At 37.6% G+C, this 144,179-nt stretch overlaps 1 protein-coding gene, 1 long non-coding RNA gene and 1 pseudogene across 5 annotated transcripts; 1 reads left to right on the top strand and 2 right to left on the bottom strand.

The window, feature by feature from the left end:
* Positions 1-30,070: 30,070 nt before the first annotated feature.
* On the bottom strand, positions 30,071-31,193 carry LOC145530157 (uncharacterized; annotated as a pseudogene).
* Positions 31,194-35,362: 4,169 nt separating this feature from the next.
* VGLL3 (vestigial like family member 3) lies at positions 35,363-86,643 on the bottom strand. Of its 4 annotated transcripts, none has more exons than XM_081550976.1 (4): positions 86,417-86,643; positions 74,231-74,513; positions 64,151-64,684; positions 35,363-38,574 (listed from the first exon to the last, which is right to left on the bottom strand). In XM_081550976.1, the coding sequence occupies exons 1-4, from the start codon at positions 86,540-86,542 to the stop codon at positions 38,531-38,533; spliced, it is 987 nt and encodes a 328-aa protein (XP_081407102.1). In that variant the 5' UTR covers positions 86,543-86,643; the 3' UTR covers positions 35,363-38,530. The 4 variants fall into 4 exon arrangements, with proteins under 4 accessions (XP_081407102.1, XP_081407113.1, XP_081407129.1 ...); XM_081550987.1 differs by having other exon boundaries at positions 74,231-74,510; XM_081551003.1 differs by having other exon boundaries at positions 74,231-74,348.
* A 396-nt stretch (positions 86,644-87,039) lies between these two features.
* Positions 87,040-93,875, top strand: LOC145530159 (uncharacterized). Its single transcript, XR_014071492.1, has 3 exons — positions 87,040-87,344; positions 87,758-87,887; positions 92,653-93,875. It is a non-coding gene; the product is annotated as an uncharacterized LOC145530159 (long non-coding RNA).
* Positions 93,876-144,179: the final 50,304 nt, after the last annotated feature.

The following is a 144,179-nucleotide window of genomic DNA, read 5'->3' as shown; positions in this document are numbered from 1 at the left end:
CTCTCATTAATAATTACTTTTTAAAAATTTTAGTAATCAGAAGCTGACTGACACTTGAAGCACTTCCACGATATTGAACAGACAACAACACTGCAAACTTATCCTATAAGGACCCCATGGAGAAAGTCTGACCATACTTAGCCCCTTCTGCTGTAGCTTCTTTAGTACAGAAGTTGTTCTGGACTACCAGTATATTTGAGGGCAACCACATCTTTTCTTCCCCCAGGCTTGTTCATATTTGGGTTCCAATCTTCTTCCTGCCTACATTTCCAGTAATGCTGCTGCTGCTGCTGCTAAGTCGCTTCAGTCGTGTCTGACTCTGTGCGACTCCATAGATGGCAGCCCACCAGGCTCCACCGTCCCTGGGATTCTCCAGGCAAGAACACTGGAGTGGGTTGACGTTTCCTTCTCCAATGCATGAAAGTGAAAAGTGAAAGTGAAGTTGCTCAGTCGTGTCCGACTCTTTGCGACCCCATGGACTGCAGCCTACCAGGCCTCTCTGTCCATGGGATTTTCCAGGCAAGAGTACTGGAGTGGGTTGCCATCGCCCTCTCTGTTCCAGTAATGGCCTTTGTTTTAATTTTCAAAGTGTTAAGCTATTTTCTCATTCTTGCGCTGAGAACTGCATTGCATTCCACCCTTTTTTCTGGCAAACAGCTCTGCTCTTAATGAAAAGGCAAACTTGAATACTACTGAGTCATGATAAATGGTGAAACTTAATTAAGCCCAGAGGATTTTTACCTTTCAACATATTTTTACTCTGACATCTTGACAATAGTATATGATGGATTTATCTCCGTGAGTGTTTTTCAGCTATTTTTCCATCCTAAATGTACCATTCCAAATGGGACCTCAAGTTATTACCATCGTCATCTTTTCATGAATTCCTACTGAGTAAGGTGCTTTGAAGATATTAACACTGAAAAGTGTGTCACAGGATCTTGGCCATGGAGAGATTAAGAGTCTATTCAGTAAGATAATATTAATTCAAGTGCCAAGAGATCACAGACCTAGGTAAAATTTACTGTGTGGCTTATAACTGTGGCAGGAAATAAGTGCCTCATGCAGAATGAAGAATGGCTTTGAAGAATCTTAATGATGAGTAAGACTGAGACAAGGAAAGTGAGGTATCAGAGCATCCTCAAAAGGAGATATGTAGGGAGCATACACTGCAAAATCGAGAAGGCATGTGACATGTCTGAGAAATAATAGTAGAATGATTTGGCCACTGTGAGAAATTTTAATATGGAATCACTTTTCCATCTAGTAAAAACCACAGAGTTCACAAAAGAAGTGGAAAAAGAATCCAAACATCAACAAAAACACAGTATGGATGATGGCTATTAGGAAAACAGTCTTCTTGTCATAAACTAGTATTTCTTTTGTATGCTTTACTCATTTACTCTTTCTTTTTAATGGAGACCTAATGTTCCAAGAATCCATTTGACTTTGGCAAGTTATGTGAGGCACCAAGCAGGAACATGTTTAATTTTATTACATGAAACAAATAAATAGGAAATTTAAAAAAATACAGCAAGATAGAATAATTGTCACCTGAAGAATCCAGAAACTGTGAAGAGCCTGGGTGGTGAACCCAACATGAAATGAGTGTGGGTGTCTCCAGAAGACCCTTGCTTTGTTGCACAGCTTCATTTTATTTCGTGAAATGGCTACACTCTGTAGTATCCTAGACTCCTTATTCTTTTTCTTGCTCTTTTGAAAGATTAAAACAAACAGGAGAGATCAGATGATGATCACAACGAGAAAAATGTGGGTGTGGGAGGTGTGAGCAATTAGGACCGGAGCTTGAGTTGGTTCTCCCTTGAAGGACTGGAAAACACAGTGTGTCCAGATGACCAGAAAGTACACCAAAGACTTTGAGTAAAACCTACAGGCCAGGCGCAGAGAAACAGTATTCTGCAAAGATGAGTCCAGTCATCACTTACTCATGTCTGCCCAAACAATCAGCCAGAAGAATGTCCCTCTCCCCACGAGGCCCTGCTTCTTTCTCCCAGGAGGTAGTACTGCCTCTTAGGACTACTGGGGCTGCCTCAAACACATCCTGACAGTGGCAGAAGATTTTGGTAGCAGTCCTAATTCTACTTTCCTTTCCATCTGTCTGCAGATGGTTTAAATTTGACCCCTCAGGGGAAAAAAAGAGTATCCTACCAAGAAGCAATTATTATGCTTGTAGATTTCTCTTTTAAAAAAAATGACAAGACTGTGATTTGCAGGAGCCTTGTAATTGTGGATTATGTTGGGAGTTTGACACTCATTCTGAGCATGGAGTTTCTGACACTGTTTGGGGATAGATTGCTAATATTTCATGTAGATTTATTCAAACTGTCAATCAGAACAACGTAGAAAATAATCAAAAATGTCAGCCAGAATGTTGAAGGAAGTCCAGTCCTTTCAAAGCTATTAGCATTGCTTTTATTTTTCTTTTTCAAAATATCTTTCAACTGCAACAGGACGACACAACACCAGAATGTTTCTGTTTATAATGTGCCATCTGGATTTTCTTTGTTAATTATAGAATTCTTCTTTCTACAAGATTTTCCTCCTAAAAACTGCAAAACAATTTAAAGGTGTTATTTTCATATTTACTATATTTTAAAGAAATTATCTTTAAGCCTGTATAATATAACCAAGATAATTTAGGAGAAATAAAAATGTAAGTAAATTCCTAGACTATTTCAAAGAATTATAGAATCTCTATAGCCTAAAAGTTCTCTGGTATAAGCTTCTCCTTTGCCAAGAGGGGGACTCAGGTGCAGGAAGGGTTGACATGTCCTGAGTCATTCTTTTGGTTTGCTACTGAGCCAGAAGGAGATGCCAGCCCTCCTGGTACTCAGTTCTGTACTTCTTCCACCAAATTGCTCCTGAGATATATTTTGACAAATAAGTCACATGTAAGTCATTCTTTTAAAATAAGTCTGTTTTTCAGAAGAATTGATAAAGAAGATATGGTTCATATATACAAAGGAATACTACTCAGCCATATACAGAACAAAATAATTCCATTTGCAGCAATGTGGATGCAACTAGAGATTATCATACTAAGTTAAGTCAGAAAGACAAATACCATATGATAGCACTCATACGTGGAATCAAAAATATGGCACAAATGAATTTACCTACGAAACAGAAACTGATTCATAGAAAGACTTGTGGTTAACAAGGGAGAGGGGAGAGGGAGAGGAATGGACTGGGCGTTTGGGGTTGGTAGATGGAAACTATTACATTAAAATGGGTAAACAACAAAGTCCTAATATGTAGCACAGAAAACTATTTTCAATATCCTGTGATAAACTGTAATGGAAAAGAATATAGAAAAGAATGTAGAGATGTGTTTGTGTCATTTTGCTCTATAGCAGAGATTGGCATAACACTGTAAATCAACTATACTTCAATAAAAATAAAAATAAACTGTCAGTTTTGTTTTAACTCATTACTCTCCAAACAAAAATCTCTAAAATAGAAGGAATTTCATTTTGAAGCCATATTTTATGGTACTGGCTTTGTGAACAGTGTTGTAGAGCTGTTGTAGAGTTGTGTTGTAGAGCTGTAATAGACCAAGAAAAGACACTGTCCCTTATGTCAAGAAGCATATCATTTTGGAGGGAAATTATCTTAGGAAATCAAGGTCTAAGGAAGTGAAGCTATAATTAAGACTGTAAGGCTACATATGAGGGAAAATGAGTGGCACAACAGATACAGAAGAGAATAGGTCTTGCTCTTGACTTTCAACAGATGCTCTCTGAATATTTGTTGAGTTGCATTGAGTGTTTTCTCTTGGATAGCAGCTTCTTCTCTGGGAAAAGATAAGTCAACATTGTCAGTAAATATTCTGTAGACTTGGACCTAATTGTGGATATTTTTTAAAATACTTAAATGTAAAATGAGTCTGGAAAGACATTTGGGTGGTACACATTTATTCTAAAAACTTTATGTTAAAAGTACATATTACATTAATATGCAAGAAAAATTTATACCTTTAATAATTTTCTAGGGAGCTTCCCAGGTGGCACTACTAGTAAAGAACCCACCTGCCAATGCAGGAGACACAAGAGACATGGGTTTGATCCCTGGGTTGGAAAGATACCCTGGAGAAAGGCATGGCAACCCACTACAGTATTCTTGCCTGGAGAATTCCATGGACAGAGGAGCCTAGAGAGTTACAGTCCATAGGGTCACAAAGATTGGACACGCTGAAGTGACTTAGCACATAGCACAATAATTTTCTAAGTATTTTATCAGGCGCTTTCTCATTTGTAATAGTGATTTTATGTATCAACTAGGGTAGGACATGATGCTCAAATATATTTGGTCAAGAACCAGTCTGATATTGCTGTGAAGTTACTTTCTAGGTAAGTTTAACATTCAAATCAGTAGCCTGTGAATAAAGCAGAGTAGCCTCGTAATATAGCCTCATACAGTCAGTTGAAATAAATGGTTCTTACATTAAACTACCAGTGTTGAATGACTGCAATCACAGCCTAACACTCCTCTCCTGTCTAAAATAGGTCCTAAGTGAAAAAAGAATGACAGCCCCCAAAGAAGAGAAAATTCTGCCTTTAGTCTCCAACATTAGCTCTTCCCTAACCATGTTAGGTCTTCCCTGCAACATTAGGTCTCCCACCTGAGAGCCTACTCTGCTGACTTTGGACTTGCACAATGAATAAAATACAAACACATATACATACAAACCTTATTGCTTTTGTTTCTCTGGTAAACCACAATTTACATCATTTTACAAATCTAATAAAGTATCATAAAAATTGACTGTTCAAAGGAAGATTCACCTCAAAGCTTTGACAGAAAGCACAGAAGTGATGTGGAGATCAATAGAGAACTATCACTGTGACCATATGATTATTATCTTGAACTGTGGTGCTTGGAATATTCTTTTGCAGAGAGAAAGCTACAGAATCCCATAAAGACAAGTTGTCTGGGCTGTAGATTCAGAAATGAATTAAACTTTGTCTCTGTATTTATTGGTTGCATGTGTTAAATAAGGCATATAAGCTCTCTGTATCACAGGCTCATCAATTTAAAAGTGCAATTGACTTTAAAATTACATATAATAATAAAAATAAGCAGCTATGTTTCTATCCATAGGAAAATACAGTGTTTTAGTTAATTTTTACTGGATATTTTCTTTCTTCCAAATGTGAAGGGATTCTTGGAATCCTTTGGAAAAGTTGTTGTATCATTTCAATTGGATGATTGTATTACTCTATACTTCCTTGGTTGGTTTATAGGCTTCCTGGGGTCAAGTGAGAATTAATATCTTAATACGTGTTTAGCTATTTGCTCAGTAATTAACATAAGTCACGGTAAACAATAAATGTTTATTATTGTTCACGGCTGTGGCAGAGAAAATGTTCACCAAAAATTTCTTCCCACATTTCTCCATGTTCTTGGAGCTTGATAGAACCATGTGAATAGTTTGAGCCAATTAGATATAAGAAGGAGGAACATGTTTAATTTCCAAAATGAATCCATCAAAAAAAAAAAAAAAGAAGAAGAAGTTGAAAAAACTAAGTGTTCCGGATGTTGCAACTGCAAGATGTAAACAAAGTCTTCCTTATTCTGGGTTTTCCAGCAGCTAAGTGGAGTAGAGATCCCTTGTCAACATCTACAGTTAGTGTGAAATAAATGTTTCTCGGATGAAGCCTCTGAGGTTGGATGATCTTAGCCTCACTATCCTATTTGGTTTAAAACAATGATGTATCAAGCTTATCCTACAATAAGAATAATCAGTGACATTCCCAAAAAACAAACTCCAAAAAAACATTAAGTAAAATATATTGAATGATCTACATAACTTGTACTAAGACAAAATAATAAGATGATTCACATAGAAAAGAGTATTTTCTTTTTAACATTTTGTTTGTTTATACATTTGTTTTTGAAGTTTGACTTTCAGAAAATTCATATGCTTTTTACTTAAGATAAAATTTATTTTAAAACTCTTTACAGTAGGTTTAATTAATTTTAGAGAGACTAACATGTATTAAAAGGGCTTGGTGTTTTCAGTTAGAGAGCACATTTTAATATTCAAGATAAATCCCTTTATCTGAACAAATTTATAAATTTAGGTTCAGAAAGTTGTAATACCATTTCCACTGTCACTCAAATGTGACTGCAGATTGGGATTCTGTCAATATTTGAAGAGCATTATTCTTCAATTATCAGAATGTTTAGATAATGAAATGGTAATAGAATGAAGTTTTTAAAAATCAGTTTCAATATCTCTGATGATACTTAGAATAGTTCGATACCAGTAAAACAACTTAACATAATTATAATACTAGTGATATATAGAACTGTGACTGGGACACATTGGAATGCTAGACCATTGTCAATAAGCTTTATCATATTTAATATCATGAACTAAGTCAGTCACATATTTTCTCATTGAAAGGATAAATCATGTTTAAATTCCCAAAGTAAATTTCCTTTAAAGTTTAGAGGAGAGTATATTTAGACCTAAGGGAAAATATTCAGAAATACATTAACTCCCTATACTTTCTTGAGATTATAATGTTGAACTATATTTCTGACAATAGTCATTATAGATGTTAGTTTAAAAATGCATTTCAATGAACTTACTTTGGTTTGCAATAATCTAGTTAGTCACAGCTAGTTATTTTCAACAATAGTTACCTACATTAATAATAACACTGGAAATAGGGACCTAAAACATCATTTATAGTCAAGAAATGTTCAGTTAAAAAGACGAAATATTCTTTTCATAAATTTTTTCATATAGTCTCAACTCACTCTACAAAGGTAATGGAGCAAGTAAAGTAACAAAGACTAATATGAAAAAACTTTTAAGATAAACAATGCCAAAATTATTTTCAAAATAAGACCTATAAAGAAGTTCTATTAATGAAATATCTGACAAGTTAGATTCAACACATTGGGAAGAAACTAGCAAAAAGGCAAGTTTTAAAGACAAAAGACAAAAGCGTCAGGACGACTTGAGCAGGCATTGTGTGTGGTCAGCTCTAAGTAGGGTGCATTCATTAATTCAGTGACAGTTTAAAGATACTACCTGCAGAAACAGTAATATTTTATATATGATTAGCATTTTATGTTCTCCAAAATATGGGCTGTGAATTACTTATTAATCAGGAGAAAGATATTAATATACACAGCTACTATGTCATGAAAGTGAATTTTTATAAAGACTCTACAATGCAATTATATATGGCTCAGCACATAAAATAGTGAGAGTAAAAGTGTTAGTCACTCAGTTGTGCCCAACTCGTGGTAACCCCATGGACTGTAACCCACCTTGCTCCTCTGTCCATGGGATTTCCCAGTCAAAAATACTGGAGTCAGTAGTCATTCCCTCCTCCAGGGGATCTTCTCCACCCAATGATTGAACCTGGGTCTCCTACACTGCAGGCAGATTCTTAATAGCTACCATAAAATGTTAAGATAAATTATATATGACAATAAGAATATAACTACTTTAAGCTGTGTACTTATAGACTGAAGAACTATGATATTAGAACTTAGCTATTGCTTTAAAAGAAATGTGAAATTATTAGAGGGAATAAAATGAGGATTTCATTCATGTCCAAGTCCCACCCATGAGACAAGGGCTGATAGTTTATTCTGTCCCAGGAAGATTTTCCCTAATCTAGGGAAGAAGAGTTTTTCCTCATAATTTAAAAAAAAAAATCAAGTTTGGGGAAATCACCTGTGCTAAATCAAAATCATGAAATATAGTCAAAGTAAGAGTATATAAAGCTAATTATTTGGTATTTAGAAAATCAGAAGAAGTAATGAGATTTTTTTTTTAATATGAGGTCAGTTCATTCAGTTCATTTAAGCCCTAGGACGTAGTTCAAATGGTAAAGAATCTGCCTGCAATGCAAGAGACCTGGGCTCTATCCCTGGATTAAGAAGGCCCTCTGGAGAAGGAAATGGCACCCCACTCTAGTATTCTTGCCTGGAGAATTCCATGGATCTCTATCCATAGCCTGGAAGGCCCTAGTCCATGGGATAGCAAAGAGTCAAACATGATTAAGTGACTAACACACACACAGTTCATTCAGGGTGGTCTTAATAAAAGGACTAAGATCTTAAGACTTCTTATATCATGTAGAGTAAAAAGCAGTTGCTTCAGAGATGAAGCTGACATAATCACACTGACCTTCCCTTACAAGTCTAAGGGATAAGAAAGAAAGAGAATTTGGTACGTTTTCCTATTTTATATATCCTGAGCTATTATGAAATGAATCCATGTCTGTTTCATGTCTCTCTCCGGAGATCTAAGTTCAAGGATCAAGAAAACAGTTGGAGTAGCCGTATCTCCAAACACTCTGAATATAACTTGCATTAATGGTACAATGTCTTTGGAGTACTACAACTAGAGAGCTATGTTATTTAACTCTTATAACTGTATTACTCTTGCCCTCAGCCTATACCATGGATGATCAGGTTCATTACTTACTGTGGTTATCAAACCTATTTTTCTGAAGGGTCTGATTTCCTGAGCTCTGACTTTTATAGGTTTTATGTTATCTTCTGTTGATCTTTACTATGAAATATGGAAGTAATAAGATGCATCCTAGGAATCCCCTCAATTCCATACATATTTCTTCTCATGACAAATTATTAGCAATCTATTTTCCCCTAGGCTTTGTAACCATGCTTCTTTATCTCTGATGGTTCAGCAGAATAAGGAGCTCAAATTAGCCAGGTGTTAGTCTCTACTTCCAGTATAAGCAAATAATTATATCCCTTGGATCAAAACATTCCTTTATTAGGAACTAAGATAACTAGCAAAACAGCATCTACAAGTTTGCATGAAGGAAAAGCAAAACCTTACAAGTATGCTGTTTGTTGCAAGGGAATCAAAACACATACCATGAGGAATCCATGTACTTAGAGTATACATGTAGTATTTACTAGAGAAGTATACATAGCATTTGTTGGAGAATAACTTACAAAGGAGAAGTAGCACACTGCACACTGTCTCCTGAACTATCATTTTTCAGAACTTAGGCAGGGTAGAGATGGTCTGAATGCATGCTGGTCACTGTTCAACCAAAGAGGGCCTGCAGGATGAGGAGGATGCAAGAGTGACTGAGAGTATTCCAAGACGGCAAACAAGCCCAAGACCAAATTGTATTGCAGATTCACAGGTTAGCCGCAGAAAAGATAGGAAAAGTCTAGTTTCACTAAGAAACAAAAAATGCATCAAGATACCTCTAGGCTCAAGTAGAATGTCATAGGGGATGCATAAAAATCAGGACACTGAGTGCCCTGGGGAAAGTCTTGCGTGCCAGAAATGTGCATATAGGTTAAAGGCCTTCTTGTCTCTCTATTGGCTCTTAGCACTAGGAGTCAAATCTCTGAAAAAAAGGAGAGAGAAAATCTAGACTTGACTCATACTGAATTTATCATGTTTATTGTTATCTTATCAAGTATAATGTGAAGGGTCTCTCCAACTTCTCTTAGTTCCCAGACCAGTGAACTTTATGAGAACAATAGCACCATGTCACTATTTCAGAGCAAGTTCAGCAAAGTCTGTAAAACAGCACAACCAACCTCAGAGGTGTTATCTCCCAGGTGTCCCTCAGATTGAATCTTTGGCCATTCCACTATTCTGCTGGATAAGCCAGTACATGAGTTAAGTACATTTGGTGGATGTGGATTACTCTCTTCTCTCACACTGAAATAGGTTTCCCAGTTCAGTTCAGTCACTCAGTCGTGTCCGACTCTTTGCGACCCCATGAATCGCAGCATGCCAGGCCTCCCTGTGCATCACCAACTCCCGGAGTTTACCCAAACCCATGTCCATTGAGTCGGTGCTGCCATCCAACCATCTCATCCTCTGTCATCCCCTTCTCCTCTTGCCCCCTATCCTACGCAGCATTAGGGTCTTTTCCAATAAGTCAACTCGTCGCATGAGGTGGCCAAAGTATTGGAGTTTCAGCTTCAACATCAGTCCTTTCAGTGAACACCCAGGACCGATCTCCTTTAGGATGGACTGGTTGGATTTCTCATGATGTACTCTGCATATAAGTTAAATAAGCAGGGTGACAATATACAGCCTTGATGAACTCCTTTTCCTATTTGGAACCAGTCTGTTGTTCTACGCCCAGTTCTAACTGTTGCTTCCTGATCTGCATACAGGTTTCTCAAGAGACATGTCAGATGGTCTGGTATTCCCATCTCTTTAAGAATTTTCCACAGTTTATTGTGATCCACACAGTTAAAGGCTTTGGCATAGTCAATAAACCAGAAATAGATGCTTTTCTGGGACTCTCTTGCTTTTTCGATGATCCAGTGGATGTTGGCAATTTGATCTCTGGTTCCTCTGCCTCTTCTAAAACCAGCTTGAACATCTGGAAGTTCACGGTTCACGTATTGCTGAAGCCTGGCTTGGAGAATTTTGAGCATTACTTTACTAGAGTGTGAGATGAGTGCAATTGTGCGGTAGTTTGAGCATTCTTTGGCACTGCCTTTCTTTGGGAATGGAATGAAAACTGACCTTTTCCAGTCCTGTGGCCACTGCTGAGTTTTCTCAGTTAGAAATAATGAGGTGTGGGATGTATGATCGAGAGTAAGGTGCTCTGAAATTGAATGGATGATGGTGCTGGATGAGGAACCAATGTGGATGCCAAGGCAAATTCACTTATGAAATATGTGTCTATTTTTATGAAAACAAATTTTGGGTTTTATGCTGTTCCCCAGGCCCTGCAAGTCTGCACACAGGTCCCTCAGTGATAGCCCTCCCACTGCATGTTGCTCCATCAAGGGTGGGATTCCCCTAGATAATGTGTCTGTGACTGGTCTTTCCTTCTTTATGTGGTCTATAATTGAATGTGCTGAAGATATTCAACCAACCCTCAGGTCTTCAGGATGAATTGTTCTGTATATAGGTATAGATTCAGCATGTCCATGGGACAGGTTAGTTCTCGGTCTTCCAAATTTGTCATTTTGGATGGATGGGGAGACCTGGTTTGCTACAGTCCATGGGGTTGCAAAGAGTTGGACACAACTGAGCTACTGAACTGAAGTGAACTGAAGTCTGTTATTTTCTTCATCTACTTTACCAAACTATGTAATTTTAAGGAACTGGGAATATAACCAAAGAATGGATTCAATAGGCTCACTTTGAAATAGACTTAGGCCAAACCTCTATTTACCAGTCATGATAAGCTTCAGTGAACCATTGTGGCATTTCAGGTCCACAGGGATTAAAGTCAACTCACCGTCAGTATCTGGGGTTTTTCTCTTTCTCCAGCACAGAGTCACAGACAAAATGACTATTTACCCTATCAGCTGGTGTTTAGAGGATGCCTTACAGTCTGTACACATAACTGTTGCAAGACCCTTCTTAAGAGGGCCTGGTCGCTTCTTCAGTCAAGGGTTCTGGTTTATAGAGGAGCTAGTGTAGAGGAATTGGGTGGGAGAACATCTTATGGCAATGATGAAAGATTTTGTTCCCCATATTTGTATTTTATGATATTTTTTTCCTAGGATCCTGTAATCAATCAGCCATGCCCCAGATCACTAGACATTAAAACACATTGAATGCTAGTTGCTCTTATCTCTGATGGTTAAGTACTGTCAACTGGCTTCTGTCACTCTGGGAGTGTACCATTCCCATTAAATCATGTAGACTAATTCAGTGGCAGATTCTACCATCGTGCCCAGTCTATTCATGACAGCTAACACCTAGTTTGAAAGGATTCCGCTTCTCCCCTCATAATGCATTTCCTATTGCCCCAGGGATGGGAGTGTTTTCTGTAACTTTCAGGCAACATTGTCAAAAGGAGAGAAAACAAATTGCATATGATAATTTTATAGTAACAGCACTAGATTAAGCCTGTTGGATTCCTTCCTCTAAATAATTACAGAGAAACTCTGGCATCTTGACCTCATAAAACATAGCCCTTTGTGGAATCCACGCTTTAGTCAGTCAACCAAGCAAATGGTTCGTCTTTTCCAGCCGAGTTAGCCCATTAAATCTTGCATCTGATAGATACAGCCTATTTAATTTTCTTTCCACCTCTTTAGTCCATCATACTCAGCATCAATTCACATACATGATTCTTAGCTTTCACACCATAAATATGAGCAATTCCTTTTAATCTGTGTGCTCTGTAAGCCTCCTTCTCCCAAAATAATTATGATTCTCCCCTGAGTTTTATTGGAAACCCAATAAATGACTCCAGTTTTAGAAGTATGATGTGGGTATTTTATGAAAGAAGGATAATTTCCTCCAAAAGAGGAAAGGAGTTGTTTCAACTGGCAAATGAATTTGGGGGCTCAATTATGGGATTTATTAAATTTTGGGGGCCCAGTGTTTCCAGCTTTCCCTGAGAAGACACAAATATTTCTGTCAATGTCTGAGGAAATCATTCCTTCCTCATTAAGAAAACTGGTAAAGTTTCCTGTCCAACTTGTTATAAATTCCTCCAAACTGTACCATAAAATTTTAATACTGATCTTCAACCATGTCTACATATTTTAAAAATCTATTTAATACTGTTATGACGTTCTCTGGTTTTTATCAGAATTTTGAGCTAACAGTTCAAAATTTTGAGTTAACCGTTTTCTTTTTTTTGGTAAGACCTTCAATGCTGTTTCAAATACAATACAATACAATTTCAATTACAAATTTTATAACCATTATTGCCATGGTGGACAAGTTCAGCAGTTTATTTAGTTCTTAGAGCCCTGATACTTCAAATGGTTTTGATGCTATTGCATACTATGGATTACTAAAATTCCCCTTTTTGCCTGCAAAAATGTCATTCTCACATTCATGCTCTAACACGTGAATAAATCTATGCCACATCCTTTCTTGAGGGTTTGTTTCCTAGGACTATTCCTTATAGGTAAAATTGTCTCTGCCACATTTCAACCAGGTAAACAGAAATCACTCAGGGTCCTCAAAGCAAATTCAATGCAAGATATTGGTTTCATAGTGATGGAAGAGCTAAGGAGATGGTGAAACAAACCAGAGGTTAGTAACAACAGGAAGCCACTTTCCTCTGTAGGGGAGGATCAGTATTAAGGGAGCCTGAGGCAAGGGTACCCAGCATTACCTGGAAGTATGGCAGGAATGGAGCCCACAGAGAAGCCATAGTCATCTCTGGAGACATAGCTGCTGCCAGAGATCTTTTTCAAAGTAGAGCAGGAAAAGGAGAAATATCCCAACTTCTCCCAAACTCCTGGTTTCATTGCTGGCATCGCTGGGGGTCACTCCTCCTACCATACTGAGTTAAATACTGGAGAGTTTAGAAACAGATCTGAGAGCAAACAATCTCTACAAATAAACAAATGCTGCTGTCCTTTCTAGAACAGAGCAGTTTACTTAGGAGGAGAAAATATTTCCCCCTCCACCTTGGAGTGAACTGCTCTGGTTATACTGACAAACTACCACTGCATAGTGAAGAGGGCCTCAGCACCCTGTAGATAATCTACCTAAAATTAGAAAGAAAGAAAGAGAAAGAAAACCAACTAAGTATGCATTAGGACATTTACCAGGAGTAAGTAACTGAGGGGAAACAAGCATTCTGGAACTAACACCCAAAAAAGATGTCCTTTACTTTATAAGAGACTGGAATGCAGAAGTAGGAAATCAAGAAACACCTGGCATAACAGGCAAATTTGGCCTTGGAGTACAGAATGAAGCAGGACAAAGGATAATAGAGTTTTGCCAAGAGAGCGCATTGGTCATAACAAACACCCTCTTCCAACAACACAAGAGAAGACTCTACACATGGACATTACCAGATGGTCAACACTGAAATAAAATTGATTATATTCTTTGCAGCCAAAGATGGAGAACCTCTATACAATCAGCAAAAACAAGACTGGGAGCTAACTGTGGCTCAGATCATGAACTTCTTATTGCCAAATTCAGACTTAAATTGAAGAAAGTGGGGAAAACCACTAGACCATTCAAGTATGACCTAAGTCAAATCACTTACAACTATACAGTGGAAGTAAGAAATAGATTCAAGGGATTAGATCTGATAGAGTGCCTGAAGAACTAAGGATGGAGGTTCAAGAAAATATACAGGAGACAGGGATCAAGATCAGTCCAAAGAAAAAGAAATGCAAAAAGGCAAAACGATTGTCTGAGGAGGCCTTACAAATAGCTGTGAAAAGAAGAGAAATGAAAAGGAAAGGAGAAAAGGAAATATATTCCCATTTGAATGCAGAGTTCCAAAGAATAGCAAGAAGAGGCAAGAAAGCCTTCCTCAGCGATCAATGCAAAGAAATAGCAGAAAACAATAGAATGGGAAAGACTAGGGCTCTCTTCAAAAAAATTAGAGATATCAAGTAAACATTTCATGCAAATATGGGCACAATAAAGAACAGAAAGGGTATGGACCTAACAGAAGCAGAAGATATTAAGAAGAGGTGGCAAGAATACATAGAAGAACTATACAAAAAAGATCTTCATGGCCCAGGTAATCACGATAGTATGATCACTCACCTAGAGCCAGACATCCTAGAATGCAAAGTCAAGTGGACCTTAGGAAGCACCACTACACACATAGCTAGTGGAGGTGATGGAATTCCAGTAGAGCTATTTCAAATGCTCAAAGACGATGCTGTGGAAGTGCTGCATTCCATATGCCTGCAAATTTGGAAAATTCAGCAGTGGCTGAATTCCAGGACTGGAAAAGGTCAGTTTTCATTTCAATCCCAAAGAAAGGCAATGCCAAAGAATGCTCAAACTACCACACAATTGCATTCATGTCACAGGCTAGCAAGGTAATGCTCAAAATTCTCCAACCCAGTCTTCAACAGTACATGAACCATGACCTTTCAGATGTTCAAGCTGGTTTTAGAAAAGGCAGAGGAACCAGAGATCAAATTGCCAACATCTGTTGGCTCATCGAAAAAGCAAGAGAGTTCCAGAAAAATATCCACTTCTGCTTTATTGACTATGTCAAAGCCTTTGACTGTGTGGATCACAACAAACTGGAAAATTCTGAAAGAGATGGGAATACCAGACCACCTGACCTGCCTCTTAAGAGATCTGTATGAAAGTCAGGAAGCAACAGTTAGAACTGGACATGGAACAACAGACTAGTTCCAAATCGGGAAAGGAGTAAGTCAAGGTTGAATATTGTCACCCTGCTTATTTAACTTATATGTAGAACACATCCTGAGAAATGCTGGGCTGGATGAAGCACAAGCTGAATCAAGGTTGCTGGGAGAAATATCAATAACCTGAGGTATGAAGATGACACCAGCCTAATGGCAGAAAGCAAAGAAGAACTAAAGAGCCTCTTGATGAAAGAGAAAGTGGAGAGTGAAAAAGTTGTATTAAAGCTCAACTTTCAGAAAACTAAGATCATGGCATCTGGTACCATCACATCATGGCAAATAGATGGGGAAACAGTGGAAACAGTGACAGACTTTATTTTGGGGGGCCTCAAAATCACTGCAGATGGTGACTCTAGCCATGAAATTAAAAGACACTTGCTCCTTAGAAGAGAAGTTATGAACAGCATATTAAAAAGGAGAACATTACTTTGCCAATAAAGGTCCATCTAGTCAAGGCTCTGGTTTTTCAAGTAGTCATGTATGGATGTGAGAGTTGGACTATAAAGAAAGCTGAGCTCTGATGAATTGATGCTTTTGAACTCTGGTGTTGAAAAAGACTTTTGAGATCCCTTGGACTGCAAGGACATCCAACCAGGCCATCCTAAAGGAAATCAGTGACTTCATAGGAGACGGGGCCACATGTACCTGCTGGACCTAGAGGGTCTCCTGGGATGGTGGAGAGGGAAACTGTGGCTCACTGAGGGGGCAAAGAAAGAATATAAAAGATCAGTGTAACTAAAAGCTGGTTCTTTGAAAAGATAAACAAAATTTGTAAACCTTTTGCTAGACTCATCAAGGGAAAAAAAGGGAGAGGGCTCAAATCAAAATTACAAATGAAAAAGGAAATACAAAGAATCATAAGAGATCAAAAATGAAAGCAAAAGTGTTAGTTACTCAGTCGTGCCCAACTCTGTGTGATGTCATGGACTGTAGCCTGCCAGGCGCCTGTATCCATGGGATTCTCCAGTCAAGAATACTGGAGAGGATTCCCATTCCCTTCTCCAGGGGATCTTCCTGACCCAGGGACTGTGAACCAGGTCTCCCGCATTGCAGGCAGATTCTTTACCATCTGAGCCCACCAGGGAATGATATAAGCAACTCTATGTCAATAAAATGGAAAACCTAGAAACATGGACAAATTCTTAGAAAGGTACAACCTCCCAAAACTGAACCAGAAAGAAATAGAAAACATACTTGAAACTATGATTTAAAAACTCCCAACAAACACAAGTCCAAGACCAGATGGCTTCACAGGTGAATTCTATCAAACATTTAGAGAAGGGCTAACACCTATCCTTCTCAAACTATTCCAAAAAATTGCAGAGGGAGAAACATTCCCAAACTCATAGTATGAGGCCACCATCACCCTGATACCAAAACCGAAGATAACACAAAAAGCATATTACATGCCAATATCACTGATGAACATAGACCCCAAAATCCTTAACAAAATACTAGTGATCTGAATTCAACAATACATTAAAAGAATCATACACCATGATCAAGTGGGATTTATCACAAAGATGCAAGGATTTTTCAGTATTCACAAATCAATCAGTGTAATACTCCACATCAACAAACTGAAGAGTAGAAACCATATGATCATTTCAATAGATACAGAAAAAACTTTTGATAAAATAATTCAACACCAATTTTTAATTAAAACTCTCCAGAAAGTGGACAAAGAGGGAAACTACCTCAATAAAATAAAGGTCATATATGACAAACCCACAGCTAACATTGTACTCAATGAGGAAAACCTGAAAGCATTTCCTCTAAGATCAGGAACAAGATGAAGATGGCCACTTTTTCCACTTTTATTCAAAATAGTTTTAGAAGTCCTAGCTACAGCAGTGAGAGAATAAAAAAAGAAAAAGGAATCTCAATTGAAAACAAGTAGTAAATGAATTCAGTAAATTTACAGGATACAAAACTAACACAGAGAAATCTGTTACATTTCTATACACTAAAAACCAAAGATCAGAAAGAGAAATTAAGGAAACAATCCCATTGACCATCACATCAAAAAGAATAGAATACCTTGGAATAAATCTACCTAACAAGGCAAAAAATTTGTATTATGTAAACTATAAGACACTGCTGAAAGAAATTGTAGTTGATACAAACAGATGGAAAGACATACCATGTTATTGGATTGGAAGAATCGATATTGTCAAAATGATTGTACGATCCAAGGTAATCTATAGATTCAACACAATTCCTATCAAATCACCAATGAATTTTTTTTGCACATTTAAAACAAAAGAAAATCTTAAAGTTTGGATGGAAACACAAAAGACCCTGAATAGTCAAAATAATTTTTAGAAACAGAGCTGGGGCAATCAGACTCCCTGACTTCATACAGTACTGTAAAGCTTCAGTAGTCAAAGCAGTATGGTACTGACACAAAGAGAGACTTACAGATCATTGGAGTAAGATAGAAAGCCCAGAAATAAACCCACCTACAGTCAATAAATTTATGACAAAGGAAGCAAGAATATACAATGGAGAAAATACAGTCTCTTCAATAAGTGGTGCTGGGAAAACTGGACAGTTACATATAAAAGGTTGAAATTAGAACAGTCTAAACCATACACAAAAATAAACTCAAAATATCATAAAGGACTAAATGTAAGACCAGGTATTATACAACTCTTAGGAGAAAACATGTGCAGAACACTTTTTGACATAAATCACAGCAATATCTTTTTGGATCCACTTCTGAGAATAATGAAAAGAAAAACAAAAATAAACAAATGAGACTTAAACTTTAAAGCTTTTGCACTATATAGGAAACCATAAAGAAAATGAAAGGACAACCTATAGAAAAGGAGAAAATACTTGCAAACAATGCTACTGACAAGGGATTCATCTCCAAATTTATAAACAGCTTATACCTGGTAGCTCAGACAGTAAAGAACTACCTGCAATGCAGGAGATACTGGGTTCAATCCCTGAGTTGGGAAGATCCACTGGAGAAGGGAACAACAACCCCCTCCAGTATTCTTGCCTGGAGAATTCCATGGACAGAGGAGCCTGGCAGGCTACAGTCCATGGGGTTGCAAAGAGTTAAACATGAGTAAGTGAATAACACTTTCACTTTTATGCAGCTCAATGCTCAAACAAACAAAAAAAAAAACAATCAAAAAATGAGCATAAGACCTAAATAGACATTTCTACAGAGAAAACATACAGATGACCAAGAGGCACATGAAAAGATGCTCAACATTGCTAATTAGAGAAATGCAAATCAAAACTGCAATGAGATATCACTTCACACCAGTGAGAATCACTATCATCAAAAAGCCTATAACCAATAAATGCTAGAGAGGGTGTGGAGAAAAGGAAACCGTTCTACACTACTGGTGGAAATGTAAATTAGTGCAGCTATTTTGGAAAACAGTGTGAGAATTCCTTAAGAAACTAAAAATAGAGTTGTTCTATGATCTAGCAATCTCACTCTTAGGTATACACCTGGAACAACACTTGGTTTGAAAGCATACATGCACCCCGATGTCCACTGCAGTACTGTTTATAGTAGCTAAGGCATGGAAGCAATGTAAATGTCTATCGACAGATGAATGGATAAAAAAGATATGGCACATATATACAATGGAATATTACTCAGCCATCAACAAGAGTTAAATAATGCCATTTGCAGCAGAATGGATGGACCCGGAGATTATCATACTAAGTCAAGTAAGTCAGACAGAGGAAAACATATATTACTTACATGTGAGATCTTGAAAAAAAGATACAAATGGAATTATTTACAAAACAAAAATAGACACAAAGGCATAGAAAACAAGCTTATGGCTACCAAAGGGAAAGGGTGCATAGGGATGAATTAGGAGTTTGGCAATTAACATATACACATCTCTATTAATAAAATAGATAACCAACAAGGACCTACTGTAGAGCACACAGAACTTTACTCAATACTCTGTAATAGTATATATGAAAAAGAATGGATATATGTATATTTATAACTGAATCACTTTTCTGTACACTTGAAACTAACACAACATTGTAAATCAACTATAAACCAGTATAAAATAAAAATCTAAGAAAGTGATTATTGAAATTATATTATTAATTTTCCAGTGGAAGTCATAGATGCCAACATGGTTTGTTAAAATTACGCTGAACACACCACAAAGATTTTGTTTTTAAAACTAGATAGAACTAAATAAATAAGGACAAGTCATCTTTAGTGATTTATATCTATAATTTTATTTATTGTGTTGTACATAATTACTTACAGGAATGCTGCAAATGTGTTTTTTTTTTTTAATTCTACATTCCTAGTTTCCAATCATTGAGTAAATCAATCCAGAACACTGAACGCATGGGATGAGCAAAAATTCTAATTGTACACAGGTTTGAACATTGGCTCCTTGAAGGACAGGCTGTGATAGAAATATAAATTACAGAATGTCAAATTCCTAAGAGAATTTTGTCTCTCCTGCTTTTATTCTCTTAAGATTGCATAAACACCAATGGCATTTTGTTGCAAAGAGACTTGGAATTTTTCTTTGTATTGCTGTGTACACATTGTCATTATTGAATTTTTATACTTCAGCCTTCCATTAACTTCTGAAGAAGTTGACAAACTTTTCCAATCAGATTATTCTTTTCAAAACATCTTGACCCCAGAAAAATATTAATGATGCTAACTAGGTTAACATTATAGCTTTATATTTCTTTTTTAAAAATGCCTATAGCAACAGAGAACATTTAGAGATAGAAGGAGTCTTAGTGAACCAGTGAAGTTGCTCAGTCATGTCCGACTCTTTATGATCTCATGGACTGTAGCCTACCAGGCTCCTTCATCCATAGAATTTTCCAGACAACAGTACTGGAGTGGGTTGCCATTTCCTTCTCCAGGGGATCTTCCCGACCCAGGGATCGAACCCAGGTCCTCCAGCATTACGGGCAGACGCTCTACCGTCTGAGCCACCAGGGAAGCCCAGAAGCCTTAGAGGTCACCAAGTTTTGTTTACCCTATTCACTGATGAAGAAATGCGGCAAGAATATTTATCAATTTTTCCAGAAGTACATAAATTATTAGTGACAGAGCCAGCTTGAGAATCCATTTTTTTCCAGATAATCTAAGAAAGCATTCTTTCAGTAATGTTTCATTTGTTGACTATGCCAAAGCCTTTGACTGTGCGGATCACAACAAACTGTGGAAAGTTCTTCAAGAGATAGGAATACCAGACCATCTGACCTGCCTTTTGAGAAATCTGTAGGCAGGTCAAGAACCAACAATTAGAACTGGACACATAGAACAACAGACTGGTTCTAAATCGGGAAAGAAGTACGTCAATGCTGTATATTGTCACCTTGCTTATTTTACTTATATGCAGAGTACATCATGAGAAATATCGGGCTGGATAAAACAAGCTGGAACCAAGATTGCCAGGAGAAATATCAATAACCTCAGATATGCAGATGACATCACCCTTATGGCAGAAAGTGAAGAAGACTTTAAGAGCCTCTTGATGAAAGTGAAAGAGGAGAGTGAAAAAGTTGGCTTAAAGCTCAACTTTCAGAAAACTAAGATCATGGCATCTGGTCCCATCACTTCATGAGAAATAGATGGGGAAGCAATGGAAACAGAGACAGACTTTATTTTTGGGGCTCTAAAATCACTGCAGAAAGTGATTGCAGCCATGAAATTAAAAGACACTTGCTCCTTGGAAGAAAAGCTATGACCAACCTAGACAGCATATTAAAAAGCAGAGACATTACTTTGTAAACAAAGGTCCATCTAGTCAAGGCTATAGTTTTTCCAGTAGTCATGTATGGATGTGAGAGTTGGCCTATAAAGAAAGCTGATCACCGAAGAATTGATGCTTTTGAACTGTGGTGTTGGAGAAGACTCTTGAGAGTCCCTTGGACTGCAAGGAGATCCAACCGGTAAATCATAAAGCAAAACAGTCCTGAATATTCATTGGAAGGATTGATGCTGAAACTAAAACTCTAATACTCCACCTGATGCAAATAACTGACTCATATAGAAAAGACTCTGATGTTGGGAAAGATTGAAGATGGGAGGAGAAGGGGAGGGCAGAGGATAAGATGGTTGGATGGTATCACTGACTCGATGGACATGAGTTTGAGTAAGCTTCGGGAGTAGGTAATGGACAGGGAAGCCTGCCGTGCTGCAGTCCATGGGTTCGCAAAGAGTCAAACATGACTGAGTGACTGTACTTAACTGAACTGATAGTAAGACTTCATTGGCGAGGGTTGAGCATAATTATTAGTTGGTACAAACATTACAAACACTTATTTTTTTTATTTTTGAAGATAAACAAAACTGGCTTGTCCAGGAGATAACTCATTCCTTACTGCTATCAGCTTCAGGTTGTTTGCACATAAATTCTTCAGTTCAGAGTCATCTTATAAACTGATTTCCCCTGGTTTGCCTATGTTGAATTTCTTCCAAAAATTTTTTGCTTTTGCTTCTGCCTCCCTCTCTCAAACTGAAGCCTTTTTTAATCTTGGCTATTCAAGATGGAACTCTCTTATCATCTTCTTACTTTATAGTTTAGTGTACTACAACAAATAAGAACTGGAACGTTAAAAACACAAATCCAAAACAGCCCAGAAATAAACCCAGGTATATATGGTCAATTAATCTACGACAAAGGACAAATGAATGAATATACAATGGAGAAAAGACAGTCTCTTCAATAATTGGTATTGGGAAAACTGGACAGCTACAGGTAAAATAAAATTAGAACATTCTCTAATACCATATACAAAAATAAACTCCAAATGGATTAAAGACCTACATGTAAGACCAGAAACCATAAAACTCCTAGAGCAAAACTTATGCAGAACACTCTTTGACACAAATTGTAGCAATATTTTTTTGGATCTGTCTCCTAAAGCAAGGGAAATAAAAGCACAAATAGCAAATTGGGCCTAATTAAACTTAAAAGTTTTGCACAGCAAAGGAAACCAGCAATGAAATAAAAAGACAATCTATTGAATGGGGAGAAACTATTTGCAAATTATATGAATAATAAATAGTTTATATCCAAGATATGTAAACAGCTCATATAGCTCAACATCACAACTCCAAACAATACAATTTCAAAATGGGCAGAATACCCAAATAAACACTTTCCAAAGAGGAAATGCAGATGGCCAACAGGCACATGAAAGGCTCAATATTCCTAATCATCAGGGAAATGCAAATCAAAATCACAGTGGGATATCACCTCATACCTGTCAGAATGGCTGTCATCAAATATCAAATAAATGACAGTAGTGAGGATGTGGAGAAGAAGAACCCTTGTACACTGTTGGTAGGAATGTAAATTAGTACAAACACTGGGGAAAACAGAATGGGTGATTCTCAAAAACTAAAAAGGCAACTACCATTTGACCCAGCAATTCCACTCCTGGGTATATATCTGAACATAGCAACATTATATATGATTGTTAAGTTGTGGAAACAACCAAAGTGCCCATTAACGGATGATTGGTTAAAGAATATGTGGCAAATACATACAGTACTACAGTCATAAAAAAGAAAAGAAGGAAATGCTGCTCTCTGCAACGGTAAGGATGGATTTGTAGGGTATTATGCTAAATGAAATTAGTCAGACATAGAAAAATACTGTATGGTATCCCTTATATGTGGAATCAAAAAAAAATTAGTGAATATAACAAAAAGAAAAAGAGTCATAGAGAACAAACTAGTGGCTACCAGTGTGGAAAAGTGGGTGGGGCTATATAGGAGTAGGGGATTAAGAAGTAAAAATGATTATGCATAAAATAAGCTACAAGGATATATTAAACAACATGGGGAATATAGCCAATATTTTATAACAGCTATAAATGGAATATAACCTTTAAAATTGTATATCACTCTATTCTACATCTGAACATAATATTTTACATCAACTATACTTCAATTTAAAAAAAGTAATTGAAAACCACCTTGCTAGGCAGGAACAGGAGAGGCAGAGAATTAAATGATTGCAGATCCTCAATCTATGGCATTTCAGGAGGAAAAGCAAACAGCCTCTGACCAGGGACAGGGCATTTACCTGTGAGCCTCCCATTTAACCCCCTTCTCCCCCTCCATGGGATTGTGGTCTCAGGCAAGGCTGTGTTGAGGAGTCACATCTACATCTTGAGAACATACCTTCAAAGGCATCAGCACAACGCCTTCACCTGCTCCCACTGCATCCAGAAATGGGAGGACTCTGAAATGCTGAAGATGCCAATTTCTCCAGCTTTTTGTCTCAGGAGAAATTCAGGAACAAGGAGCTCCTACAGGAAAGCCAAACTGTGATTTGCTCTCTTTCCTGTTTGCACATCCTCTCCCCTCACACAGACACCTAACATTTCAGCTCCAACATGAAGTATGTGGGCTGCACTGATCTGCCCCTTCCAAACACATGCAGAGCAGATACTGTCACCACCAGCTTGAACCAAAGGCTGGATGCAACTCTCACAGATCTACCCAGTAGCCTCTGTGCTTAACCCTAGCCTCACTCTAGAATCACCCAGAGCACGTAATTAAAATAGCTTTGATGCTTCCACCCAGATCAATTGACAGACTCTGAGGGGGAGGGCACAAGTGATGGTATTTCTCAAAATTACTGTGATCCTAGCAGGAAAATAATGGGAACCACTTAACAGTATTTCTTCTGAAGCTGCTTTAAAGTGTACAAAAATCTCTTGAGGATCAGGGTCCCACTCTAAGAAGTTACGATTCTGCAATTTTGCAGCAGGGCCTATGAAATGACATCTCTAACAAGTGTGTTGTTGCTGCTGCTGCTGCTCCTGCAGGCTCATTCTCAGTAGCACTGAGCTTGAGATGCCCCACACAGCACACCTGAGTCCTCAGTGTCGTGTGAAGGTTGGGGAAGGAAACATCCAGAACCTCAGGCACCGTTCTAGCAATTTCCAGTGTCAGAGCTCATCCTGGAATTGGTAGTGCTATGTTGCCTGGAACACACGCCGCAGCCATGGAGAGAATCATGTGGTGGCTTCACAGTGGTGTAAAGGGCTCCCTCAGAATTCTACTCAAAGCTACACTTTGTCCTCAAGTGTTTAGTACCTGGTCTCTGAGAGACGATCCACAGTGTGAACACCTGTCCACAAGTGAGCAGGACCTCCTCTCCAAGGCATGAAGGTGTTTCCATCACAGCTTTACCTCAAAATAAGTCAAAGACAGCAATTTAGGATGGGTTAGCATCTTGTGATGGGAATGGAATGAAAAGTCTTTGCAAAGGAGGCCATGAATTATTTAATGATACACAAAGGAAGTTGTGATGCATGCTAAGTAATAAAGGAGATCACAATAAATGAAAAAAATGCAAAGCCACACACCAATAGTCTTTTAAGGATAACATGTGGGGAACTTGTTGAAGTGGTATGTACACAGAGAGATGTGCCCTGAAGCTAAAGAAGCTGAAGCTTCAGAGCCCACTCCAATGACTTGGGATGGATCCCAGCACTCATGTTGACACATGTTTTTGCAATTTTTCCAAAAATAAGCTATTTTAACCACAACTGTTTCAGAATACTTTCTTTTTTCTAAACTCAGATGTCCCTAATACACTTTCCCTGAGTTGGGTAGTGGGAATTAAGCTAAGTGAAAATTGAGTTGGTAGATAAACACAGTTTGGATTTGGACTGAATGGTATATATTCGTAGTATTCTCAAACACTTCCAGGGAAAGATAAATAACCATGCCCTAATGTATCACTATTCTTGCCTGGAGAATCCCATATACAGAGAGCTGTCCGTGGGGGGAGGCTACAGTCCATGGGGTTGCAAGAGTCAGACACGACTTAGTGACTAAAGAGAGAGAGAGAGAATGCATCAGTGGTTCCTAGCAATCAGCCTCTCACTGTGCAGTTTCTAGGTGCTGAGAGCTTATCACTCTACGAACAGGGTCTATGAAGTTTCTACTACCAAGTATAAGAAGGTACTGGAAAAGGAACATTTTTGAAATGTGGCAATAAAAGCTAGCTGTTTGAAGAGTAGAATGCTATACCATGCATGTGTCTTAAGTGAAAGTGAAAGATTCAGCCCAGGGCTCCTGCATTGCAGGCAGACTCTTTACTGTCTGAGCTACCAGGAAAGCCACTTGAGTCTTCAGTTCAGTTCAGTCACTCAGTTGTGTCCAACTCTTTGTGACCCCGTGAGCTGCAGCACGCCAGGCCTTACTGTCCAACATCAAGTCCCAGAGACTACCCAAACTCATGTCCACTGAGTCGGTGATGCCATCCAACTATCTCATCCTCTGTTGTCCCCTTCTCCTGCCCTCAATCTTTCCCAGGATCAGGGTCTTTTCAAATGAGTCAGCTCTTCGCATGAGGTGGCCAAAGTATTAGAGTTTCAGCTCCAACATCAGTCCTTCCAATGAACACCCAGGACTGATAACCTTTAGAATGGACTGGTTGGATCTCCTTGCAGTCCAAAGGGCTCTCAAGAGTCTTCTCCAACACCACAGTTCAAAAGCATCAATTCTTCGGCGCTTAGCTATCTTTATATTCCAACTCTCACATCCATACATGACTACTGGAAAAACCATAGCCTTGACTAGACAGACATTTGTTGGCAAAGTAATGTCTCTGCTTTTTAATATGCTATCTAAGTTGGTCATGCTAAGAGTTGACTCATTGGAAAAGACCCTGATGCTGGGAAGGATTGGGGGCAGGGGGAGAAGGGGATGACAGAGGATGAGATGGCTGGATGGCATGACCGACTCGATGGACATGAGTTTGGGTAAACTCCAGGACCTGGTGATGGAAAGGGAAGCCTGACGTGCTGCGATTCATGGGGTCGCAAACAGTCGGACACGACTGAGCGACTGAACAGAACTGAAGTTGGTCATAACTTTCCTTCCAAGGAGTAAGCATCTTTTAATTTCATGGCTGCAATTATCATCTGCAGTGATTTGGGAGCCCAAAAAATTAGTCTCTCACTGTTTCCACTGTTTCACCATCTATTTGCCATGAAGTGATGGGACCAGATGCCATGATCTTAGTTTCCTTGAACGTTGAGCTTTAAGCCAACTTTTTCACTCTCCACTTTCACTTTCATCAAGACGCTCTTTAGTTCTTCTTCACTTTCTGCCATAAGGATGGTGTCATCTGCATATCTGAGGTTATTGATATTTCTCCCGGCAATCTTCATTCCAGCTTGTGCTTCCTCCAGCCCAGCGTTTCTCATGATGTACTCTACATTTAAGTTAAATAAGCAGGGTGACAGTATACAGCCTTTAAATACTCCTTTCCTGATTTGGAACCAGTCTATTGTTCCATGTCCAGTTCTAACTGTTGCTTCCTGACTCCTGACCTGCATACAGACTTCTCAAGAGGCAGGTCAGGTGGTCTGGTATTCCCATCTCTTTCAGAATTTTCCACAGTTTCTTGAGTCTTAAGCAGGTATTAATACAAATTTCTATCATTTTTCTAAGTTTTGTGTTTATGGTATTTATCAGTTTTTCAAAATCTATTAGTTGTATTTTCTCTTTCTAAATATTCACTTTCATATGTAATTTAGCATCATTTTATATTTTCTTTAAAGAGCCCCTCTAACCCCCTACTTTTATGTTTCAGGTCCCACAGATCATAAATCAGCCCTTAGGTGAATAACTTTCCAAGATAATTCTTTTGGGTTTCAGCACAGCCTGATCCTGGCTCATTCCAGGAGCCAGAACTGAGCAAGGTGGAGGCAGGAAAGAGCTATTATGAGCAACCAAAGAAATCAAAACAGGTAAAAACCTCTTCTGAGAAGTGCAATAAAAAGATCAACATCAGAGACTGTTGACAAGTCTAAGGGGATCATCATGGTGCCAGGAAACAGAGGTTCAGAAGTTTCACAGGCCCAACTGTACTGCAGAGAGTAATGAGCAGTGGTTGCACCAAAGAACATTTCCATGAAAAAGCTGACATTTCTAAGACTTGTTTTTATGAATGTGCACTGCAGTTTGGCTTATTTCAAATAGCCAGTACACATGTTATATTCACTGACAATTGTCAAAGGAAAAAGATTTCACACACACATACTTCAAGACCACAGCCCCTAGGGATTGAAATCAGTACTTTGTTTTACTTGTATTAGTATTTTTAGTATATATAGTTGAAAAATATGTTGGACACATATACACACACAAGTTCTTGGGTTCTGGGAGAGGGATATTTCTTCTGTTCTGTTTTTATGGGATTTGGAGGAGGGAGAAAATGGGAATTAATTCCCTCTTGCACAAGTTTATGATAATCTGATTTCTGATGTGAAATTTGACTAGACTTTCGATTATTCATCATAGTGTCTCAATCATGAAATTAGCTGCACAGTAATTTAGTTCAGGGAGCACAGCTAGTTTGCAATATAAGCTGTTTAGAAGCCAAGCATCCCATCACCCAGAGTAGGGTGTTTATACTCATTCTTATATTTTGCATGTGAACATGAGGAAACAGCAGGCACCCAATTTTAATCTTTAGGTAGATTGAGAAGCCAACCAGTGCAGTGGGAAAGATGCCAGTTTTGTAAGTATACAGCGGATACAATCCTAATTTTGCTTTGGAAAGTGATCTAAAATCTCTACAACTCAGCTTTTTCCTCTGTAATGTGGGAATTAAAAATCCACCTTGGAAAGTTGTATGAGGATTCAGTGGGGTGACTGTTGTAAACGTCCTTGTTACAAGTGCCTAGTAAATTGCTGCCATTTGTAACTGATACAGGAAATCATACCCCTCTGGGAAGTCTGTACTAGGCATTTATACATTATCTCATTTAATCCACATGTCTACTTTACAAAGTAGAGATTAGCATTTTTTTTAACTAATGAGGAGGAGTACTTTCCACATATCAAACAACTAACAATTAGAGAGTAAAAAATATTAAAACCAAATCTTGTAATTTCTTAGCTTTCTAACAGAGAATTTGCAAGTTAAGATACTGTGTATTTTTAAATGATTTATTTCGCCACCATTACTCCTGACCCAACATACACTCAGGTTATGAGAAATGAGAATGCTTCATAAACATTACCTGAATTATTTTTAAAAATGAGGATTAAAATGCAACATTGATTCTTTCAGCACAGTGAATAAGAGCTCATGCCTAAAGAGATTAGGGAGTTGACATCTTCAGATGAAAACTATGACAAGATGTCAGCAGAAAGAAGTTATAATTCTTCCAACCCATTATACACTACTTTACTAAGACTTGAGGTTGATCTAAGTAGAAAAATAATCAGTGTCCTTCAGACCAGAAGAATATGTTGAGTGATTTGATTCTGTATTTCCAAGTTACAAATAATGCTTCACAATTGCAATATCTGTCGGAACTCTATTTGGCTCCTGAAAGCCACATACTCTCACTCTTTTAAAGAACCTAGCTATTTCTGGACATTTTTAGTTCCTCCTACTCTCTCTTTTATTCCAGTTGGCTAAGAGATGATTAAAATATGTTCACAACAAATACATTTAGATGTGACAATAGCAAAAACACTGGGGCAGTGTGGTGTTCTAAGACTCTATTTGAGGGAGTTGAATTCTGACTTTTACTTGTGGCCAAGTGCCCTTGGGCAAGGCCTTCCCTGATGATTTCCTCAAGTACTCAGATTAGAGAAAAATAAGATTAATAAGATATCCATAGTGTTTACCTGGTATTAAACTATTTACATACTTTATTAATCTTCATTACTCTATGAAGTAGTTACTTTAAATATCTTCATCTTAAGAGTGAACACAGAGACTTAAAAAGGCTGAGGAAATTGTTCAAGGACATATAGCTCCTAACCGGCATCACTAAAACTCAAATCCTCATTTTAAAAATATTGCTAACAGCCTCACAAATAATGCTATCTACATGTTGCTATCTGTGAAAATTCCTCGAGATAAATTCATGTAATGGGCAAGGTATATAGAGGACTTTTGGTAAATATCACTTCCTGTCTTTTTGTATCTACTTTTGGTCTTCTCAAAGCAGTTTGCGTCTTTTATTTCATTTGATCTTCAACTGACAGAGAAACTGGAAATTTGGAACTCAGCAATATCAACACATTTCTCATGGAACTGGTCCTAGGAACCCAGGGTTTCTCCTTTTACATCTGTCACCTTTTCTCCTCTCAAATCTTTCAAAACCCTGTAAGAAGTGACTTTCATTTTTAACTTCTGTTGAGTCCTCCCTCCCTCCCTCCCTCTTAAGGCTTTGGATTGAAAGGCATATGCTTATTTTCATAAATGGATGAGTGCCTTGATGTTACAGAACTTGATAACGCACACTCAAAGTGATTACACTAATCTTTGGAATCTTCACAGCAGGAAGGCCACTCTCAACAGGACTTTCCCTCCCTGGGCAATGACGAGCCTTAATGGAATCTGGCCTGCAGAGTGTCTGGGCTGTGTGTCAGAGCAAGTGCAAGCAAGTTCCCTGAAGCTCAACCTTTACAACATAGTACAAGTCAAGCATTCCTTCAAGGCACCACCCGCCTTTACCAGTGGGAATCTACTGAGATGACTCTCTTGGAAGCAGTGTAGAGGGATGGGGGAAGGGTGTTAAGTGTGTTTTAAGAGGAGGTAGTGGATGGGTGAGTAGGTGAAGACAAAAGGGGAAAATGACAAGTAAAGAGGGAAAAAAATAACTACTGCCACCAAAATATTCTGCTCAAGGAAGGGAGTACACCATACAGCTGTTAGCACTCGTCAGTATATTTTGCATATTTACATATACAAAGTATTTCCAAACAGCCTTGTGTTTTAAAATCCCACACAGAGATGTCTGGTAAAGCTGTCACTGTGCAAAACTTATTTTCTTGGTGATATTTGCAAAACTGCTTTCAAATTTCTGTATATACAACATAAGAGGCCAAACAGGCACTGTCATTATCCACATTATAGAGAAAGTTTGACTTGTCCATTTACCCATCAAACATTCAGTGTGAAACATTCATGTTCTGAGGCAGAGAAAGCACCTGTTTGGTTGAAGCCAATTTATTATTATTCCTTTTGTTTCAATACAAAATGAAACACAAAGATCACCCAGTGATCCTTGGTTAGTCCTGAAACCACAAAAGTGTGATTTTCCTAGTTACTCTTTACTCTCATTCTTGATTTAGGGATTGTTTTTTGTAAGAAAAATGATAACACTGAATGGATTTCTCATATAGCTTTTTTTTTTTTTGAAACATAAATCTGAAAACCACACATAGCCCATTTGAAAAAGATTAGGGAACTTCCAGCAGAAGGAATGGGTTAGTTGAAAGTTATATTTTCCTTTTAGCAAGATCCACAAGTAAAGGATAGAGTGTCGTGCTTAAAGGGGAACAGATTTTGTATTTTTTGGCAAGATATTAAATCCTCTGTGGCTATATTTGGCTCCCTACAAATAGTCTCTTGTACAAGTGCAAAGCAAAGATCAATGCTGGTGTTCTTCATTCAGCCACAGCCAAACTTGGTATGGAAAGTAAAACAGTGGGGCTTATGTGTTGTTTTGAAGAGATTCTAGTTCATTTATTGATCAACAGCATTCCAGAATCTAGGTTCCTACTTTACACATTAAATGTATCAAAACATATTTGCTTTCCATAACAGTTTTTCCACTGCTTAACTGATAACAGATGGAAGGATTCAATCTGGACAGGAATGTAAAAGCTTTACCACGTCAACGTAGTCATATATGGATAGTTAGTCAAATGCATATAAACAGGTCAAATAAGATGCTTGGAGACTTAGGACATCACAGGATGGGCATATATTCCCAAAAAAGGAAGCAAAACAATTAAATGGTAGATGATTGTCCCCAGAGAAAACACACTTCAGCTAGGAAGAATCTGCACCAGATGTCCTGGTCTCCACCCCCCTGAGTGCCTCTCTGACATAAACACAACATAACCCTTTGGATTCCAAGGCACTATAAGAACCACATAAATGTTTGAAATAACAAGAATTTCCTTTATATGCAATTATTTAAGTGAATGTAGATGAATCTTTACACAGACGACCACTGTAAACATGGAACACGCCTTGCTAGTAACAGTGATACATTAAACCCTCTTAGATGAAAAGGCTGATAACAATTAACTGAAATCCAATAGTAACTGTGGTAGGTTGAGTAACGCCTTCAAAATGTTCACTTCCTAACCCCTAGAACCTGTGAATATGGTACCTCACATCTAAGGACTTTTCTTAAAATGAAGAACTTGAGATGGAGAGATTATTCTAGATTATCCAGGCAGGGCCAATGCAATTACAAAGGTCCTTAAACTTATAAAAGGGAAGCAAAAGAGAGGGTCAGAGTGATACCATATGAGAAGGGCTTGACCAGTGGTTCTTGGCATTGAAGATGTAGGAAAGAGGCTATGAGCTAAGGACTCTGGAAACATCAAAGAAACAGTTCTTCCAGAAAGAACGCAGCTGACAACTTCTAGTCCACTGAGACCAGTACTGGATATTGGACTTACAGAGCCACCAGAAAAATTTGTGTTGCTTTTAGCCATTAAGATTGTGGTAACTTTTTACAGTAACCACAGAAAACTCATTACACTTGTCTAGTCTGAATATGGCAAACAGTTAAGAAGGCTGTGTCACATTATTTTCACCAGTGATGATGAATGTCTACTAATTGAAATACTGATTTCCAGGCTTTGCATTTACACATCAGAAATTTATTTAACAATAAAATAGAGGGCCCATGTAGGGAACCTCTAGCTTCCTTTAAAAATATATGGTCTTGGACTTTTCCTTTCCAGGCGTATTTCTTCAATGTCAATGAATTGTCAGGAAAGTTTTCCACAAGACTTACAGAAAGTTCCACATTAACAAATGCAAAAGCAAAACAACAAAGTACACCTCTGCTAAAGAGTTAATTGATAACTTCAGAAACATTGTATTAAAAATTTCCCAAGCCTGCTATTATGTAATTGATATAGCCCATTTCACTTGCTGTTCTATTATAACCTTTGTTTTGCAACCATATAATTCTCACTACAACACATAAATCCCTTGGCTGTAAAATTAATCCCATTAAAAAAAAACAACAACATCTAAGGTGTTTTAATTTCTAAAACTACTTGTAAGTTGCTTAACTGAATAAGCAGAAAGCAGTGAGCTTTAGTTAATTGTCAAGAAATGTGGACAAAACCAAATTGCTACATTAAAATATAAGCATTGAGTTCACATTATTTATTGAACAAACTGAAGATGACATTTGTTTTAACTACAAAGTCCTCCATCATTTTATAACATCAACACAGAGTTATGAGACCTATTTGAAGAGTGAATAGAAATACAAAAATGTCTCTTCCTTCAACCTGATGAAAAACAACAAACATATATATATATATATGATTTTATAGTTAGCTTGTAAAGCTAAAATTTTATGAGTTACATATATTTTCTAAATTAAGAATGACAATAGAACTAAGATTAATTTCTCTTTCTGGGCATGTAAAATGAAGATAGCATAAAATTGGTCATCAAACTAATAAATCTGGATTTTTTTTTTTATTTAAGGATTGTAAAACAACATTTCTATTATGTTTTCAGTTCACTTAATCAAGTGAAAAATATAAAGCTCATTGTACTATGTATTTTTACTAAAGCTTTCACCTGATCTAAATTTATGTGATGAAAACAGTCTGTTTTCTCTTTCAATATATGCACTTTAAAATGATACAAAGAATTCACATGAAAACCCTTCCCTAAACTGTGTATCCATAGACACGTATGGAATAGTGATTTTAAATCAGATACTGTATCCAAGATTGTAAATAGTATAAAAAATTAAATCAAGTGTGTAAATAATCATTAACTTTTGCTCTAGTCATAGCAAAGAAAAAATTGTACAGCTCTATCAATATAAAAAGATATCACAGAAGAGTTCACATCTTATACATACACCAAACAACTAATTAAAGAATCTTGTATTCTAAAAGAGTTATTCTTAGGTCAAAATTTAGTAGTCCAGAAATTGTTAATAAGGAAGCTAACTGATGATGACCTGTCATTTTCTAGAAGGTGTGACTGTTTATTTACACAAGAGAATTGGTAAATTTTACTTACCATTTTTTAAAATTTTAAAAGAAGATTTGGATAATTGAATTGGATCAAATTAATTTGCAATTTCAAGAGAACACTAGTTTGATCAATTATATGAAACCATAAAAATATTTTTCAAACAAGCACACACAATGGACAATAAAAGAAATAACAGAATTAAGATATTTTAATTATGACTATTTCCATACTTTGGAAAGTGTACAGAGGGAAATTCCCAGAGAGCACTAAAAAGAAAAAACCTACTGAAAAATTCTGAAAGTCTGTTCTGTGCCCAATCTCTAAGATCAAGTCACCAATTAATTAACACTGTGAAGCTATTAGGATGTGAGGTTTCTTTGTGGATCTCACCTTTTCCCCACTTTCTAGAGCCTTCCATTTGTGTACAGTATGCATATCCTTCTTCAATATACATTATTTTTCTAATTGTATTGAAGTATAGTTGATTTACAATGTGGTGTTAATTTTTTCAATACAGTGGTACAGCAAAGTGACTCAGTTCATATATATATATATATATATATATATATACACATACATATACATATACACACACATATATATATGTATATATCCTTTTCATGTTCTTTTCCATTATGATTTATCACAGGATATTGAATACAGTTCCCTGTGCTACACAGTAGGACCTTGTTGTTTATCAATCTTAAATATACTAGTTTCCATCTGCTAATCCCAAACTACCAATCCTTCCTTCCCTCACTTCACCTCCCCCCTTGGCAACCAGAAGTCTGCTCTCTACGTCTGTGAGACTATTTCTTCAACATATACTATTAAACCAAATTTTTACTCCAATTCTTCTAAAATGACTTAAATATTAGTTTTAATCTTTAATAATAAAGGGCTCTGGGGCCATGTTTTTAAAGAATATATTTTAATTTCTCTCTCAAAAGCCACCTTAAATCTTTTGAAAGATAGGTCTTTTATTCTGGAGGAGAAAAAAATAAAATAACAGAGTCTTTAGGGTCCAGCAAATTAAAATTGGCGGGCTGATTTCAGTCTTGGTATCATAGTTTTGGCTTTTCCACTGTCTTATCTGCTGTGAAGAGGCTCAATCACAAGAATTCTAATGGCGATCCATACCTCCCTTGTAACCACAATGGCTCAAGCGAACCCTTTCCATCTTCAACAACTGACACAGTGTCAACATCTGCTTCCAATGAAGTTGTTTCTTTTTTCTCAAGTCAAATAAATCTGCTGACTGAGCCTGTAAAGAGTTGTGTTTTTTTTTTTCTCTTTTCATGTGGAAAGTTTTTTTCCACCATATTTTGCAATTTTTCCTCCAAGTTAAAAAAACGGATAACTTCAAAGGAGATGTTTTTATTCTAGGTGCTAAGAAAACCCAAAATATAATAAAAAAATAAAAACTTTGGTGATTTCATGAAACTGTCACTTTCATTTTGGAGACAATAATCACAGGGTTCTGGATGAAGGTAAGTCTGAAATGTAAGAAAACTCGGAGTTGGACCTACATACCACTAAGAAGTTAATTTACTTTCCTTCATAAACAGCACATTAAAATATCAGAAATAATTAAGAAATTTACATTTTATCTTCAACATCTAGTAGAAGACAAAGATTCTCTTGCAACAATTTCTTACATAAAAGCACAGCTGTATATCAATTTGCTATAGATATGGGTGTGTAAAGAAAAGGGACACTTGGGAGTTCAATTTGATGATTTACTTACTCAGCTGACAGATAGTTGAGAAATCTGTCATTAACTGAATGTCTACTATGAGCCATGTTATTGAGTGTATATATATATATATATATATATATATATATGTGTGTGTGTGTGTGTGTGTGTGTGTAATATAATTTCCAACTTTCCTAGCCTGCCAGTTAGGTATTATTATCTTACTTTACTCATGAGATAAATAAATGAAGCCCCAAAACATACATCTAATTGTGGCTAAGCCAGAATTCAGAAAATGACCTAATGTCCAAGTCAATTTTTTTTCATTGATGCATTGCTTCTCTATTCATCCTCCAGTCAGAATTGTAACATAAATACTGTCCATTTCTACTGCTTAGTGTCACTGACCCATTTTTTTAATTTGGCATATATTATGTAACCAAGGGCTACTTAGTAAGGGACAGAATGCAGTTTCTTAAAATATATATCTGATTGCTATTTGCATAATGAATAAGGAGCTTCATAAGGGCACATTTTATGCCAGTGCCTCGAATTGTTTTGTTTTTTTTTAAAGGTTGTTACATGAAAGAAATTAATTCCTCGGTTACTTGCAATCCACTTGTTCTCATGGCAAAATGTAGAGCAATCCCCATTATTTTTTGCTTAAAATAGTAATGCACATAACTTTAAGATGAAAGAGAGGGGAGAAAAATTAAAAGGAAAAGTTAAGAAGGGATTGTTAACCTTATTAAGATGAAACATTGATTTTTAAGCATGTAGAGGTGCTTTTCAAATAAACAGTGAGGAACCAAATAACCTGTTAGGATCTAACTAATCACTATTTTATTGTTCCTCAGATCAAGATAGTTTAGTGGTCGAAGCATAGATTAGATGGAAAATCAATGAGATAATTTCCTAGGGTCTAGCTCACAGATCTTTAGAAAGCTTGAATAAAGACTAATTTGTAAAATAACCAAAAGCGGAGTGTTTCCAAATGAAACTGGAGAGGGAAATGGTAGCCCTCAATAATGCAGTCTGGAAACCTCCAAGATTAACAGTATCATTTTGGTGGGAGAAAATCCACCCACAGAAGGATAGCATTTTAAACGTAAACTCAGACTATCATACTAAATTACAACTCTTCCCTTGTATGACATCTGGTGGTTATGGTAATATAATGGTAACAAAGGCATGCCAGACAATCACAGAGACACACCCATTCTTCTTTGACTTAGATTTTGATCCACTCCTTGTATATGCAAGGATCCAGTCTTTGCAAAGTGCCAACACCACCTGGGCCTGTTTACAATGGGGGATCTTATTCACAAATCTCTCCTGCATACAGCAGAATTTAGGTCCCTAACTTTTCTTGGGTCCTCAGAGCCAAGGAATACTTTACCAGATAGCTACCAGGAGTGAGACAGGGCACAGTGTCACCCTAAATTTAGGATGAAGCTATCTGTCAGCTCTCTCTCCTTCAATTCAATTCATTAGAGAGTAAGGAAAGAAGCAGAGAGTTGATATATTTCTTCTCAAAATTGGGAAAATCCAATTGAGTAATCTGAATGAACTGGAACACCACACAATTCTAAGAGAAACTGCAAAGCTAACAGGTTCCAAGGGAAGAAGAGAAAAATAAATAATCCCCACGGAGCCATCCCATGGGAGCTGCTGAACACTGGACTTTGAGAATTCAGGAGGATACAAAATAAAACCAATTTTAAAGATTCATTAAACCTTGTGCTACACAGATAAAGGCAGAGTACAAATAACTATATCAAATTAAACTGCAAATCAAAATGTAGGTAATTTAATCAAGCCACCCCCTAGAAATCATATCATAGTAAGTTCCTATCATTAGTAAGTTGACAATTCCTTAAGTTTGGACCTCACATTAGGTAAATGTGTATACCGTGTTAAAGGGAGTCTGGTTAAGAAGAAATATAGTGATGAAAATACAAGAGAGGGTATAAATTTATAACTAATAAGATGTACCAAGAAAGAAGACTATGGCACAATAGGGAAATATTTGAAAATGATCTGTGAGAATTTTGCCTAGCTAAGCAGACTGTGTTGTTCTTATACCTAAAATGTTCACACATATAAATTATACTATTTAAGATGGAAAATGATATTTCACTAAACATCTAATTTCACATGGATGAGGACAGGGATGGTAAAAATTTGAGAAACATTTTAAACAAACTAAAACATCTATGTAACACTACTTTTTTAATATGACCTAACTCTGGAAACATCTGAAAGAATGGACTTTATATTGAAAGTTCTTAAAATATCAATAACTGCTCTTTGATAATCCTAATCTTTTCCTAACAGTATTTTAATGATAATCCCAACTTTTTCTTATTTAGATCCTGAGGGCCATGTCAAGTCGAATCCTGAGTCCCCAGTAACAAATTTCAAATAATAAATTGCTAATTCATTATCTTAATTTCAGTAATTATAGTATAAATCCCAATTTAAATTTATCTTGCCTCCAATTTTTTCTTAAAAAGAACCAGATCAATTAAAACCAGAATTAAACAAATAAGACTTGCAAAAAACTGTTTAAAACAGTACATATGCAATACATTATCCTTCAGCTTATAATGATGGAACTCTCAGAAACAGCCACTGAATGGACGGTTTTGTCATGTGTCTAGTACTTTCCCAAACAGAATCCTTTAAAATATCTTCAGGAAAAACTCACTTAAAATATGACAAAAATTGTCATGAACGAATAATTATAAACAAGAAAAATAACTCACTGGCACTCAAAGATAGCATGGTTAAATGCTTTTTTTTTTTTCCAGTAGTTGGTTGTAAATTCTGGTTCCATTTTATCAAAGTTGGATGGACTACAAAGATAAGTATATACTTCAAGCAAACTCTTGAAAACTTTCTTAGTCAACCTCCAAGCAGTCTTTGGGAGAAATCAAAGTAGTGAATAGCTTTTCATTAGCGTGATCATTAAAAAACTTCCTTTTCAAGCTACACATGTAACTCAGAGCTACGTAAGCTATCACGGAATTAAATCTTCACTGAGACTTAACGTAAAACAATACTATATCGGCTTGGCTATGGTGCTACTTTTGTAAAAAGAAGAAACTATCTAACATTTGAGGTAACTTAGAGCACAGAGCATATCACAAACATCTTAGAGACAAGCATTTTAAACACTTTAGCCAGTGCTTCTCTGACAGCAAGTTCTTTAAACAGAACTTAACAATTTTTACAATATTAAAAAAAAAAAGTCCCTCAAAAATAGCCCATCAATGCTAAATCAATCTTCCTGTATTTTTACAAAAATAGAAGAACATAGAACTACAAAATTGTATTCCTGAAAGAATGAGCATTTTCTTTGTGGTTCATCTTTTCCTGACAAGCAATTGGTTCAAAAAGAAGGAAAAAAAAAAGTCAAACCAAAAATTAAACCATGTATTGATAAAAGCAAGACAAAAAAGAGAGAGAGAGAGAGAGAGAGTTGCACAGTTGGCAAAGGCTCAGATGAGGGAAAGAAATAAACAAAAATGCTTTTCTTCAATGTCTAGGACTCATTCTGCTTTCTCAAGAAAAGGCTCCAAACCAAAGTCAGCTGGATAGCACTTCCTCTTTTCCTTCCACGTCTAATATGTCCCACTGCAGAATGACAGTCCCTGGCAGCATCTTTTCCCAGGGGGCTCATGGATTCATGCTCCAATTTAACTTGATAATACTGTGTGTTTCAGTACCACGGTGATTCCTTGCCCTTGTCTTGATGCTGTAGACCTAGAAAAGGTGTGAGAAATAGAAAAGTATCAATATGTGTAACACTTGAGAATGGGCATTTTCTATAATGCACTAGATACAGAAACCAAAGTGACAACTGAGCTCACAAGTTTAAAAAAGCCAACCAATACTAAGTGACCAAGAAAACTCTAGACTGGAGCTGTGCTATTAGAACAGTACACATTCTTTACTGTGGCTTTTATCTTACTGGAGTAGGTGTGAATAATAAATAAAATAATATAAATGAAGCTTTCTTATTTCTAATATCAAAAGGAACTGATATGGGGAAAAAATGATACAACTGATCTCTGGGGCATATTTAGGCAACGCTTCAGTTAACACTTTTCAGCAAACATCAGATGATACTTTTGAACTAAAGTAGTGAACTAAATTTACTTATTTTTATTGCCTCCTCTTTCAGAAAATATTTGTGTGTGTGCATTCAGTCGTGTCCAGCTCTTTGTGACCCCATTGACTGTAGTCCGCCAGGCTCCTCTGTTCATGGAATTCTCCAGGCAAGAATACTGGAGTGGGTAGCCATTCCCTTCTCCGGGGGATCTTCCCAACCCAGGGATTGAACCCGGCTCTCTTGCATTATGGGCAGATTCTTTACCATTTGAGCCACCAGGGAAGCCCCACTAAAGCAGCTGTAGTGATTTTATTTCTTGTCTTTCAACTTGTCAAAGAATTGTGTAAAGCAATGGATGTCATTACAAAACAGATACAATTAGTCAGTCATTATGGGAGTCATTAAGACAATATACTAAACAAATTACATAAAATGAAAAAGAACAAAAAAGAGTCAAAGAAACACCTCATAGGACCACAAGGCATGATCTTTGGTTTTATAGCATTTGTATACTGGGAAAAAGCAACTCTTTCTGAATGCCAAAAGATTAGTTCCATCTTAAGTTTTATCTCGTGTACTAGCATTATGTTTAGATAGAGAGGCCACAGTTTCCCTTCCTCATTTCAAAAGAAGAGGAGGATGATAAAGAGGAGAAGGAAGAAAAAAATAAATAAAAAGGATCTGGGGCATACCAACTCACTCTAAGTTTGCTTTATTCATTTTCAAATAATTTTCTGGTCAGAATAATTTGCAACCTGACAAAGTCTCCATTGGGTGACTTTTATAATCTAAACCACCTTAACCGACAATCTGCTGACTGCATAAATATTTTTTTCATTATTGAAACGTCTCATCTTCTGTATGACTCAGTATTTTCCACACTTGAAGACCCCATCAATCTATAGAATGTCAGCACTGCAAGTCATGAATAGTGTTGGAATCATCAAGTGGTTTGAGTGTCTTTTTTTCTTCTTAAGTAAAAGCAATCCCTAGTTTGCCTTGCAAAGAGAGATGACTCCACCAAAATCATGTTAGCCTTTTTCTGTGGACAAGGATTAAGTTACTTAACATAGTAAATGGTTGGAACAACTCGCTCTTCACTGTTTGTTTTCGAGTCTGTATTACTCCAAAGCAAACCTTAAAAAAATCAATTCACCTATGGCCTACAACATATTAAATGGCTAATGTTGTCCTTTTGGCTTAATTTCTTCTCAGTGATGGGACATAAATATGACTTTTCATTTGATTTCCAGGTATCCATACCTGTAAATTTAATATAAAGAAAAGGAACAACCACAGACAAAAGACTCTACTACTAGTAAGTTGTAACAGGGCTATGATTTTCCTTGTTAAACACTTGTTGAAGGAAGATCAAAATATTTAAGAATCAGTCAGTACACTTAGTTTTCCCAGTGGTGAAAGGAGACAAAATAATTAACCCATGATTCTTAATGTGGTCTTGTTGTTGTTCAGTCACTAAGACATGCCCCACTCTTTTTAACCCCATGGACTGTAGCATGCCAGAAATCTCTGTCCTCCACAATCTCCTGGAGTTTGCTCATTTTCATGTCCATTGAGTCAGTGATGCTATCTAACCATATCATCCTCTGCCACCCCCCTTCTCCTTTGCCTTCAGTCTTTCCCAACATCAGAGTCTATTCCAATGAGTCATCTCTTCACATCAGGTGGCCAAACTATTGGAGCTTCAGCTTTAGCACCAGTCCTTCCAATCAATATTCAGAGTTGATTTCCTTTAAGATTGACTGGTTTGATCTCCTTGCTGTCCAAGGGACTCTCAAGAGTCTTCTCCAACACCACAGTTCGAAAGCATCAATTCTTCAGTGCTCAGCCTTCTTTGTGGTCCAGCTTTCACATTCATACATGACTTCTGTAAAAACCATACTTTTAACTGTACAGACCTTTGTTGGCAAAGTGATATCTTTTCTTTTTAATATGCCATCTAGGTTTTTTCATAGCTTTCCTTCCAAGGAGCAACGGTCTTTTGATTTCATGGCTGCAGTCACTGTCCACAGTGATTTTGTGCTCCAGTTGCTTCAGTAGTGTCCGACTCTTCCGACTCTATGGGCTATAGCCCACCAGGCTCCTCTGTCTGTGGGATTCTCCAGGCAAGAATACTGGAGGGGGTTGTCATGCCCTCCTCCAGGGGATATTCCCAACCCAGGGATCAAACTCAAGTCTCCTGTGTCTCCTGCACTGCAGGTGAATTCTTACTGCTGAGTCACCAGGGAAGCCCCCACTGTGATTTTCAAGCCCAAGAAAAGAAAATCTGTCTACTTTTTCCCCTTCCATTTGCCATGAAGTGATGGGATTGGATGCGTATATCTTTAATCCATGATCCTTACATGATCTACAGATACTTGGGGGTTCCCCAAATTTTCTTATAAAAACATAAAATCCACTCTATTATTTTGCTACTATTCAGACTTTTTCTTTTTTTTTGCTTCTCACTCCCCTAAATCAAGCCTATATGAAATTAATTTATAACATATTTTGAAATCTACCTACTGGCTTGCTGAAATCACCCATGTTTATCTCTTGATATTAGTAGCTCAGTTTTAGGTTTACTGTTTACTCTGTGATATTTTCAATGAAAGTAAAATAAACACCACAATGATAATGTTAGCAAACACTTTCTTAGGGCTGAACACACTAGACATTGTGCTATTTTATGTGAAATATCTCATTTAATGCTTACAATCATGCTATATATATATATGTATACACATTTTATGGATATATATATATATACACACATTTTATGGATATATATATATATATATCTCCATTTACAAATGAGAAAACTGAGAGTAAGAGAGGTTATGCCAACTATTATGTGGTAGAAGCAGGACTGAAAGTTGATGGTCTGATATCAGAGTCAATGGTTTTAACCACAATGCATATGGCTCTCCTTTTGTGGATTATATTGTCTGTAGGCTGTGACAGCAGCCTGTATTCTTGCAACTCTCTGAGTCAAAATCCTTTCATTAAATCAATTCAAAGAAAAGTCAATATATTTTAAATATTGATTTTTGCACTATTTAGAAACACCCTGATTTATCAGAACTGATACCAGTGTTAATAAATAGTTCTGTGTTTTTTTTCTTTTAAACTATACATTTGCAAAGCTTTTCTAAGTCACAGAAGATAATTACACAGTAGTTTGTTATACTTCAGATCGTGTAAGAGGACATGTTTTATGAACAGATGTGTAACCACTCCTCCCTGCCCCCAACCAAATCAACTGCCACAGTTTGAAAACTGAAGAAGTAGGGTGGCCATCTGACCCACGAGGCGTTTGTCAGAAATGGGACCAAAGAACAAAGACATCACACTGTTGGCTTCAGAGTTTGAGAGTCTGAGATCAAGTCAGGAGAAAAACCTGAAAGAAAACACAAGCCCACAGACTCAGTTCCTCCCTTCAGTTCCAATACCACCACCACCTGACCATCAAAAGCAAAAAGAAAAACCAAATCCAGGCATAGAACAACGGAAGTACAAACACAGGAAAGATACATTGAATACTTAGGAGTAGGAAAGAAGTTTTGGTTAAAAGAGATCATATTAGGATTTCCCTTTAAAATTTGAAGAATCTGACTGTATAACAAGGCATTGTAACTTATTTTCTAGCTGAAATTTTTAGGAAGCCTATTGCTTCACAGATTTCTTCTCTTGCAAAAAACCTCTGGGAATAATGAAGTGGAGATGGCAGCAGGGCGTGCCTAAGCACAGAAAGTCTAGAAACTTCCCCCTCGTTTCCTTCAACTCCTAGGTGTCTGCTGAAAACATCTTAAAGTTCCCATGGGCTCCTCTAACAAGGATACAGAAGTTGCTTCAGAGAGATTTCTGGCAGGCCTGCCTCTTTATCCCATAGCTGTGATGTGGGTACCCCACAGCAGGAAAAATGACATGAGCCACCCTAGCTGAGCACCTCAAAGGCATCACAAACTCTAGGAAGCTGAATTTGAAGTAAATAGTCATCAGTGGAGCACCGTATGGAGAATGCACAGAGAAATGGTGGGGGAGGGAATATGTTTGCAAACAAAAGCAAGATAGGAATGAAATGACAAAGCTAAGAAGCAGACAGCAACCACTTAATCGACAAAGTTCACGATATGACTAACTGGGAAAACAGGCAATCCCTAGGAGAGAGTGAGGGAAGCATCTGAGAAGAGGGTTCAACTGGAAGTGGGACAGTGTTTTAAACTGAGCAGTGATTCTTCATTGGGCTGGACTACAAATACTCAGAATTGATGAAGTAATTATAGCACAGGGAACTATAATCAATATCCTCTGATAAACCATAATGGAAATGAGTATGAAAAAGAATGTATATACAACTTAGTCACTTTGCTGTATAGCAGAAATTAACAACACTGTAAATCAACTATACTTGAATAAAATAAATTAAGAGAAAATGAATTGAAAAGATAAATTTTCTGCTATTGGGTAGAAGTAAATAATAAACTGGCTTACTGAAAATGTTATACTACAGTACACCTGAGTTTTAGGACCATGTGATTATCAGTCATATCCACTAGAAAAGCATATCTTACTTTTAAAGAAGAATAATCCCTTGACAACATCACTGACTATCACTCTTAAGTAACTTTAATATGATTCCAATTAATTTTATTGCTGGAGATAAAAGAGGTAATGTGGTAGCCATGCACTGGTGAATATGCTGTTGATAAAAAGAGAAGAAAAATAGGAACATAAACCTGGATGTGCAGGTGGAATATTTTATGACTGAAAAGTAATGAAAATACTAAAATGAAATACTTAGTTTCATAGATATTAAGAGTCTAGAAAACCCCTGTGGATCAGAATGCTTGATACTATATTAAAAGACGTTGGTGGTTTATTTCTACATTTAAAACATGAATATCTGCTTCATCCTTGCTTTAATAGAGAAAAGTCATAATTATCACAAATACAAATATACACAATGCTGTATTGGATGCTATATCAAAATACCCAGCCTTCACGAATAGCCTAACATCTACCACTGACACACTGTCAAATGATAGCAAACTACGTGATGTGAGAGACAGTCACATTATCTTCTTTTACTTTATAAAATTATCACTGATAGTTATCATACAACTGCATTTGTTTGAGCACCTGGGCAATCAATTTAAATGCTAATGAAGAATATTTAAATAAGATCTACGTGGAGGTAGTACCTTAACACTAATGAAGGGGTAAAAATAAGAGTGGAGGGCTATTCAATTTGGGAACTGATTTCATTGCACGTAAAAAGATAGATCATGTTTAAGCATCACGAAGAATTCCCTTCATTTGTTTTTAAAACTTCAAAAAAACTCCTCAAAATGTCATAGATTTGTTGTTTAAAGATCAAGTTATGAAGTATTTAGAAAGTAAAAGTTCTATATAATGTACCCTGTCATCACAAAACTTGCTGAGCATACTTCAGATGTACATACATACACCACTGTTTATCCTATGTGACAACAATGCTTATTTCACCAGTGATATTGACTTGCAAAACCATTTCATGTCAGTATATGTCGATCAACTCTTTTGAAGAATATTAATTCTTCAATATGCACAATATTCATTCTTCCCTATACAATAAATCACTCAATTCTATATAGATATGTGTCATTTGAATATACACACACACTGTGTGTGTGTGTATAAAAATATATTTGTTACTTATGTGAATATTTTGGTAGATAAGATAGCTTCCTGAAAATATATTTGTATAATCGCTGAACCCAAGCATATATATTTACACTTACATATTTCATGGTGAGTGGTAAATGTTTCAGGAAGTTTGCATCAATATTCATATTTTTACTATTATCATTATTATAGAGTCAATGTATCTAATTGTTTCAATTTGCATTTCTTTCAGTTCTTGTGAAGCTGAACATTATGTGATTTAGTATTTCTTCCTCTGTGTTTTATCTTTTGGCTGACTTTCTATGCTTTGATTAATAACAAAATAATTTCCTCACTGATTTCTAAGTGCTTTTTGTATGCTAGGTATATTAGTATTTTTTTCATGTATCACACACATTTTTGGCCAATTTAATGAGCACTAAATACCTCCATACTTACTACCTAAACTTTGGACAATAATTATTTTAAAAGTAATCACAAACAAGAATGTATTCTTGAACCAGACCAAAGATTAAATTTATTGTTAAACTGAATTACAATTATTCATGTATCATTACAACTCTTACATACTAAAACAATGACAAAAGATACCTAACTATGATAGCATAATTGTTTATTAGCAGAGGGAGCATTCTCAGTGTGTAGAGGTATTTTCTTGGGTGCATTTAGAACTGTCTTAAAATTTCCATGTAGTTATCTTGTCAGAAACAATGAGGTGAAAGCTGTCTAAACCTGTCAAAATATCTTTAATTCAGATTCAAAAGAGAAGGAGAAATTTAAAGCCCATTGAACTTGATGTTACTGATAGACCATGATTCACTATATTATTGGAAGAAGCATGGAACCCATTCACCTGAGGCCAAGATTGCAGGTGATTAGCAGTTCAGTGGCCAGGTGTCTCCCTCTGCTCCTGGCCCAAGCGGCAAACACACTTAGTCTGTCTGCCCTCTCAGGACCCTCCTCCCTCGAAAACCACAAACTCATGCACTGACTCTCCAGCTTTTGCCCTTACCGATATCCATTTTCTCAGATTCCTGCACTTTAAATGCTCAGCTGGGAGGGAACTGGCAAGTACTTTAAGCATAAGGATATGTAATTACAAATCTGAACCAGTCATTCTACAACTGACCTTTTTGACAAATATAAAATACAAATCATAGAGTTGATAGTTCTTTTGTTATTGTTTTTCTTTAAATTTTTATTGGAGTATAGTTGCTTTACAATGTTGTGTTAGCTTCTGCTGTTCAGCAAGTGAATCAGGTATACATATACATTATCCACTCTTTTTTGAATTTCCTTCCCATTTAGGTCACCACAGAGCACTGAGTAGAGTTTTTGATCATAGCAGCAATTTACCATGCTCAAAATATGAATGTCAGTATGATAACCTCTTGGCTGAGAGAAGCTGGGGCCCAGGAGGTGCAATATGGTATGTAGACACTGCTCACCAAGTCAGTGACCTCAATTTCAAAAGCAGATAAAAAGTAACTTTGAAGACAGAGAAAAGAATAAAGGAAAAAAGGAATGGAGAGGAGTGAAATAAAATACCTTCTGTAATTTCTTCTACAGACTTTCCCCCAGAACTGGAGAGCAACAAGCCCCCCCCAAAAAAAGAAAAAGAAAAGAAACGCCTGGATCATTTATTGTAACTGAAACCACAAGTTATAATACTCTCAAGAGATTCTAACTATCCAGACATCTGCTGGATAACAAATGCAGCCAAACATGCATCTTTAAAAAGGTTTCTAGGTTATGCAGTGACAGCTTTACGATCCAGAAAATAGATAATCCAACCAGAGGCAGAGGTAATCTGGATCTACTGCTTATCCATAAAACCTTAATTAGGGACAAAACATCAGCACAGCAAGTATTCTACCTGAAACTATGGTAGTTAAGGACTCTCAAATTTTAACTGCAGAAGTACAGTGTATTTTTTATGCCTACTTAGTTTAAGTAATCATTCTCCCCATTAAATCAAACCATATTGGAAAATATTCAGTAAGAATGAGACATGTTGCATATAGATCAATTCTTCACTGACATCAGTAATTTTTCATCTCACTTCTCTGTGACATGAACACAAGCGTGCTCTCTGACATATTCCAGAAACCTCTGCCCAATCCAAGCAAACATAAATAGGGCTTCAATGACTGTGAAGATGCTAAGTGTCATCTGATAGTGCTCAAACAAGGCAGCTATGAAAATAAGCATTATGACACATGCTTGTGGTCGACAAAAATTAAATCCCTAGTATATCAGGCTATAACCAACCAAACAAACAAACAAAAAATGGCATATTTTGGCCTCTCATCGGTCTCGTGCAAAAAATTTTTTTGGTCATCTTTTTGCCAAGGAATTCAGAACATGTTGGCCACAGACAACTGTTTGTGAAACTATAATGTTGATAAATAGAATAGGAGAAGAGTTAGCCAGAAAGTGAATAAAAAGAACTTGTCAATTCCACAGGCCACATAAAATTTTGTATAGAATCTTTGTAGGCTATTTGAAAGTTAATGTAAAATTTCCTGGATACAAGTTATGAAACAGATTTTGTCATTCAAGCTGTTTCTTTTAGATGTACCGCTATATGTGATACAGTAAATAGGAAAGCAGTACTGAAAAGATAATTTGCTGATACAAAATATTCTGACCCTTGAAACAAGCCTTTTATGCTTTGAGTGGTTATTTCTTTGGAATCATGTGATAATTAAATAGGAATTTTTCAACCTCTATGGCTCCCCTCCCAGGCAAGCAAATAGGCTTCTCTCGGGAAGACATTGTACTTTGACAAAATCGTCAATCCCAATGACAGGAAGTTGATGACAACTCCTTCAAGAAAACAAACGAAAACTGTGAAGCCCATCTTTGCTTGCAATTTTTAAGAAAACGTTTCGGAAAGCAAGAGATGCCACCCAGTTTATATAGCTACCCATAGAAACTTGTTCATAAAATTAATACTAGAATGGAAAAAGAACACATTTTAGCTCACAGCTTTTGAAGATAGCAAATATTTTATTAATGAAGTTTTGGTGAATTTAACTACATGCATAGTCTAACTTCCTTGTTCTGCACATAAAATTTCCTTTCAATTTATGAGTGCCAAGAACAAATATCCCAATAATCCATAATCATAATGAGATAGGATATATTTTTTAGTAATCTCTGATGACACCACCTTTATGGCAGAAAGTGAAGAAGAACTAAAGAGCCTCTGGATGAAAGTGAAAGAGGTGGGTAAAAAAGTTGACTTAAAGCTCAACGTTCAGAAAACTAAGATCATGGCATCCGGTCCCTTCACTTCAAAGCAAATAGATGGGGAAACAGTGGCAGACGTGATTTTTTTGGGCTCCAAAATCACTGCAGATGGTGACTGCAGCCATGAAATTAAAAGACGCTTACTCCTTGGAAGGAAAGTTATGACCAACCTAGACAGCATATTAAAAACCAGAGACATTACTTTGCCAACAAAGGTCCATCTAGTCAAGGCTATGGTTTTTCCAGTCATCATGTATGGATGTGAGAGTTGGACTACAAAGGAAGCTGAGCGCTGAAGAACTGATGCTTTTGAACTGTGGTGTTGGAGAAGACTCTTGAGAGTCCCTTGGACTGCAAGGAGATCCAACCAGTCCATCCTAAAGGAAATCAGTCCTGAATATTCATTGGGATATTCATTGAAGCTGAAACTTCAATACTTTGGCCACCTGATGCGAAGAGCTGACTCATTTGAAAAGACCCTGATGCTGGGAAAGATTGAGGGCAGGAGGAGAAGGGGACAAGAAAGGATGAGATGGTTGGATGGCATCACCAACTCAATGGACATGAGTTTGAGTAAACTCCAGGAGTTGGTGATGGACAGGGAGGCCCGTTGTGCTGCAGTCTGTGGGGTCACAAAGAGTCAGACATTACTGAGCGACTGAAGTGAACTGAACCACATGGTAGAGAGTTCCAGATGGAGAAAACTATATTTTAAAATGTGAAAATATTCTGATGACCCTTCAAATCCTTATCTTCTTGATTCTTTATCTTCCCTTTTCTCATAATCTGCCCAGTAATATAAAAGTACCCGGTTTTCATTGTATGGCCAACACCAGCTGACACCACTACTGGGAAATTTGGCTCTGACAAATATTACAGCTATTCTTCAAGAACAGAAATAAATTAAACTAGAAACAGAAAGTGATGGAAGAATTTAAAGTTTGCATCTCTATCATGCATGAGGCCTCACATCTCCAGTGTGACTTTGTTTTTCTGTTTGAAAAGTACCATACGTATGAAGAATAATGAGAACTGTAGTTCTACACTATGTGTCAACATCTAGAAAACACAGCCATGTGCATTAGTTCATTGGAATCTCCTGGTTGTGTCAGAGTAGGAAGTATCATCTCTATTTTGCATCTAAGAAAGAGGAGTGGAGAGATTATGAGATTTGTTCAGCACAATATAGCTAAGAGAAAATACAGGTCCAGGAATCTATCTTTTGGCCCTCTGCTTTTTCCATAAACATTGCAAAGATTAATGTTCCCTATATATTTGCCATCATTTTACCATCAATTCTTCATCTTAGCTCCCTAAATTTGGGCAGAAGAGTAAATTATTGATAAAAATCAATATTTCTCCTCTTTTTCCTTGTCTCTTTCTCATACATACACAGGAATACACATATGCAAACACACTCAAACATATTTTGCTCTTATAAATTCCTCCTTCTCTCCTCCTTAAACCACATTAGTGACCACAATACCTTCAGTCCCAAAAGGAAACACAAATTAACAAACTAGTCTTCTCCGCTTTCACCGAAATGCATAAATACACATGCAGGATTTCTTGCCATCTGTTTTTTTTCCAAAAAAAGGCATATAGGGTCTTCCCTGGTGTTCCAGTGGTTAAGACTTTGCCTCTCAACGCAGGGTTTGAAGGTTGGGTCCCTGATCCCACATTCCTTGAGGCCAAAAAACCAAAACTTGAAAAGAGGCAGTATTATAACAAATTCAATAAAGACCTTAAAAAACTGTCCATATCAAAAAGTCCTTTTAAGAAAAGGGCATCTAAATGTGCTTCTTCATCTTTTTTTTTTTTTTCAGTCAGCAACATCACATGAAACATACTTCACTCATAGATACCCTCTTAATGGCAATCACTTGATTCCACTTCTGAGATATTATGAGCATTGTCACAATAAACATTTTTGTACCTCTGTCCTCACATGCTGCTGCTTGTATTTGTGTGGTACAGACTCACAAGAGGAGAATGCCGGGTCAAAATTTATAAGAATTTTTAACTGTAATACATATTTCAGTTTACTTTAAAAAAAAAGCTTACACTTCTCTAATTTTGTAATAGCAATATATGAAAAATAACATTTTCCCTTAACCAAGATGTCTTTTACAAGGATTTGCATAGACACACACACACACACACACACAGAGGTATTTATTTGTATTATTATACAAATGCATCTTAAAACATTCAGAATCCTTTCAGAAGGTGTCTGCATTTGTCCTGTAAGATTGGAGGAGGATCTCAGAAAAGAAATCTCCATGCTTTGGGCATTGTAACATTATGGCACCATCCCAAGGGTGGGCTTCCCAGGTGGCTCCATGGTAAACAATCAACCCGCCAATGCAGGAAATTCAAGAGACATGGGTTTGATCCCTGGGTTTGGGAGATCCCCTGGAGTAGGAAACGGCAACGCCACTCCAGTATTCTTGCCTGGGAAATCCTATAGACAGAGGAGCCTCCATGGGGTCACAGAGGAGGACATGACTAAGCACACACACACACACTCCTATGGATAAAGGGCCAGGATAGAGAATGGGGAAGATCTACAGCACTCTGGGAGAGCAGGGGAGTTTCATTACGGTCCTGCAGAATCTAGCCCTGGATGCTGGAAACTGACAGCAGTGCTCTGGAATGTATTTCTCCCTCTGATTCATCATCTTGCTACTTTTAATGCAGATCTCACTCTCTGGCTGGGATCTACTGGCATTCTACATGCATCTCAAAGACAGTTTCCATTACCCTTCTGGTCACGGAACTGTCATTCTGGACATGTGCGTTATACAACTAACACCATTCAAGAGTGTGTAAATACTGTAACATACTTTTGGTGTGTTTTTTTTTTTTTTTCCTTTCAGTGAAAAATAGGCTTACGCCACAGGCCAAAAGAAAAACAAAGGTTTGCAGAAAGAGTGGAGCAATCAGCTGTTAATTACTAGAGTCTTTATGTTATCAAGTCATAATAAACTGTCAAAAAAATAGTAAAAGTCCACAGGAAGTATTAGTTTACAAATATTCTTCCTAGTCTTTTTTTTTAATCCACAACTATTTCTTTGTGACATTTTAGTTATCCTAATTAAGGTAATGCTTTCAAGGTAAGCATCCAGAAATCTGTAAATCTCTATCGACCAGCACAGCTGTCACTGAAAAATCACATAGTCCTAGGGCTGGCTTCTATATTAAAAAGCCACTTAATGTGTCTCCCTGCTGAAATCAAATGATTAGAAGTAAGCTTCTCTGTCTATTCTATTTTATGACACTATTAAATAAAATTCCTTAATTTCCTTATTTGTAAAAATCATTAATAATGTTAGAAAAGACTACAAGGAATCGCCAAACCCCACAACCTTCATAAACGTGTTAAATGAGTAATAACTATGCTCCAAAGAAGTGGTAAAGTAGGAAGGAGTGACATGGCTTGTAGTTGAGCCTTTATCATATATGTTCCTTTAATGCACTCTCTTCTTTATACTGAAAAATATCTTAGTGCTTTAATATTTTTATATAATTCATACTATCCTGTTAATGATTACTGTGGCTCTAGATGATTTCTCTCCAAATTTAATACATCTCTCTTTCACTGTAAAGCCTGGAATTGAAGCATTAGGTTATCAGGTAAATATTCAAATGTCTTAGGTGGGTAACTCTAGGTTTCCTTTAGTCTTTTTTCGTAAATGTATATATCTATAGAGAGAAACAAATTCAAAGAAGTTATTTTATGCGAAGCTCATGATTTTGATATCTTTAGTAATCCAAATACCAAAATTTGTGACATTTTAAAATGAGATGTTAAAAGAGCTTAGCAAGGTTATTCTGAGAACTTTCATGCCTAAGTTTTGCCCAGGCTTGTCAGCACCAGACCACCTACAAGAAAGAACGTTTTGAGATGTGATCTAGAGAGATGGCAACTTACAGGCTGGATGAAAGAGCAAGTGGTAACTTGATATCCGTTTCTCTTTCATAGAAACTGCTTGTCCATTTGCTGTTCTAGTAAGTGAACTATTTTTACCCTGGTCTTTTATCTCCTGCATCTGATAAAACAAAGATATTTATATTTCTAATGGATTTCAATGTAAAGCATCCATATAGTATTAAGCAAGATTAACCACCATGATCCTAAGCAAAGAAGTAATTTAATTAGCCCATTTCTAAGGGAACACTATATAATTGTGAGCAATAATTACAATTTAGATTGCATTTAAAATACATTTTTGTCATTTATGAAAGATGTCTTTTTCACAAAATATTCAGATAAGAAGATTCATATTAAACTTGACATCTATGGGCTTCCCTGGTGGCTCAGACAGCAAAGAATCTGCCTGCAATGTGGGAGATCTGGGTTTGATCCCTGGGTTAGGAATATCGCCTGGAGGAGGGCATGGCAACCCACTCTGGTATTCTTGCCTGGAAAATCCCCATGGACAGAAGAGCACGGTGGGCTACAGTCCATGGGGTCACAAGAGTCGGACATGACTGAGCGACTAAGCACAGCACAGCATGTATATATATATGTATATACATATATACACACACACACATATGTATAAATATAAATATATATGTATAACTGTAAAGTTATAGTTTTACATACATATATATGTAGTTTACAGGTCTTATACCATAAAAATTTCAGAAAACTATTTAAGGTGATTTTACTCATAATATTTTCAGACACAAAGTGTCTATGAAGAATAAAAAAAGATAAGGTCATTTGTGAATTTCTCACTTCCCTTATTGTTGCCCAGTGCTCCCTATCCACTATCACAATTTAGGAGTTCAAATATATTTTTTCCAGGTTTCTTAACAGAGTATATCTATATCCAGGTTAATCAAGCCCATCGGTATAAAGCTCTCTTCAGAAATAATTTGCTACGTGCCTCAAAATTTGTGAGAATACTACAAGTTTTCCTGGAAAATTTCATAACCTCCATTTAGCAAGAAATTTTCATATCTATTAACTATTGTAGTGACAGTTTTTCTCTGTCTAGGAGGAACTCTGTCCCTTTCTATGATGAATAATTTTGATTGCAATATCTGAAGGTATATTCATTAATGAGAGGTGACTGCTTGATATCTGGCCATAATCATACTTTGGGGCAGAATCATATAATGACTCACTCATTGAATCTACTACTTAAGCAAACATATCGTTAATGCTTAGCTTCCCAGGTGGCAACAGTGGTAAAGAATCTTCCTACCGAAGCAGGAGACACAAATGTGACATGGGTACAACCCCTGGATTGGGAAGATCCCCTGGAGTAGGAAATGGCAACCCACTCCAGTATTCTTGTCTGGAAAATTCTGGAAAATTCAAAGGACAAAGGAGCCTGGCAGTCTATAGTCTATTGGGTCACAAAGAGCCAGGTTCCTCTGTCCAAGGGATTCTCAAGGCAGGAATAGTGCGGTGGGTTGCCATCCCTCCTCCAGGGGACCTTCCCGACCCAGGGATTGAACACATGCCACATTTGTGCCTCCTGCATTGGCAGGTGAGTTCTTTACCACTAGTGCCACCTGGGAAGAGTTACACACACAGTTCGTGCTTATATGACAAAATGTTTGAGAAACCAGAAAGTATATAAATATATGTTAATTCTCTTTTAGCTCCAGATTTCTTGAAAATGTGATATAGTACAGAATATTATTGACTATTGTTTGGTTTATTAAATTTTAGGCTACCTAAATATACATTAGCAAAAAGAACATGTATACCTCAACTCTAAGCTGTTTATGTATATTTTATATAGAATTATTGTGACATTCCTCAAAGTAAAAAAAAATTACAACAAAATTGGAGCTAAAATAACATGAGGGATGCTAAGAAAAGTAAATCTGTGAATCTAGAGATGAAAACCCTCTTAAACCCTGAGCAGCTTGTGTTTACAGAAAAAAAGTCACAAAGCATGACTCTTCTTCCTTTCTGTAAATTTAAATACAGTGGATGAAATGGAACTTACAAATAAAGTCAACTTTCTATTTCAGTAAAAAAGACCTCATTAACAAATCTTACTTGAAAAATTAATTCAAACTGGCTGGAATATGCAACATTGTATGTCCTACATCAGAGAAATTGTTGTTAATAACAGAAATATGACAGCATTTCCATAAGATGCATTTTTTGGTCATGGCCACTAAAAAATGAATTGTAAGTCAGAATTTACCTAATGTCATCAGGAAAAAATCTGAGCATGATATTCTTGCATTCATATATACATATCTAATAATACATTGTATCAGAATCACAAATATTTCCACATTTAACTCTCTTCTTCCTGACATACAAAGGGTACCATACAATACTCTGAGATTACTGAATTTAATCCTCCATATCCTGAGTCCTCTCTTCTTTACACTTCTAGGTATTTTCTTCAGATTCACCTACCCTTTCTAAACTATACCTCTTCACAGTAGCTACATGTTAGGTGAAAGTTACTAGGAGAAGTTGAAAACCACATGGCTTTTCTGATGAAAAAAGAGCAATAGCAGTTCCCAAAGAGCATTCCATAAGAAGTTAATAAGTATGCTAAAAACAAAATGTGCCCAAAAGAAAGTCAGGTGGAAAAATCTCCTATTAAGCAAAATTTAAGATGTTTCTTTACTAAAGACTGCATAATAGCCTTTTATATACTAAACTGAGTTCTGATCTCAACGGGATGTACAGAGAAGGTAAGTTAACAAATTCATTTCAGCAAAAATCTTTCTGTTTTTCAATTAAGCCTCTTATCACATTTAGGAACTAGTATTCTCAAGGAACAGAACCCAGTTCTGTGACTGCTAAAGAAAAGAGGAGAGTTTTATGTGAGATTTTGATAACAGCGTTTTGGTAAAGATGGGTATTTTGCACAAGGAGGGCAGACAGTGATGCTCTATGATTATATCAACATACTGATCATTCCAAGAGATCTATATGTAATATCCATTCAACAGAGGGAGCAATAAGTGATAGCGAAAGTAGGGCCAGGGCAGGGTGAGGCAAAATTTAAGGATTTATGTGCTTGTATGCCCCAGAAAGTGAATATCTCTTTAAATTTTGTGTTGTGGCACTTCACTCTCCTCATCTTACCTTGGGCCCTTCAGAAAAGATGGACTATCTCTCTTTATTCTTAGAGAAGAATTTTGTCTACCAAACCACAGAACTCTATTTTATTACTATATTATAATATTCTGTAATAAATCTTTTAAAAATTAATTTTAATTAAAATATTACTTAAAAAAATTAATTACAGTTAAAGTAAATTCTCTTTATATCTTTAAGAAATAGGTATCAAAATAAACAGGTTATCTCAACCCCATAGTTCTATGTATTTACATACCCAAGAAAATTAAAAACACATGTTCACCCACAAACTTGTACATGAGTATCCATTACAGCATTATCCTTATTAGCCAAAAAGTAGGGAAAAAACCAACTGATAAATGAATACACAAGATGTGGGGCATACGTGCATGCTAAGTCACTTCAGTCATGTCTGACTCTTTGTGACCCTATGGATAATAGCCCACCAAGCTCCTCTGTCCATGGGATTCTCCAGGCAAAAATACTGGAGTATGCTGCCATGCCTTCCTCCAGGGGATCTTCCTAACCGAGGGACGGATCAAAACCACCTCTCTTATGTCTCCTGCATTGGCAGGTGGGTTCTTCACTTTTAGCACCATCTGGGAAGCCCACAAAATGTGGTATATCCATACAATGGACTAATGTCCACCTCAAAAAGGAATGATGTTCGGATACATGCTACATGGATGAATCCTGAAAACCCAGGCCAAGGGAGAGAAGGCAGACACAAATGACCACATACTGTATGACTCTCTATATATGAAATTTCCACAGTAAGAAAATCCATAGAAGCAGAAAGTAGATTAGTGGTTGCCAGGGGATAGTGGAAGGAGGAAATTGGGAGTGATTCCTTACAGTTATGGGTTTCTTATGGAGGTGATAGACATGTTTTATAATTAGATATAGAGATACTTGTAGAACATCATCAACATACTAAAACCCACTGAATTGTAGGCTTTAGCATATGATAGGTGAAATATTGTTCGATAATAATTTTTTTAAAGCTAAAATGAGTGAGGGTCTGAACACTTTCTCTTATGTAGCTAGAATTTATATTGTATCTATTATGTGCAGGGCACATCTTTAAATGTTTAACTTCATTAACTTACTTAATCCTCAGCACCATCCAGTGAGACATATTTTAAAGATAAAGAATTAAAGGTACCAAGCAGTTTAAAAATTTGTCCCAAATTCTGTAGCTAGCAAGGAACAGAGCTAGGCTTATAAAATCAGGCAGTTTAACTTCAAAGCTCATGTTGCACACAAATTACTAGCAGCAATGATCATTATAAGTTGGGATATATACTTTCAGGCACATACATGCATATGTGTGTATAAAGATAGATTAAAAAGCATTTGCATGGGACTATATATACTAGAGGTCAGCAAACTATAGCCCATAGACCAAATCAGGCCCACCATCTGTTTATACATAATCCATGAGCTAAGAATGGAAGACTGGATTTTATATTTTTAAATGGTTGAGAAAGAAGGAATGAAAAAAATAAGTATCATTTTCACTGACACACAAAAAGCATACAAAATTCAAATTTCAGTGTCCATAAAAGTTTAACTAGGCATAGGTACACCATTTATTCATTTTTTGTCTGTGGTAGTTTCTATATTATGAAAGCAGAGTTGAGAAGTGGCAACAAAAACAGTGTGATCCCCACAATGCATTAAATATTCCTATCCGGCCATTTACAGAAAAATTTTACTGACCCTTGGATTATACCATACAAAGTACTCTAAAACTTTCTTAGGTCACTAAGCATTACATAATATTCAACCTCCTAGACTTCTCAATTTCATTGAATGACTGCAAAATAAAAATGCACCTATAATTATTAACCCTCTTCCCTCCTGAGGAAATAAGTGTATCCTTTAACAAATACCTTTCAAAATGGTTGGATTAGTTTATTTGCCTCCTAATGTGAAAATAACCTACACTTTGGTGGCCTAAGAACCTGGACTTTGGAAACTTTCATGCCTATATCACCTGAATGCAGGCTCTTTTCACAGCTGCTCAATAGCCACCTAACATAGATGTTGAGTTCTGAGCTCTTTTGGGTGGCATGGTTAGGTCAACATTGCACAGATTGTATACAGGGACTGTCATTCTTTTCAACCATCTTACCTTTCCAGCTTGGGCTTATGATACAGAAACTTCTGTTCTTTAACAAGTAGATAAGTGGAAGAGTAGCTACTGCTCTTCTGTTGTCCCTCTTGAGGACACTGGGGGCTGTCAGATCCCTCTGTATTCTGTGTTGAGATACTCATTTTCCTGCTGTTTGCAGCATAGAGCCTTCAGCTGTCTCTCTCTGGGAATTGCCTTCAGCTGAACAAGGCCACCTTGCCTAATGTAATGACTGTTTTCCCAAGGGCAAATACACACAGTAACTGATCAAAGTGAGAACACAAAAGCCCATCCACCTTGACTTAAGGCAGGATAATTTTAAAAGGCCATCCCAGCTCCAGAACTCCCTGTAGAATCCACTAAGTTTCCGTTGAACTTATTCATTGGGAGATTTCTCCTGGTTAATTCTTCTCTTATTGTACAAATATGTTGTCCTAAGAACACTACTACACAAATTTTCTACAAGCAAAATTGTGTCTTAGAGTTTGTTTCTCGGGGAAACTGACTGAAAACACTCCTAACCCTTCCTAAAAGAAGAGAGATTTGATATTTGATATGATGCTTGAGTTTAGGAGAGGAAAATGAGTCCTGAAGCCTTCATCCCTTCCATCCTCTCTTTTTGGGGTCAGACCTCATGCAGGGAGATGCATGCTCCTTCTGCTACCTGTGTAAGGTAAGGCATGCCTCAGGTTATACTTTTCTGTGGCAAACCCGACCAATTATTATTGCTTTTCACAGTAACAAGGCTCTAAATTGTGTGACAAGGAAGATGTCTATGGGAATCTTCTCTGAAGAGAATATTTTGGTAGGATTGGATCTACCAGAATCTAAATTTAGATGAAGATTCTAGGAAGCTCAATTGTGGTAGTAAGCCTAATTTAAGATCTCTCATTTGGCCTAAACTTGTACTGATGCAATGGCTCAGTGGGTTTGATCCCTGGGTCAGGAGATCCTCTGAAGGAGAGAATGGCAACCCATGGAAATATTCTTGCCTGGAAAATCTCATGGACAGAGGAGCCAGGCAAGCTACAATCCACGGGGTCATAAAGAATCAGAAATGACTGTGTGACTAAACACACACAGGTGATAATTATCCTATGATTTTACCTATATCTTCTTGATTCCCTTGTCTTTGTTCAACTGGGTTAAACTTACGGACAGGAATGAATCATGATCATCATCCTAAACCCACAATGACAAAGAGGAGCACTACATACATCCTATAGGTAAATCTTCATTCCTTAATATTAATCATTTACAGCCTAATATAACAGTTTTAATCAATAGTTTCATTCACCTACATATAAAGGCAGATACTACCCCAGCAATGCCTTAGTTTGGGGCAGATTTGGGGTCAAATATAGCTTGGGCATTTAAAATTTAGGAAGATGGTTTCAAATAGGAAAACTGAGTCATTTCCTTATTAGTAACTGAAATGGAAAATACCCATCTCAGATTTAGTTTAAAAATTAAAAGCAATGATATATATAGATTTTTTATTTTAATATATATTATTATATAATATATAACAATAAATATATCTTTATATATTTATATTGATTACAATATATAAATATATACTATAATATATTTATATATTATATTTATTATAATATATATAAAATATCTCTGGCAATATCATATATAGTGGGTACTCAATACACATTAATTCATAGCTCAGCATTAAGAATTATTATATAATATATCCACATGGGTTCTCTCCAGATTCTTCATAGAGAATGAAAATCTTCTCCTACTTCCTGAAGGTAGGAAGATGACTTCATTTCAAAGAGATTATTTCAAGCCAAAATTCTGAACAATGAGTCAGTGAATCAGGCTCACATCAAAATTACCTACAAAGTAGGTAATCAGTGACAGAAACAGAGAGCAAAGGCAACCACATCCACTTCCAGAATACTTATACCCCTGAAAAATTTGCATTTAAATCTTAAGCCTCAATGTAATGGTATTTAGAGGTGAGGCCTTCAGAAGGAGATTAAGTCATGAGGGTACAGTCTTCACGAATGGGATTAATGCCCTTATAAATGAGAGTGCAGAGAACTCGTTTTGTCCCTTCCACCTCAAATGAGGAAACATTGAAAAGAAAGTCTCTATGAATCAGGAAGCGGGCCCTCACCAGACACTGAATGTGTTGGCACCTTGGTCTTGGATTTCCCAGAGAACTAACTGTGAGAACTAAATATTTGTTGTTTACCACACCCAGTATATAGTATTCTGCTGAAGCAGCCCAAACTAAGAAAGAAGAGAATGTTCCCTTTGCTTCTAAAAGCATTATTAACCCTGGCCACTCAGGTACTGTGAAATTGAGAGCCTCCAGAGACTGGCTGCCAATGATGGCAGCTAACTCACTGGGGCTCTCATTCAATCTGGCCCAAGGCATCAAATGATTCAAGAGTTCATACTAATAGTATGTGGCAAAGGATGGAGGCAAACTTGTGGTGGTTAGTTCCATCACATTCTCTTCTTATAGAGAGGAAGAACCAAGTTCTTGCCTAACAGTTTAAAAAAGCAGCTTGAACACAAAGACTAAACAGGAAGCAGAAATTGGTGACATTAGGCAATGACCAACATTGAAAAGCTTAGCAGAGAACCAGTTAATCAAGATAAGCATGTTCTACTTAGGTTAGGATGAACATAAATGGATGCTGAGCATTTGTTCCTCTGTGGAGTTCTCTGCTGTGATTGGCATTCAGATTTAAAATCCTGTACACTAAGAATATACTTAAAGAGACAGGAATACCAGATCACCTTACCTGCCTCCCGAGAAACCTGTACATAGGACCAGGAATACTAGAAGCAGACATGGAACAATGAATTGGTTCAAAATTGGGAAAGGAGTACATCAAGGCTGTACATTATATGCAGGGTATATTATGTGAAATGCCCAACTGGATAAATCACAAGCTGGAATCAAGACTTCTGAGAGAAATATCAACAACCTCAGATGTGCACATGACCCCACACTAATGGCAGAAAGCAAAGAGGAGCTAAACAGTCTCTTGATGAATGTAAAAGAGGAGAGTGAAAAAGCTGGCTTAAAACTCAACATTCAAAAAACTATGATTTTGGCATCTGGTCCCATCACTTCATGGCAAATAGATGGAGAAACATCTATGGAAACAATGACAGATTATTTTTCTTGGGTTCCAAAATCACTGTGGACAGTGACTGCAATGATGAAATTCAAAAACACTTGCTGCTTGTAAGAAAAGCTATGACAAATCTAGACAGCATATTAAAAATCTAGGCAGAGACATCACTTTGCCAACAAAGATCCATAAATCAAAGTTATGGTTTTTCCTGTAGTCATGTACAGATTAGATGTGAGCGTTGAACCATAAAGAAGTGTGTGCTGTGCTAAGTCACTTCAGTCTTGCTTGACTCTTTGTGACCCTATGGACTATAGCTTGCCAGGCTCCTCTGTCCATGGAATTCTCTAGGCAAGAATACTGGAGTGGATTGCCATTTCCTCCTCCAGGATATCTTCCCAATCCAGGGATCAAACCTGTCTTTTATGTCTCCAGCATTGGCAGGCAGGTTCTTTATGACTAGCACTACCTGGGAAGCCCAGACCATAAAGAAGACTGAGTGCCAAAGAATTGATCCTTTCAAATTGTCGTGCTGGAGAAGACTTGAGAGTCCCTTGGACTGCAAGGAGTTCAAACCAGTCAATCCTAAAGGAAATCAACCCTGAATATGCATTGGAAGGACCGATGCTGAAGCTGAAGTTCCAATACTTTTGCCACCTGATGCAAGAGCCAACCCATTCGAAGAGACTTTGATGATCCAAAAGATGGAGCACAAGAGGAAAAGGAGGCAGCAGAGGTTGAGATGGTTAGATAGCATCACTGACTCAATGGATATGAGTTTGAGCAAACTCTGGGAGATAGTAAAGGACCGGAAACCTTGGCGTGCTGCAGTTCACGGGGTCACAGAGAGTTGGATATGACTGAGTGACTGAATAACACACGGAGAATAAGGAAGGACTGATGCTGAAGCAGAAGTTCCAATACTTTGGCCACTTGATGGGAAGAGCTGACTCACTGGAAAAGACCCTAATGATGGGAAGATTGAAGGCAAAAGGAGTAGGAGGTGGCAGAGGATGAGATGGTTAACATAATTGACTCAATGGACAAGAATTTGAGCAAACTCAGGGAGGTAATGGAGGACAGAGGAACTTAGCCTGCTGCAGTCCATGGTGTCATAAAGAGTCAGACGTGACTCAGTGACTGAACAACACTAAGAAGAAAACTAAGGAACACTATGAAAAGAGTGAGTTTGCTCATTGCAAGGGAAAAATAAGGAAAATAATTAAAATTTATAAAAAATTAAGAAGTGTGTTTCTTTAAACTTCTGGAAAGAAAGTCCTCATTTTTCACAAGGTATTCTCAGAAAAGAACCTGGGATTGGAGGTGGTGGTGGATGACTTTAGAATGTAGTTTCTGGGGATATAATCACTGAATTGATTTGTTTTTTTACCCTCTGATGTTTGTGATTTTTGTGAACTTGCAAGCAATGACACTATTAATATGAGTAGTCTGGTCAAAAAAAACAAGCTCAAGCATTTAACACCATGGCTTTCAGAACTAGTGAATTTCAGGCAGGAGCTGAACGTCCTTTGAAGAAATATTTCCCTTACTGTTATTTTTTTCCCAAATCTGTTGAATATAAACTTTGGAGTAGCCTCTTAAGTTTGATGCTTTAAAATAAGAGAGAGAGAGAAAGGAAAGAGGAGGAGGAGGAGGAAGGAAAGGAGGGAGGGAAGGAGAGAAGTAACAAAAGGCAAATGAAGAGGGAGGAAAGGGGTAGGAAGAGAAGAGAAACCCATTCCTTTAAAATTCATTTCTGAATTCCTTTCAAAGACCATGATTATACTCCATGAATTGCATTTCAGAAAGTAGTTTGGTTTATAAATCATAAGATCTGACAAAAAGGAAGAAGGGAAAATTATTGAAACATACTATTTCTGAATTATCAGGCATTACACATCACTCTTGGGAAAGACTAGAGATCTCTTCAAGAAAATTAGAGATACCAAAGGAACATTTCATGCAAAGATGGGCTCAATAAAGGACAGAGATGGTATGGACCTAACAGAAGCAGAAGATATTAAGAAGAGGTGGCAAGAATACACAGAAGACTGTACAAAAAAGATCTTCACGACCCAGATAATCACGATGGTGTGATCACTCACCTAGAGCCAGACATCCTGGAATGTGAAGTCAAGTGGGCCTTGGAAAGCATCACTACGAACAAAGCTAGTGGAGGTGATGGAATTCCAGTTGAGCTATTTCAAATCCTAAAAGATGATGCTGTGAAAGTGCTACACTCTATACGTCAGCAAATTTGGAAAACTCAGCAGTAGCCACAGGACTGGAAAAGGTCCATTTTCATTCCAATCTCAAAAAAAGGCAATGCCAAACAATGGTCAAATTACTGCACAATTGCACTCATCTCACACGCTAGTAAAGTAATGCTCAAAATTCTCCAAGCCAGGCTTCAGCAATACGTGAACTGTGAACTTCCAGATGTTCAAGCTGGTTTTAGAAAAGGCAGATGAATCAGAGATCAAATTGCCAATATCCACTGGATCATCGAAAAAGCAAGAGAGTTCCAGAAAAACATCTATTTCTGCTTTATTGACTATGCCAAAGCATTTGATTTGTGTGGATCACAATAAACTGTGGAAAATTCTTCAAGAGATGGGAATACCAGATCATCTGATCTGTCTCTTGAGAACCCTGTATGCAGGTCAGGAAGCAACAGTTAGAACTGGACATGGAACAACAGACTGGATCCAAATAGGAGAAGGAGTCCGTCAAGGCTGTATATTGTCACCCTGCTTATTTAACTTATATGCAGAGTACATCATGAGAAACGCTGGGCTGGAAGAAACACAAGCTGGAATCAAGATTGCCAGGAGAAATATCAATAACCTCAGATATGCACATGACACTACCCTTATGGCAGAAAGTGAAGAAGAACTAAAGAGCCTCTTGATGAAAGTGAAAGAGGAGAGTGGAAAAGTTGCCTTAAAGCTCAATGTTCAGAAAACTAAGATCATGGCATCTGGTCCCATCACTTCATGGCAAATAGATGGGGAAACAGTGGAAACAGTGTCAGACTTTATTTTTCTGGGCTCCCAAATCACTGCAGATGGTGATTGCAGCCATGAAATTAAAAGACACTTACTCCTTGGAAGAAAGGTTATGGCCAACCTAGATAGCATATTTAAAAGCAGAGACATTACTTTGCCAACAAAAGTCCATCTAGTCAAGGCTATGGTTTTTCCAGTGGTCATGTATGGATGTGAGAGTTGGACGGTGAAGAAAGCTGAGCGCCGCAGAATTGATGCTTTTGAACTGTGGTGTTGGAGAAGACTCTTGAGAGTCCCTTGGACTGCAAGGAGATCCAATCAATCCATCCTAAAGGAGATCAATCCTGGGTGTTCATTGGAAGGATTGATGTTGAAGCTGAAACTCCAATACTTTGGCCACCTCATGCGAAGAGTTGACTCATTGGAAAAGACCCTAATGCTGGGTAGGATTGGGGGCAGGAGGAGAAGGGGACGACAGAGGATGAAATGGTTGGATGGCATCACTGACTCGATGGACATGGGTTTGGGTAAGCTCCGGGGAGTTGGTGATGGACAGGGAGGCCTGGCATGCTGTGGTTCATGGGGTCGCAAAGAGTCGGACACGACTGAGCGACTGAACTGAACTGAACTGAACACATCACCCTTAGAGAGTACAGAGACATGGGAGATTTAACCAATGTGCTTAAGTCTTTGTAAACATAAGGTACCAGAGATTCCAATTCAAATAAACAGATCACTAGCTTAAGAAATGGGAGAAAAGCTCTGAGACTTCTCTCAGGCAGTCACACCAGTTTCTGCAGGAATGCAGGAACTGTTGCAAAACGGCGAATTGAAAACCATATGGACAAAGCTTAACTTTCCATGTAAGAGAAAAAAAAAAAACACTTCAAAATGTTTAAAACATCCTCCATTTTCAGTGACTCATTTCAGGTATTTTTCTTCTTTCTATAGAAAGGAGGAAATCGCCGGGCTCACCTGCATCAAAGCCCACACTTGGCACCAAGTCCACGGTTCCGTGAAAGGCTCCGGCCCACGCTGAGGTAGCGGTGGTGACTGTCGTCGGATCTGTCTTTGTGATGTCACATGGGGGCGCGGCGATCCTGGCCGCACGCACGGAGGGCATCAGAAGGGGCCCGTAAGGTGGATCCAGGGCGGAGCCCGCAGGAGGGTGGTGATGGTGGTGGTGGTGGTGGTGATGGTGGCGGTGATGCACGTGCGGGGCGTGGTGCCGCATGTACACGTCGTGCACGTGGCCATAGGACGGGCTCACCTGAGATGCCAGCGGGTAGTGCCAGGACTCTGACACTGGAGGTGGAGGGGCGGAGCCAGTCTGATGCAGCCCATGTCCCGGCCAGGGGCTGGGGTCAGCGGCCGTAAAGCTGCCCGGGGGTGCAGTGACCTGGAAGTCAGGATGAACGCCCCCCAAACAGGGTGCGGGTGGGGGCTGGTAAGAGCTGGTCCAAAAGGAAGTCGGGAAACTAGTCCGCTGGCTTGAGAGAGCTGAGCTGTCTGAGAAGACAGAAAAATAACATTATTTACATAAGATTCAGTTCTGGGATAGACTTGCCTCTACTTGTCCAGTATTTTCAAGCAAGCTAATGAGTATGTACTCTTTTTCTCCCCACACAGAGGTGAATGATACCAGGTAATGATACCAGATACTGAGGTTTCACACCAAGCTAGTGCACAGGGGCCCAGATGATGAATGAGTCCCTAGTGTTGCTGGCTTAGTTTAGGCTGAAATGGACAAGTCTAGGACTGGAAAACTTCGCTTTCTCCTGTGTGTCTTAATGCCCTTAGGTCTGAGCAGAGGTCACGGGTACATACGTCACAGGTTAAAAAAAAAAAAAAAGCTTATGCCATAGACATGATTCAGGTAGATTGCAAATGATGTTTACCAACTTCTTTAAAAGGAAAATACGATTTTCACTCAAACTAACCATTTTAATGCCAAAACTAACAAACGGAAGTAAGATCATACTTAAGGATGCTTGCCAACTCACTTTACATCAAGAAGGTTGTATTCCCAGCTTAGTTTTTCTGTAGAGGTCTGGGAGTTTCTGGACTGAAAATAATAATAGTTCACATTTAATGTCAGTGACCCAGTACCGGATACAAGGCCAGGAGCTTTTCATGGATTGATCTCATTGGATCCACACCCCAAACTTATGAGGTAGTTACTGTTATTACCCGCATTATAGAGATGTGGAAATTGAGGCAAAGAATGGCTGTCACTCATTGCAACTATGCCACAAGTCAGCACACTTATAACTATAACCTGAACACCTAGAATTTGGTGAAAATTCTGTGGAAATCATGAGTGGAGGAGATTCAGCTGGGTTATGGATTGGAGGAGATATTGAGAAGGGGGGAATGATATCAAAGAATAGCACTTGGAGATAAATAAGCAAGAGAGAGAACAATTCCCAGCTTTGCTTCAATTTCTCCCCTCAATGTTCATGACATATTTATAGATGACATACTATGTGTGAAACATGGGGGGACTAGGGATGATTGGACAGATGCCATCTTCAGTCACATCTGTCAGGGAATAGAGAAGTAAATAGACATGAGCAATGTAACTTAGATTGTGCTCTCAGGAGGGGAAATACACAGACAGGGCATTGAAACTGGTTTAGAAAGTAACAGAAAAATCAAAAGGGTCAGGAAGGCTGCCATATGAAGAGTTAGGGAAGAGTGTTTTAGGCTAATGAAAAAGTATGTGGAGAAAGGCCCAAAGTACACATACTTGCACAAAGCAGCATTTGAGGGATCAAAAAAGGACTCGGTGGGCAGATGGTGGCAAACATTATGGTCCAAGAAGGACCCCATGGGGATGACCTTACAGTTCAGTTCAGTTCAGTCGCTAGTCATGTCCAACTCTTTGTGACCCCATGGACTGCAGCGTGCCAGGCTTCCCTGTCCATCACCAACTCCCGGAGTTTACTCAAACTCATGTCCATTGAGTCGGTGATGCCATCCAGCCATCTCATCCTCTGTCCTCCTCTTCTTCTTCTGCCTTCAATCTTTCCCAGCATCAGGGTCTTTTCAAATGAGTCAATCCTTTGCATCAGATGGCCAAAGTATTGGAGTTTCAGCTTCAGCATCAGTCCTTCCAATGAACATTCAGGACTGATTTCCTTTAGGATGGACTGGTTGGATCTCCTTGCAGTCCAAGGGACTCTCAAGAGTCTTCTGCAACACCACAGTTCAAAAGCAACAATTCTTCAGAACTCAGCTTCCTTTATAGCCCAACTCTCACATCCATACATGACTACTGGAAGAACCATAGCTTTGACTAGACAGACCTTTTTGACAAAGTAATGTCTCTGCTTTTTAACATGCTGTCTAGGTTGGCTTTTCATAGCCTTACAAGCCATGCACTAAATATGGGTACTATCCTGAGGAGGTCCAGTGAGCTTAAAAAGAGTTTTATTTTTACTTTTTAAATTAATTTTTATGGAGTATAGTTCCTAGGAAGGGTTATGGTCAGACCTGTGTTTAGAGAGAGAGCTACTCCAGCCATAGCCTGTTGCCTCTGGCACAGGTAACTGAGCAAGCCCTGGCCTGGGAGTCTGGAGAGCCCAGGTCGAGAGCTGGTATCCAGCAATCATCCTCTCTTATTGTAGGACCCCAAGTGATCTGTTGGCTTGTCTGTGGCTTAGTGTCTTCCAATCAAATATGAAGCATTTGAGCTCATTTAATTCCAAATATCTTCTGGCCCCATGCTTCTAACCATTCTGTGAAATGTCCTACGGATTATTTCTATCTATAAAGATAAGGTTGTTAGTACATTAGTTATACATGTACAGTGCAACAGTATTTTTATATTGGGTTCCACATAAAAGAACCTTGCTAGATATCTCCATGGAATGAAGTCTATCCCAAGAAGTTTTGTGTAATAAAAGTATTCAGAAGTCTGATATGTCCACATCCTTACTTCATAAACTTCCAGGACATAGTTGTTTTTTTTTTTTTTACTTCAGGGAAATCTTAAGTAACTTGACTCAACCCCCATATATGTACTTTGATTAACTTAATTAGGATATCACTGGGTTGTTTCAAATATTTCCTTTCTTTAGTTTCACTAAAGGCTAGGTCACTACACTGTAAGCTCTTCCTCTCTCTCCCTGTCAGCCTCATGGCAGAGCTATCATCCACCCCATCCACAGACAGACAGCTTTTCAGTGTCTCAATTCCCTAGCCCCTGCCCAGAATCTCCCTGGATCTCAAACCCTTGAGGAAACCTAAATGATGATGAACTTGTAGAGGCAAAGGGTGGAAAGCAAACTATTCTTCAAACCTTCCAGCAGACCTGGCAAAGTTTTACTTGAATGACTTGGTTTTATCACAATTTATTAGAAAATAGCACCTAAAGTCAAGCCTACTGGCATTGGGCAAATGTGATCTATTTAAGCATTGTCCTCCTCTGACATATGAAACCTGGCTGCTAATGACAAGAAGGAAAATTGTGTAAGGTGTAGGAAGAAAATTCAATTTGCCTTAGATGATGGCAGTGCTAAGTCGCTTCAGTCATTTCCAACTGTTTGTGACCCCATGGACTGTAGCCTGCGAGGCTCCTCTATCCATGGGATTTTCCAGGCAAGAATACCCAGAGTGGGTTGCCATGCCCTCCTCCAGGGGATCTTCCTGACCCAGGGGCTGAACCATGTCTCTTGTGTCTCTTCCATTGGCAGGCAGGTTCTTTACTACTAGCGCCACCCAGGAAGCCTATAAATGATGGACATTTGTAGAATATTTCTATCATACTCACAGTGAAAGCTGTCAACATTTAAAGTTTAAAACTCATAAAAGAGTTTATAGAGGCTTCTTATATTACACAATGCAGCTTTGCCACCACCGATCTGCTCCTTTGCTCTCAGAGATCCAATCTTTGGTACCAAACCCTTCATTCTGCTCATAAGTTTTATCTCTTGTGGGACCAGAATCCCATTATAAAAACAGCTGAACTCAACCCACAGGTGTGTGCCAGAGATAGAGTTCTCCTTACTAATATCTCCCATTAAAATGTCAGAAGTACAGAGAGTATATGTCATTTTCCTGGATGCTTTTCTTTTGTTTCTTTCCATACATGCCCATGGACATAATTTTATTTTACAGATGTTTACACATTTTGGATATGCATGAAGAAATATGAATAATGAAAAAATTCCTTACAAAAATATTATCCTATTTATTACATATTGTATTGTGATTAGTGAACATGTTATCATTGAAAGTAGAAATCTGTTCTAAAAAACGCACCCGATAAAGGCTGAACAAAGCTTTATAATGTGCCAGGGAAAAATCAAATTGGAAGCAACTTAATATTTTCCCAGTCAGTGTGTCTCCTGAGATTAACACCAAGTTTGCAAAGATCAATGCAGTGTTTTGAAAAAATAATGTTGCATTCTACAAATAAATGAAAAGATATTGAATAGAAGATATGTTTATGGGAAAGTCTACATTTCAAAATCACTATCTGGTATCTTGATTGTTAAAAAAGAAATTCTTGATACAAAGAAACAGATGATATTCTTTGTTTCATGCCTGGGAATCAGTATGCTTATTTCATATGTATGTAAATTTTTTTCATTACATGACTCTTTGCTTACAAGTATTTAATCACAGCCATATTTTTTGGATGAAAAAGCTTATGAAAAACTGCACACAGTATTTCCATGCAATATTACTTTTCAGCAATTCAGAACTATGTGATATTAACACTCTATGGTGACTTTGGGCTCAATGACACAATATTTGGATGACGTTCATACTGAGTCTAACACGTACAAAATGTCTAGATATACTTTGGCTCAGTTTGCATTTGGGATTAAAAAATATTACACACAAACATACATACCCTATTTCTAAACAACAACAAAAAGGAAAAAAAACAAATAAATTGTCTAATACAACCTACCCAGTGCATACCCAGTAATCTCACTGGTGTGATTTTTAGCAGAAATATGTCTTAGAGACATAAAAGAGCTTAACATAGTACATCAAGAGGTTCTTTTCAATTTCACAGTAGCTGGGATACATTTTACATTAACATTCAGTTTCTCTGAAAAGAATCTAAAGCTAAACACTTATGCAAGAAAAAATTAAACATGTAATTAAAAAAAATATTTTCTTAATTTTGAAAAAAAAAACGAAAGTAAAAGTATTAGCCCCTCAGTCATGTCCGACTCTTTGTGACCCCATGGACTGGGGACCGTCAGACTCCTCTATCCATAGAATTCTCCATGCAAGATTACTGGAGTGAGTAGCCATTCCCTTCTCCAGGGGATCTATGCAACCGAGGGATCGAACCCAGGTCTCTTGCATTGCAGGCAGATTCTGTATTGTCTGAGCCACCAAAAATGAAGGCTATATTAAAATGAAAAATGAGTTCTTAAGATCTTAAAAATTTCCAGAAAACATATTCTTAGAATTAATACTGACTGAAAACATCCATGCTAAAAGATAATATTTACCTTTTTAATTAACCTTAGTGAAAAACAATGTTCCTCCATTCTCAGTCTACAATTCTCTTCCTCTTGTTCTACTTTCTATAAAAATAAATTTGGGGGTCAAAGGTGAAATGATATGTGTTTCAGTGTTACCTGTCACTCAGTAATTAAGCATTACTATTATGTACAAAGATTGCCCTCCACTTATTTTGTTCTAGAGTTGCTCAAAATAGTCCTTGTGACTCTAAAATGAGAATTTCACGGGATGCTATCGGATGCCCATAATCCTTGAAGGCAGGTAACTGAGATAAACCAGGCCTCAATTTCCTCCAAAGTGTTTATTTTAAACTTCCCCACAGCGATCACTTCCAATGGCCTGCTGGAGAGGCCGCGCAACTCTCTCTTTCCCTGTGTCAGCTGACCCAAGAGGCAGGCCCTCCTTCCCCTTCTTCCTTTTTCCTAAGTTTAATGCTCATTTTGAGAGATCTTTCTTATGAGAATGTTGCTCCAAGAAGACACTGTGTAGATCAATTATTCAGAATATATTTGCTTTGCAACTACAAAAATAAAAAAAAAATATCAAGTTTACCATTCAGCATAGTTTTAAGTCAGTGATCTATTTGGCTATGTCTTGACTTAACTACTCCCTTTTCCTACACACACAAACACACACATACACACTTTCTGTAATAAAATTTAAGCACTGAAATCAGTGAATAGATATATTTGAAGCTGATGTTTCTATTTGGATGGGATGAGACAATCAGATTCATTAGGTTTTCTTAACTGAGAAGCCCAATATAATCCAGTAGAAGACATAATGGGAGAAGAGGTAGTTCATGTGATGCTGTGCCTAATAAAGAACAAATATTTCCTGTCAATTTTTGACAGGAAAAGCCACAAAACATCTAAAGAGGGCTTTCCTAAGTCCATTAAGATACAAGCTCAAAGTATGACCACGATTCCACCATTAGCTGACACTCTATCATTTGCCTGAAGATTTACTGTGGAAATATATTCTTCAATCAAACATTATTCAATTTTAAATTCCTTTGAAGCACTGCAGCACTTGTGCAGCACTGTAAAAAACCTCATTCCATAAATTAGACCCTTTAATTTAATACAGCTGGTCAACAGTTCCTCATAAAGTATTACTGCCATGGCCATCAAAATTGTCAATAGCCTTCAGTATCTATTATGTTCAAGACACTGTGCTTTTTGTCAGGAATACAAACTTCCAGAAAACAATATTTCTGAATAAAAATACAAGGTTGGTTTTCTGTGAGCCAAATGAGTGAAAACTTACTTAAGAGAGAAAAGTCATCTGACCTTCAGTTAATGCATTGCATCAAGCCCTATGCTAAATTACTCATATATATCATCAAAAAATCTTTACAACAACACTAGGAGATGTGTATTAATAAACACACATTATAGTTGAAGTTACTCTCAGAGATATTTTGAGCATCAAGATAACATTGCTACTAGGCAATAATAAGGTCCAATCTTGAACCCCAAACAAACACAATCCAACCAAAGACAGCATTATGCAAACTGGTGTTGCTTTGGCAGTTAATATAATATTTTAAGCAACTCTCTTCACTAGACATGGGAATCCCTATTACACTTTTCTATAACATAGTTACTAAATCCTTAATTTTATGTTATAGATTTCCTATGAATCTTATTCAACTTACGTACACTTAACTAAAAACACCAATTCACAACTATGGCAAAGTTTTATTTACAATTGGATAGTAAATAATACATTTGCAATCACAACTCCATGGAGAAAAGATTTCAACATTCCTTTAATACAAGTCTCTTATTTTATAAATAAAACTGTACCCAAAGATTTCATACAACTTATTACTGTACATTCTCTATTAAGGACTTTTTTGTTTTCTTATCCTGGGTACATGGTATGAATTTGGTTTGTTTAATTTAATCACTTGATCATTCAATTTATATTCCATATTTTTCAGATAGAAATGCATTATCCTGAGTACTGGGGAAATGATGTGAGATAACTAAATAGGACACGTATAGTCTTAGCTGAAGAGGGAGAGATGAAGATTGAAGAGCATGGTCTGTTTGCCTGTGCTACTCTGATAAACTAACTTACAAAGCTCTAAAAATTCTGGTCTACCTACACCTTTTCCTTTCACTCCACTTACACCAGCATTTTGGCTTCTCATTGAACATTCAAGTTCATTCCTTCCTCAGGTCCTTTGCACTGGCTGTTTCATCTGTCTTCAGTAATCTTCATCTAGACATTTGTGTGATGAGAAGCACTCTTATTTTCCTAGGGTATGTACAGAAATAAAAATCTTAGACCACCTATTGTCACCCTAAATAAAACAAGGTAAAACAATACCTTGCATCTCAATATATTGATATATTTACTGTCTGTCTCTTCTACTAGAAAGCTCCATGAGTGTACAAGCTTAGACTCTCCTGTCCACTGATACATTCCCACTACCTAGAACACAGCAGAACTTTAATAAATATCTGCTGCATAAGTGAATGTCAATGAATGAAACAGGAGATAGGTTTGTAGGCCAAATTCAAGATAATGCCAAGAAAATTCTAATAATACTAAAACACTACCATTATCCACCCTTTCAATGCTAAAATTTGACGTCTTTCTAAAGGTCCTCTCCATTAAGTCATGCAGATTATAGGAAAACATTGACTTGTAGAGTTGTTACATTTACACAACGTTTCACTTAAAACTATTCTGGTTATGACACTTTACACAATCACTCTTACATCTATTTGTAATTTGGAACTTTCATTCCTATATCCCAAATTCAGTGGTCACTGGGATGTATATGTCAGTATGCTAAAAGAATTAGGCATTGCATTTTCCCCGGGAGAAGGGAATGGCATCCCACTCCAGCATTCCTGCCTGGAGAATTCCATGGACATAGGAGCCTGGCAGACTATAGTCCACGGGGTTGCATAGAGTCGGACACAACTGAGTGACTGACAGTTTCACTCACTCTCCCAGGACTGGCTGTCATGATAGGATTTATTATTGATATATCAAACACTTTATTAAAGCCAGATAGGTCACTCAACTTTTCCTAATTTCACCCTCCACAGTTTTTAAAAGTATTCACAATGTGCTATCTAATAGAACATCATTGGTTCTATTAGCAGCTTAGTATTCGAAGGACTAAGTTTCTTGTGGTAAGTTCATAATTATTAATCAAGTAAGCAGTATGCATCCCAATTCACCTATGTCGAGGTCTAGGTCACTTCAGCATGGATTCCACCTTCCTCTTTACAGTCTCTGTGTATATTAACATTTTTATATTTACTAGAAGGAAGGAAAAAAGAAGGGAGGGATGGTGAAAGGATAGAATGGGGGGAAGAGGAGAAAAAGGAAGGAAAAGCAGGCAGACAGGCAGGAAAGTACGAACCCTTCTACTAATGCTGAGAAGGAAGCGCTCACTCATCACCTCGCACCTGCCCCTAACACAGGTGTCCAGCCTTTCCTCATCACAGGATCGCCTGGGGCACTTGTTACAGTAACTCCCAGAGCCTCCTTCTGGACCCTCTGTCTGATTCAAAGGTCTGAGTTAGGAGGCAGCAATCTGTGATTTTTCACAGCACTAGATCTACAACTATCAAACCTGAGCCTGCACCTGCATCCCTGGGAGGGCTGGTTAAAACATAGGTTACTCTACCTCTGAATTTCTGATTCAGTGGGTCTGGGGCTTAGCCCAAGAATTTGCATATCTAACAAGTTCCGTTGTGATGCTCATGTTCCCAGTCCTGGAAACCACACTTTGAGAACCATTTCACTAGATTCTTCTTGGAACCAGGTGAGTTCAGAAGAAACGTTCATAATGCATTTCTCTAAAACAATCATTGGAATGATGGATTGTTTTTCTCTAATGTTGTAATTATCCCAATTAAGTTGTCACCTGATCATTTTCTGTGAGTCAGAAATCAGATTTGAACACAATTCTGTGATCTCTATGGAGAGGGAAATAAAGGAGAAGAAGCCCCATCTATTGCTTTGCTTTACTGAGGTTAAAAAAAAAAAAAAATCGCAGAAACCAGGCAGACACAGTCACTGATATCTAGGTTGTACACTGCAAACAGTTAACATCACAACAGAGTGGGACAGAGTAAGCCATCAAGCAAATACAGAAGGCTTTCAAAGTCTGTATTCCTGGGGCAGACTCAGATCTCTGCTATGTCACCACATAGCACCTAGTGGAATGAGCAAGAGCTAATTTTTAAACGCTGATCCAGGCACGCCCATTATTTAGAGATCCAAATTGGGCCATCGGGGCTTAAGGAATGGTGCTTCGCAGCTCAGTCCAGCCACTATAAACTCAGGCCGGTTGCATCACTACTTTCCATCAGGAATTTAAGGGGTGTGACTGCATCCTTTCCAACCCTGCATTCCACATGTGACAAAACTGATCCAGCTGTTTGTCTGAAAGAAATTCCTTGCTGTCCTTAAAAATTAAAAAGCGAGTGGATATCCGTCCTCCAGGGGCAGGTCTCCAGCTGGAACCTGGTACAGACGGTTGCGAAACACAGCCAGTGGCCTGGAGAGCATCTGCTCTGGAATTCTTACCTCGCCATAAGGGGGTTAGCCCCATCTTGCTTTTTGAAATGGCAGATTCTGGATGAAGGGTGCTGGCTTGGCCCAAAGCTCTTGAGAAGTGTTCATCCACTACTGACCCAATGTCTCCCTGGAAATAAGTGAAAAGGACACAGCGAGAGTTAAGGTACTCCATCTCGGCAGGCTGGTCTTTCTCCTCCTCCTCCTCATCCTCCTCCTCCTCCTCCTCCTCTTGTTTGCTGGGAAGGGTGACTTCCAGAGAGTCCTGCATCTTGCTGTATACCGCTAACTTCTTCTGGGATGGAATAAACAAAACACAGTATCAAAGACAGTTTGTAAAAAAAAAAAAAAAAAGCATTAACTAGTTAACTGTTCACTTAAAAAAAAAAAAGAATCTAAATATTAACATATGTTCGCAAACTGATTCCTCTTCATTTGCTTTACTCCATCCACCCCTCTCCCCAAACTGGCTTTCTGCTTCCCACTCTGAAAAAAAGACTGTTATTTCAGATTTGGTGGGAAAAAAATGTCCTTTATCCCATGATATATTCTCAGACTGTGAAAGGCAGTTGTTGTTTTTTTTCCTTAACTTAGGTATACCAAAAGGAGAAGGAATTTTTAAAAAAGAAAGTGAAAGATCCCTTCCACTTTTGTTCCCATTTTCTATTTTAAAGATGTAACGTGCAGCAATATTATAGTTCAGGATGGGGAGGAATAGAGAAGGAGGCCTCACTGCCTGGGGGAGGGGTGGAAAAGAAAAGAGCTTTTCATAAATGAAATACACTAAAATAAAAACAGGAATGTAGCATCTTACAAAAGGATTTGGCAAATGTGCTGAACTCATTTCTCAAAAATCAAACTAAAATGACAAAATAAGCCTGTGTGAAGATCCATTTTTGCATGGAACATATTTTTTAGATGTTCCACTTAGCACCATTATCATAAAAGGAGGAAAAAAAGGTATTATGATGACTTACTGAAAATAATACAAGTACTAGCAATGGCTACTATGGCTTTCAAATCAAAATAAAAAATGCTTGATAATTTTAAAATATTTTCAAAATACATAATCATAGCTATAGAAATAGTTTATATTATGACTGATATTCATATTTATTACCCCATTTAATCTTTACAATCCTATAACAAACATTGTTATTATTACTCTTCATATTTTAAAGATGAAGAAACTGAGGCACAGAGAAGTGAAGTAACTTGCAAAAGGTCACAGAACATACAAGTGATGGGCCCAGAATGAATACGAAAAATATACAGATGTACACATGCGTGTGCATGTGTGTCAGAGGAAGGCAGGGAAGGATATCTAGTGTGGAAAAAAATCACCAAAATGTTATGTTTTGTATTCTTTTTCTGGGTGGTAGGCTTGTAGTTGTTATTTTCTTATTCCTGCTTTCCAATATTTCCAAATATTTTCCATTGAGCACATATCAATTTTATAATCAACAATTTCACTATAAGTTATATATAAAAAGATAATGCTAAAAAATTATAAAAGTCACTATTTTAATGACAAAATGAGCATCCTATCATCTGTATACCTACAAAACCTGACCATTTGTTATACCATTGTTCTTATTTCAGAGAAAACTGCATGCTGGAAAATAAATGTGAGTAGATAAGAAGTGAATCATTCTAGAATATCAGAAAGCATAGATTGTCAAATGTTATCAAAACACATAGCTCAGACTCTTAATGTTTCTAATGGTAACTTCTTTCTAATGGTAGCTTCAAAATCTATAGCCACAAATTATAAATGCATCATTCAAAAAACTGAACTCTTTTCCCCAGCGATGAATATGTTGTTCTTATGTGAGGTAGGCTCTGAAATGTTCAGGCATATTACAAGCTGTTGGTTATTTAGGGCTATCATATATGAGTGTGTGTATGTGTGTGTGTACCTACATATACATACATACACACATATACACATATATTCCTTTTTACTTAAAATTTGTTTCCGTAGGATTATCGATTCATGATGAATAGATAATTCATTCCCTATGAGTGAGCATGCCTTGCTGATGAATATGTGATTGTAATGACTGAGTGGTTACAAAATTCTTACAATCTGTTTTGCACAGATTTGAACATGTTTATGTTTAACTTCAATAATAAAAACACCATAGTAACATAGGTTATATATAAAATGAGAATAGAACTAACTGACCTTTAAAGTTACTCCTGACTATAAATTCCATTATGAAGTTAAACGAATAGTATAATTTCTTGATGGCACTATTTCTCTATTGACATGTGCATTTACCAAAGTTATACGATTTTAAGCAAATGCACACACTCTGCCGAATTCTCAGGCATGTTAGAAAGAAGCACTGTTTTTATATGGGGAAAAAATTAAAACTACTACAGAGTGGCTTCACTGCCACAAGTGCTCAGTATTATCTATTAAATCGATTTCTTCTTCCCTGTTAACATTCAGCACAGAATCAGTTTGTGAGAATCAGGCTTTGCATCTACTTGTTTCATTTGTTTAATTTTAACATTTATTCCTTAAATGAAAGAGCCCTGGCTATGTTAATTATCCAAGAAAGGCAATTGTTTATTTTATCCCAATTAACAATTGATACTTAAATAAGTTATATGTGAAAGACTTGAGAACTGCAAATCAAATACAAATATAGCTTCCATCTGTATGCAAATATAACAGTATTATGATCAATAATGATGATAATAAAATATCTTAATTTTTACATTGATGGCAGTTGAATTTAAACTACACATTGTCAGTCTATTAAAGATTACGCAATTTTCTGCTATATAATTTCATGTTATTCTTTTTTGACCAATTGTTAAGTGATTGAATACAAATAAATTAATCTAAAATTTACACATTTTTCACTATGAAATGGGGAAAGATAAGCAAAATCTTCCATTGCATCAAAATAACTTTTATTTGTCTGTTTTCTAAAAGTCATTTCTCTGTTAATGGATGCATTGATTCTCTATAATCTTTGTATTTCCTATATATAATGCATCTATATATATACACATGGTTTTATATAAATATATATTGAAATATTCCTTTCAAATACACACAATACTACATAAATATCTATATTAAATGTCTTTATTTAAATACACTTAGGGGATGATTATAGAATAATTTTTTTTTCTCTCTCTTAGCTTTTTGTGGCAGATCTTCTACTAATTAAATGAATTTGCTAGAGACTATCAAACAAATAAAATGGAAAAGAAGCCTATGACATATCGACAATGGACAAGGCATAAAGCATATTTATTGTCACCTCTTGCACTTTTTTTGAGATGAAGTTGCATCAATTTTCACAAATTTTAGTGAACCAATTGAATATTTATGTTTACAACACAAGCACATTTATGACCTCATCATCAACATCACTGGTTAAAATAAGAATTCTAAAGTATCTGATTAGCCAGATAGCTTCCTAAAAGGCCAACACTGAACTTACACACATTTCTTAAACATTAAGTGTAATCACGAAGAAAACGGGAACACAAAATTAAAACAGCAATTGATTCACATGCTGACATTCACACCATTCTAATCTTCCTCCCCATTGATTCTTAAGCCCCGACTACATTCTGTTATCTGTTCTTCTGTGACTGTAAATCAATCCTTTGCCTTAAAAAAAAAAAATCTAAGTACATTACTTATGTACGCTGTTGCCATATTCTGTATTTACTTGGTGTATGCTCCTTGGAATGAAACTTCCCTAGCATTATCTTTGTTCTTGAAGAGAATATACAAAATTCAAAATGTTGAAAATAAATCTCAAATCATCAGAACCTAGATTTCCTGAATCAAAGCTGAAAGGCAATGTGGTTCATATTTTTCTTAAAATGCACTATCACTCCCTAAAAATAGCCCAGTCTGTCAGAAGTATTCATGCTTTTCTTACTAGACACTTAAGAATTGTTAACAAAAGTAAGTCATCAGAAGGAATTTCAAAGACTACAAGTTGGCTTCTTGAATGTACCCCTCATTGCAGAATAATAACAAGTTTTCTTCAGGTAAAATAACCCTCAGTTAGATGAAACAATGACTGAGCTAACAGCCACAAAGTTAAAATTAACTCTGAAAGCAGCAGTGTGAAGGAAGTCTGGCTAGGCAGTGCAAACCATACCAAACCACCTCACAGACTGCCATCAGGCACAACAGAAACAAACTCGCACAGGAATGTGCCGGGGAAAGGATTTGTCTGACAAGAGAAAGACTTCCATGTCAGGAGCCAAATACCACTAACTCCCCAAAGCTTAAGCCTACAAAATGCCAAATGATTACTGTGCATATGTGGAAAGTTTTTCCTAAGGAAACAAAAATATTTTAATGAATCACTGAATATTTGGAAATAACTTAAAAAAAAATTTTTACTGACTATCTTCTCTAAGGCAATGGTTGTTTCATCCAGACAGACATGGTTAGGGCCTATAAGAAAGAACCACTAGCCCCTAGTCAATGTTTCAAAATTATAAATCCCATAAAGCAGTATACTGCTCTTTGATCATATTTTTCTGAATTTACTTGAATAACAGATTTTTAAATCTATCTCAGACAGACTTGAAGTTTTGGCCCTTAGCCTATTTGGAGGAGGGGGAATCAGGTGGAGGGAGGTCAGGATAAGAATCAGGATAAGGAAGATAGTTCACAGAACTTTGATGTATTTTGTTTCACTAACTTTCACCAGTGCACAAATATTCAATCTAAATAATTATTCTCAATTTATATATGCAAAAGCTGATTTATTTGGCCAGCATCTAACTAGTAAATGGCAGGGATGGGATTAGAACTTATTTCTGTCTGACTAGAAAGCATCTGCCAAGAAAACAGATTAAAGAAAATGAGCCTCTATATAATATTTAATTGAATAAACAAACAGAAGCCCACAGGCAGCATGGTATCATATGCTAAGAAAAGTCAAAAGTTATTTATAACATTTAAAAATTAGGAATGCAAGCATATCAAAATATGGTTATTAAATAAAGCATTGTTTTTCAAAATATACGTATACCTAGAGGAAACTGCCCTTCTATATCTAGAAATGTGTTGTCCCCTTAGCAAGTCAGAAACAAAATAAAGTTTTTCTTAAAATACTATTTTGGAAATATGAGCATACCTCAAGACTTGTTTGTTAGCTTTGTGTGTCTGTTTTTATTTTTCTTAACAGCAGGAGAAGCAAACCAAAAGTAACACTGGCTCTTTTTGAGCACACTTGCTGCTCAATGATTCTGGTCATTATCAAAAAATCAAACCCACCCCCTTAAAGGATGAAAATTTTCCAGTTTTGAAGATGTTCAAAAAAATGTGCCACAGGCTGAGAGAGAATTTCAAAATTTGCATTCCCAAAATGTTTCAAGCAATGATCACATCATGAGGGTATGTGTTCTCTCTCAAACTGACTGCTTTGAATGAAACATTTCTGATGTATAAATTTCTGGTATGTTTGTATAATCCTATTACTAGATTTAGGGTATGATTTCACTTTTAAAAATTTATCTATTATTCATGGAATTGTCAGTTAATTCCTACTTTGTGTCAGTCATTGTGCAAAGACTTGGAGCCACAAAAATGATAGTCACAGCATTTGAGAGAGGGTTGTAAGAAAAATGATGAAGAGAACTTGAGGGTTTATCTACCTGGCTAATTGTCTAATTTTTCCAAGTAGCCAATATTCAAAAATTTTTATATGAGAAAATAAGACAGTAACACTGGGTAAATTATGAATTGCTTTCCTTGCTTCTAAAGAAGCCTAGATGGGAAGGGAACACAGTAGAAAGAAGAAATGGAATGGTTAAGGAGATTTGACCAAAACTAGTCCATAAATCTGGGTAAAGAACCGAAACCTCTGGCCCTGAACTTCCTCTCCTGAAAATGAGGAATTTTGACTTGATTATTTCAGAGGTCTTGTACAATTCTGTATCCTAATAAGCAACATGCTGGAGCTCTAGACAAATTCACACTTAATTTTGTTTCTTACACTGGCTGCCTCTTCTGATTTTTCAGGACACTGGCCAAAAAACCCTACAGATCAGTGAAGACTAATTCTTTTGCAGACGTAGGTCATCTAGCTCAATTCCTAGGAATTAGTTTGGGTAATTCCTTTAGCTATCTTCACAGGAACCGGAAAGGAGGCATCCTTCGAATCCTCTCACCTCATCCACTAAGGACAAGTGTTTTGGCACACTAAAGTAATACAGTTTCAAGAGAAAAGGACACCTGTTTACTTCAGGCCCTTCTTTCCTTCCTTTTTTTTTCTTTACTAAAGTAGGAGAGAGGTGAAAAATAGTTCAGTTACCCTAGCTCAGATCATACTTGTAAATTACTGGCATAAATCTGATATCTGCTGAAATATCGATAAATGTGGCATTTATGACTTACTTCTAGCAGCAAATGTTTGTATCTAATGGTTCAAGGCATTCCTAGGGTCTTCCTAAATGAATAGTTAAAGTAAAAAACCAGCTGCTGAAAGAGGTGATTTTGAAAGATTCAGTGCAAAGTTTTGACCAAAATTATTTCCTTCACTGGTCTCTGCCAGAGTCGGGAAACTTAAGTATTGGAGAGCTTTGTTTCTTGAATGAAAATGTTTTTCCTAGAGGTAATACCATAAATTGTTATATATTACTAGATATATCAGTTTTGAGATTTCTTTTTAAAGCCAGCTGGAAATAGGGCCTATGAGAATGAGATTCAAATTAAGTGTCCAGGTTTTAGAACAGCAGTAACTTAACTTCTCATATTCGCTTTAGAATACGACTTAAGTATTCCAAGCATAATATTTTTTGTTTTTTAATTTATTTATTTTTAATTGGAGGATAATGGCTTTACAATATTGTGTTGGTTTCTGCCATACATCAGTGTGAGTCAGCCCATAGGTATACATTTGTCCCCTCCCCCTAGAACCTGCCTCCCACCTCCCACCCCATCACAGAGCTTGGGTCTGAGTTACCTGAGTCATACAGCAGATTTCCACTGGCTATTTTACATATGGTAGTGTATATGTTTCCATGCTACTCTCTCCATTCGTTCCACCCTCTATTTCCCGACTCCCTGTGACTGCAAGTCTGTTCTTTATGTCCGCATCTCCATTGTTGCCCTGCAAATAGGTTCATCAGTACCATCTTTCTAGATTCCATATATATGCTTTAATATACAATATTTGTTTTTCTCTTTCTGACTTCACTCTGTATAATAGCTGAGCATAATATTTTTAGTCTTACTGAAAACCCCCTTTGCACAGAAAGATATAAGACAGAAATGTACATATTGTCCAACTGGGTCAACACAACATCTCTTCTGTAGTTGCCCAAAGAGGCACCATGAAGGATCATTCTACCCCCTGATCACCCTCATTGCCTTTATCATCTCCCGGTCCTCTCCAACTCTGTGAGATGCGAGCCTCTACCAAGCACTAGGTAAAGAAGGACTTCCATGCACTGAGAAGAAATATCCTTAACTTAAATTTCCAGAGAATGCTTCCTTGTCCTGGCATTTGGTTTCCTGGTGAATGAAGCCTTACTGAAAGTGATTTTATGGATTTCCAGCCTGTCCGTACAATTGGTATTGTAATCTCCATTTTGGTTGACTGCCAGAGACAACAGTTCAGTTTAGTTAGTTTAAAGTTTAATTTTCCTTCTAGCTTTGAATTTTCTGGCTGGAAAGTTATTGGGAGCATATAGCTCTGAAGCACTTGAAGCTTCTCAGTCTCTACAGTCAAGTTATTTTGTGTAATATGGAATCAGAGAGGCTGTTCTTTCTCAAAGAAGTCCTGTATGGACTCTTACAAATCCACTTAAGTCCTTGCTTACAGTTGCAAGAAAATTAGATCCTCCCACTTAAATAAGTGGCCTGTGTATTGAAACTATTTAGAATGTAATTGTATGCTTTCCTCTTAATGAATCTAAACTTATGTTGGAATAGCAATGATACATAAGGCACTTAAAGCTGACTGTTAATACCACTTCCTGAATATTATTTTCAAATAAATACATGTTCATTTGCTAACTGATATTCTGCTTCATCAACAAAGGATGCAACATGGATAGCAAAAGTCACTAGCATAATACAAATGCTTGCAAAAGGACTTTGGAATGCCTAAACTAAAAATGTACACTACCAAGGACTTGGAAAGAATTTCAAGCCCCAAGGCCAAAGAATCTACTGCATATTAATCTTCTTTATCAAAAAGTTGACTTGGAGCACTAAAGACAAAAATAAGGCTATTGTGCAATAGCAAAAAAAAATCTTAGGGGACCACATGGTATGGTGGAAAGATGCTATACTAGGGAGCAGGGGATCTGGTAGTCCTAATTTTGTCACCCATTAGCTTTGAAATCTTTACTCAGGCATTTCAGCCCTATAAACATGCATTTCTCCATCTGGAAAAGGAGGGGTTGAAGTGTGTTTTTCCACGGCTTTTTTCCTAACAAACAAAATCTCAGAGAGATTTTATGATCTAACCAAGGTGGCAGAGGCCAGAGAAAGAGCTTGAAAAATCCCTTACAAACTTATAACTGGAGTTCTGCCTCCCAAGACTTTTAATTCTCTTAAGTGGAAGCATGCATGTATAGTCACCCAGCTGTCACCCTGGAAGAGGGGAGATTAAACATACTCATATATGAAGCCCAAAGTGTGACTGTTAAAAACCCCTATGCACAATTAGTGAACAAGGGTTATTCCCTTCTGTTTACACTGCCTCGTCTATGAACTACCCAGTTCTGAAAGCTCTGCTTTAAGTATCTCCCTAATGTTAACATTACGAAAGTATGGGGGGAGGGGGAGGGAGATTTTAGACAACTGCAGATTGCCTGCATTTAAGATGAGGAATCCACAGAGTATGAAGGGAATTTATGATTTCACATTATTTCCCTCAATTTTTTCTGACACATATCTTGCTTTTTTTTTTTCTTTTTTCCTACTGTCACTGTTAGGATACAAGTACATTTCTTTCTGTACATGTTCTGCAGTGTCATCATGCCTTTGGAGCACGTGCTGAGAGACTGAGTCAAGAATTCTCCTGAGGAGATAGTAGGGGCTGATGCTTTCGAGCTAGGAAGAAATGGTGGGCACGGGGACCAGAGAGCTTAGCATCCCTCAACAAATCCTGGCTCTGGAAACCACACTGTAAAATTTATGCACAGCCATGCAGTTTCTAGGAAGTAACGTCAAGGACTATAAAACTGACTCTACAGGTATATTTACATAAGGTACTAACCTATTACCCACCAACAATGTATAGTATGTCCAAATAAAAAAAAAAAACTTAAAATTTCAAGCATACACTGTGCTTTTAGAGGAAAAGCTGAGAGTACATGTGCCTGGAATATGAAGTTTTACTATTTCAAAAAGAATTTTCTGCTATATATTCATACATTAAAAGGAAAATATACTTAAGTTTAAAATCCAATGTAATAAACCATTATGACATAATAATTTACAAGGACTTCAGAGCTATATGGCTTTGAGGGAAAAAAATCAGTTCAAAGATACACTACAATAATTGAATATACAGAAGTGACAGAAAAACTGTAATGCTATCTTTTCTAACATTTCCTAAATGATGATTAAACTTTGTCACTCTATCACCTTTTCTGCTTCTTGTCCTAAACAAATCAATTTTTCAAATGTAGTAGGACTTGTAGCTCTTATTTTTGTCTTTCAGGCAAGATGCTACTCGGGGTCACTTCCCATGTACAGAGAAAACAATCTTCATGGATAATAATGATAAAACCTTATGGAATGCAAAAACAACCAAAATATGTATTCTCAGATGACTACGTTGAGGCCAAGTCAATATTAGTCCCACTTCACCCACGCACCACATAGTCTAAAAATGTTGTTAGCTTGATAACAATTTCCTGATTTAATCTTTTTTCCAACAGAAAATATAGGTCATCAAAATAAACTCCTGACAGTAAAAGAACAGTAGTTACACTACTGTCTTTTATTTTGCTAGCCAGTTATAGTTAAATAGTTTCTTTACTCCACAAAACAAATAATCTCAAACAAGCCAGTGCAGCAAAAGCAACATGAAAATTTCAAGCGCACTTCTCAACTAAATTCTTATGCTCAACTCAGCCTAATACCTACTTAAACAATATCTACAGAAGCCCAAAGGGTAGCAGAAATTGATTACTATTTCCTAATATGTGATACTCATCAAGGTAGACATTTCAAGTGAAAAAGAAAGCTCATTTTTTGATTTGTTGATGGTCTTAGCAAACGAATGCAATTTGAGAACTGAGTTCCGGGGCTACTACAAAAGTTAGATAAGGCATTGGAGTCATGTTTTATTAAAAACTATATTTCATGATTAGTTATTTACAATTTTTCTGGTACCAGATTTTACTTTCTAGCCCAAAAAATTATTCAAATTCTAACCCCCACTAGATATTCATATTTTAATGCAACTATTTCCACAACTCTAGAAAATAAAATCTTATTCACAAGTATTCTGCTAAAGTTATTTTTGATGGAGAAAAACACCTTTATGGATGCTTAGTAAAGTTTGAGTTTATTGCTCATCTATGTTCCAATTGATAACTGAAGGCCTCTACAGTGTCTGAGATGGAAGAAAGGAAAGAAGAGGGTGGTTCATCTGGGACAGAGTGTTCATAAAACACACAAAACAGATATCCAATGTCTCTTTGCATCACTTGCCTGACTTGGATTTAAATGGTTTTCTCCATTACTTATATATTTTATATTAAAGCCAAAGAATGTAAACAAAGAGCCTAACCAAAATGTTTTAACCTATTACCCTTGAACACAAATTACAAAGCTTTCCCATTCCCCTCCCTAAAAGTAATCGTGCTTTTAAATGCTGAAGCTGATGGATATTAAAAAAAAAAAAGCCACCAAGTGAGGCTCCTTCCTCTTTTGCCCTAGTTGTCCTGGTTAAGCTCATACTGTTCAGCAGATGAATCTAGAGTATGTACCCTTCCAGAATCAGCTGAATTTCAGTCCCTAAATTATAAACAGAAGTTATCATTTCTTTCCAAAGAGTAGCACAACAAATCTAGTAAAGAGACAGAAGCAGAGGAAGTAAATTAAATGACCAGATTAATTAAAGAGCCAAACCCTGAAGACCACAATAAAACACAGGGTTTTTAAGCAACTAAAAAAAAAAAAAAAAAAAATCAATAAATACTGTGGATGTTATTTTTAGAAAGGTACCTAGATCCCTGATAGGCATCTCTACCTCAGAGTATATAAATCACATTTTAAGTCTCACCAAATCAACCCACCCTAACTCCCAGAGTCTGAGGACCCTATTTTGGTACACCCTGGCCACATGCTCACATATGTGCTTTACGTAGGCTGACTAACCCTTGACACTCTGTTGGCATCCAGAAAGGAACATCCAGGGATACCAAGTGCTAAATTCCCCAGAACCCTATTCTCCCTTCTAAAGGAACGCTATCATCTCCCTAGTTCCTGAGCCCTTCTTGTCCAACAGCATTCAGTCACTCTTGGCATGATGGAGATCCAGCATCCAGTGATCCAAGGGTACTTCTTGGCTGGGAAAGGAAAGTGTTCTGTCCAACAGACTGAACCATAGCACCTCTGTGCTTTGATGGAATTAAAAATAGATGAGGGATTTGAGGATCAATCCTTGCCCTCTAAGTCACAGTATGGAAGAAGACAGACTTTACAGAGAACTTCTAATAACATTTGACGAATATCACACTAGACCCATGTTCCACCAGAAAAGTCCCCAAAGAGACATTCCATGGGTGCGCTCACTATCCGGATAGCCTCCCCTATGTCAGTGACACATTTCACCTTCTTAATCAAGAAAACCCTAGTACACTCCACCTTTTCAAAGGAAACAAAATATTTGGTTTAAAGGAAGTTTACTCACATGTTCTTAAAACAGGTGCCCTTGGTGAGCTTCAAAGAACTGAGCCCTAAGAGCTAGAGTGGCTATGACCACAGCTCACTGAAGCCCCCAGCCAGGTAACGTCTCTCTTGGAATCCCCACCCGTCCACCTGGCTGCTCTTCCTTCCCGAAACTCTGCTCTGCTCTCCTCTTCCGATGGCTTTCTGTTCAAGGGCGCTCCCGCAACTCTCAGAGCATCCTCCGCGCCACCCATCCCAGAGGGACGTCGTCGCGGGAGCCCCAGACCGATACTCTCCGTGCCCCTCGCCCCCGCCCCCGGCAGGCTGCCCAGTCGGTGACTCACCTGCTGGCCAGGTTGGGGAGCCGGGTGGTAACAGGCTGTGGGGCAGGTTGCAGCTGCCACGGGGTTGGGCAGATACTGGGGCGCTCCATACGGCTGGGGGTGATACATCACCTCCGCACAACTCATGGCAGCCGGGGCAGCGGCGGCCCCGGAGCTGCGGCCGCGGCTCTACGCGCTCGAGCGACGGGCTCCGCCGCCGCCTCTGTCGCAGCTCCAGCTGCTACTGCGGCCAAGGCGGGTCCTCGGCGGCCGCGGGCTCCGCGCGCCGCGCGGGCTCGGGAGGAGCTGGCAGTTAGCGGGGCCCCATGCGCGGGCACCCTCATCTTCAGCCCCTCTGGGTGTCCCCTGGCCTGCGCTTATATAGCGACTCGGGGACGCAATGGCCCGCCGCGCGGCGGGGACATGACAGTGCGGGGTTCGGGCGACCACGGCCGCGCCAGCCGCTGCGGAGCGCCGGCCCTTGTTGGGCAGATCTGGGGAGCCGGGCTCTGGTTTGCATATACACAATGCACGCCCGGGGCTCGTCCTATCACCGGCGCTCCCGGCTGGGCGAGGACCGGGAGGCGGGGGCACAGGGAGGGGGCTGGCCGGGGAGGAGAGGGAGCGCTCTCCTCTCCGGGTCTGACGCGGAGATCGGCGAAGTTCCTCCAACTCGGCGGTGGCGGGCTGGTCGCCCAGCAGGGGGACCCCGGGGAGGACCGGCCGCGGATTGGAGCGAAGTTGGAAGCCCTCTCCGCCTCCCGGCAGTGGGGTGGTGGTGGGAGGGAATGGTATGCGAGAGGCTCCACGCCCTTAAAAAGCTCCGCGCGTTCCCAGCCCATCTCCTGTCACCTGGCCGCCGGGGCGAGGGCTTCCCAGCCCCGAGGAGATTTTACAGGGAACACCAACGTAGAGGCTGAGGCTAAATGAAGGCCAAGAGTACTAAGAGGTAAGACAAAGCAGGCGCAAAATGAAGTGGGATTAGCTCCTACATTAAATATAACCTTAAGTGCTAACTTCGTTGCAAGAGCACGCATGCCAAGAATGCAGCCCGGTTCTCTACAACCTCCGCTTTAAGTTTACACCTTCATGGCATGACCTCCTGTGGGATGGCAACCTCTCTGGCCTTTTCAGCCTGGTTTCCATAAAATAACAAACAGTGACACTCGATTAAACGCATTCAGCTGTTGTTTAAAGATTTAACTGCAAGTGATTTACAATCTGCTCCAATATAATTGTATTTCAATATAATCAAGTAAAGTAGAAAAGAATTATACTTATTTTGTAAATAAGCAAAGTCTCTGACCAAGTATATCCCTCCCTCTATATGCAACACAGAACAATCTCTTTTTTGTTTGCCAGAACTAGCCTTTGAGAAGTTAATCTGGATGTCAAATGTTCTGATGTTCCAGACACACGTGGCCCCCTCAAATTCACATGCTGAAGCCTAACACCCAATGAGACTGTATTTGGAGACACGGTCTATCAGGAGGTAATTAAGGTTAATAAAGGTCATTAACACAGGATCCTAATCTAGGACTGATGTGTTTATAAGAAGAGAAAGAGATACCAGAGGTCTGTCTGCTTTGGCAGGCTTGTAACACCTAGTGAGAAACAAGTCAGGAAGAGAAGCCTCACCAAAAACTAACTCTGAGGGTACTTTGATCTTGAATTTTTAGCCTCCAAAACTGTGACAAAATAATTTCTATGTTTAAGACACACAGTCTGTGATGTTTTGTTATGGAGGCCTTAGCAGACTAATACAGATGTATAGTACTAATATACTGTTTATATTATTAATTTTTATAAAATTATAAATATAAATTTGTTTATGGTTATGTATAACTAGCCAGACACACAAATATATAAACATATATACCCTCACACATGCCCTCCCTCATACACTCAAATATACAAACTGTAGTAATTAGATAGGAACTGTTAGCTACTCATAGTAGCTCCTATTCACTTGCTCATTCTCTGATTAATTGAATATTAAAAATATATTTATTAAGGGCTTTCACCACTTAGACTTTGTGCTCTCTGTAACAGAGGATATATTTCTATTAGTTGTTGTTGTTCTTCAGTCGCCTAGTCAGTTCTGACTCTTTGCAACCCCATGGACTGCAGCACACCAGGTCTCCCTGTCCCTCACCATCTCCAGGAGTTTGCCCAAGTTCATGTCCATTGCTTCAGTGATACCAACCAACCATCTCATCTTCTGTCCCCTTCTTCTTCTTCTGCCTTCAATCTTTACCAGCATCAGGGTCTTTTCCAATGAATCAGCTGTTCACATCAGGTGACCGAAAGATTGGAGCTTGAGCATCAGTCCATCCAATGAGTATTCAGGGATGATTTCCTTTAAGATTGTCCAAGGGACTCTCAAGAGTCTTCTCCAGCACCACAGTTCAAAAGCACCAATTCTTTGGTGCTCTGCCTTCTTTATGGTCTACCTTTCACAATCATACGTGACTACTGGAAAGACCATAGTCTTGACTATATGGACCTTGATTGACAAAGTGATGTCTTTCCTTTTTAACATACTGTCTAAGTTTGTCATAGCTTTCCCGCCAACAAGCAATCATATTCTAGTATCATGGCTGCTGTCACCATCTGCCGTGATTTTAGAGCCCAAGAAGAGGAAATCTGTCACTGCATCCACCTTTCCTCCTTCTATTTGCCATGAAATATAAGGTCCTTATAGTCAAAACTATGGTCTTTCCAGCAGTCATGTGTGGATGTGAGAGCTGGGTCATAAAGAAGGCCAAAGAATTGATCCTTTTGAACTGTGTTGTTGGAGAAGACTCTTGAGAGTTCCTTGGACTGCAAGATCAAACCAGTCAATCGCAAAGGAAATCTATCCTGAATATTCACTGGAAGGACTGATGCTGAAGCTGAAGCTCCAATACTTTGGCCACCTGATGCAAAGAGCCAACTCACCGGAAAAGACCTTAAAGCTGGGAAAGATTGAAGGCAGGAGGAGAAGGGGACAACAGAGGATGAGATGGTTGGATGGCATCACTGACTCAATGACATGAATTTGTACAATCTCTGGGAGACAGTGAAGGATGGAAGCCTGATGTGCTGCAGTCCATGGGGGTCGCAAAGAGTTGGACATGACTGAGTGACTGGAAAAGCAGCAACAATTTGCCATGAAGTGTTGGGGCTGGATGCCATGATCTTAGTTTTTCTTTTTTAATATTTAGTTGTAAGACAGCTTTTTCACTCTCCTTCACCCTCATCAACAGATTCTTTAGTTCTTCTTTGCTTTCTGCCATTAGAGTGGTGTCATCCGCATATCTGAGGCTGTTGGCAATATTTCTCTTGGCAATCTTGATTCTAGCTTGTAACTCATCCAGCCGGGCCTTTCTCATGATGTGGTCTGTGTATAAGTTAAATAAATAGGGTGATAATAAATAAGACATATACAAATTTATTTAAAATGCTTATTAGTGCTTTTTCTCAAGTTGAAAACCACCGGTCATACCCATTTTCTCCGTTCCAGATTTCATCTTTTCAGCTTCTGTCCGGGTGGCTCCACACAGATCTTCTGTAGGACCTCAGTCATAATAGCACTAATATTTTCCCCATAGCCCCGACCTGATCTTCCTCTTTTGATCTCCATTTCAGGTATTGAAACTCCCATCCTAGTTGCTGAGCTGGAAATCTGGGCATCATCCAACATGACAGTCCCCACATGTGGTCTTGGAGTCCATTTCATCCCCATTTATACCTTTCTTCTGACTCTCGCCCCTAATCTCCTTATCTCTGCTGCTATGATCCTTAGTTCACTGGGAGATCTCTCACCCAGAATCCTGCAAGAGGCACCTACCTGATTTCCAGGCCCCAAGTTCAAACCTCTTCTGATCCATTTGTCCTATTCTCTTCCATTCCAGTCACTCCAAATCCAACAAAGTAATGATGCTTGCCCCCCTTTTTAGAAAAATTTCCCCAGCAGCTCTCGACAGTCTGCAGTCCCAACTCTTTAACATTCAAATTTTGGCTCTTACCTATGTCACCATCTCCTGCAACTGTCCATTCACCCATCTGAATTGAGACCTCCCTTTCTAGGAAGAAGTGTAGTCACTTACCACTCCTAACTTTACCTCCAGATAATATATTTATAACTGATTATTTTTGTACAATTATGTGTGCAATATGCCTCCTCCACTAGACTATTGCTGAATCATATGTATCATGTGTATCTAACATTTAGAAGGTTTTCAGGTTCTATCTGTTGACTTAGGAAATAAAGGCAGAACTAGCTCCAACATGTTCATGCTCCAATTTCTGCATCTTCCTCGTGCCCCACAGAGCCTCTGTTTAGTATGTTGCAAATATGTAATGTATGACAAAGATGTAGTTCTCGGACACTAATGTCATGGACTCAAAAGTCTGGAGGTGTTTGGCAAAATTTTCTATAATGCAATATATATGTTTTGGTGTCTTTCTTCCTCCCTATCCTGCACTGATAGAAGAAAATGAAGTTAAATTATGCTCAGACAGAGAAGTAGGGTAATTCCTGTTAAGGAAAGCTAAATTGGAGTTCTCATAGGAGAGGAGATATGTCTGACTTCCCCTAGGTAGAAGTTTAGGGTTTTAGAATAGAAAAGAATAAAAAAGATCACCTAGTCTGCAACATCTTCTTTCAAAGATAAGCAAACAAGTGATCTAAAGCAAGAGAATTCCAGAAAAGCATCTACTTCTGCTTCATTGACTATGCTCAAGCCTTTGTGTGGATCACAACAAACTGTGGAAAATTCTTCAAGAGAAGGAAATACCAGACCATCTTACCTGCTTCTTGAGAAACCTGTATGCAGGGCAAGAAGCAACAGTTAGAACCAGACATGGAACAACGGACTGGTTCAAAATTGGGGAAGGAGTACAGGTGTATATTGTCACCCTGCTTATTTAACTTATATGCAGAGTACATCATGCAAAATGCTGGACCAGATGAAGCACAAGCTGGAATCAAGATTGCTGGGAGAAATATCAATAATCTCAGATATGCAGAGGACACCACCCTTATGGCAGAAAGCGAAGAAGAACTAAAGAGCCTCTTGATGAAAGTGAAAGAGGAGAGTGAAAAAGCTGGTTTAAAACCCAATATTCAAAAAAAGATCCAGTCATCCAGTCACTTTACTTCATGGCAAATAGATGGGGAAACAATGGAAACAGTGACAGACTTTATTTTCTTGGGCTCCAAAATCATTGCAGATAGTCACTGCAGCCACGAAATTAAAAGACACTTGCTCCTTGGAAGAAAAGCTATGACCAACCTAGACAGCATATTAAAAAGCAGAGACATTACTTTGCCAACAAAGGTCTGTCTAGCCAAAGCTATGATTTTTCCAGTAGGCATGTATGGATGTGAGAGTTGGACCACAAAGAATGCTAAATGCCGAAGAATTGATGCTTCTGAACTGTGGTGTTGGAAAAGACTATTGAGAGTCCCTTGGACTGCAAAGAGATCAAATCAGTCAATCCTAAAGGAAATCCATCCTGAATATTCATTAGAAGGACTGATGCTTATCTGAAATTCCAATTATTTGGCCACCTGATGGGAAGAGCCTCCTCATTAGAAAAGACCCTGATGCTGGGAAAAATTGAAGGCAGAAGAAGAGGGGGACAGAGGATGAGATGGCTGGATGGTATCACCGGCTCAATGGACATGAGTTTGAGCAAGCTCTGGGAGATGGTGAAGGACAGGGAAGCCTGATGTGCTGCAATCCATGGGGTCACAAAGAGTCAGACATGACTGATCTACCAAACAACAACAAAGGAAATGGAGGCAGAACTAAAATGAGACTCCCAGTCTCTGGACTCTTAGTTCAGTTTTCTACCACCAACAATAATATATATAAACAAACACATGTACACACACACACACACACATTTACATGCACATATATATTTACATGCACACATATATATGTGGGTATGCAAACATGTACCTATTCATGCATATTCATTTATGCATATAAGCAGAGGTTTTAGATGAGATCATCTTTTGGTGAACCTAGAGTTGTGAAAAAGGAGTGGGTTGGGGGGAATGTAGGCCGATTGCATTTGACAGTAGTGAGTCATCCAGACCAGAGATTTCAATCTGACCAATGATGTACTAATTTTCATATCTGTCATGCAGAGGTGTCACAATTATTTGGAATAACATAGTAATGGGATGGAATTTTATGATTTGCATTTCTGAGTTCAAGTTCCTCAAAAATTACTCATTTGTCTTTATTTTCTTCTTTCAGTCTGCTCCACTCCTCTTCTGGTTGAGTGACATGAAACTCAAGCCTACCCATCTGGTGTTTATCCTCCTACTGTTTTATATCCCAGCCACTGTGGTTCTAATAGAATACTTGTATGTGTGTATGCTCAGTTGAATGTGACTCTTTGCAACCCCATGGACACAGCCCACCAGGCTCCTCTGTCTATGGAACTTTCTAAGCAAGAATATTGGAGCAGATTGCCATTTCCTACTCCAGAGGATCCTCCCAACCCAGTGAATGAACCCACATCTCTTGTATCTCCTGCATTGGCAGGCACGTTCTTTACCACTGCACCACCTGGAAAACCACCAATAGAATACTTAGATGACCTTCAATGTTTCCAACTCTCTGAGTCAGGGATTTACAGTCACTATATTTTTGGCACCACCCACCAAATTTCCCAGAATATTTCCAAATTTTCCAGCTGTAATTTAATGAGGTGAACTCCGCAAATCAGTTTCATTTGGAGGGGTAACTTGAAGTGGATTTCCCCAATATCTCTTAAGATAGGGCAAAGCGGGGGCTGCCTTTTGTTTTAGAAGGATGACAACTAGGCTTGTCTTTAGCTTAGAGTCTTAGTGTGAGAAAACAAATGAGATCTGCAGTGCACGTGTTGGATGGCTCAGAATGTGTATCCAAACTTTCTTCCTAGGGTATAAAGAGTTGATTCTCAGCCAGCCCTCTGGCCTCAGCTGAGCCCACTGATAATGCAGCCTGCTCTAGGAAGTATGGCCCTGAGGAAGTAGACTTGGTTCATCTGCTCAGGAAGTCGTCAACCCTTGAGTACAAAAACATGGGTGTTCTAGGCAGAATAATTCCTAAGGATATGTTATCTTATACAGCAAAAGAGAGTTAAGATTGCAGTGGAATTTAGCTACTAATGAGTAGATTTTAAGATGGAAAAATGATCCCAGGTTATCTGGGTGAGCCCAGTGTAAGTAATCACAAGGGTCTTTTTAAGAGGGTAGGCAGGAGGCAGAAGAGTCAGTGTCCTATTGACAGGAAGTGAGAAAGATTCTCCAGGCCATCCCTGACTTGGAAGATGGAAAAGAAACATGAACCAAGAAGTACATGGCCTCTAAAAGCTGGAAAAGGCATGAAGTAGGCTCCCCTGGTGTCTCTAGAAGGAATGCAATCCTGCCAATCACACCAGTTTGAACTTCAGACCCCCAGAACTATAAGACAATAAATTTGCATTGCTTGAAGTCACTGAGTTTGTGGTGATCTGTTACAGCAGCAGTAGGAGACTACCAATTTAATGGGGGGCGGGGAGGGCTAGAAGAGAGGACTTCGGTCGGTATGTCCCCTTTGCCGTACAGTTGCCTCTGAGAAGAGGAACGAGAGGAGAGGAACCAGTGAAAGGCTCTCTAAATCTCAGGGGCCAAGGAGGGACTCTAGTTGTCTGGACCAAAAGGTGATGCTGATAATACTAGTAGAATAGGCATAAAAACAGACAATCAAAAGTCCCATGTAAAACAGTTAAACCACTTACGCAGTTGTTGTTTCGGATCACCTGCCTTCAGGGTACTCTCTTCAGTGCCCAGCAACTTCACTGTGTTCCTCTGGCGTGCTGACCCACATCTTCTTATAACTACTGTTTCCTATCCTATCCACCATTACCAACCTTCAAAAATCCACTTTCTCCTTTTCTATTCACTCTTCCACCCATATACAATCATATTTCTGCCTCATTACCCCACCAAAATTTATTAATGTCACCAGTAATGATCATGTTAACAATTTAACTTTATGTCTTTAACTTCATCCTAATTGATGCTTTGTAGATTTTGACACTGTGGATTAATCCCTTCTTAAATTTACCTCTTCTCTTGATATCCTACCATTATGCCCCTCTTTGCTAATCTGCCTTTTTATACTTTGGCTATTCTTTTTCAATCTCCTTCACCAAATGTCCCTATACATAAACTCTAAATATCGAGTTTTTTAGTCTTTTTCTGGGCTTTTTTCCTCATCTTACTCTATCCCCTCATCCTGAGATCTCATCCATTTCAAATCACCTCTATATGCAAGTTACTTACAAAAATTATCATCTAGCCCAGAGCCCAAGACGTACGGAATGGAACTATATCTTATATGGAGTTCTTAAAACTCAACATTCAGAAAACTAAGATCATGGCATCCAGTCTCATCACTTCATGGCAAATAGATGCGGAAACAGTGGAAACAGTGGCTGATTTTATTTTGGGGGGCTCCAAAATCACTGCAGATGGTGACTGCAGCCATGAAATTAAAAGACAATTACTCCTTGGGAGAAAGTTATGACCAACCTAGACAGCATATTAAAAAGCAGAGACATTACTTTGCCAACAAAGGTCCATCTAGTCAAGGCTATGGTTTTTCCAGTAGTCATGTATGGATGTGAGAGTTGGACTATAAAGAAAGCTGAGCACTGATGAACTGATGCTTTTGAACTGTGGTGTTGGAGAAGACTTTTGAGAGTCCCTTGGACTGCAAGGAGATCCAACCAGCCCATCCGAAAGGAAATTAGTCCTGAGTGTTCATTGGAAGAACTGATGTTGAAGCTGAAACTTCAATACTTTGGCCTTCTGATGAGAAGAACTTACTCATTTGAAAAGGCCTTGATGCTGGGAAAGATTGAAGGTGGGAGGAGAAGGGGATGACAGAGGATGAGATGGTTGGATGGCACCACTGACTCAGTGGACATGAGTTTGGGTAAACTCTGGGAGTTGGTGATGGACAGGGAGGCCTGGAATGCTGCAGTCCATGGGGTTGCAAAGAGTCAGACATGACTGAGCAACTGAACTGAATTGAAAGTCAATAAATAAAGCAAGTGAAACCATGCATGGCCCAAATTATTATTGAAAATTTCTTCAAACCCCTGCAGTGAACAAAATCACATATATTATGTCTCAGGAAGTTCAACACAGACAATTTTACCTCCAGCATTGAAAAGTTTGCCTTTTCTTGAGTTGACCACCAGGTGAAAAATTGATCCATGTTTAGGAACCATGTCTTTTTAAAAAATACATAAACCAATCTTTAAATGCTAAAATCATACTCAGATTGAGAAGATATATATATATATAGTGTAAGCGAAAGTGAAAGTGTTAGTCACTCAGTTGTTTCCCACTCTTTGAGACCCCATGGACTGTAGCTTGCCAGGTTCCTCTGTCCATGGGATTTTCCAGGCAAAAACACTGGAGTGGGTTGTCATTTCCTCCTCCAAGGGATCATGGGATCTTCCCAACCCAAAGATTGAACCTGGGTCTCCTGCTTTGCAGGCAGATTCTTTACAGTCCTAGACATCAGGGAAGCCAAGTAGGAATTTAGACCAACTCAAAGAATAATAATAAAGGAATCATGTCTCCCATCTGATCCTTAATCCAGCTAGCTCTACTAAGTTTTAACTCACTGGTGAATATAATGCTTTTTTTATCATAAGTTCTCTCTTCCCCTCTTTCTCTTTCTATGTTTCTTTCTCTCTGCCTCTGCCAGCTAACCTCTACCATTTCTACCCATTTCCTCCTATCCACTCTGCAATTTTGTTCTAGCACATGTCATCCAACCACTTGCTTCAGTCCAATGAGTCCTCTCCCTAAGTCTTTGCATGCACCCTTTCCTTGGAAAAAATTTCCCCCTACTTGGCCTACTTACCATTTAGAGCTTAGATTAAACATGCTTCCTCAAAGACATTTTTCAATTTAAAGTGCACCCCCATTCTGCCCCCACTATTCTCTCCAATAACAGCCTGCTCACACCCCGTTCCTAGTGTTTATCCTATTTTGATATACAGGCTTTTTTAACCCCCTCTTTTTTTTCCTGTCTCCTCACTATGATCCATGAAGGAATAAAATATATATGTTTTATTCATGCATGCATGTTAAGTCACTTCAGTTGTGTCTGACTCTTTGCGACCTATGGACTATAGCCTGCCAGGCTCCTCTGTCCATGGGGATTCTCCAGGCAAGAGTACTGGAGTGGGTTGGCATGCCCTCCTCCAGGGGATCTTCCCGACTGAGGGATCAAACCCACATCTCTTACCTCTGCTGTCCTGGCAGAAGGGTTCTTTATCTCTAGCATCACCTGGGAAGCCCATGTTTTGTTCATATTCATTACTATATCATACTTAATGAAATCATGGTTGTATGCTTTATGAAAGGATAATTTCGTTTGGGGTTCAATATTGTCACAGTTATAGGGATAGGCTTTGTTTAGCAGTAGATGTTTCACCACCAAAAATGTAGGTTATAGACTTGTTAGATGATTTAAAGCATGTGCTTTATGAGAGGATGAATAATGTAGGAAGTTTATATGGACCAGGATTTTTGCATCTTCATGGGGAAGATGATGAAAACGGGAACTCACATTTTACGAACACCTGCAATGAACCAGGCATTTATGCTAAGATTCTTTTTCTCTCACTCATTTAATTTTCACAAAAATCCCATGAATTCGATGGTGTTACCATTTTAGATATGAAAAAGCTAAAGATCAGAAAAATTAAGTAGCTTAAAGATCACCTAGCTGGTGAGTGCCTGAGTCAGGATTTGACCCCAGGCCTGATTCCAAAACACCTGTGTTTTTTAAAAAATTATTATCATATCGTACATTATATAAAAATTAATGAGCACTAAGTCTAACAAAATGGTCTATATATATATATTTAACTTTATGTGTTTGTGTTGTGAAAGAGATAAAAAGATAGATAATAGAACTGATAAGGCTTACAAAAATTTCCTTCATCAATTATTTGTCTAATGGGTCAATTTAATTAACATTTCCTGCTGAACTTAGTTTCTGGCTTTAAGAACTAGTTTAGAAGGAAGTGGGTAGGGAGCTCCTGAAAGTTCTGAAGTGCATTAAAAAAATTAATTGCTAGGGATTACAGAAGTAGCTTCAAAATTTCCTCTTTGGGTAGAATTGAGAAGTTTTTGTTTTTTTTTTCCTGAAAAATACTTTTATGTTTAATTTTTTCATTTCTATTTGGTTCTTTTCATAATCTATTAAAAGCAGTATCAGATTTGTGGTTACCAAAGGTGGGGGTGGGGCTAGGTGGGATTGGATAAGGTAGTCAAAAAATATAAACTTCCAGTTATAAATAAGTACTAGCAATGTAATGTGCAACAATGTAGAGATAATTGACATTATCTCTGAAAGCTGTTAAGAGAGTAAATCCTAAGAGTTCTCATCACAAGGAAAACATTTTTTTTTTCAATTTCTTTAATGTATTTATTTGAGATGATGAATGTTCACTAAACCTACCATGGTAATCATTTCACGATGTATATAAGTCATATTACATATTACACTTTAAACTTACACAGTTTTTAAACATTTTTTAAATTGAAGTATAGTTCATTTACAATGCTGTGTTCGTTTCAGTTGTACAGCAAGGTGATTCAGTTATTCCCAGGTGGCACCAGTGCGAAAGAACCTGCCTCCCAGCGGAGGAGACATAAGAGATGAGGGTTCTATCTCTGGGTCAGGAAGATCCCCTCAAGGAGGAAATGGCAATCCACTCCAATATTCTTTCCTGGAGAATCCCAAGGACAGAGGGGCCTGGCAGTCTACAGTCCACGGGGTTGCGAAAATTTGGACACAATTCTAGCAACTGACACCTCCACTTTGGTAACCATAAGTTTTTTTATATGTCTGTGAGCCTATTTTTCATGTATAAGTGATATCATATGACATTTGCCTTTGTTTGACTTACTTCACTTAGTATGAGCATCTCTTAGTCTATTCATGTTGCTGCAAATGGCATTATTTCATTCTTTTGTTTTTTTTTTTTAACAGCTGAGTGATATTCTATTATGCATATGCACCGCATCTCCTTTATTTGTTTATCTGTTGATAGATACTTAAGGTGGATTCCATATATTGGCTATTGTAAAACATGCTGTGATGAACATTGGAGTACATGTCACTTTTCAAATTAGAGTTTTCTCTGGATATACACCCAGGAATGGGACTTCAGAATCATATGGTAACTCTGTTTTTGTTCTTTTAAGGAAACTTCATAACTGTTTTCCATGGTGGCTGCACTAACTTACATTCCCACCAGCAATGTAGAAGGATTCCTTTTTCTAAAAACTTTTATAGATTTATGTCAATTTTATTTTAATAAAGAGAGAAGAAAATCAAATAACCTTTGATATTACCAGAAATGTGGCCTTAGTTTGTAGGAAACAGACTTTGAAGGGAATACAGCAGAGTGGCCAGAGTAGGCAGGTGGACAGGACAGCAAGTCTTGTAGGGGACAGGGAAGTGTCACTTCCCTGGTGATCAGGGAAGTCACCAGCTGGCTGAGCTCCTTACCAAGTGAGCAGGGGCTGGCTGTGCTAAAGGATGACTAGTAAAATCATTGTCACAAAGAGCCTTCAGATACTTATATGAAGAATGAAAAGAGTACAAGCCTTAGCTCCAGACAAAAGTCTGAACTTCAGTTTTCTTATGTCTAAATGGAGATAGTTATATTTATAGGACTTGTGTGAGGATTAATAAATAATATATATAAGGTTCATACGGGAGAAATCAACTCACGCTGAACTTCAAAATGTTAGCTTATTTCCCTGTCACAAACCTTCCTCAGCAAGTTGTGAAACAGACAAACTACAGAACAACTAAATACTTTAAAAAAATAATTTGTGGGTCCTTTTAAGAATTCTGATCTAAAAATGCACAAGCCAACTAGCCAGGCCTGTGAATCCATGGACAATCTAGGGCACAGGACACACAAGAGTTGTGCATGGCACATGGCTATTGTGTTTTGCATTATTCTATTCTCTCCAGCCTGGTGAGATTTAATGGCTAAGCTTATAAGAGTCAGCATGTTCTCTCTGCAGATTGTTTTAAAAACATCCATGCAAGAATTTCTTAGGCAGGGTTTCTTACAGAGATATTATTTGTACTCTGATTCAAGATGGTATTTTTTTTCCTGATGACTTTCAACATCTAATAAAGTGTCACTTCTCTGTCTTATTTACTTCTCTTATGATGTGTTTAGGTCAGGGCACACAGTGCTCGTTACAAGTTGAAGCTCTCATGTAAAGACTCCAAGGATGAAGTTTCATCTACTTAAAATTTAATAATGAGTCTATTTGCAATCCTTCTAGTTTTGTTTGTTTAATAAAAATGAGACTTCATCTCCAGTGAATCCAGCAGAGACTTACAGCAAATGGCATCATCACCTGCTTCACTAATTTCTCACTCACTGGAGGTTCATTGAAACTCTTTGTACCTCTGTTTACTACTAGAATGCAGTTTTGAAACAGTCAGCAGGCTCCCTGTGTAAATTTTGTTGAGGTTATTTTTCCTCTAGTAACATTGGCTGGAATTGTAAGATTTTATAGTACTACTTATTTATATACTCAATAGAGATTTAATAATAAAGGAATCCAAGTTGGGAACAGTGCGATAAGATGAACAGACACCAAGACACTTCTTAGCCTGCATTAACAAGTCAACAAAGAGTATGTACTTCACCATGAAAGGATCATTTGTCCTCCACAGAAGCTAATGACAGACCATTAGTTCAATGTGTACCTTGAGCTGGTTGTTTGTTATTTTGCTAGTTTTGCTGGTAGTAATGGATGATGTGGACAAATCTAACTACATTCTCTCTGTCAGCTTGTGACAAGTGGAATATATTCACATGAAGTCTGGCCTGGTGTGGGTGCAGTTCTGTCCTTGGAATGGAACAAAGCTAAATAGGCCAGGAGGGACTAAAGCCTTGATCTTGGCGTCATTAACACTGTGTTCTAACCCACCAGGCTAACAAGCCACAGACAAAGACCAATTGGACTAATAAATCACAGCAGCCAGCATAATCTGGTTTGAATTTATTTCTCATTTTTAATACATTAGTTTTATAATTTGATTTAAATATTTTAGGATAAATGAAGCCAAAGGCCCATGTTGCTGTCATTCAGAGGAGAGAAGGCAGAGAGGAAACATGATGCCTCACGCCTCCCCACAACCGCTTGGCACTAAGAGACACTATGGGCTGTACTCTCATTGACACGAGAGGTGTCAGCCTGGAACACGAGGGCAAATTATGATTTTTATAGGTAATTTATGTTCAATAAGCACAAAAGAGGCTTTGTATTTAAGGAAAACATTTTGGACCATGTTGAAGGCCAATAGCTTTTATGAAACAAACAAAAAAATTACTCCTCTGTTTGGCTGCTAGTTTTTTGCCAGATTTTCATGCATTGTGTTTCTTCCATGCCTACAAAGGTATGCACACATTTAAAGTCCTTAGAGTAATTTAGCTGCATCCCAGCTGCCCACTTTGTTCTTAATGTATAAATAGGTCATTGGAAAGGATGTTTTAACATTATTATCCCTGTGGCTATAGATGCCTGGAATATATTCAAAACCCCACCTACTTCCATGTGCAATATAGGCATCACTTCTTCTAGGTAATGTATCTTAACATTTGAAAATTAACTTTCTTTATACCATTATAATTTGCACTGCCTGCACCTTATATTTGGTGACTTGATTGTATACCGTTATTATTATTTTTATTGTTATTTTGATCTGATCATTTCAGTTATCATAATTGCCTCCATCATGAAAAGATTCAAAAGACAAATTCTATGAGGGAGGAGGTAGAGTTAGATATTTCTTTGGTGCTTCCCACAGCATCAAAAGTGGGTACACTGTGACCCTGCTTAGATAAATTTGAATTGAATGACTCTCTCTGTCATCAGTGAATGTTGTGGATTGTTGATCTATAAATGGTCTTGCTTTAGTCTCTTTAAACATCAAACAGGAAGCACACAAATGCAAAGGACTTTTTGTATAAATATTAGACAGAAAATATACCTTTAATTATTTTAGCCTAATTTTCATATTTTCTTTAGAATAATGTCAAAATGTTTGGTTGATGAGTGATACTTTCGAAAATACTTTTTTTTTTTCATTTTCTAAGGATTTTAATATAATCAATCTCTTTAGTATAGTACAACTATGTTACAACTGAAAAATACAGAGTCCACTGAGATTTCGGGAGATATATATCATCTCCAGTTATTATAAATTATAGTAGCTCATCCTTTATATATTAATGTCCAGAGAGATTGCAAAGTCAAGTCCATCCTGGTGGTATAGTTATGGATGGACTTCCTGAAATTATCTAATCATAACAGAAACTTGATCAAAAAGGGGAATTAAGAAATAATGATAACAGTAATAGTAATAACACCAATAATAATCATAGTTAACCTTTACATAGCACTTGCTATGTGTCTGGCAGGTCTTAAATGCTTTACATTTACTATTAACAACTCATCTAATCCTCACAATAGATAAGGAAATCAAATATCATGTAGTCAAATGATCACCCAAACATTCTGTATCAAAGAGAGTTTTGTAGAAAGTTGGTGTATAACTTTGGCAGTTCTGAATAAATTTACCCATAGGAAACCACAGTCTCTAGTCTACAACTTTTTCTTTGAGTCAACAGACAACTTTCATCTCTGATGTCTGCAGTGATGTTCTATGTTCTGGACAGTAGTGGTATTGTTCACCAGAGGGACAAAAGCATGAACGATAACCTGTCCTCTGTGTATACCACCTTCCTGGAATCTTGAGGGGATATGGATGCACACAAACCATCTAAAATAAAATAGTACCTCTGCTGCCTTAATTGGAGAAGGCAATGGCAACCCATTCCAGTACTCTTGCTTGGAAAATCCCATGGACAGAGGAGCTTGGTGGGCTGCAGACCATGGGATCGCTAAGAGTCGGACACGACTGAAGTGACTTAGCAGCAGCAGCTGCCTTAATACTGGTCCAGTTTATTTTTTACTTATAGTATCCAAATATAAATTTTATTCTTTCTTAAAAGTGGATAGCTGAAATAATGGCATATCAGCTGCCAACTTTGTGGGATTAAATCTCATAAATTCTCAAGGACTGAACTATTTGTTTATACTTTCCCTGGAAGTACACCATGTTCTTTATGAATAATAAATATTTTTTAAAAATCTAAAAGTAATTTCAGAGCCTTTGATAATCAGGTCATGACATAATCAGCTTCAGATAGGCTACAAATATGAGGAGCTCGATATGAACAGATGGGAGAGATAAAGCTGTTCTAGGGCAATGTGAGACACAATATTGAACATTAATTGTTACTTTCAGCTCAGGAACTATGCAAAACCTCGTCATTAACTTCAGCATTGATCCTCCAAGTGTGGTCTATAGTTCAACAGGTTCATTATCATTTGGAAGCTTGTTAGAAGTAGAAAACCTCAGGCTGCAGCCCAAACCTGCTGAACCTGAAACTGTACCGTGATAAGATCTTCCAGGTGGTTTCTATGCATGTTAAATTCAAGAAGCACTAAACTGGAGTGTTTTTCTATATCCAATATCAAAGTGTAACATCAAATCACATATGTTAAATTCAGCCTAATTTTAAGACCACAGCCACCTGGTAGAAATAGGCTAATGGTGATAAATTCATGACAGTTTATACACTACAAAATCATATTCTAGGCACTTATCTCATTTCATACCCTCATTCTGCCCATGAGAAAGTCATAATACATACATGTTTTTTATGATAAAACTGTTGCTAAGAGAGAAATTCTCATGGGGCCAAATACATAGAGAAGGTGACTTCGACCTAGATCTTCTAAAGCCAAATCCAGTACCTGTCCATTCACAAAAAACCATCTATGTTGTCAAAATATTTTAAGTTGTGTCCTCAGAAATGCAAAAGAGTTGGCCGTATTTTTCTAAGATATGACATATTTCCTATTATAACTCTCAGTCTTCCTAAAGGTAGACAAGTTAATCCTAGGTATAAGTTCACTTAGGTGTAAATGAACTCAAGTTACTTCAGAATTTTTTTCAACTTTTTCTGGATGTATTCAATGATTTCAGGTTAAACTGGACATTTCCGATCTTCCCTGTCTACTCCTGCCTGAAATATTAGGTTGTTGAAGGTGGGGTGTGGCAGGGGCAGGACAGCGATGCATCTGTGGCACCAGGCCATGCATGGGAGCCCACAGTTGCCTGGAGTTCTCCAGCCTGACACCCCACCCGGCCACCTGAAGACGCTGCCTCCCTCAGCATGCCGGAGACAGGGCAGAGGCCTGGGTTGTCTGTCTTTTCCAATTTCACTTATGACTGACTTCTGTTTTTTCTCCTCCCTTTTCTAGAACTGACTTTAAAGGTGAGGGTGGAGGGGAGTGGACAGGGTGCCCAAAACCTGCTCTCCTATGCCTTCACCAGTGTCTGATGTTCTATCTTCTTCTACAACATTTCCCTATTTCTTCTAGCTTAGAGAGTTCTTATCTCATCAAAGTCAGGAAAAACTTGATCATCAAGCATTCTTGCATGGTTTTTATCAAAATTTAGAAGTTAAGAATTTGATATATTTGTTGTCCAGTTTCCACAGCTACCACTCCTCCTTGAGGCAATGTCCACCTGAAGTCTAGTGACCTAAAGGGAGGAAAAGTGACTAAGTAAAATGAAATGAGATAGGCCAGCATCTGCTAATACTGAAAAATATTATCCCTCCTGACGTCCTATAATTCTCATGAGATAATAGGAAAGACTAGAGGCACTGGCCTTTCTAATGTCTCTGACAAAATCTGTATATATTCAGATGCATTCCATTCTTAATGACATCCTTTGAATGCCATGGACAAACTAACATGTCCATAGGAAAACAATCAAAATGGTAAAGTAGTTGAGAATGATTTCATGTGAGGCCTAATTATGGAAACTGTGAAAATTGAGGCTAGAAAAAGTAGAGAGCAAAGGAAATAAATATTATAATATCTGTCATATGATATGAAAAGAATAAATTTTCATTGCTGTTGTTGTTCTGTTTTGTTCCAAGGAAGAAACTGAAATCAATGAATTAAGTTTAAGAAATGAAAGTTTAGTTCAAGTTAAGTACACTGGAGACAACATGGTCATTTTCATTTTATACCTGGTTGGAACAACATTACAGAAGAGCCCCGATTTCTGACTTATCTCATGAAAGAGAAAGCCTCTAGGAAGGTGAGCTTCCTAATTTATATTGAATGATGGTATTAGAAGAGAAATAAACTTTTTATTATGCAATGCTTTTCAATACTATGTTGTGCTTTTTATATTATCACAATGTAATACAGTAAGGAAGCTTGACTATTACGGTAAGGAAGAACTTCCAAAAATGACATTCAACAAAGGACTGGATTTCCCATGCAGAAGCGCCTATCCTAGTATGGAAATTGGAAAGAAGTAAAAAGAACACATTTATTAGTAAATATATCATAAGTTACATATTTATTTAACAATATATCCAATATACTATACTATATGCCAGTTATTCTAATATGCAGTGAAGAAAAAGTAGTAGGCAAGACTGGCATAAACTCCCAACATTATCTAGTAGTTTTGATTAGATAATTCTCATGTTTCTAAAGTTGTTTTTAGTGTCAATTAGATTAATACCAACTTCATCCTACTGTACAACATTCCTATAACATTAGGTATCAGTTTTTCTACACTCAGAAGAATGTATATGTATGTACATTTTTGTGTTTATTCAGACATGTTATACGCTTCTGATAATTTACCTAACAATTGTCAGCAATTGTGAAAAATCTGAAATTTTATCCAACTTGCAAGTTAACAAGTTAACTTGAATGCTAGAGAAGGCAAACAGGTCCTGGATTAGAAATAAAAGATTATTCACATTAATGGCTGTATCTAAATATCAACATTTGCCCTGATTTCCTGAGACCCCAGTTACTGCACAGAGGAATGACAGGATCTAGGTGACATGTGTACATACAATGGGTTGCAGTAAAGGAATCTCAAATGTAGGTAGTGTCAGTCTTTCAGAACTGGCTTCAAGCAAATCTGTCCCAGAGAGAGAGGCATTATTATTATTATTTTTTAATGGTAGAAAACAAGCCAACAGCTCTCTTCTCTGGGGGAAGACACTATCTCTATCTTCCAAGGTTGTTCTCCATATAAACATCCCTGAAAAGATAATCAGGACAAAAGGCTGTCAGTGCTTCTGCTCATAAGCCATGCAGAAACTCTAGAGGGCCATAGAGAATTGTCTTTTGATGAAGATACCCACTTTGATACAAGCTGCCATGAACCACAACCAAGCCTATCCTTTTCATCACCATACCTGCAACTCCTAGCAGAGTGTCTGGGGCACAGTAAAAGGAGCTAACACTTTTGAGGTATGCCAGGACTTTTAAAATGCTGCATGTGTAACTCAACCACAGTAACTAGTATAAGACAATGACAAATACTGCCTGCCCTTCATGAGGAAACTGAAGCCAAAATTATTCACCAACTCATCTAAGATTATACAGCTAGCAAATGAATTTCCTGAAGAAGCAAACAGTGAATGGATGGAAAAATAACGTTGAAACAGAAAGGAACCATCCACAATGATGTGCATCAAGCTATGTACCAGGTTGCAATTATGAGTTTGAAAATAGTGCAGTTTGTCCCAGGCTTCACATGCTACTAAAATATAACTAAAACCAGAGGTTAATGTGTATTGTTATATATCTGTTGATTTCCATAACTACAATCTGCTCAGAAACTCTACACATAAGTCTGCGCTATAACATGTCTAATTGAAGCTTTATTGTTTAGGTTTAATTGCCTGACTTGGCTAAACTTCACGGTAAGAAACTAATTCTCTCTGAAAAAAACACAAGAATTTACTTCATACTTATTGTTCTTAGCAGTATGTTCATTGGCAGAACATTAAAAACAAGTAGAATTGCTCTGTTTTATTAACTGTGGAATAAATGTACAATGGAAAAACTAGCTCATGAGTGAAACAGAGAGAAGTCATTTCTGTGCTATGTAGCTGTCCCTGGCTGTAGACAGGACTGTAACTACAAAAAGTACATAACATATTATATCTTGATTTTTGGTTTTCAAGGAAATATCATCTTTTTAAAAATTCCTAATTTCCCTCTTCATTGAATTATCTTTTATGCTCAGATTGCAAACATAAACGGACATGTACTGGGGTAGAGGGAGACTGAAAAATATGCATGACTGCATATCAACAGGATATATATGGAGAGCAAGGTGGGAGAAAAAAGGAAGAAGTTAGCAAAGAGTGTGTACCAAAATTCCACACCCTAACGTAGATCTATCATTGCATTTATCTGTGTATTATCATTCAATATTTACTTTAAATTACTCATCAATAAAATCACACAACACACATTTATTGAGCACCTACTATGTGTCAGATACTGTTTAAGATATAAGAAACACAGATGCATAGAACAATTTTATGGACTCTGAGGGAGAAGGTGAGGGTGGGATGTTCTGGGAGAATAGCATTGAAACGTGTATTGTCGTATGTGGGGCAGGGCACCGTTCCATGTTCGATGCGTGGGACGGGGGCTCGGGGCCGGGGCGGTGGGATGGCCCGGAGGGATGGGATGGGGGGGTGGGTGGGGGGTCCAGGGGGGGGAGCACGTGTGGGCCCATGGCTGATTCATGTCGGTGTGTGGCAGAAACTATTACAATATTGTAAAGTAGTTAGCCCCCAACTAAAATAAATAAATTTATAAAAAAATAAATAAATTAATTAATTAAAAAAAAAAAAAAAAAGATGCCTAGGATATCAATTCAGTTCAGTCGTCCAGTCATGTCTGACTCTTTGCCACCCCATGAACTGCAGAATGCCAGGCATCCCTGTCCATCACCAAATCCTGGAGCTTGCTCAAACTCATGTCCATCGAGTCAGTGATGCCATCCAACCATCTCACCCTCTGTTGTCCCCTTCTCTATCTGCTTTCAATCTTTCCCAGCGTCAGGGTCTTTTGCAATGAGTCAGTTCTTCGAATCAGGTGGCAAAAGTATTGGAGCTTCAGCTTCAGCATCAATCTTTAAAATGAATATTCAGGACTGATTTCCTTTACGATTGACTGGTGTGACCTCCTTGCAGTCCAAGGGACTCTCCAAGTCTTCTGCAACACCACAGTTCAAAAGTATCAATTCTTCGGTGCTCAGCTTTCTTTATAGTCCAACTCTCACATCCATACACGACTACTGGAAAAACCATAGCTTTGGCTATACAGACCATGGTTGGTAAAGCAATGTCTCTGCCTTTTAATATGCTGTCTAGGCCTGTCATAGCTTTTCTTCCAAGGAGAAAGCATCTTTTAATTTCATGGCTGCAGTCACCATCTGCAGTGATTTTGGAGCCCAAGAAAATAAAGTCTCTCACTGTTTCCATTGTTTCCCTGTCTATTTGCCATGAAGTGATGGGACCGTATGCCATGATCTTGGTTTTTTGAATGTTGAGTTTTAAGCAAACTTTTTCACTCTCTTCTTTCACTTTCATCAAGAGGCTCTTTAGTTCCTCTTCGCTTTCTGCCATAAGGGTGGGGTCATCTGCGTATCTGAGGTTGTTGATAATTGTCTAAGCAGTCTTGATTACAGCTTGTGCTTCATCCACCCAGGCATTTTGCCTGATATACTCTGCATATGAGTTAAATAAACAGTGTGACAATATACAACCTTGACGTACTCCTCTCCCAATATGGAACCAGTCCGTTGTTCCATGTCCAGTTCTAACTGTTGCTTCTTGACCTGCATACAGGTTTCTCAAGAGGCAGGTCAGGTGATCTGGTATTCCCGTCTCTTGAGGATTTTCCACAGTTTGTTGTCATCTACATAGTCAAAGGTTTTAGTGTATCAATGAAGCAGATGTTTTTCTGGAATTCTCTTGCTTTTTTCTATGATCCAAAGGATGTTGGCAATTTGACTTCTGGTTCCTTTGTCTTTTCTAAATCCACCTTGAACATCTGGAAGTTCTTGGTTCACATGCTGTTGAAGCCCAGCTTGGAGAATTTTGACCATTACTTTGCTAGCATGTGAGATGAGCGCAATTGTGTGGTAGTTTGAACATTCTTCAGCATTTCCCTTCTTTGAGATTGGAATAAAAAATGACCTTTTCCAGCCCTGTGGCACTGCTGGGTTTTCCAAATTTGCTGGGATATTGAGTACAGCACTTTCTCAGCATCTTTTACCGTTTGAAATAGCTCAGCTGGAATTCTATCACCTCCACTAGCTTTGTTCATAGTGATGATTCCACTGACTTCTCATTCCAGGATGTCTGAGTCTAGGTGAGTGATCACACCATTGTGGTTATCTGGGCCATGAAGATCTTTTTCGTATAGTTCTGCTGGTGTATTCTTGCCACCACTTCTTAATACATTTTGCTTCTGTTAGGTCCATATGGTTTCTGTCCTTTATTGTGCCCATCTTTGCATGAAATATTCCCTTGGTATCTCTGATTTTCTTGAAGAGATCTCTAGTCTTTCCCATTCTATTGCTTTCTTCTATTTCTTTGCTTGATCACTGAGGAGGGCTTTCTTATCTCTCCTTGTTATTTTTTGGAACTCTGCATTCAAATGGGTATATCTTTCCTTTTCTCCTTTGCCTTTCACTTCTCTTCTTTTCTCAGCTATTTGTAAGGCCTCCTCATACAACCATTTTGCCTCTTTGCATTTCTTTTTCTTGGGGATGGTTTTGATTACTGCCTACTGTACAGTGTTATGAATCTCTGTCCTGAAGAACCAGAGTTCTTCAGGCACTCTGTCTATCAGATCTAATCCCTTGAATCTATTTGTCACTTACATTGTATAATCATAAGGGATTGGATTTAGGTCATACCTGAATGGTCTAGTGGTTTTTCCTACTTTCTTCCATTTAAGTCTGAATTTTTCAATAAGGAGTTCATGATCTGAGCCACTGCCAGCTCATGGTCTTGTTTTTGCTGACTGTATAGAGCTTCTCCATCTTTGGCTGCAAAGAATATAATCAATGATTTCAGTATTGACTATCTAATGATGTACATGTGTAGAGTTGTCTCTTGTGTCTCTTTTGTTGTTGGAGACATCTCTTGTGTTGTTGGAGTTGTCTCTTGTTTTGTTGTTTGCTATGACTAGTCAGTTCTTGGCAAAACTTTATTAGCCTTTGCCCTGCTTCATTTTGTTCTCCAAGGCCAAACTTGTCTGTTACTCCGGGTATCTCTTGACTTCCTACTTTTGCAGTCCAGTCCGCTATGAGGAAAAGAACATGTTTTTCTGATGTTAGTTCTAGAAGGTCTTGTAGGTCTTCATGGAATGATTCATAGAGCCTGGGATATAGGGGTACACAAAATGAAGCAGATGAATATTCCTGCTGTACCTTTTTAGGTGGTATATATCAAATTTTTAAAAATACGTTTAAAATATGTAAACATTTCTCATGTTGCTCTCTGGTTTTTATAACCATCATTGTTAAGAACTATGAATTCTCTTACCTGAATAGCTTATGATTTAAATTACTTTTATATGGTTGGTATATTATTGTTTTCATGACTTGGTTGTTTGGCAAACCCCATAATGAACATCTTGACAGACTGGTTTTCCCTCTATATTTTATACAAATATTCCTTCAGCTTATATTTTCCCAGGTCTTGTGCCACCTTATTTAACACATTGAATTTTCTGCCAGCAGAATCATCACTGAATGATTTCAGGGGTGCCAAAGAGTGATGCTCCTGCCCTCTCCTTCATCCATAACTGAAATATCGAGGTTAGAGCTCCATCTTTGTTCTCTTTTAAAATGCACATACTGCAATACTAATATCTTACATCTTGATCTATAATCATATACATCTTGATAGGAACAAATAAGATAAGAGCAGATTTGATAGGGGAAAGAGAAGAAAGGAGGCCAGTGGCGACCACTGTACCCTGTGTGTGTGTGTGTGTGTGTGTGTGTGTGTGTGTGTATTATTCCTTGTTTTATCATTATTGTGAAATACCTGGTATGAGATTATCTGACATTAAAGAATTCTGTCCAAGTGCAAGCATGTGTGTAGTTAGCTGGGTAAAGGGGGCAGATTTGAATCGCATTAGTACAACATTTTAGTTGTCTGAAATCAATAAATAGGAGTGATTTTATATATCACATTATCAAACTGTTTTAATGCTTAAGGGTAATAAAAAGCTGGGGATGGGGAAGATTCATAGACTTCTACAAATATAGGATCTAGCAGAGTTAGTTCATTTTCAGATAAAGAAGCTGAGAAATACAAAAAAAGAAAAAGTTGAAAAACTTGACCAAGCCATTAAAAGAGTGTACTTCCATTCAAATATTTTTTCAGCTATAGTTTACTGCCTTTGTGCCTTGGTGAGTATTTGGATATTTTATAGCAGCCTTTGAATAACTAAAAGTCTTTCATCTTTTTTGGAGGGAAGAGGAAATCAGTAGATGCTTTTCTTTAATTTCATTTTTTCTCTTTGACCTAGGATCCTAATAATTTTTCTGAACTGCTTTATGGAGCATACTTTATATAAATATGGAACAGGAGAGGGAAAAGAAGGGAAAAAAAGAACATAGGAGAATGAAACAACAATTGTAAAGGAAATTGAGTGAATTAAGATTTTCTTCTTTTATTTTAAAATACATATATACATTCAACTTGTGTTTTTGATATGAAAATCCAAGTTTCCTTTGCATTACACTAGAAGAAGCCATTCAATTTCTTCCTTAGGGGTCCTCCTTCCCAGGACAAAATGAAGCCTCTTCATTTCCCTGTTGTAATTTGAGCCAGGCAAGAACACTGTGTTTCTTAAAACAAAGTTCTTCCTATCCTTAAGGAAGGCTAAATAATTTTTTAAATTGCTAATGGATTTAAGGGTCTGTTCTAACAGATGACTGTGCTCCTCTCCAAGAGTCTGATAGTCCTATTATAAGGAAAGAGGAGGCAAAAAAAAAAAAAAAAACCCAATTTGTGTATTTATTTATGAGAACAAAAGGGTGTGGGTGAAAATTCTTGGGGAAGTTGGGAAAAGTTAGAGCCCTGAAGAAGCCAAAAGCTGAATGTCTCTAAACATGGTCTTACTGTGGATCTGCTTTTAGAAACTCTTGGGGCAAGGATGTGGGAACAAAGATCTTATGAGAAGCACAATCTAATGCCCAGGAGCTGTGCTGGGCAAGAAACTCAATTGCAGCCAACTGCCTCGTCTCTACATAATGGAAATCTCTTCCTTGTCTGCTGCCGACTTTGGGGTGACTGAGAGTAATGACCTGCACACATCATTCTAGTCTTCCCAGGGAACTTTATTTGGTTGCTCCATGACGTTGATTGCCCACAATACCCAGAATATTTGCCTACTGATTGATTACAAATCACTCATTATTAGGAAGAATTGTAACTCTATCATTGGCAGCAGGATGAAACATATATATACAAAATATACTAAACAGGAGTGCAGATATATAAATGTATAACATTGCCCACTTTTTGTTAAATGTGATCTTTCTTAAATGCATTGCAGTGTTCACAGCAGCATTATGTAGAATAGCCAAGACATAGAAGCAACTAAGGGCTTCCCAGGTGGCATTAGTAGTGAAGAACCCACCCACCAGTGAAGGAGACATAAGAGATGTGGGTTCAATCCCCAGGTCAGGAAAATCCCCTGGAGGAAGGCATGGCAACCCATTCCAGTATTCTTGCCAGGAGAATCCCATGGACAGAGGAGCCTGCTGGGCTGCAGTCCATAGGGTGACAAAGAGTTGGACATGACTGAAGCGACTTAGTACACATGCACACAACTAAGTGTCCATTAATAGACAAATAGATAACGAAGATGTGGCATATAATATATCTATATAATGGAATATTACTCAGCCATAAAAACGAATGAAGTAACTCCATTTGCAGAATATGGATGGACCTAGAGATTATCATACTAAGTGAAGTAAGTCAGAGAAAGATAAATATCATATGATATCACTTATATGTAAAATTTTAAAATGATACAAATGAACTTATTTACAAAATAGAAAGACTCAGAGATATAGAAATCAAATTTATAGTTACCAAAATAAATAGCAGAGGGAGAGGGGGATAAATTAGCAGTTTGGGATTAACATGAACAAACTGCCATATATGAAACAGATAAGCAACTGTACAGCACAGAGAACTATACTCAATATCTTATGAAAAAGTGAAAGTGAAGTCGCTCAGCCGTGTCTGACTCTTTGCGACCCCATGGACTGTAGCCCCCCAGGCTCCTCTGTTCATTCAATTTTTCCAGGCAAGAGTATTGGAGTGGGTTGCCATTTTCTTCTCCAGGGAATCTTCCCAACCCAGGTATTGAACCCGGGTCTCCCAAATTGCAGTCAGATGCTTTGCCAACTGAGCCACCAATCTTATAATAAGGCATAATGGGAAAGAATATGAAAAAGAATATAAAAAATTGATCTTGTGTTTTGTTATCAATTTTTCTGAGAGGATAGCTGAGTACTTGGATGAAAGTAGATTTTTGATTACTCTAAATATCTTCCTAGTCAACCACCACGGTTCTCAAAGGGTTTGTGATTAAAGAAGTGACAGTGAGGGGGACAAAAAGCAACAAACAGTGCCTTTGTAATGCACACAGCATTAGGCATGAAATAGTTGATAGCGCTCCTTATTAAAGATGCCTAGGGAATGTTGAATGGTTAGACAGGAAGGGTCATAATGCTGCCCCAACAGGGAACCTAATTTAGATTCTAATTTCAAACAGAACAAGACTCTTCCCACCAAAATTCTACACAGGATTCTAGAATCAAGACAGAAATGAGAGCATATCCTCTGTCTCTGGTCCATATCAATCAAAAGATGCTGAACTGTAGCATTACTTTGCTATCTTGGGGTTCACAAAAAGAGTTCATGAATTGTGATCAGCAATAATCTCATTTTGTAAAAAGATCTTTCACGATCAGACCACATGGAAGTGTTCAGTACATTGTAGTACAAGTGTCCAATACATCAGTACTGATAAATTTAAATTTAACCTCCCTCTACCCTCCCTGAAAATACCCATAAGCAATCAATGTGATTTGATTTTTTTTTGTTTCAAAACACTTAGTTAAAAAAATTAATCTGATACTTATCTTAATTCACCAGTTCTTTGACTGAATTACTTAAATTATATAAGACTATTTTGGACAGAAACAATGATTTGAACTATTTTTCTCCAATACTATTATAGTTTATTTTTTACTGTCTACTGGATCACCAGTAAAAGTAATCAAGTAATCCTTCCCTCTTTTTCTTTATTTGCTGTGCTATCTTTAAATAAGAGAGTGAGAGAGAGAGAAAGAAATTATATTTCATTCTTCTCTCTCTGCTCATCTTTCTGGACAATTATTCATTCTTGAATAATGCATGTCAGTTGAATTTGCACATGTTCATACAATTTATAAACTGCCAGAATGCAGTTTTATGTAACTATCAAATTAAAATATTATGTCCATTAAAATGCAGTGTTTCTTATTTAGGTTATGCAGTATTTCTTTGGGAACTGAAATGACTCAAAAGCATTTTATAATTATTTACTGAGGCCCACTTATATTGTAAAACTCATAGGCCATAAACTCCATGATATACATTATATGCTGAGGATTATTTCCTTAAATAAATAAGGAAAATAAAAAGCTAAATTCCTTAATTGTAAAATTTAGTATTTAAGTTGCATTTTTTGGAAACTATATCAAAACTCATGAATTACTGTCCCCCTCTGAAAAAAACCTGTAGATAAATGAGCATTTGCATACTCATTTGTTTGCTTTGTCTCTGTTAATCAATTACTTATTTTTAGGCATCTATTCATTTTTTAATTATGTATGAAGTAACTCATGGAAGTAAAAGTGATTTCCTACTAACTAACAAATACACGTTACTCCATATAGAGGCATAATTTGCATACAATAAAATTTCTCCCTTTAGGAGTATAGCTTTATGAGTTCTAATGAACATACAGTCGTCTAACTGCCATCACAGTTAAAAGATGGAATACTCCCATCATTCTTACAAAAATGTCCTTGTTTCCACTTGTAGTCAGTGGCCTCCCCCACCACCAGTCTCTGCCAACCACTGGTCTGTTTTCTTTTTCCATAGTTTTATCCTTTTCAGAATGTCATATACATGAAGTAATACAGTATGTAACCATTTAAATCTGGCTTCTTTCACTTAGCATAATGTCTTTGACATTCATCCATGGTGTTACACGTATCATTAGTAGTTTGCTGATTTTTTATTGCTGAATATTACTCTGTTGTATGGATGCACCACATATTTCTCCATTCACTAGTTGATAACTATTAGGATTGTTTCCATTCTTGATGATCAGGAATAAAGCCTCTGCAAACATTAGCATACAGATTTGTGTGGCCTTATGTCTGCATTTCCCTTGGGTGAGTAACTAGAAGTGGATTGCTGAGTCAGAATGCTAATAATTGTTTAATTTCATTTAAACATTTTTTTACTGCCCCTCCCTATAGGTAGATGATACTCTTTGCCCTTTGATATCAGGATTCTCTGTATGACTTCTTTAGTCAATAAAAGCATGTATGCAGCTTCTGAGTAGAAGCTCTAAGGGACAATTCATGACTCTTCCTCACACTTCTCCTCTACCAGGGGAACCAGGTGTCCTTAATAGGGCTGCTCCTTCTGCCAGAATCTAGGAAAGAAGATGCCTGGCACACAGTCACCGTCACTCCACAGTCTGCATATAGCCTAAGAAATTAACATGTGCTGGTGTATAAAATGAAGGCTTTGAGTTTGTGACCTCAGCATAAATGATAATAGCAAAACTGATTGATAAACCTTGGAAACTACTTAAATTCAGGTTACATTTGAAATTCACTTCCTTGAATTTCTTTCTTTACTCCCTTGGGCTTGATATATGACTGCATTTAATTCCCAACCTCTTCTTTGCTCCTTCATCATTATTTTTATCTTTCTGCTTCCATTCTCTCCAAACCAAGTCTTTAAATCACACTTTTTCCTCTTCACAGTAATCGTACTACAGTAGATGTGTAGGGGCTTCCCAGGTGGCTCAGCGGTAGAGAATCTACCTGCCATTGCAGGAGACATGAGTTCGATCCCTGGGTCAGGAAGATCCCCTGGAGAAGGAAATGGCAGTCCACTCCAGTACTCTTGCCTGAGAAATCTCATGGACAGAAGAGCCTGGTGGGCTACAGTCCATGGGGTCACAAAGAGTTGACACAACTTAGCGAGAAAACAGCAGCAGCAGCAGCAGATGCGTAACTAAGTGCTTAGTCGCTCAGTCATGTCCGACTCTTTGAGACCACACGGACTGTAGCCCTCCAGGGTCCCCTACCCTTGGGGTTTCTCCAGGCAAGAATACTGGAGTGGATTGCCATGCCCTTCTCCAGGGGATGTTCCCAACCCAGGGATTGAATCCAGGTCTCCCTCATTGCAGGCAGATTCTTTACCATCTGAGTCACCAGGGAAGCCCAACTAGTCCCACCGTTTCCAATTTACATTCCCTAGCCTAAATTATGTATTCTTGATACTGTATGAACTTTAAAAAAAAATCAATGCACTCCTCATAATTATGTTCCTACTAAAAACTTTCAGTAACTACTCATTACTTACAGGGTTATTGTAAACAATTTACCTTTATTCACAAGGTACTTCTACTAGCTTTTGAATTTCCTCCTACTCCACCTCCACCAATACCAACATTTTCCATGTTCCATTAAATGGACACTCTCTTCCACCACTGAATAGACCCTCTTCCAATCACACAAGTGTACTCCTGGATCCAAAATTTGCAGCAGATACTTCTTTTTCCTTTGCACCTTATTTTTCATCTTCATTTTAAATCCTCCAAGATTTATCTTAAATTCTATTTTTTAGGAAAAACTTTCTACTGATTCCATTCAGAGTTCCCACTGGCTCCTCCAAGCCACTCTCTACAAAGCGGCCTGAACCAACTTTAAAAACACATACTCATCATCCCTTCACTCTACTCAAATGATTTCCCTGGCACTTAGGATAAATACTAACAACTTGAAGCCCAAATTTTAGTTCTGCTGCTCAGTCGTGTAGGACTCTGCGACCCCATTGGCTGCAGCACGCCAGGCCTCCCTGTCCCTCACCAATTCCCCAAGTTTACTCAAGCTCATGTCCATTGAGTCCGTGATGCCATCCAATGGGTTGGCCCCTATTTACCTTTCAGACTGTTCACATTCTTCTAGCATTGTGACCACAGTGGTTCTCTTTTTGTTTCATTGAACATCATGCTACCTCCCCCTTTGGGATCTCTGTGCTTGCTATTCTCTCTACCTAAAATGATATTCTTGTATCTCTCTTTCCTACTTATCTCTTTCTTATCCTTTAGATCTCAATCCTATTATTGCTTCCCAGAGAAACCTTCCCTGACTTTTCTGAGCACATCCAAACTTCTTCATTTGTTCTTTTACAGCACCACATGTTGATACCTCCTTTAGTGTACTTACCACAGTTGTAATTTTATATTTATCTGTGTTATTATCACATTATCTTTCTGTCTGGTCTTCAACATTGTGGACTCATCCTACCCATGGGGCAATAATATCTGGTACGTTTATTTACAGGATGTTTCTCAAAGACCTCTAGCCCATGGTCTCTCTGTATCTGTACCATACTGAGTAAAAGTCTTGACTGATTTGAATTTGGATCGGTATCACTCTGTGCAGTCATTTCTTCTTGTTTGATGTCTCATCATTTACCAATGAATGGAAGTAACCTAGTAGCTTCTATAGTAGCTGTTGAATAAATGATCTCTAGCTATTGTTGAATAAGAATATATTGAAATTGAAGGTTGGGCTTCACAGGTGGTGATAGAAGGTGTGACAACCCACTCCTATTCTTGTCTGAAGAATCCGTATGGAGAGAGAAGCCTGGCGGGCTACAGTCCATAGGGTCGCCAAGAGTCAGACACAACTGAAGCAACTTAGCACACTCACACGTAGATTGAAGGTTAGCCTATGTAGCAAAATTAACATATTTAAATGCATGAATATTAGTCACTTTAAAATTTCCAGTCCATAATTTTATTTATATATTCAAACAAAACTGTTTAAATTAAATCACTGAATGCCATCATCATCATTATGATTAGGATTGCCAGATAAAATTTCAACCATAAATAATATTTTAGTGTATGTTTCCAATATCACATAAGGCAGAATTACACTAAATTTATCTGTGTATTTTTTTATTTGAAATTCAAACTTAACTGGGAATCTTTTATTTTTGTTTGCTTATTCTGGCAATGCTAGCCATGATACTCCTTGAATGATGATTATTGCTCAAGTTCAGTGCAGTTAGTTACAGTCAGCATCAAGAATGGCTGCTGGTTATTTTATTTTATCCTTACAAACACATAATCAGGTCCTATAACCATTCACTTTGAACATATGGAGGAACTAAGGTACAGAATAATGAACTTGCTCAGAGTCACATAGCTAACAAGAAGTAAGTCATGTGTGTTGAAAGGTATGTAAGAACTCAGAGCCTTCACTTCCAGCCACCATAATATAGCACCGCATCTAACTCTATCGAACATATACCAGACAACTACAGAGACAACACATGGTAAACCAGAGATTCCAATGCATCAGATCTGTGAAACAGCAAATGAATTTCTGATAACTCCTAAGGAATTTCATGGGTTTGGAATTTACATAAATGTGCTACAGTATCACCATGTGTTTAAGTTAAAACCTTGGGTCTACTTCTATTACACATGAGTTAACTATTATTATTATTATTATTATTATTATTATTATTTTGGTCACACTGTGGCATGTGGAAACTTAGCTCCCCGACCAGTGATGGAACCCAAGTTCTCAGTAGTGAAAGCACAGAGTCCTAACCACTGGACTGCCAGAGAATTCCCATAAGTTAACTAAGAACTTTCCATGACATAGAAAAAAATCTAGATATAGTTTTCATGTCCTTAGAGCAACGTAATGGATACCTCCTCTGGTAACAAAAATTTCTCCAAGACCAAATTTTCTTTAAAAATTTATAAAGACTTGCACTAAATTTATGCTTTTATTTCAGTGGTCACTTTAAATATTAAGAAACTACCCAGCACTTTCCACTATATCTGTGTGAATACAATGTAAATAGGTCCATTTGGAGAGGGGTATGTTATTACTTTTGAATCTCTTTTGTAAGTATTAATTTCTCTCTCTTTAAATTGAATTTTTAAGTGACTTAAAATAATTTCTGAGTTCCATCCAAAATGTAGCATGGATACAGTGATGGGTTAAGTGATTTTAGTGTAGAGTTTAAATATCAGCTTCAAAGAGGTTAAGGAAGAAATGTTAAGGTATATCATATATTAAGTAGGCTGGGCCTTCAAGTATGGTGCATTCAATTATCCCTTTATAACCTTTTTTTTAGGAAAATGGGACTCTGGATTTCATGTAAGTAAACTCTGTTTCTTCATCATTGGAATACTTTCACCAAATAATAGGTTTTAGATCTCACACTGAGCCCATACACATTCACTCCCTGGGTCACTTCACTTAGCTCCCTCAACTCTTTCTCACGCTCTTCACACTACTTCCCTGAGATCTTGTCACTCAGCACACCTAGGAATAAGCTACCCTCCTTCTCTGATGTGGTGGCAATAACAAAGCCAACAATAGAAGCTCTTGAGTCAGACTAGAGTTCAAATCTGAGGACTATTTATTAGCTATGTGACCAGACACTGAGTATTTAACCATTCTCTCCCTCAATGTTTTCACTCAAAAATCAGAAGTATAATATAACCAACTTCTTAGGGTTTCTATGAATATTAAATAGATAATGCATAAGGATCATACGTAGAGAGTAAGCAGTCAAAATGTTAACCAATTGTCTTCATTATTATTTCATATCAGAAAAATGTGAACAGCATGCCTTTGTAAACAAGGAAAAAATAGTCCCCATTGTTTAGTCACTCTCCTGTTGAACTATACTCTAACCTCCCCACTCAATTTCCTATTAATAAGCTGCCTCTAATGTAGGTACTTTTTTTAGATTTCAAAATGCACCAGAGAAAAGCTATGAAGTTTGATAATATCAGTGAAGAACAACAGAGCAACATATATTGCTGGGTTTTCTTGCTCTTACCCGTTCCCTGGGTGGGCTACAGTGCATAGGGTCACAAACAGTCAAATTTGTCTTAGTGACTTAAAAAAAAAAAACAAAAAATCTCATTCCCCACATCACTACTTGTTTATCAATCGCTAGACTAGATTTGCACTTGAACACAGCCTCCAAAAAGAAAAAAAAAAAAGTATTCATTTGCAGACATTATCAAAAGTTTGCTCTTCCAGAATAAAATTCTTCCCTGATTTAGATGACAGAATTGGAGCAGGTATTTCTTATTTTGTTAAAAGCATTATCACTGGGTTTTGAAAAGTGAGTAGAACCTCAGTGCTCTTCAATGAGAAATATAATGCTCTTTCTTCGTGTTGAATGTCACTTCACCATCCTATCATCTTTTTTTTAACCTGATGGGAATATTGCCTATTTATCAATATTTCAATAGAAATTCCATTGATCTAGGAGATAATTAATTACTGAGATCACAACAGTCTCTCTCTGTCTCTCTCCTTTCTCTTTTTTCTTGCTCTCTCTCTGTCTTCAGACCTCATTGTCTATTAAAAAAAACCCTTCTCTTAGGACACAAGAACCTTATCTTCTCTTCCTGGCAATGTTGTGGGTGTAAATGTTTTATCTTATTTTATGCCAGATATCCACGTGTCCTCACACAAAGGAGATTTGTAAGCACCCACATTTGCATACTCATTAGGTAGAGTTTCACGTGTCTGCATTTTAAAAACTGTATCAGTACTTGGTGTAGCAGATATTTTGCCACAAAATAAACTTTGGAAATCTTCATGTTCTGCAAAACTGATTATAGATTCACAAGTATCTGCTTATGGTGATTGCAGACATATCTCCAGGTTGGCCCAGTCTTTACTGTAAACACTGTTCTTAACAAATAGTAAGTACTCAATACATCCTTCTGTAGGCAAATTTAAAAGAATGTTTGAGAGGTTAGCACTGGTTACTTTTATGTGTTTTTATTAAATTAAATATCCACAAACCCTTTATGGAAAAATTTTGTGTTGAGTATTTTTAAAAATGGAAAAATTAATATGTATATTGTGTGCGTACTCAGTCCCTTCAGTTGTGTCCGACTCTTTGTGACCTCATGGACTATAGCCTGCCAGGCTCCTCCGTCCATGGGATTTTGCTGGCAAGAATACCGGAGTGGGATGCCATGCCTTCCTCCAGGGGATCTTTCCCACCACGTTATTGAACCTGTGTCTCCTCTGTCTGCTGCTTTGCAGGCAGATTCTTTACTGCTGAGACACCAGGGAAGACCAATATGTTTATTGAGCATTCAATATTTACATTTGTTTCTTTAATGAATATTTGTTAAAGAGATTACTACATTTCAAACTTTGAGCAAAGCACTGAGATAGAGTTTTAAGCAAGTTGCCATATCCAGGTCCCTACTTTCACGTAGTTTGCATTCTAAAGAAGACACACAGGTTAGTAACCAATTTTCATTTGTACAATTCAAGGAAGAAGTCTTAGTTGATTCAATAAGAGTGTCTATTAGACTAGATGGGGAATGGGAGTGAATCAGAGAAATATGAAGACCTAGAATACAAATAATATAAAAATTGCCAGATAATAACATGGTCTGTTATTCTTTTTAACTAAAATGGATTCCTCACATGTTGTTTATTAAATTAAACTATCCCATATATTAATGTAATTATGAAAAATTGGGTTCTCTCTATTATACCTGGATTAAACCAGAATGCTCATTAAAGGAAAAATTTGTATTCTGAAATCTGTTTTCATAAAACAGTTAGGGGATAGGACATAAATTCTTTAAGACGAAGATGGTTCCAAAACTCAAATGTAAGTTAACAAATAGATATGATTTTATATAGTGATACAATGGCAAATTTCCTTGACTACCCCTACTTTAGGACTGTAACTCACATGTAATGAAGTTAAAATTACAACAGAAGATTACTTATATCAGAGATTCAAGTATGCCCTGGAAAAGGACTCTAATTCATAAGTTAACAAAATTAAGCTCTTCCTTTGGCCAGATCTAGAACACTGGATTTGTAATAGAGTAGTTACTTTACTTTGGAAGAAATCTGGAGGGCTTTCCTCAAATATTTTTGCTGGATTTTTAAGTGCGAGTAGATGCTTATCAGGCTTCCTGATAGCTCAGCAGGAGACCTGGGTTGGATCACTGGGTTGGGAAATCCCATGGAGGAGTGCATGGCAACCCACTCCAGTATTCTTGCCTAGAGAATCCCCATAGACAGAGAAGTCTGATGGTCTACAGTCCATGCTGTTGCAAAAAGTTGGACACAACTGAGCAACTAAGCACAGCACAGCACAGTATGGATGCTGCTCAGATTGAGAGGAGAGGAATGACTATTCCAGGGCTATGAAAGAGCTGGAACAAACTCGTGGAGGTTTAAAAGGGTTTTGCATGTTCAGAAAACAGAGGAAATATAACGAATTACTGGAAAGCAATAGTGGCACTTTGGATACCATACTAAAGAATTTAGATTTTAATATGATTTTAGGGGTGTACCATCAGTAACATTTAAGTAGCAGAGTGACAAGACCAGATCTACTTTTTAGAAAGTTTTTTCTATTAGTGTAAACTATGATCTGAGGATTGGCCAGACCACACTGAAACAGATGCACAACATAGCAATAATTCAGCTAAGAGGTGATCTCACTTTATCCATTCCATAATCTGGAATTATTACACCTGTCTAGTTATTCCTAATGAGAAATCAAAGGGGAATTTAATACATACAGGGTTGTGAGATCAATAAAACATATAGGCCAATAGAACATATTTAAGCCTAATACCATTTTAACTACTAAAAGCTAACATTATGTTTGGACAGTTTTTGACCAAAGAGGGTGGAAGCCATAACACATGGGGTATAACCCTCATAAACAATATGAATCTTAGACCCAAACAATGAAAGTCAGGGCTTCATTTTTTATACAGTTTCTTAAACATCAAACAACAACTAAAATGTTTAGATCCACTTATGTTCCTTTCCTTATCCTTTACAGATGATTTGCATTTCTGTATTTCTTGAATGCTGTGGTCACCATGTCAGTTTCTTCCCAGGGGCATCTGGTGGGATCTGAAGTTGCTGGGCAATTCCACTGCTCTGGGTTTCTAAGCAACGTGCTTTGCATGTGGTCAGAGTTAAAGTTGGTTGTAATCTAGGGCATTTTGGTTGCTGAAGAAGTTTTTCATTTTAGACTTTTGTTTGTTTGTTTGTTTTGTTTTACATTTTCAACCATGCTTATTCATGGTTTTTCATCAAATATATAGAATTGCCTACCATAAGGAAAGTTACAAATCTGTAAAAAAGAAAGAAAAGAGCCATACTTTTTTGAATATTGATCTGTTTAGAGAGTCGTATTCACTAACACTATCTTTGACACAAGTTTCTGGTTTCTTTGAATTTTAACATTTTTCTGTGTAGTTATTTCCCACATTTGTCAAGAAAATCAACGATATCTTCCCAGGCATGGGGCTGAGTGGAATACAAGGTGGAATGAGGAGAGTCTTTAACTCAGTAGAGCTCAGACCCTGCTGAGGAAAATGAAAGCCCAACTCTCCACTGACTGTTGTTGGGAGAGAGATACCTCGTAAGCACATAAAAGTGCATGCCTGGTCCCTCTGGCTCTGGGACACAGCAGAGCCTGCAAAGGCAGTAGGATAATCTCAGGGGTTCCACTCTCACTCTGCTGAATCCTGTCTGGAGACTGGGTATCTGGAACCTATCCTTGTTGACCTTCTGAATCACTTATTAGTTCTCCCAGGCTGTGAAACACCAGAAAATCTAGTCATAAAAGATGGTGATTCAGCCACACTTGTCTCAAGTACATGCAAATGACCCTTGAATACAGTTCCTGAAATCTCCTCTCCCTTGGAAAGAACTGAGTAATGAATTTATATGCTATATTTTGCAGTAAAACAGAGTTTTGAAATAATGTTGGATTGGAAGTCAGAAGATCCCCTCCCTCATAGTATATCACAGAAAACATTCAAACTCCTTTGTATTTCCCTCATATCAGTTCCCTTTTTAATTTGTGGTTGACCACACTCTCATTTGTACCTTATTACCTATCCAAACTAACTTATTTGTGGCTCAATAAAAACACAGTGCTATAATATTATTTCATGCCTCTCTTCTGATTCTCTTCTGTCCACCAAAAGGTTTTTTTCTCTCCTGTTTTTATGAATCTTTACTTTTAATCTAAGATGTTACTCTGAAGTCCCTTTCCTGTGAAAATTATTTCAATAACTTATCCTTATTTCTTTAAATTTCAAGATCCTACCTAACCCAGAACTGGCACAAAGAAGCTATTCAGTACATACATATCTTTGTTGCTGTTGTTGTCCAGTTGTTAAGCTGTGTCTGACTATTTGTGACCCATGATCTGCAGCACACCAGGCTTCCCTGTCCTTCACTACCTCCAAGGGTTTGCTCAACCTTTTTGCTCATGTCCATTGAGTCAGTGATGCCATACAACAATCTCATGCTCTGTCGTCCCCTTCTCCTCCTGCCCTCAGTCTTTCCCAGCATCAGGGTCTTTTCCAGTGAGTCAGTTCTTCACATCAGGTGGCCAAAGTATTGGAGCTTCAGCTTCAGCATCATTCCTTCCAATGAATATTCAGGGTTGATTTCCTCTAGGATTGACTGGTGTGACCTCCTTACTGTCCAAGGGACTCTCACGAGTCTTCTCCGGGACCATAATTTCAAAGCATCTACTCCTCAGTGCTCAGTTTATTTATGGTCCAACTCTCACATTCAAACATGACTACAGGAAAAAACAGAGCTTTGACTATATGGCCCATTGTCAGCAGAGTGTCTGTGCTTTTTAATATGCTGTTTAGGTTTGTCATAGCTTTCCTTCCAAGTAGCAAGTGTCTTTTAATTCCATGGCTGCAGTCACCTTCTGCAGTGATTTTAGAGAGCAAGAAAATAAAATCTGTCACTGTTTCTGCTTTTTGCCCATTTATTTGCCATGAAACGATGGGATCAGTTGCCATGACCTTAGTTTTCTGAAAGCTGAGTTTTAGGCTAGCTTTTTCACTCTCTCATGAAAAGGCTCTTTAGTTCCTCTTCACTTTTTGCCATTGGAGTCGTATCATCTGAATATCAGGTTGCTGATATTTCCCCCGGCAATCTTGATATCAGCTTGAGCTTCATGAAGCCTGGAATTTCGCATGATATACTATGCATAGAAGTATAAACAGGGTGACAATATACAGCCTCGACATACTCCTTTCCCAGTTTTGAACCAGTCTGTTGTTCCATGTCCCGTTCTAATTATTGCTTCTTGACCTGCATAGTTTCTCAGGAGACAGGTAATTCTTAAAGTGATGGTATTCCTATCTCTTTAGAATTTTCCAAAGTTTGTTGTGATCCACACAAAGACTTTAGTGTAGTCAGTGAAACAGAAATAGATGTTTTACTGGAATTCTCTTGCTTTTTCTATGATCCAGCAGATGTTGGCAATTTGATCGTTAGTTTCTCTGCCTTTTCTAAATACAGCTTGTACATCTGAAAGTTTTCAATTCATGTCCTGTTGAAGCCTAGCTTGAAGGATTTTGAGCATTACCTTGCCAGCATGTGAAATGGGCATAATTGTACAGTAGTTTGAACATTCTTTGGCATTGCCCTTGTTTAGGATTGGACTGAAAACTGACCTTTTCCAGTTCTGTGGCCACTGCTGACTTTTCCAAATTTGCTGGCATACTGAATGCAGCACTTTAACAGCATCATTTTTAGGTTCTGAAATAGCTCAACTGGAATTCCATCACTTCCACTAGCTTTGTTTGCAGTAATGCTTCCTAAGGCCCACTGACTTCACACTCCAGGATATCTGGCTCTAGCTGAGTGACCATCATGGTTAGCCAAGTCATTAAGACCTTTTTTGTATAGTTCTTCTGTGTATTCTTGCCAGCTCTTAATCTCTGCAACTTCTGTTAGGTCCTTGCTGTTTCTGTCCTTTACTGTGCCCATTTTTTGCATGAAATGTATCTTTACAAGATGTATCTTTAAATGTATCTTTACAAAATGTATCTTTCAGTTCAGTTCAGTCACTCAGTCATGTCCGACTCCTTGCGACCCATTGAACCGCAGCATGCCAGGCCTCCCTGTCCATCACCAACTCCCAGAGTTTACCCAAACCCGTGTCCATTGAGTTGGTGATGCCATCCAACCATCTCATCTTCTTTCATCCCCTTCTCCTCCTGCCCTCAATCTTTCCCAACATCAGGGTCTTTTCTAATGAGTCAGCTCTTCGCATCAGGTGGCCAAAGTATTGTAGTTTCAGCTTCAACATCAGTCCTTCCAATGAACACCCAGGACTGATATCCTTTAGAATGGATTGGTTGGATCTCCTTGCAGTCCAAGGGGCTCTCAAGAGTCTTCTCCAACACCACAGCATCAATTCTCAAAAGCATCAATTCTTTGGCACTCAGCTTTCTTTATATTCCAACTCTCACATCCATACATGACTACTGGAAAAACCATAGCCTTGACTAGACGGACCTTTGTTGACAAAGTGATGTCTCTGCTTTTTAATATGCTGTCTAGGTTGGTCATAACTTTCCTTCCAAGGAGTATCTTTAAATATATCTTTAGAAGAATAAAACAAGCCCTTGCTTATAACCAGTATCCGAATTAATTAGTTTATACTTTATCTTCTTTCTTTTGCTAGAAATAACTTTCCGTATCTGTAAAATGGGTAAAAACTAGATGATGTAAAGATTCTCTCTATAGATCTTTCATTATAGTCATTAGGTCTGTTTCTAACTATTCTCCTCTCCCCCTTAGCTGGTCCATTTTAGGCTGAAGTATGGCATGATCAACTGACTTTAGTGGAAAAGACATATGTATGTATGTATGTATGTATGTGTTAGTCTCTCAGTAGTGTCCCACTCTTTGCAACCCCATGGATTGTAGCCCGCCAGGCTCCTCTGTCCATAGGATTCTTCAAGCAAGAATATTGCAATGAGTTGCCTTTCCCTTCTTCAGGAAAAGACATATGATCCTTGTCAATTTAAGACACTGCAATGCATGATTTGTACTTCTCCCTTCTTCACTTGTAATGACTGGAGGTTGAAATGGAACCATGCACCATGATGGCCTGTGTTGGACAGATAGCATGAGTGAAAAACTGTTGCTATTTCTCAGATTTGTTATTTGCTATTTGGTATTTGCTATTTCTCAGAGCTGTTAGCAAAAACAACAACCACAGTATAGCATACCCTTTTCTGACTGAGTTCAACCCTTACATTTCACGATTCTAGCTCATTTAAGAAAATATACAAACTTCGATTACAAATTTAATGTCAGGCCATAAAAGTTCTGGTTTCAAAAAATCTATTATGTTAATATGTACTGTATAAAGGTTATTTTAAAACTATAAACAACACTTGAAGCATTAAAATGTGCTTCTATTTAATGTCAGTAAGCAATTACAATAAAATAAAAAGACTTCAAAATTGGTTTTATACAAACCATAAAGAGAAGTGGGATAGGATGGGAACTATTTTCCTCTTCTGCATTTAATTTATATTCAGAAAAGATGGTTTAGTTTCTATATTTTGGAAAACAGCATTGCACATGGACTTAATTTTACTAAAAATGCAGTGTTTGTATATATTATTTTCCAAGTCATTCCTCTTTCCATGAAAATGGTCATTTTTTCCCCCCTTTTCTGCTATAATACATTCTCACAATTTCATAAGTTATATGGTAATTTTTTTTTAATATTAGAGAAATTTTTCAAATATATTTTTCCAACTTTAAAGCTTTCACCAGAAATTTAGACCAATGTCAAAATAATCCAAATAAATATTTTAAAAATTCAGGCATCCATATGCTTCTAATTTTAGAGACCAGCTATTGAATAGACTGACAATCAAAAGATGGCTGATATCTTTCAATTTTATGCATGAAATTTATGACATCGAATTAACTTGCAGTTTAGTTTAAATTTTTTTTGAAAAAAATGCATTTTTTTCTTCTAGAGGAAAATTCTTTAGTATTTTATCTGTCAGTCATGTCCTCTCTTATCATTTATTGTAAAACTTTTGCTTTTTGTGAGTAGACTCTTTACATTAAGAGAATGAAGTTACTATTATTTCTTGACTCTCAATACTTCAAAACACTTCATATTTCCACTTTTATTCATGCTAACTAGTGATAAAGCAATCTTATTTTCATCTTAAATCTGAGTCACACTGGTTTTTCACAGACTACTTAAGGAGCCCTGAGATCCTAAGAACCGTGTTGTTATTCAACAAACAGTTCAAACTCCCAGTAGTCAGCTAAACAGCTGGGTATACTCAGATAACTACTTATTTTTTGAAATTTCTAGTTCCATGTTTACAAATGTGGGCACTGATAGTTATCTCTTCATACATTCACCATGAGAGAAAAATGGATGTGACATTTAATTCTAGAACTACATGTTCCATAAAGGCATTTTGCTGTTTTCTTCTTTCTGCAGTTCCAGTGCCCACCTGCTTTACACAGAAGGGACTTGTTTAATGTTTACTGAGCCAATGACTGGATAAAAATTTAATAAATAAAATAGGTCAATGATTGCATAAAGAACTTTATATAATATATTGTCATATTAATTATAATTATCAATACTAAACTGAAAACTGAAACTTCAGTTAATTACCAATAATTATCAATATTACTAACATTTTTATTTCATGATACACTATTTTTAAACTCATCTAATATTTTGTAATTTGATTCTTTTAAAAATGTTTTGATCAAATTTCATAATTGTGATAAATCAAACTGCTATAGCTCAAGATCCAGGACTAATAGAAAGAAAATCCTTATACAGCATTCATTAAAAAAAGCCATTCATTCTATTCAGTATTCTATATCAGTCCACAGAAATGGTAAATCATCTTGATTTTTCAGATTAATTCACTTAAGATACATTCATTCAAATGATTTTAATGAAAATATAAGGACTGACAGAATTCATTTTGCTTAAGTTGTATTAAGACATGTACTCTTCAGATGTCATTTCTTCAGTCATACTCTTAGCGCTTTACTAAATGCTCCCCAAATATTTCACCGAACACTCACCACACAAAGACATAGAGAGTCTCTCTCTCTTATTCACTCTCTACCCTCTTAAAAGGAGAGACTAGGGAATTATTTGACAAAATCACACAATGGAAAAAGTATCCGCGTACAGCCATACTTGTTCTTTGTCTCAGAGTGTTGGCCATTTCACTTGTGGACTATAAAGACTGAAACAGTGGACATCACACCCCTCCTGGATGTGTTGAGGTTGACTTTTTGTGCAGGCTGGACTCCTTGGCTCAGGAGTGTTGCTATTCCCTCTGAAGTTCCACGATGAGACAAAAAAGTAACGAGCAGCCCTTAGCAATCCCTGCTGGCTTGTTAAATGAGGATAGCAGAGCGAAGGCGACACTCTGGGATACAAGACAAATCCAGAAGCCTGCGTCTATGGTAAAATCCCTACTAAACCCCAAATGATGAGAGAAACTATGCTTAAAAATATCAGAGGAAAGGTTAAGAAACCAGACAACGTGTGCATTTGTTGTTGCCACAAATATCTCCTCAAATATTCCATACTTGTATGTTATTATTTCATCATTTTATGCTATTCCAGGAGAATCTGCCAGGGTGGCAGCACCTAGGTGTCCTTGTTTTGCTACTGCACAGAGCAAACTCTCATTTCCTTTTAAAATAGAACTAAGTCCCAGCTGTGGTGCAACAGCTCCCTTGAAAATAGTCCTATAAAAGGACTTTTACAAATCATGGGAAGAAATATATTTATTTTCTGTAAATAAACTAGCAAAACAGCATAGCCACATACTGGAGAAATGCAGGTAAGAAGAATAAAAGATTTCAGTTTATTCTAGTCCAGGATTTCTTTGGAGACAAGCTTATAAATTGTTTTAACAGGTCCATACTTCTAAATTATTGCCAGCTTTATTGTTCTTGGTTACCTGGCCCAAAAGCAATAAACTATGTCTTTGGAATGGGGGGAGTGTCTGGAGTCTGACTGCTCAAGCAGGAGAAGGGATGTTACACACCTCATGTTTGCTAAAATTCTTCACAAGGGTCCTTCCAAAACACGTTAATATAAGATTTTAATTAATAATAATAATTGAGAGGATCTCTTTGTTTGGGGCCCATCAGTGTTTCTCCACTGTCTACTAATCTGTCTGCTGCGGGACAGCTGCTTAATCAACCTTTGTGGAGTGAATGACTGAAAGAAAACTTTCTCTAGTAAACTACTGATTAAATAGGGTTTCAGGATTAATTCATGTTTATTCAGTCTCTCAACAAGCAGTTCACGAACAACTTGAGACCCAATTCAAAGTTTTCACTTTAAAAATAATGGATAATTTGATGCTCTGAATTTTGTGATGCTAGATACTTATTCTCAAGTGGACAGGCAACAACATGGTCCTGAGGACCTTGGGAATGTTCTTCCAGGGAAACTGTACAAAGGAAGAGCCATTCACAATGCTGGTGAAGAGCTACACTCTAGGTGATATCAGAGCAGGTTTCAGATTTGTTAAAATCCTATTCTCTTGATCCTCAAGTCCAGTTCTTTTCTTTTACTGCCAATTGTGATCCAGTTTTGCAATGAGAAATTCCGCTTCTAAGAAATATATATATATATAAAATAGAAATAAAATATATAAAATAAAAATAAAATATATATTTATTTTTATACAATATTTTTATATTTTATATAAAAAATAAAATATATATGTGTGTATATATATATATACACATATATCACAACGCTCTCCTGCTCTTCCTCTTACTTGGGCCATAAATCCAGAATCAGTCTGGCATTTTGTTCTGCTCTAAACAGCATACTTTCCATTAGCTCCCTGTGTTGCTTCCCTAACCATCCCCCATGCCTGTCACTTCCCAGACCACATTCTCGGTGTCAGGTCTTACTCTAGCTAGCAACTCAGTCAACAGGCATCTAATGAGAATCTGGTCATATGTACAATAATTTGCATTGCTCACAATCCTTCCTGTTCACACATCTGAGTTTGGGCAAGTAGAACTAGGAAGTTTATAAAAGGCTGGGAAGCCCTAGTCCACCCCTTCAGCTAAAACAAATATGCTGTGTTTCTAAGATTAGGTTTTGTTACCTCTTGGAAGAAGAGCAAGAACTTAAGTGAGTCATTTCTGCCAATTAGTAGTCAACTTGCCTTACTTTTTAAATCCAGACGTAAAGTCAATACGGTGCCTAGTACATTCTTCTTCCCAAAGGAAAGAAATTTAACATATTTTCTTAGTTGGATTTAAGACATATCTTTAAATTTAAGTTCTGGAAAAAAGCGAAAAGATGCTTTGCCTATTATCCAAGTGCTTTACATCAAATGGAAGTTGAGGAAGCTGGTCTTTGTTTAGTTAATATGCATTACCTGTTTCTCCCAGGAATGTGGAAAACTGGCTGCACCATAACAATGTAAAAGTTTCAAGTTTGACAGTTTGTTTCTTTAAGTATTTAGCAATGAATATATATAGGAATTGTCAATCCATAAAAAAGAATAATTGTATAAATATTTAAAAATAGATAGGTAGCTTCTAGGAAGCAGAGTTAAAAATAACATGGAATAGAGTCAAAAATAACATGGAGTTGTACCAATTTGCCAGTTTAAGAAACATGAGCAAGATATAACTCGTTACAAAACCTCTACTTTTATTCTAACAGCACAAAGAACACAAAAAGGGTGAAAGGAGATTGTTTCTACTTGTTTCTAGAGACCACAGGGAATATACACATGGGAAGAATGAAAATCTTAAGGAATGATACATGGAAAGTTTGGTATAAAAACCATTCAAGATCTTTAACCTAGGACTGGCCCCAACTAAAACAATGACTCAAAAGTAGATTCATCCTCTTCATGTGAAAAAGAAAAAAATTGTTTAGCACTTTAATCTTCTTTAAATATTCTAAAAATAGAGGCTAAAGTTAAAATAATTCTCACTAAAATGTCTGAGATTTATTCACTTTATTTAAATGTGTAATTCTATATTATAGGCCATCTGGGAATATAATAAGACTATGAAGGATTTACTGGGCTTCCCTGGTAGCTCAGCTGGTAAAGAATCCGCCTGTAATGCAGGAGACCCCAGTTCAATTTCTGGTTCAGGCAGTTCTCCTGGAGAAGGGACAGGCTACTCACTCCAGTATTCTTGGGCTTCCCTGGTGGCTCAGATGGTAAAGAATCTGCCTGCAATGAGGGAGACCTGGGTTCAGTCCCTGTGTTGGGAAGATCCCCTGGAGAAGGGCATGGTAACCCACTCCAGTATTCTTGCCTGAAGAATCCCCAAGGACAGGGGAGCCTGGCGGGCTATAGTCCATAGGGTCACAAAGAGTTGGACACAGCTGAGCGACTAAGCACAGCATATGAAGGATTTATTAAAGCAAATGGTGGATCACTGCATGCGTGTGTGTGTGTGTGTGCATGTGTGTGTGTATCCTCAGCCATTTCTGACTCCTTGCAACCCTATGGACTATAGCCCACCAGGCTCCTCTGTCCATGGAATTTTCCAGGCATAAATACTGGAGCAAGTTGCCATTTCCTCCTCCAGGGGATCTTTCCAACCTAGGGATTGAATCTGTGTCTCTTGTGTCTCCTGCACTGGCAGATGGATTCTTTACCATTGTACCACCTGGGAAGTTCTAAGCTAACTGCTTAGTCTATTATAAAAGTCCAAGGAATCCATGACCTTGGTCTTCTGTCATCAGTTCTCCCACAAGAGACTGTACCTTTATGCCACCCAAAAAGATGATGAGGTGATTCCTGATGTATTTTTTTTTACCTCTGACTCAAGTGTAAGGATTCTGGAATAAAAGAGGTAACTCTGAATCATTAATTTTGGGGCATCCTCCTCCATTTTTGGTGAGAATATATTAACAACAAAAGAACTGAAAATTATAATTATGATTCAGTTTCAATGGCAATTTATCACTTTAAATTCTTTGGGAAAAAAATAGTAGTGTAAGGTAAATACATTACCCAAAGCATCTGTCAGGGTTCTGGTGTGATATAAATGCATGCACATAAACAATGGAAGAAGTTGGTTCTCCACACTGGTTGCTGACTAAATTTTCTGGTGCTCCTTGACTATCTCGGTAAGAATATAAATGCTGACCATCATGGGGTACCAGCTCTCATCCATAATATTTTTTCATGTGCTTAAGGTAAACTTCTTGCTCCACAATGGAAAATTATGTGGTATGAATAAGTAAGTGCATGTGCATGGGTGTATATGTGTGTTTGTCCATGAGAAAGAAGGATGTTATTTTTATACCAAATAATTTCATAAAATTATAAGGCTAATACTGAGATATCTGAGGGAGGAAATACCTGCATTATCTACAAAATGTCAATGATGGTACAGTAGAAAGAATAGTGCTCCCCAAAGATGTCCACATGATAATCCCTGAAACTTGGGAACATGTTGCCTATGTAGAAAAGGGGCTCTGCAGATATGATAAAATTAAAAATCTCAAGGTAAGAAGATTATGCTGGATTATCTGGGTGGGCCCAATTTAATCACAAGTATTCCTGTAAGATACTTCTCAGGTGTCTCGGTGGTAAAGAAGCCCCCTGCAATGCAGGAGATGCAGGACATGTGGGCTCTATCCCTTGGTTGAGAAGATCCCCTGAGGGAGGAAATGGCAACCCACTCCAATATTCTTGTCTGAAAAATCCCATGAACAGAGGAGCCTGGAGGGCTACAGTCTATGGGGTCACAAAGAGTCAGACACGATTAAAGTGATTGAGCATATACACACATCATTGTAAGAGGGATTTGGGGGGATCTAGTAAGTTTTTCTCACTGCTCTTAGCATTTTGCAGTCTTACTATGACATATTTAGTTGTGGATTTAGTTCTATTTATCCTGCTTGAGCTATACACATTTCAGTCTAAGAACTTTTTTTCCAGCAAATTTGGAAAATTCATATCCAGTATCGGAGAAGGCAATGGCAACACACTCCAGTACTCTTGCTTGGAAAATCCCATGGACGGAGGACTCTGGTGGGCTGCAGTCCATGGGGTCACTAAGAGTCAGACACGACTGAGCGGCTTCACTTTCACTTTTCACTTTCATGCATTGAAGAAGGAAATGGCAACCCACTCCAGTGTTCTTGCCTGGAGAATCCCAGCGCCTGGTGGGCTGCCGTCTATGGGGTCGCACAGAGTCAGACACGACTGAAGTGACTTAGCAGCAACTTATCAGCAAGGATGAGAAGGAGACATAATCATGGAAGCAGATTTTGAAAGAGATTTGAAGATGCTCCATGTTGACTTCAAAGATGAAAAAAAGGGTTACAAGCCAAAGAAGGCAGATTGTTTCTAGAAGCTAGAAAAAGTAAGAAACAGATTCTTCCCTAGAGTCTCCAGAATGAGCATAGAACTTGACTTTAGACCCTTTTGGAAGGCTGACCTACAGAGGTCTGCTATGATCCATTTGTATTTCTGACCTCAAGAACTGGATAACAGGTTGGCTATTAAGTTTGTAGTATTGTGTTGCAGTAGCCATAGAAAGCTAATGCAAATGGGTACTGTATATCGAGCAAGTGTAAAGTCTTTGAAGCTAGACTACCTGGGTTTGAATCCACATTTCTGTGCATTACTGATCAATTTTATTTTTCTATGTCTCAGCTTCTTCATCTATAGAATAGGGATAATAATAGTAATTATTTCACAGGGTTGAGGCAAAGGACTAAATGAATTAATATACGTAAAGCACTTAAAATATGAGCCTGGAATAAAAACATCACTACATATGTATTATCCCTTATTATAAAGGTGGGAGCAATTGATATATCTGGCAATTCACTGATCCTTTGTGGCTGCCGCCTCTTCAGATGGTGAAAGTGAAAGTGAAGTCGCTCAGTCGTGTCCGACTCTTTGTGACCCCATGGACTATAGCCTACCAGGTTCCTCTGTCCATGGGATTTTCCAGGCAAGAATACTGGAGTGGGTTGCCATTTCCTTCTTCAGGAGATCTTCCCAACCCAGGGATTGAACCCGGGTCTCCTGCATTGTAGGCAGACGCTTTACTGTCTGAGCCACCAAGGGTGTCTCACTTCAGATGGTGAGTGAATGCCAGCTTGATCTGTTGACAAGGTGATTTTCCAACTATAATGTCTGGAACTATAGTGTCTCCTAATCTGTTACTTTTTTGTTTTGTTGAAATGGTTGATGGCCTATTTCTTGCCATAAAGAAGGACAAGGTAATTTCAAATAATCCTCAAGCAAGGGGATTATGGTCAAGATTCCACAATTTAATCAGCAGAGGGACAATGCTATGGAAGGCAGATTGGGATCAAATTTGAAGTCAAAGAGAGGCACAAGGAATGTCAAATTTGAGCACCACTAAACACATCAGATGTGTTGGCTGATTCAAGGTTGAAGAAGGAAAGTGACAGAGAAATAGCAAAAGCATGGTAAAGACCACAAATATTGGAAAATCTGTACAAATTTACTCAAACCATGCTTTGTGGTTATGGAATTTCTCTAATCTGCTTTTAGTCCAGAAATCCAAAATCTATCTCCAACATTCAACTGGCCATCTCTACATATCTCTTTCTTATATTCCTTATCTTGCTTGATTAATTATACTAACATTCCATTCAGAAATTGGGAGCTATCATCAACCACTCCCTCATAACTAATGTCTAATTTTCTAAATCCCATCAATTATACATGCCAAGTAAATCTGAGCTGTCTTCTATCTCCACTCCTACAGTTTAAACCATAATAATTTCTCATCAGCTTCCTAACAGATCTGTCTGCCTTTCAAAGAATTCTACACACTCCACTTGAATTAATTTTGTACAGATCAGACTGGTTCATGCCATGCCTCTATTTAAAATATTTTCATAGATCCTTGTCAACTATAGAACTAAACCAACACTTCTTCACAGGGACTTTAATGTTCCAGCTGTGTCTGTTTTTCCACCCTCAGGGTTCTCTGCTTAACTAATTTCTAGGTGACTGTGTTCCATGTGTTACCTCTTGATCTTACTCAGACACACAGTTCTCCCTTTTCCTTTCTCAGGTTGTGTGTAGTCTCCCTTTCCCTAAATGCCCCTCATCCATTATTCATATGGCATGTTCCTACTCATCTTTCCAACTTTGCTCTAATGCTGCTGCCTTTGCCAACAGTTCAAAGCCTTCCTTTACTGGTGGCTCAGATGGTAAATAATCTGCCTGCCATGCAGGAGACCCGGGTTTGATCGCTGGGTTGGGAAGAGCCCCAGGAGAAGGGAATGGCTACCCACTACCGTATTTCTGTCTGGAGAATTCCATGGACAGAGGAGCTTGGTGGGCTACAGTCATGGAGTCGCAAAGAGTCAAACATGACTGAGCAGTAACACATTCACTTTCACCTTTCTTCACTGCAAGGAGTTTGTATCCTATGTTGACAGTAGATGTGAATATCAATCAGTAAGTGTGGAAGAACTCAGTGCATAAGAAATACACTTTACTTTTTTTTATGACAAAATTAATCTTATTTTGAGCATTCATCTTATAAGTGTAGGATAAAATTGTTGTAAGTCAATTTAGTCCCCTTGTCCCTTTCCCTGGGCTTGGGTTTAAGTTTTGGGAAAATTAAATAATTCCAAGTGCTTACGAGGTGGTAAACCACATCTTTAACAATTTCATTCCCGCCTTTCTGCCTGTGGTCACTGGACATCAGACTATTAAGCTCAGTACTGAAATTCCTACTCCCATGGCTCCTTATAGTGGGTTTGTTATTTGCTATGAATATGGTGCTTCTATTGGAGAACCCCATGGATAGAGGAGCCTGGTGGGCTACAGTCCGTGGGGTTGCACAGAGTTGGACATGACTGAAGTAACTTAACATACATACCCCTATGACATGTTACAGAAATTGCTGTAATGATGTCTATGTTGGGTCTTGATGTCAACCTCTCAGGACCCTACCCATAGACAGAGGGCACCCCAATCAATCTTTCTCCGTTCCTCACGTCCCTCTTAGCCTCTGTTCTTATACCATCTTCTCCATTTCTTGTCCTTACTGTTGGAAGAGTTGGTGGGAAAGATAATTATTTTTCTTTCATGTATCTTTATATCTTAAATCTTCTTCATTCTCCCAAGGCCTTAAATATCTGAAAACCAAGGCCAAGAAGAATCTCAAACAGTCTCTTTTAAAAGAATTGTTATTGTTTTTGTTGCTGTTGTGGGCATTTTGTTTTTGCGTTGATGCTTCCCTCCTGGAAGAAATGAACATGGTAAGGTCTATTTACTGGAGTTGGAAGGAAGGGAAATAATAAATCCAGGTGGGACAAGGAAAAGGAGACATAGTTAATAGCTTAACAATATCATTCTGTCCCACATCACAAACAGGATATGAGGCAGAGACAAGTGGCAGGATCTAAAACTACTACTTCTAACGATGCTGAAAGTGAAAGTTGCTCAGTCGTGTCTGACTCTTTGTGACCCCATGGACTATACAGTCCATTGGATTCTGTAGGCCAGAATACTTGAGTGGGTAGCCTTTACCTTCTTCAGGGGATCTTCCCAACCCAAGGATCAAACCCAGGTCTTCCCCATTGCAGGCGGATTCTTTACCAGCTGAGCCACAAGGGAAGCCCAATGCTGCTACAGGCCAAATGGTGAGGTGGAAAGAAGTTGGACTTTGGATATTATATTTCTTCTCTTATCTCATCAAGTCTTGCCCTCTCCTGGTTTGCCAGTTTCCTCCCAAATCCATGAAAATATGCTTCCACAAAGGCTCACAGAAAATTCACAACAGTTGATTTTTGGACATTAATCTTATACACATTATAGTAGTTATAGTCATGAGCTAACATAAGGCAGAAGCAGAAGATATTTAAGGCTGAACAAATACTCTGATTTTGAAGTAAAATGTAAACATTTTTGTCATTGGTGCTTTTAGTGCCAAAACAAGAAGCTAGCTAAGAAAACAGACATACATAGGACTACATCAACCACAAATTTTGTTGTCAGCTGGTAAGCAATCAGAAAGCATAATTGCTAGTAATTCTTTCTTTGACTAACTTATTAGCCAGTTGTGCCAGGGGTCGCTTTGGGTTTAGTTGTTCATCATAATTTTTAAGAATAATTTGGTAGGTCTTTAACTGCCAAGCACCAGCTGCCAGGTTTGATTTACATTGTTACAAAAGATAATAGCATTTTTTAATTATTACTGTATGTTTATGCATAAAGATTCTTTTTTTAAACCATCTTGTACAATGAAATATGTTAAATATATTGAAACATTAATTTTTAACTACATTGGGAAAATTAAATTGAAAATTATCAACTTTCAGATAAAACAATATGCCTAAAGATATGATTATAGTTAATGTGCAAGCTTAGAAAAGGTGTCATTTTCATAGAAAAGAAATCAAATATTATTAACATCCACATATATGTTTTAGTCCCTTATTAAAGTTGCTAAATACTAAATGTTTTAGATGGACAAATTTTATATAAAATACACACCAATGAAACACAACATTCAAAGGTTTTAAATTGTTATTCCCAAATTTAGAGGCCAAGGTCAACTTTTTGGTTCGTTCATAAGGCCAAGAACAAAACCTTGAAATGGACCCAAACCATTTGAGGGTTTAAATATCCTTGTTTTTCCAGCTGTGCATTCTAGAAGAGTCTACAGATATCTAACAGTTTACATTTTACAGATTTCACTCAAAGAGGAAAAAACTGTTTTTCCTGAGAGAAAACTACTCTGGGTAAATATAAATGTAAATGAAACCAGAAGGTGCACTCCATTGTTTAGCTTAAGGGAAAATTTTATCTTTTTACAAAATTATATTTTATTCTCCTCTGATTTTGACTTGAATGGCTTCCAATTCCATTTGCCTTCTTTGTTTAGGCTTCATGATTTCCTTCCCTTAGCCCATCACTAAGGTAGTTGCATCTATTGAAAATTTTCAGAACCTGGGTCTTAGATGAAATATTCTCTTCCTTTTGTCCATCACTTGTGTGCCAAAAAGTGCTCAATTCAAAAGAAAGAAATATATTCTGGTTCTCATATAGCTTCCATACTTAAGAAAAGGATCAGCTCATTCTACTTGCCCCCTTAAATAGAGGAATTCAAATCATTTTATCAAACAAATTATGAATATGTTCCATTTCACTTGGAAGGCTAGTTATCTGTAGTAAAAATAGTTTGATTTATCACTAGTAGCTTTCCCTTCATTTTTTGAGATTGGCCATCAGGCAGAAATTAATCCTATTTGTCACAGAGTGATGTAAAGTTGTGAAAGTATACGCAAAATTCCAAGACCTTTACTCAGTGTAATTTCCAAAATTGTAAAAGTCCATTACCTGGAACCAAATAGAACACACATAAATAAGTACATTTTTTTTCAATTAATTATTTCTGCTGTGTTTGAAAAATATGTAAATGAGAGTTGAGATTAATATTTTCAAGACAATGTGTAGAAGTTTCTGGATACATCCTTTCATAAAAGAGATAATACTGGATTATGAACTGATCTATAAAAATTTTTGTTTCGGGAGAAAAATCCAAGAAGAAAATATTTGATTGACTTACATGTGTGTACCAGTATGATTTATATGTGCATGCAGAAAGATAGAGTTGCATCTGGTTATTGTGTGATACAGTATTTTGTCCACTAGATGGGTCTCACTTTCATATTTTTAAAAATAAGACAATTTTTTATGTATTCATTTTGGTTGACTTCACAGAGGTGCCTGTTGAGTTAAAAAATCAATACCAAACCAGTTCTCTTCAAAAGTACTCTTCTTGAATAACAACAATTTTTAAAATACACTTTTTTAAACTGAAGAAATGTTCTGTTCTTCTAACTGGAATTGAGGACAAATCAAATAATAACTAAATGTAATGTGGAGCCTGGATCCAATCTCGGAACAGAAATATAAAACATCAGTGGAAAAAATAGCAAATCCGAATATCTATATATTATTTAATATCTACAACTATTTCAAAATAAAAAATTTAAAAATTGAATGTAATAAAGTGAAGGATAAATTAGAAAAATAATTGATGAGTAGTACAAAGACTGTGATTAATGGAAAGCAAAAGGCTTAATAAATGAGATGCTAGAAAATGTTTAGATTATATTTTTAAAATCCTGTTGAATATTATTATGTTTCTTATTAATTTGAGGTTTAGACTTAGCAAAAGTCACAACTATTGGTTTTGTCCACCAAAATAGAAGTTATTAATTGAGGAAAACAAAGTAATATGGACAAGGACCACACACCCTTTATAATATATAATTTTCTAATTTGGGAATTTTTCTGTTTCTTTTGAATCATTGCTCAGTCATTTAGTGCTGACATCTAATTTTTTTCAGAAAAAAACACAGGAATAATACATTTTCTGAACTTGTGATTACAAGTGACAATAGTTGTATAGAATTTATACACACACACAAATGAGGACAAATAAAACTGAGGAAATCTAAATATTATCAGTGGACAGTATCACTGTCAATATAATGAGTCATGTTAAATTATAGTGCTGCAAAATATAACCTTTGGAGGAAACTGGGAAAAATATAGAAGTGATCTCATATTATTTCATACAATTGAATGCAAATCTGTAATTATCTCAATTCAGAAAAAATTGTGAAGGCAAAATGAAATACTCTCCAATTTTAAAAGTAAGAGAATGGAAGAGCCTTTGTAGCCTGTAAGTAGCCATAGTGAATAAATAGGCAGTGAGTATGGCTGTGTTCTACTGAAATTTTATTTAAAGGCACAAATTTAATTATTATTAATTGTCTTGTGTCATTAAATATTACTATTCTCTTGATTTTTCTCAACCATTCAAAAGTGTGATTTCCATTCTTAGCTTGTAGGCCATAAACACATGCAGAATTTGACTCGAAGGGCTATAGTTTACTGACTCTGCCAGAGAGACACAGATTTGGCCAAAAACAATGAAAATGTTTACAAGAGTAGACATAGCTGAAGTTAAGTGGTCTCTCTATTAAGATGGTAGAGAGGATCTTCACATAAGGGAAAGACTGAAACTGGTAATTCAAGGGCTTTTAATTGGAATATTCTATGACTCTTCGGTCTTGTGTCCTGAAATGTGGTCATTTAAGGGGTAAAAAGAGATTTATTACTTATTTTTAAATATTTTTTTTAAAACTTTGGCTCAAAATATTGACTATTTTTTCTAATGTTAAAATTTTGTAAAAATCTCTTCTCATAGGCAAAACAGTCTCTGACATAAATTGCACCAATGTTTTTTTAAGTAGAAATAAAAACAAAAATAAATAAATGGGACCTAAACAAACTTATAAACTTTCAAACAGCAAAGGAAACCATAAACAAGATGAAAAGACAGTCTATAAACAGGGAGAAAGTGAAAGTGAAAGTCGCTCCGTCGTGTCCTCCTCTTTGCGGCCCCATGGACTGTATAGGCCATGAAATTCTCCAGGCCAGAATACTGGGGTGGGTAGCCTTTCCCTTCTCCAGGGGATTTTCCCAACCCAGGGATCAAACCCAGGTCTCCCACATTGCAGGCGGATTCTTTACCAGCTAAGCTATAAGGGAAGCCCTTAGACAGGGAGAAAATATTTGCAAATGATGCAACTGACAAGGGCTTAATTTTCAAACTATATAAACAGTTCATACAGCTCAACAACAACAAAAACAAACACTATCCAAAAAATGGGCAGAAGACCCACACAGACATTTCTCCAAAGAAGACATGCAGATGACCAATAGGCATATGAAGGGATGCTCAGTGTTGCTAAAAACTATTAAAGAAATGCAAATCAAACTTATAATGAAGTATCATTTCACACCAGTCAGAATGGCTATCATTAAAATGTCTACAAATAACAAATGTTGGACAAAATGTGGAGAAAAGGGAACCTTCCTACAATCACTGTGGAAAACAATACGGAGGTTCCTCAAAAAACTAAAAATGGAATTATCATATGATGCAGCAATCCCACTCCTGGGTGTATATCTGGACAAAACTATAATTCAAAAAGATACATGCACTTCTATATTCATAGCAGCACTAGTCACAAGAGCCAAGACATCGAAACAACTACATGTCCATCAACAGATGAATGGATAAAGAAGATGTGGCATGTATATGCATATATACATATATGTAGCACTTGTCTGTGTGGATCATAATAACTATGGAAAGCTCTTAAAGAGATGGGAATACCAGACCATCTTACCTGGCTCCTGAGAAACCTGTATGTGTGTCAAGAAGCAACAGTTAGAACCCTGTATGGAACAACTGATTGGTTCAAGTTTGAGAAAGGAGTATGACAGGGCTGTCTGCTGACACCCTGTTTGTTTAACCTATAAATTGAGCACATCATGAGAAATGCCAGGCTGGATGAGTTACAAGCTGGAATTAAGGTATTACTCTGCCAATAAAGTTCGTATAGTCAAGGCTATGGTCTTCCCAGTGGTCACGAATGGCTATGAGAGCTGGACCGTAAAGAAGGCAGAACACCAAAGAATTGATGCTTTTGAACTGTGGTGCTGGAGAAGATCATGAAAGTCCCTTGGACAGCAAGGAGATCAAACCAGTCACTCTTAAGGGAAATCAATCCTAAATATTCATTGGAAGGACTGATGCTAAAGCTGAAGCTCCAGTATTTTGGTCTTCTGATTCAAACAGTTGACTCACTGGAAAAGTCCCTGATGCTGGGAAAGATTGAGGGCAGAAGGAAAAGAGGGTATCAGAGGATGAGACAGCTGGATGGTACCACTGATGCAATGGACATGAACTTGGGCAGACTTCAGGAGATGGTAAGGGACAGGGAGGCCTGGCATACTGCAGTCTATGGGACTGCAAAGAGTAGGACATGACTGGGCAACTGAACAGCTACAACAATACAATGAAATACTACTTAGCCATAAAAAAGAGTGAAATAATGCCATCTGTAGCAATATGAATGCAACTAGAGATTATCATATTAAGTAAAGCAAGTCAGAAAGAGAAAGACAAATACTGCATGATTTCACTTACAGGCGAAATCTAAAATATGACATGAATGAACCCATCTATGAAACATAAATAGAATCATGGACATAGAGAACAGAGATATAGAGAAAATTCCCTGATGGTTGTCAAGAGGGAAGGGTTTGGAGGAAGGATGGAAAAGAGGTTGGTATTAACAGATGTAGTCTTTCATATATGGGACGGATAAGCAGTAAGGTCTTACTACATGACACAGCTCAATAGCCTACAATAAACCATAATGGAAAAGAACATTTAAAAAAAGAATGTGTATATATCTATAGCTGAATCACTTTGCTATACAGCAGTAATTAAATCAACTATACTTCAGTAAAAAGTATATAAATAAAAGCTGTTCTCTTGCATCTTTTGAACCTATAAGCTACCTCTAGACTTGAATTTTTCTTTACATCCTGGTCCATATCTGATGTTCAGGAAACTTCTTCATTTACTTTCCTTAACCTTTGCAGTGGAAGCCATAGTTTAGCAAAGTTTCTGGTATTTATTAAATGTTCAATGATTTATAACTATTCCTGCCATCATTATTATTATTAATTGCCAATTTTGTGCATAAGAAGGCTTAGTCATCAAGTAGAAAACAAAGGAGAACAATTCAGAGGGCTCCCATGTAAATTCAGCCCGCTGGTAAATTACTATATAGATACAGAAATATTTGCCTTTACATTCTGGAAAAATTTTTTGTTCCTCATTTCCACATACCTGAAATTCAGTTATAACTATTTCATGTGTTTGTTTAAAGCTTTGGGCTCTGTGTAAATGTCAGACCCTTGGAGGGACTGCCAGTTTATACTGTGTAAGTAGGGTTTGGTTCAGGTTTTGTGAGGCCTGCAATTCATCTCAGATGTACAAAGCAAACTTATGATTACCAAGGGATGGGGGGAGGGATAAATTGGGAGGTTGGGACTGACATATACACACTACCATATATAAAATAGATAACTAACAAGAACCTGCTATATAGTACAGGGAACTCTACTCAATATTCTGTAATGACCTATATGAGAAAAGAATCTAAAAAAGCAAAGAGTGGACATCAGTATATGTAGAACTGATGTAATTTGTTCCCCTGAAACTAGCACAGCATGACAAATCAACTACACGTCAATAAAAAAATTTTAACTAATTAGGATTTCCTGATGGTCCAGTTATAAAGACACCAAGGGGTGGGGATGGGGATTTGATCCCTGTCCAGGAAACTAAGATACCGCCATCCTCACACTGCAGTCCAAAAAAAAAGGAAAAGAGAAAAAAAACTAATACACAATTATGAATAAAAAACAGGAAAATGATTTTGGCGGGGGATGGGACTATGAAACAGAAGGAAACTGAAGATTATACTTTGTGAGTTTGATAGTATTCACCTTGGGAATCAAAATGAACAAGTCTCAAATTCTTTACTTAAAAAAAATGTTTGAAAGAAAAGGAAGATGTCAAGGCTCAGAAAAATTGAATTTCTGTGCCTCATGAGATTTGCAACATAATATGTTGAGCAGGAAACACTGGTAACTGAGGAGGGG

Source organism: Giraffa tippelskirchi, chromosome 2, assembly GCF_054371585.1.
Source record: "Giraffa tippelskirchi isolate mGirTip1 chromosome 2, T2T-mGirTip1v1.2.pri, whole genome shotgun sequence".
Classification (NCBI taxonomy): domain Eukaryota; kingdom Metazoa; phylum Chordata; class Mammalia; order Artiodactyla; family Giraffidae; genus Giraffa; species Giraffa tippelskirchi.
Note: the sequence above shows the minus strand (reverse complement) of the source record. Positions and strands in the feature narration are given on the sequence as shown.

What these genes read in the sequence shown, in the direction of transcription:
- VGLL3 (XM_081550976.1), bottom strand. Translation starts at nt 86,542, where the DNA reads ATGAGTTGTGCGGAGGTGATGTATCACCCCCAGCCGTATGGAGCGCCC. An exon ending in GCTAACCCCCTTATGGCGAG is followed by an intron (nt 64,685 to 74,230) that starts GTAAGAATTCCA and finishes CTGTCTTCTCAG; the next exon opens with ACAGCTCAGCTCTCTCAAGC. An exon ending in AAGTGTGGGCTTTGATGCAG is followed by an intron (nt 38,575 to 64,150) that starts GTGAGCCCGGCG and finishes CACCTTTTCTAG; the next exon opens with GTCTACAGCATCAAGACAAG.